Source organism: Kogia breviceps, chromosome 14 (assembly GCF_026419965.1).
Source record: "Kogia breviceps isolate mKogBre1 chromosome 14, mKogBre1 haplotype 1, whole genome shotgun sequence".
In the NCBI taxonomy this organism is placed as follows: Eukaryota; Metazoa; Chordata; class Mammalia; order Artiodactyla; family Physeteridae; genus Kogia; species Kogia breviceps.
In genome coordinates, this window is record NC_081323.1 from 32,056,182 (window position 1) to 32,200,360 (window position 144,179).

General features: G+C 48.0%; 1 protein-coding gene across 1 annotated transcript in view; it reads right to left on the minus strand.

Moving 5' to 3' along the window:
• LOC131740538 (cystatin-C) overlaps nucleotides 1–1,952 on the minus strand; it is a 4,054-nt gene extending 2,102 nt beyond the window's left edge. The window contains exon 1 of the mRNA XM_059036458.2: nucleotides 1,574–1,952. Within this exon, the coding sequence (XP_058892441.1) occupies nucleotides 1,574–1,819 (246 nt within the window). The 5' untranslated portion in view covers nucleotides 1,820–1,952. The remainder of the gene's footprint in view (nucleotides 1–1,573) is intronic.
• Nucleotides 1,953–144,179: the final 142,227 nt, after the last annotated feature.

Genomic DNA, 144,179 nt, shown 5'->3' on the forward strand with positions numbered 1-144,179 from the left:
ATGGGTCTGGTCTTGACCCATCTTCTGAAGTTTCAAGAGAAGGTGGCAGGGAGCCCTATGGCTGGCAGCAGGACCACACTCTTGGTGCTGTGTGGCTCCGTCCTGCTCTCCAATGGGATGTAGGCCAGATGGTCTAAATTCTAGCCTTCCTTCAAGGACCAGCACAAGGCCCTGTAGCCCGTCCTAACTCTCCCTCCTGCCCTCTTCTCAACTCTGACAATGGGCTCCTTATCTGGCCAGAACCCCAGGCAGGCTGGCAGAGGCAGAGGTCAGGCTGTTAGCGACCGTGTGCCCATCTCAGGGTGGGAGTGACATGTCACAGCCCAGAGGCTGCTCCCATGGATGTGACCCGCAGGTGGAAGCGACAGTCCCGGAAGCTTTGTATTCTTATGCCAGAGCCCCTGCTCTGGGACACACTGGACACCACGGGCCAACTCACGGACTTGTCTGTTTGCTGATAACCTCCGGGTGCTCTGGAGGATGTTCAGAGTGTCTTTCCCCAATGCCACTACACGACAACATGGTGGCCAGGTACGTTTAGTGGCATCTGCTGACAGGAGGCTCAGAGGGGAGCATGCCTCTTCTGTGTGACCCGAGGCTTGCTCATCTCGAGGAAACATCAGGCCAGCCCAAACCCACCGACAGTCTGAACCACAACTGGCTGGACCCTTCAGAAACAACGCCAAGGTCATGCATGAGACAGCTCAGGGGCTGCTCCAGAGTAAAAGGGGCTGCAGGACAGTGGCTGCATTTGTGGCCTGGGAGTGTCGTTGGCTATAAAGGACACAGTGGGATGAGCAGCGGCATCTGAATAAGGCCTGTGTATTAAAAGGTCCTGATTTTCAAAACTGTATTGTGGTTATGGGAAAAAATGCCCTTGCTTTCAGGAAATATACACAAAAGTGTTTACCTTCAAAGGGTTCAGAAAAATAAATGCATATATACATCCCTACACACATGTACATGGGGATGATGTGGATCAAGCAACTATGGCAACTTTTTAACGTCTGAAGAATCTGGGTGAAGAATCTACAGTGATTCTATGTGCTATTTTTGCTACTGCTTTGTAAGTCTGAAATTATGTCAAAATAAAAAGTTAAAAGGAAAAGGTGCTTAAGGGCATTCAGTGGCAGAGCCAGGAGGGCAGACAGGTGTGGGTCTGTTTTTACCTCGCCTGTGGTCATTTAGTTGACATCTCGCGCCAAGCCCCCGGGTCCCAGGAGGCGGGGCCCTGACCCAAGCGCCGACCCAGAGGGCCGGCGGTCCCGCGAAGGGCTGCGGGCGCCGGAAAAGGCTGGGGTTGCGTCAGGGTGAGAAGTCCGTCCGCGTCCTTTGTGATCCCCGGGGCCTCAAGGGTCTGGGGGCTGCCCTCCCGAGAGTTGGGGGGACGGGGCTGGTGACCGCGCAGACCACGCCCTCTCAGGGGCCGGCCTCCCGCATTCAGGGCCGCCCGGCCCCGGCGCCCCTGCCTTGTAGCTTGGCCCGGCACCCCCGGCCCCTGCACCCGGGGCTCCACGTTCCCTCCCCGGCCCCTGCACCCCGGGCCCCTAGCCCTCTCCCAGACGGGACGCACCTGCTTGAAGGCGCGCACTACGCGCACCACGCGGCTCTGATAGGCGTCGTTGTTTTGCTTGTTGTACTCTTTGATGGCAAAGGACAGCGCCTCCTGTACTCCCGTGTCGTTGACGTCCGCCTCGAACAGGCCGCCCACCAGGCCTTTCTTTCTGGGGCCCTGCCTGGCCGCAGGGCTCACGGTCAGGGACTGGGCGAGGGCCAGGACGGCCAGCAGAAGCAGCAGGGTGCACGGGGATCCGGCCATGATCTCTCGGAGGCGGACGGAGCTTCAGCAGAAGACCGATCCGGTGACACGAGCACAGCCCGGCCAGCCACCGAGTCTTTATCCCTGGGCCAGCCCCGGATCGCCCCGCCCCCGCCCGCCTGGCTCCTCCTCTTCCGCCCCTCCCCCCCCCGCCCGCCCCTGTCCTCCGCCCTAGTCCCGCCCCTCCCCCAATCCTGCCACTCCTCTCGCTTCTCTACCCGCCCGACTCCGCTCACTCCTTCCCAGTCCCGGCCCTCCTCTCCGAGTCCCGTTTTCCCACTCCCGCGCTCCTCAGCCCGACTCATCCCGGTCTCGCAGAAGGTGTCACCTCCTGGAGGCCGGCGATGCTTGTAACCCCGAGCCCTGTCTCCTGGTCTGAAAGGGGGAAGGGGCGTCTCTCAGCCCCCCGTCGGCTGTCGGCGTCTAGGAGTCCCCGGCGCACAAGGCTGCAGTTTCCGAGGCAGACGATGGAAGACCTCGTGTGCGCTCCGTCCTGGGGGAACTTCTTTGCCAAACATAAATGAATTAACCTTTACTTGGGAAAAGCTCATCGGGTTCTCCTTCTCACAACTCATTTATTTATTCAGCTGGCACACCTTTCTGGGCTTCTCCCTGGCCAGAGGGTCTGGGGCCTGTAGATGGAGCGTGGGCAGGGGAGCCGGGGGCCAGGGACTCCAGGTGGTAGAGCCCCTACCTGATGGAGACATAAGGCGAACACTTGCGTAACTACATTTGCTAGGCGACACATTAAAAAGAGCAAAAAGAAACAAGCGTCTAAAAACAATACTTTTTGTTTAACCCAATATATCCAAAATATTATTTCAGCATATACAAGCAATTGTGTACGACATATCTTACACTCTTTCTGTGTGTGTACATTTTATCCTTAGAGCAGCCGTCAGTGCGGACTGGCCTCATCTCCAAGTGTGGCTGTGGCATTGCCTGGCCCAGCGTTAGGGGGTATGTGGGGGAGGGCAGTGATCAGTAATTAAGATCAGGGAGCTACAGGGGCTCTTAGAAGCGAAGTGAAAGGTGAAATAGAGATGAGTGCCAATGGACCCCGGTCAGGGTTGCCTCTGAGACAACAGACATTTAGGCTGAAACCTACCTAAAGGGCAGGAAGTCCTGCAGACACAAGGGAAGAGACCATCAGAAGAGGGAACAGCCAGTGCAAAGGCCCTGTGGTGGGGCTTGGCTGGCCTGCTCTAGGGACAGGAAGCAAAGCGGCTGGTGTTTAAGCAGGGAAGGGATATGACCTGGAATCTTACCCTGGCAGCTGTGTGCACCCTACCGTGGGTGGGGGATGCAGGTGGAGGGGTGAGGATGACCCTTACTTGGCCAGTGGGGGAGGGGCAGCTGCTGAGGGCTCCGCTTTTCCCCTCAGGAAGGTGCACATCTGGCTCTGGTCTTCTGTCCACTGCTTGGAAACCTTTCTTGATTTTTAAAAATCAACTTGAATGAGGTATGATGCCCATACAATAAATGCCTCATTTTATGTGTCCAGACTGAGGAATTTTAGCACGTGCATACACCAGTAGTGCTGCCCCACCAAGCTCTAGAACATTTCCTCCTGCCTCTCTGCAGTCAATCCTGTGCACGCCCCTGGCTCTGGGTGATGCACACATCTGTCTCTGTGGACTAGGGCTTTGCCTCTTCTTGAACTTTCTGCAAATGGCCTCATGCAGTGTGTGTGCATCTGGGTTTTGAGCCTCCTCTATTGTTGGGTTAACCTAATTATTGGTTCTGTTCCTCCCCGGACTGAGAGGACGTGGTCACCTGGGTACTGTGTGGGCTACCAGACCCTCCAGCTCAGGACCATGCAGGTCTGGGCCTGAGCATGGCCCTGGGAGTGGAGGGGAAGGCTGTTCTCTTACCTGCACCCTGTGTGCCTGAAGGTGGCCCAGTGACCAATGACCTATGGAGATGGTAGCAGAAACACCAGGAGGTCTCTGGGCCCTTGGAGCAAACACAGAGGAACTCTCCCTGGAGTGGTCAAGGCATCAAGGCATCATCCTAGAGCCGCTGTGCTCTTGGTGCTGGAGTAGCAGGGAGCCGGCCTGGAATCCAGAATGATATCAGTTATGAATATTCACATTCAGTGTTTCTGAGACCCTGTTGCCTGAGGCCCAGTTATAACTGTAGGGGCAAGAAATTTTTCCTTGTACCCTTCTAGGTTCTTTGGCTGGTCTAATAATTAAATTGCCATAAGACAGATTAACAGGAGAAAAATAAATTTAACTGTATACATTTAGGAGCCCCACAAAGATGCGACCCAAAGGCAGTCAGGCAGTTGAAGCTTATAAGCCACCCTGATCTAAGGAAAGGAATGGGGGCTTGGGGCTTCAAATGGAGCCAGTGGGACTCACAGGAAGATGCGACGAGGAGATGCTTTGGGATCGGATGTCAGCCCTATCACACAGATGGCTCTTTCAGATAAAAACATGTCTCTGGTAGTGTCTCTCTGTCCGGTATCTAAATTTGTTGAGGCAGTTAGGAGGAGGTAAAAGTTTTTCCTGAGCCTGCTGCCTCTTGACTGCCTTCAGCTCAAAATACTCCACGTGCCAAAGTGGCACATTTAGGGGTGGCATCTTCTGCATTCTCCCCCCCCCCCACAATCTCTCCCTCCTCTGACTCAGGAGCCTCTAGAAAAGTCATGGCACCCACTAGGTGCAGCAGGGATGCCTTTGCAGTGCGATGAGGGAGAAGAAGTGCTTTCTCAGTGAACTAGAAGAGAGGGGAGCTCCACAGAGCAGGGCAGAGTGGACTGCGCCGGCCAGCACTTCTGAGCGGCATGACTGTCTCTTAAGGGCAGGAAATGATCCTCACTGGGGTTTCCTACCACACTGGGCAGCTGGGGCTGCAGCCTCAGAAAGTGTGCTGTGCAGAGACCGGCGGGGTCCTGCCATCCGTCATCACGGAGGAGGTGCAGGGCAGCAGAGAATGGGAGCACGGTGGTGGGTTTGAGCCTGTTGGGGTGGCCCAAGTGGTGACACGTGTGGCTGGAAGTTGATTACACTGGCGGTAGGCGTCTTGGTACAGCGACATCTCCAGTCCTAGCACAGGGTGCCCACGGGAGCCACCGGAGCAGCCTGCAGGACAGTCTGATAAGGAGGGGAAGGCCAGGATGAGGCTGAACCTCTGCTCCAGCTGTGTGGATGATCTCGGCAAATGTCACAAGTCTGGTGAGGCCGACCACTTTGTTAACTGTAGGGTCTGGGGGTCGGAAACACAGAAATGGCCAGGTTCGGTGGGATGTGTAAGCGCGGTGAAAAATGACAGAGCAGCCCAAGCCCTGGTTTCTGGGGCCTGCAGCTCCTGGGATAAGCTAACAGGAGCCCAGAGAGAAACTGAACTCAAGATGAGGCACGGGATTCTGGCACCCACCCACCGAGTGCAGCATGGAGGGGGAACGTCTGTGCAGGAGGTGAGGGTGTTTCCCTTCTGCCAGGTGAAGAGCAAACCAGCCATGTTTCCACAAGACTGGGTGTGTGTCTGCTGATCTCATGATCTGAATTAGCAGAGTGAGAATTTAAGGTGAGGGAGTGACAGGAGTTCTCTGAAATCAATAAACAATAATAAGTGGATATTAAGTAATACTTCAATAAATAAATGACCAAGCACATAAAACATCCCCTGAAGTTGTAAGTGGTCACATCAAGTGGCCAAGAGTTGAGATTCTGAACGCTAGGGCTTTGAGCAATTAAAACTTGGTGTCCACAATGGTAGCTTAGACCGAGCAAGTCGTGGGTTTTTGTGACATCTTAACACGGAAAGATTAGGAACCTCTCTTAAGGGAGGCACAAGGTTCTCTGGAGTTGAGCCCTGAGGCCCCTTACACACACCTTCCCCCTGTGCCTCTTTCCCACCCCCACTTGGGGAGACTTGGGGATGCTTCTACACCGTGTGCCAGTGTGGGCAAAGCATTTAGGGCTCTGCTAGGGATTGATGCCATGGCAATGGTACACCGGGATGCTCAAGGTAAAGGCTGTTGGCAGCCCCCATAGAAGAGGCCAGAGTGAACTCAGTAGCCTATAGCTGTTTTGCGTTTAACAGGGGAGCAGAGAATCTTCTGGAAGCTTGTGCTCAGGTCCACGTGGAAAGGGCCCTCCTCGCCTTGTGTTGTCGATTACCATTTATCCTCTCAAGCCGCACATTTACCAGAGCAGCTCCCACGTGCAGTGGGTGAAGCAGCACAGCCAGGGGTGTCGGGGGAGGGAAAGGGCATCTGGGGACCAGGGAGGGCGCCTGTGCATCGTCTCCCATGCCCCCCGTCTCTCTGGGCCTCAGTCCAGCCACGAGGAAAGCAGCGTGGCTCTGAGCCGGGTTTAGCAATCCCCTTGGCACCTCTGGATGGTCAGCGTTTCCTTTCCAAATCATCGGTGTGGTCACTGCTTGACTTCCCTCCGGGTGTTTGTGCAGCCTCGTTCCTTTAGCCATCTGCAGTGGGGCGGCCCGTGAAAGCTGGCACCCTGGATGCTGGAGCTGGCACTCCCTGCCCCCTCCAAGGTGTCCCCTGCCCCCCTTCCTGCCAGGCTCAGAGGACACGTGTTGGAATAATATTTCTTTCACACTAGAAGCCAGGCAGGCTGTGCTCTGCCTGACCCCAGGTTTTTGCCTGGAAAGTGGTGAAAATACTCTTGCCAAGTCTGGGCCTATGAGACTGGGGAGAACCAAAAGAGGGAGAGGAAAGAGAGTCAGAGGGGGGTGGGTGCAGGGGAGGAGGGGGATGCATTTCCCCTGACACTTTATTATGGAAATTTTCAAACATGCAACCAAGTTAGAAAGAAAGAAAGAAAGAAAAAGAAAGAAAGAAAGAAAACATTCCATGGTAACAGTTATTTTTCATGTCTCAGGAATTTTGGGAAATGAAACCTACTTAGAGGTCAGAGTCCTGAGACACACAGCAGGCTGCCAGTTATCTGGGGAGGTCAGGTCTGGATAGCTCGTTTGGAAACAGCTGGTAGTTAAAGCATAATTCCATCCTAATTACCTGAGGTGCTTGACGAGCCTAAACCTGCTTCTCGCTGACCTGTTCTTGGTCACCCTACAGTCGGAAGTCAGAGGCTCCAGGCAGATGAGAACTGGCAGAGACAGTGATGTGATCAGGAACCAGGGAGCGTCCCCCACCCCCCGCCCGCCTGGCTCCCAGGGTCCGGCGGCAACCACTGATTATGTCCAGCTTGTCCAAGAAGAGGGCGTCTTTGCAAAGAGGAATGAGTGTTAGCCGGAGTCCTCTGCCAGACGTGACTGCTGTGAGGGTCACCAGGGGTTCCAAGCTCCCTGGGCCACGACGGTGCGGCACCAGCTCGTTCACAACGACGGCAACGGTGGTCATGTGCCTGCGTGTGAAACACTCAGGTCAGCCTGCAAGGTGGAGAAGAAACAACGAGAACACAGGGCTATTTGGGAAGGCTGGGATATGGGCCAAAAAAAAAAACACACAAAAGGCAGGATAAAAGTAAAGCACAGAGTTTTACTTTGGGAGGAGACTGTATCCTCATGTGTTCATCCAGTGCGTTCCTGTGGTTCAGGTTAGCTTGTGGAAGGTGAGAGAAAAATAAAATAAGAAAAATGAAAGAGTTTATTTTGCCTTTTGCTATTCCTTCACTTTCTGTCTTTAGGTGGATCTGAGTTTCTGGCCTGCACTGCTTTCCTTCTTCCTGAAGAACAAGTGATTCATCGCACATCAAGTTTCAAGAAGCACCGTGGCGGAGGCCTGGCGCCCTGTCTGGGAGGGCGTGCGCTGATTTCCTCAGGGATTGAAGAGAGGAAGGTCTGGTCCTTGCATGGCCGTGAGGGACACGGGGACAGAATTGTGCAGCCAGACCAGTAGGCCAGGCCTTCAGACCCTTGGGTCTGAGAAAGGAACTCACAGCTCAGCATGTGAGACTTTTTATTTGGAAAGATTTCAAACTTATGGAAAAGTTGTAAAAGTAGATGGTGGGTTTTCTGTGTGACCTGGGCAGCCTTTCATCCCCAGTTACTCAATCAAGCATTAATTCAGGCGCTGTCTTGAAAGTATTTTGTAGATGTGATCAGAGTCCTAGTAGGTTCGCTTGAGGGAGGGGAGGGTGTCCTGGATGACCCAGTGGGCTTCACGAAGCAGGTCTGAGGCAGGAGATAATGGGCCCAGGCTGAGCAGCTGAAGTTTCTCCCCTGTGGACAGAAACTCCATAATAGCAGGATAATAGAGGAGGCTGGGCCCTGCCCAGATAAAAGATAAGAGAGCACATATTTCTCATTCTCAAAGTCAAGGAGACCTTCCAGACTATAAAGCTCCTTGAAGGTCAAAAAGGGAGAGTGTGCCACCCCATAGTAGGTGATGTCAACCTACCCATAGGCCTCTTCACTGGCATCCATCTTGGCTAAGAGAGGCTCCTGCACACATGGCAGGATCCTGAGATAAATCAAATATGGACTCAGGGGCTTCCCTGGTGGCGCAGTGGTTGGGAGTCCGCCTGCCGATGCAGGGGGCGCGGGTTCGTGCCCCGGTCCGGGAGGATCCCACATACCGCGGAGCGGCTGGGCCCGTGAGCCGTGGCCGCTGAGCCTGTGCGTCCGGAGCCTGTGCTCCTCAACGGGAGAGGCCACAACAGTGAGAGGCCCGCGTACCACAAAAAAAAAAAAAAAAAAAAAAAAAAAAAATATGGACTCAGAACCAGGCAAAGCAAGATGATTGGCCAAAGGAAACCCAGAAGAAATGCCCCATATAAGTGATTTAAACTACCGCGAGGGCACGACTCTCTCTCTGAGTCGGCCTGTGTGTCAATCCACACATACTGTACTCTTTTTCCTCCTAATAAACACTTTACTTGTTTCAGTACTTTCTGTCTTTGTGGAAATTCTTTTCTGCAAAGCCAAAGGGCCAGGGCCTTGTCACTGGCCACTGGTCTAGTGGCTAGGATTCAGCGCTCTCACTGCCTCGGCCTGACCTCAATCTCTGGCCGGGAACTGAAACCCTGCTTCAAGCTGCTGCAGGCTGATGCCACCTGATATCAGGCCCAAAGGCCTGAGACCTGCCTGTTCCGGGGCTTGCAGCTCCAGCCCCGCGTCCCCGAGCAGCCTCCCTCCCTGTGGGCTTGTTGTCTGTCTGCAGGCCAGGGCCTCACCCTGAACCTCTGCATGTGCATTTCTTTCTGGTTCTGCTTCTCTGTCTGGGCCCTGACTGACACACACATATGTACCAGTTGTTAGCGTTTGCTTGATCTACTTCCATACGTACCCACACATAAACACACACGTATAAAATTAAAAGTTCAAGTTTGCCCAAGTTGGCAAATGCCCTTAGTTCAAAGACAACTCTAAGGGTACCATTTAACTTTCAGAGATCTCATCTCCCCTTTGGTTTTGGACTTTAATTTCGTGTTATCTTGCCAAATCTTTGATGCTTTTAAGAAATTAAAAAAACTTTTTGAGTCAGTGACTTTGATTATTTCTAGTGGGAGGTTGGTCTGATCCCTGTCCTTATTCCTGGAACTGGAGTCCTTCCCTGACCTGCCCAGGCTTGGTTGAATCGCACACTTAGAAACTAAAACCCAACATGATTGTCTAAGCAAGTTAACATGTGGAAAAGCAAGTTATGTTTTTCAAGTCTTCTATACTTTGGGCAAAGAATCACTGCAAATTTCCCTTAGACTACAAAAATTGAATTGCATAAAACTACAAAAATTGAATTGCATAAAAAATATCTGAAATTTTCTAAGAAATGTTTTAAAACATTTAATTTTCTAATCACTACTAAATTATTTTAAAATTGCAACACTTTATCCAGAAACTACTGCTCCAGCAAACTCCACCCAAGAATACAAGAGTAAGGTAGAATGACTCTATGAGTCAGGAGGTGGTACCCAGCTTGCCTGAGGGGACATCCCTGAGAGCTGGGTCTCTGGGAAGGGTCCCTCAGGGTCCAGCCAGCGGTTCTCCCCTGTCACACAGCAGGGCCCCAGGGGTGCTGTTTGGGGTCAGGCACCCCCCACCCCCAGAGCTTCTGGGTAACTGCCAGGCGTCCATCGTTTTCAGTCTCCTCGGGCGATTGCACCCCGAGCACTGGGTGGCCAGGCCAGTCCGAAGGGCAGACAGATGCTCCCAGGGCCCGGAGTTAGTCCTCCCTCAGTCTAAGAACAACACCAAGTGTTTAGCAGTCAAGGATGCGAGGGACGTCTGGCTTTGTTTCTCTTAGACGCCTGCCCAGTGGACAGAGTTTTCGCTTGGGAGGCCACCAAGCCCTTGGGCCACAGTGGGTGACCCGGGGTCCTGCTGGAGCAGGATGGAGCTGAAGTCACTGCTTGGACCCATGTGCCACACAAAGTTTGACCAAAGTTTCCGGAACAAGCAATCCTTGCTGATACACCCACATCCTGCCACGTATTTTTATTTTCACAAAAAGCGCAGCTCACTGAATCTTGGCTGCAAGTCCACTTCCCAGAAGTGTGGCTGTGGGACTTGGACTGGGCCCAGCAGATTCTGACACCAGGGCAAACGCTGTGTTGGGTGGCTGCTGTCTCCACTGAGAAGCCAAGCGCTCAGCTAATATTACTCATAAGTTACTGTAACGGGGAAGAACAAATCTGACTCCATATTGGATCTGTTTCTTTCACTTTAATCTTTGTTTTCTATTGCTTTTGCTATAAGTTAATGACTAAAGGGATGCTGCCTATAGCTTAAAGTATACATAATGGCCCGTCTCCTGGAACCTCACCTCCCATGCCTGAATATTAAGCTAAAATACCTTTGTTTAGTTCCCAGAAACCTCCTGACCAGGGCCACCTGTGAATGGCCGCAGGAAGGAAGAAATTAAGGCATCCTCTCTGGAGTCTGGCTGGACCAGGTAATATTTGCAAGGCCATAAGTTTATGGTCTTTTTAATTTACCTCCTCACCTGCCCCTTTCTTTGTTCTATAAAAGAAACTAGCATCCAGACCACAGCAAGGTGGTTCTTTGGGACACTTGTCTACCCTCTTCTCGGTCTGCTGGCTTCTGAATGATGTCGCTATTCCTTCCCCAGCGACTCAGATCTCGATTGATTGCCCTGTCGTGCAGTGAGTAGTACGAGCTAGGACTAGGTAACGTTACAAGTCGGAGTCCACATTCTGGTCCTCCGGGTGTGCTGACCCCAATTCCCTCTTCTGGGTAACTAATGGTCCAGGGGCCGTATGGTGATTCGAGGCCAAGGATCTGTGGCAGAGAGGGCTGTCCTACGCATATGTGGGTTTCTTCCTAAAATCCCTACTATGATGCTTAGGAAATGTAACTCTCCATCTCACCCCAAGGCTGTGAGAATGGTGATGGTAAGTGGGGATGACCTCGAGTGGGCAAAGGTGGGAAAGGGGGAGGCGGCAGGAACAGAGGACAAGGCAGGGAAATGAAGGTGGTCCCGGGTCCTTCTTTATGTGCTTCCTCACTTACTTTCAGCCAATCCGGGAGGCATTACCTCTGATTCGTAGATACTGAAATCCACAGAGTTGATGGTCAGCACATCTTCACACTCACACAGTCAGAAACGGGGTGGGGACCAAGTGTGTTTCTTCTCCATGGATGTGGAACTGGGCTGGGTGTGAGACAACAGGGTGTGGAAAGTGATGGATTGGGCCCAACAGGGACCAGAAGGGAGTGACAGGGTGAGGCTGGCACCCCACAACAGGCACGGTCCCAGGGTGGGAGCTGGGAGGGAGCCCCCGGGTTTCTCTGCCATCCTGGGCACACGTTTCCTGAACAACACAGGGCTGCTGGTTATTGGTCGGCACTGGGGTGGTCTCCTGGTCCTTATGTGTAAGCAAGGCTTACACTTGCTTCTTCGTGAGATTCAGCAACCCAGCCCCAAAGATCTGCAGACCTAAGTACATCACCAGCCACACGCGGGGTTTTGGTGGTGATGCTTCAAGAAGAAGGAAGTAGTGAGTGCACAGAATACGTTTATTAAGGATGAAATCACTGGTGGGCATGCAGAGCTGAAGGGGTTTGTTAAAACAAAGAAGTGATTGATGGGAAAAAAGGCTCTTTCCTGGCTCAATTGTGGATCCTTTGGGTTCAAGACTGACTTCCTAAGCAGTGTGAATTCTCAGCATTTGGTCTGACATTCCTCATTAGCTGGCCTGGATAAATGCGAGCTTTGTCCCTTGCAGAATTTGAATTTCTCCTTGTGAGAATGGAGGGGGTAGAATAAAGGACTGTACTGTCAGCCAATGCTCTGCACTCACACCGAGGGGCAGCAATCTCAGGCTGGCCGGACTCTCCTGGACGGGGCAGGAGCGGTGTCTGGACCACATTGGAAAGGGCCTTCCTGTGTTGGGGAAGCTGGAACCCAGCTAAACACAGCCTCGGCTACAGTGGTGTCAGGACACAGGGCTTTGTGTCTCCACTGTTTCGTGTGGACTCACTGTGTGCACACGTTTGGCCAACGGCTCTGCCCTCTCTCTGCCAGGGGTCCAGAGGCGTGAGGCAGGGGCTCCCACTGAGGAGGGGGTTTCCTTAGCTCCCTCACTTCCTGCCACAGACAGCAAGCTGCTTCCCACCTCCTCTTTCACTTCTTCCCAGGGGGTCTGGAATAAAAGGCCAAATCTCTCCACTGTACAGGAGGAACTCAGTCCTTCTCCATTCCCCTTTCACTTCCGGCTCTGAGCTAAGCTCCCTACCAAGGACTGACCTGAGGCTGCTCCCCTCCCCCTTTATTTACCAAGTGAATGAGTGGAGGGGGAGGGCAGCTGCATGGGGTCTGCAACTCACCAGAAAGACCTCGGAGGAGATGGGGGAGTTTGCCCAGAGTGGGGCGGGCACTGGTCTGACTTCAGGGCCATTCTCCCGTGTGCCGCTGGGGAGAGAAGAGGAGGGGAGGCTGTGAGGCCCTAATATTCACCATCTCCCAGGTGGAAACTGGACTTGAACATCACAAGGTGACAGACGTCCAGATGTCCTAGCTCAGAGACTACCTCCTGCGCAGGACGTGGAACTGAGACAGGGAGCCCAGCGGGAAAGCAGTCCTGGACTGAGTCCACCTGCCAACAACTGGACAGCAACCTTGAAAACAAGCTGGACAGGGCAGGTGGGCCGCAGCCCAGGCAGACCACCCCTGTCTGGGGCTGTAGACCAGGGCTTCCCAAACTTGCATGTGCACGTGAAACGCAGATTCTGACCTGGCTGTTCTGGGATGGACCTGAGACGCTGCGTTTCTGTCCTGCTCCAGGGCAATGCTGATGCCACAGATGTGGGTGCCGGGAGCCTCAGGCTGGGAGTGCAGACCCAGGGCTGAGCTGCGAGTGCGGTTCTGGGGGTGTCCAGTCGGCCCTTGGCCTCCATCCTTGCTTCCTGTTGGATGATTTACCGGCTCCCTTGTTTGGCTAACCTGGCACTGGGGGTTGAGGTGTGCAGGACCATGTGGCTGGAGGCGAACGTGCCATGTCCAGCATTGAGCCCGTGTCCTCACAAGCAGCCGCAAGGTCGGTTCAGCTGCTGCCCAGCACAAAGCGCGTGCGCGTACGTTTCACGTCACATCATACAAGCCATGACTTTAATTACTTACGACTCCCAAGTCTGCCGTCACTTTAACTCCAGCAACTCTGGTTCTCTCTCAGAAACACTTTGAGGAAAAAAACCCTTTCAGCGCGGCCTGTGAAACTTGTGCTAACCGATGCTGCTGAAGCTATCTTAATGACTTAGCTCCCCAGTCAAATCTAAGATTTTAGGTTTCTGTACTGGACATTGGCCGCTTTAATGTTTCATTTTGGGGGGCTTTCGAGAGTCTGAACCGACTTCCCCTCTGGGGCACCCGCTTGTGTGTGTCCTGGCGGGGAGTCAGAACTCCAGCCTCATCTACACGAGCTGAGAAAGCCAGACCCCTCTCCCGCGTCCTGGACCGTGGGACATGGACACCAGTCAGACGCTCCCATTTTGGACTTTAAGTTGGAATAGGAATACAGAGAGACAGGAACACGGTACAAGGAAGCATCCACGTCCTCCGTGGCAGTGCCAGTGGCCGGCACACTGCCCTTTGGGCCACGGCACTGATGGCAGGGTCCACTGCCAAGCGGTGATGTGAGCTCAGCCCTGACCGGTGTGGCCGTGGCCGTGATCAGGCCACCCAACGCCCCTCGGTCTGTGCTCATTTCTGAGCTGGGCTCTCCAAGCCTCCCCACTTTTGTGTATCACGTCATTTCCTTTCAGATGAGCCCCTTTCTCTGAAGTCAGTTAGCCTTGGTTTCAGTTCCTTGCGGGATGCTGTGCTCCTTTCCGCTAGAGAATCCCATTATTGGTATAAAAGACGACACTGATGAATTTCCTCACTTTTTCCACCACCAGCTGCTGATTCTGGATCTTCTGGGATTTCCCATACTTCTCAGTAAAGTGACAGCGTGGCCATTTTAAGCTAAATTAGAACACAGCTACGTGTCATTGGTTGTGGTTTGTGAGTGTGTATGAAGTAATTTAAAAATTATGTCCTCCAACTACTAAGTGCTGATGTTCTGGAGACGTGTATCTTTCAGGGCATGGTTCCATCTGCCTGGGACCCAGATGCACTAAGTCCAAGACAGTGGCAGTGGAGGGGCCAGAACCAGTGTCCTCGAGCTGCAGCCCCAGTGTCCTTTCACCCCTTGGGCTGCTTTCTAACACCAACTAGGAGAAGATAAAACTCCCCAAGTTAGCCATTGGGCGTGCAGAATTCCACTGGCTGACAGTGTCAGGCATTTTACAACAAATTGTTACAATGTTCCCTGATGTGTGATCACTCACCCTCCAGTGAAACTTAATTAGCAATGACGTCCTCAAAGAGCTGCCATGAAAATGCCCAGGGACTTATTTCACTGCTAACAAACAAAAGGGGAGAGGGAATCACTGTACATCTCTGATTTCCAGCTGCTCACATTGGTATGAGGGTGGCAGTGACAGTACAAGCAACCTGGGCAAAACGGGAAGGTCAGGTTGAAGGCTTGCCTTCTCTTTGCTCTCTCTGGTTCCACTGAGGGCAAGGGGAAATCCTCTTCTCTTGACATTTCAAGCATGGAATACAAGACAAACAACCTTGAATCAGAACTGTTGAATCAAAAAAGTCATGTTATTTCTCCAAACACGAAGGTGAACAGCTAATCTCCATTAATGGGACTTACTTGACTGAAAATAAAGGTTAAGAGGCTTACACCATTAAAGCCAGAATTCATCTTCGAATTCCCCCTTTGCTTGATGAGGGCATTGAAGGAGATGCTGATTGGGCACCAAGTGAAAGTTACATGAACACACACATAAGCTCACACACACACACACACACACACACACACACACACACACACACACACACACACTGAGCTGGCGGGGCTAGGCTTTCTCCGTGTGGAGTGTGTCCCTTCGGGAAGGTGTGCAACATTACGTGACCTCTTCCATGTGGCCCATCCACTTTGCCTCCCTGGCATCTGGCCTCTCACCTGGGTTGCAAGGAATCGTGAACCTGAGGCTTGGGCAATCCTGGCACCTTCTGTTAGCTCCAGAAGAAACTGAACAAGATAGGGGCTTTGGAAAATTATGGAAGCCTTGAGATTTGTCCCTGATAAGAGCTGGGTGGGCAAGGGCTGCACGGGGTCTCTGTAATTCAGGGCTAGCTGTAGCCGACTGTCTCTAAGTTCTAACCCAAACCCTGAACTTGACCCTTCGCGCAGCCTGGTTGGACCCCAAGGCGTGGCTCAGCCCCTCCCAACTCAGGTGAACGAGGAAGACAGCTCCGGGGGCAGAAGCAAAGGTAGTTCGAAAACCCAGGCCTTCAGATTCGGCTGGGATGCGGGAGTGTGTCAGGTATTGAAACCATGGGAAGATGAGCCCCTCACGTCGACTCCCCACCCACCCACCTCCTCCCTCATCCCAGCAAGCTGTTGTTGCCGAGGGGACCGGTCCAGGAACCTCAGCAATCGGGGGTCTAGAGGAAGGAGTGCAGGCGGAGCCGGGCCTGGGCATTTTCTGTGACCTGTGACATGCTTACGCATCATGGGGTTTGAAACGGGGACTTTACACACTGCTCGTCACAGTACTGCTGTCGAGTCTCGCTCTTCAGTCTTGCGGCAAAAGTAACATTTTATTCTGGGTTTCATTTCTCTCAACTCATCTTCATTTCCTTTTACTTCTCTCTCCTGAATGCTCAGCTCACCTGAGGAGGAGTGATAGTAGGGCCATTTCAGGGCGGGGGGTGCTGGAGGGCCAGCAACACCCGTGGTTACACAGACGGCATGGCTGGAGGAGCCAGAACTTGGCTTAGCACCGGAAGACGAGCGGAATCCCGGGCTTCGTCTCCTGAGATGAGCATATTGCATGGTGTTTAGGGAACAAGGTACTATTGTCTGGCGGGTTGTGTCTCTGAGCTTGAGGAGAAGGTCATGGGTTGGGGGATCCGTCGGAATTTTTGAAGCTCCTGCCCACGTTGTCAGTGACGTACCTGTAGGTTAAGGGGACGCAAGGTCCTGTAGTGTCACGGCCGGTCCAGGTGGTCATTCTTGTTGCCTTTGGGATGCTATCCGGCATCATATCCACACTGCCTCCTCAGGCCTTGCCTGGGACCTTGTGTCGATGCTCAGGACACTAGGTCCCCAGCCCCACACTTGAAGTCTCCACATGGAGCCAAGGACACCCCTTGCAGCAGGGCTGCCCTCAGCCCCCCTCCAGGCTGGTGTGCCCGTCCCCTCCTCCTGCAGATGCTGCTCCAGACAGGTGTCCTTGTCTTAGAGCCTGGGTGACTGGCCCCCTGCCCTTGGCCAATGACCATCTGGAGCCTGGACCCTGTGCCTCCAGGGGGACAATGCTGTGGTGCCAGTCAGGCCCCAGGGACCCTGGGGTCACCCTGAGGCTGGAGCTCACCTGAAACCCACCTCTGCTCACGACTTCCCCTGCCTTTCCTGCCTGTCCCTCAGTCTGCGAGTTTCCCCTGGAGACACCCCTTCAGGAAACCCATGTCCTAGAATGCCATCCCAGACTACGCCTCTAGATCCCCGGATCCAAGATATAGTGATAATCGAGACGGGGGTGGGCGAGGTGTGCCCACGGTGGTCCTCGGCAAAGACAGGGTGTAGCCGAATTCCTCAAGCACCAGGGTTGCTGAGAGCACGTGGGGCTAAGAGCTGTGTCCCAGCTGCTGTTTGTCATTTACTCCACGACATTAAGAAAACAAATACCAAGAATAAATGAAGAAAATACGTGTTGGAACTCTCGTTACATTGGGAAAGAGGAAACTGGTAACAAATGCTAAATTCACCAATGCTTTTTAAGCCTTTGGTTATGGTGCACCTGCTAACATTACATCATGCAAAGCGAGTCACACAGTCACACAGCCCAGCCCACAGAGAAGTGGTGAAGAGCTACAGGCCACCATGGCGGAGGCGGGGCGGTGACTATATTTAAACAATAACCTAATGTGCCACAGTAGTTCAGTGCCCTGCCTTCTGGGGGTGTCAGGAGAATTAGGTGGAATAAGATTTGTAAAGTGCTTGGAACTGTGCCTGGCATTCCTTCCTTTCTTTCTTTCTTCCTTCCTTCCTTCCTTCCTTCCTTCCTTTCTTTCTTTCTTTCTTTCTTTCTTTCTTTCTTTCTTTCTCTCCCCTCCGTCCCTCCCTCCCTCCCTTCCTCCCTTCCTTCCCCCCTTCCCTTTCTCTTTCTCCTTCTTTCTATTACCTATCTAGCTGTCTATCATCTATCTATCCATCTGTCTGTCTATCTATCAACCTGCCTACCTACCTGTCTATAATGTTTCCACTTTATTCTTCACCTTTCTACAACCAGTAAAAAAAAGAAATGGAAGACTTGCAAAATTCTCTTAAATATCTTTTTCTTTTTTTTTTTTTTCTTTTTTTTTTTGGCAGTACGCGGGCCTCTCACTGTCGTGGCCTCTACCGTTGCGGAGCACAGGCTCCAGACACACAGGCTCAGCGGCCATGGCTCATGGGCCCAGCCGCTCCACGGCATGTGGGATCTTCCCAGCCTAGGGCACGAACCCGCGTTCCCTGCATTGGCAGGCGGACTCTCAACCACTGCACCACCAGGGAAGCCCTTAAATATCTTTTAAGTGTGTCAATCACCCCTACTGCCAAAGCTGTAAGGAAGCCCATGGGTTGTCCTGAAAGAATTACCTTTAAAGCACCCCAACTAGACTCCAGGCTTCCTCTCCTGTGCCTTCCAGCCCACTGCAGCAGAGCAGGTTGCGATTCTTTGCTTAAAGCCCTCAATGGCTCCTAACCAGCCTCTAATTAGTCCATGACATATAACACTGTGGCTTTGCTCCCTGGTGCATCCTGCAGGCTGCTGGGCAATGGCCTGGTGTGGCCTTTGGGGAGAGAGTCTGGACGATACTCTGCCTGGACATCATGCTGTGATCCTGTGTGTCCCTGTCCTGGATCTCTTCTGGGTCCTTTGGGAGGCAGATTCCCGGTGGTTGGGCTTGATGGGTTCTGAATACACTAGTGCTTTGGAAAGAGGATGAAAACTAGAGGGAGGAGACCGATGGGTCACGACATAGGCTGGACTCAGAAGGGAAGAGTTGGGTCCACGTTCAGTGTGGCCATCTTGGGCACCAGAAGAAAGCTCACAGCCTGTGGGCCGAGGAGGTTCGCCTTCTTTGGACCCAGTGTGGGTGGGGCAAGTCTTGGCTGTGGGGAATGTTTAGGACTGAGTGTCAGTTACCTGTCGCTGCTTAAGGAGCCTTCCCACAGCTTAGCTGCCTAAAACAGCATGAGGCTTTCCTCATGCTTCTACAGTTGTGCGGCGGTCCTTCTGCAGACCCCTCCTGGGTTCACTGATGAGACTGCTCACTGGAGGGTAGAATGGAAGGTGGGCCCAGCGGGGACAGCTGGGCCCATCTCTCATCCTCAGGGAGGACAGACAGTTTGTCTCCGCATCAGGGACGTTGTAAGAGCACAAGCTCCAGTGAACGGGCCTGGCTCCAGCCCTGGGAGCACATGTACACTGATGTCTTATTGGCCGAAGAAGGTCACATGACCAAGCCCAGAGTCAGGGTGGGAGGGGCTCCACGGGTGTGGGCACCCCCAGGCCTGATGCCTTGGTGACCTTTAACACACCAACCTGCCACCCTATGTGAAATCCAGAGAAGGAGTCATAACTCAGAGCCTTCCGGTTGCAATTTTAAAGACTAGTTATTTGGGCCAAACAAGGTTTCCCCCAATAGGTGGACAGAGAGGATTAGGTATCCTTGACCACGGTGTCGAGGTACAGAGGAAGGAATTGGAGACCAGGAGGCAGGGGGGCTGAGTGTAGCCTGTCTGCACACTCACTTGTCACGTGATCTGGTCAAACCACTCCTGCCCCAATGGATTAGAAAGTCCAGCAGAATCGGGCTGAAACAACCTGGGAACCTCACCAATCCTGTTTGCTTCTTTTCTGCGCCAGGCTGTAAACCTGAAAATGGATTCCAGCCCCCTAAAGTATTCTGCGTTTTCTTTTTTTTTTTTTTTTTTTAATATTTATTTATTCTTTTATTTGGCTGCGTGGCAAGTGGGATCCAATTCCCTGACCAGGGATCAAACCCGGGCCCCCTGTATTGGGAGCACAGAGTCTCAGCCACTGGACCACCAGGGAAGTCCTTCTTTTTCTTTTTTGTAAAATTATTATTGCAGTATAGTTGCTTTACAATGCTGTGTTAGTTTCTGCTGTACAGCAAAGTGAATCAGCTATACATATACATATGTCCCCTCTTTTTTGGATTTCCTTCCCATGTAGGTCACCACAGAGCGCTGAGTTCCCTGTGCTATACAGTAGGTTCTCATTCGTTATCATTTTATACACAGTAGTGTGTATATGTCAATCCCAATCTCCCAATTCATCCCCCCTCCCCCCTCCACGTTTTCTTATCTAAAAAAATAACCATTCAATGATTCTTTGCATGCCCTTTGCATCGTCTAGTGGGAGATGATGTAGAGCTCTGGGCAGAGGGTGTGGATGTATAATTTTATTTCACACTACATTGGAAAAACACCTCTCCCTAGAATGGGTGTGTTGGTGTTCCCATGAAGCTGTGACCTCACATCGACAGTGGCTGAACTTCTGTTAACAGGCTGCTTTTCTCCGTCTCCTCTTCACGACCCCGGAATGTCTGGGAAGCCACAGCTCCTAAGTGGGGTCCTCTGAGGTAAAATCTTCCCTTCCCAGGGCCCCAGCTTCCTTCTCTACAAAAATGGAGAGATTAAAGGGCATGGTCTAGGAAAGTCCTTGCCAGCCCTAAGTTTTGTGATTCATTAATTACCAAGTTCTTCACCCCACTTTCTGGCCCACTTCCAACCAACCCTGGGCCATGAAGCTACTATGCTCCAGAAATCAGCCACATCCCGAGTGAGTGTGGGTGTGGATCCTGTGGTGAAAACCCAGGACGAGACAGGAGAACAGGGATGGGAAACAGCAAGGGCCCCATCCCCTGGCAGAAGGAGGTGCAGGATGGGGTCTGGCAGAAGCAGGAGACCCTTCCCTTCTCAGCCCTCTTCCCCGAACCACCTCTACCGTCACAGCCCCCCACCCCCCAGGCCCCAGCCCCCGGCGCCAAGGAGACCATTACGGGTATGGAAGCTGGTGGGACTTATCCTTAATTCTTAGCTGGCTTCAACCGTCATAAGGAGATGGCTTAGTAATTGTGCATTTAAAAAGGCACTGATTACAGACCATGGTAAGGAGGGAGTCTGAGGGGGACTAGGGGCTTCAGGGAGGGGCGTCAGGGAGGGTGGACCACAAGGGCTCTGAGAGAGGGAGGGTGTCTGGGGGGCACAAAGGAGGGAAGAGGCTCACAGAGGGGGCAACCCCACCCACAGTGAAGAGGATGATGTACTGAGACTCCAGGAAGAGGACCCTCCTTCGAAGGCAGCACTTCAGCCACAGGCTCAGGGCTGCGGTCACCTTCCCTGTAAGCCCCACTGACTCGTGAGTTTGCAGAGAGTCTGAGGCTCTGGCCGCATCTGCCACTTGACCACGGTGACCACCAGAGGGGAGCCTTCATCCGCAGATGATCTGTCCTTCCCCTCCTGCTCCTTATTGCAGCTTCACCATGGGCTGAACATTCGGAGGGTGCCCCCAGGGTGACTGAGGATCCGACCTGGGGGAGAGCTTTGCAGGCTGAACCCTCTGAATGCTGCCTGGGCTTCTGGAGACCCGCGTCCTGGGCTCTGCGCTGGCTGGGTCACCGGGACCTGATGGGGGGCCAGGGGGTGGAACTGAGAAGAGCAAACTCCAGTAGATGGCAGCAGCCTCCCATCATCCTGCAGCGAGGCCTGCGCCAGACGTCGCCAGGCAGGGGAGCCGCCCAGGACTGACCATCGGGGAGACAGGGATCTTCAGGGAGCAGATGACAGTCAGTGAGCTGTCCTTCAAGTTCGGGTCCACTTGTTCCAGCAGCTGGAGGTGAACATTCTCACTAAAGTCCTACAGCCCTTCTGAGTCCGCTAGTGCATTTCCCATCCTCCTCGTGGGCCTTTCCTACTTGTATGTATATTTCTGCCTCATCAGGCCATGAGCTCCTGGAGAGCAGGCACTGAGTCTCCTTCCCTGTGTGATTTGCCTCAGACGTCACTGAAATAATCACAAACAGAAACTGGCTGCTACTGTTAGCACCACCACCACCAGCCAACTGTGAACACAACACTCGTTCATTCATTATAGCCTCACAATAACCATTTAGTAGGTACTATTACTATCCCCGTTTCACAGATGAGGAAACTGAGGCACAGAGAGGTGAGGAAAGTATCTCAAGGTCACACAGCTTGTCAGTGACGGAACCAGAATTTTAGCCCACGTAGTGTGGATCCAAGTCCATGCCGGTGCCATGAAGTGAGCTGTCTGCAATCTCCAAGTCCTTTGGATATTTGAGAGACTCTGTGCTGGGCCATAGTTAAGCTGCTTTTGAGCAGAAGCTCAGTGGATGGGGCCCTTTGCAACTTCAGGGTCACTGCCCCTCACCGTGAACTTGGCACCGATCCACACCGGTATGTCTGGGCCCAGACCCTCGTTCTGCTCCGAACTCCCTTCCCCTTCAGCTGCCTCACTGACTCCTGCTCGCCTTTTGTGATTCAGCAGTTTTCCTTTGTCCGTGAAGGTGACTGTTCAGGTTGGGCTGCTCAGAAGCAGATGAGCAAATTGCAGGTGGTTTCTAGGAGCGCAACCCCTGGGAAACACTTTTGGGGGGTGGGGAAGCAGCAAAGAAGGGAAGGGCGCGTGGACTGTCGGGCTCCTGCCAGGGAACTTCTGGGGGACGGTGGGCCTCAGGTGGTGCTGAGTGGTCCCACCGGGGCGTTAGTTCTCTAGCGCTCTCCTGGGCACACGCGGAGGCAAACCGTCAAGGATGCCGGCAGCTGGGAGGTGAGCAGGCAGGCCCTGACGTAGGAGGACCGCGTGTGCGTGGCACCCGTCCCTCCCTCCCTCCCCCAGCCCTCTGTGTGGCTTTGGCGCCCTCCCTCTGCTCCCCAGCACCCATCTTTCCTCTGATTTGTCTTCGCCCATCCAGCCCTGCCTTCTGTCGAAACTGAAGGCTCTTCTCCTTGATTGATTTCTCCAGCACCTCATCAAGTGTCTGCCACAGACCTGTTATGACAGGCCTGAAAAACTCAGAAACTCAGAAACTGTAATTTATGGAGGAATTTTCTTGAATAATTAAAAGAGAGAAATATTTTACAGAAGCCGCAGGAACAAAAAGCAAATTGCTTCATGCCATTTAGAAAATCGCCCAGAAAAATTAAAATGTGTAACAAGGAAATGGAGGCAAAGGGAAAGGTAATCAGCAGCCTGGAGGCCCAGAAGGAAAATCAGGTAAAAGTGAATATGAATCACAGGTAGTGAGACACCCATTCTCTTCTGAATACACAAGGATTCAGGCAAGAGTTTCAACAGAGTGAAAGGTTGGTCCCCTTGCTGCGTTACATGTGGCACTCAGGGAAGGCAGCCCTCTCGGCCTCCTGGTGAACCTGGCAGCTGAGTTGGATGGAGTGTGAGTGGTCATCTGGCTGTTCTGTCCACGTGGTTCTCAATTATCACAAAGATGGGGAAAAGCATGCTTTCCTTTATACTTTAAGGAATTTGTAGGATCCTAAATTGCATCAGACCCCAATCATGTCTGTTTGTTTGTTTTTAAATAGAATACAATGTTGGGAGTTCCCTGGTGGTCCAGTGGTTAAGAATCCGCCTTCCAATGCAGGGGACGCAGGTTCAATCCCTGGTCAGGGAACTAAGATCCCACGTGCCTCAACTAAGACCCGATGTGGCCAAATAAATAAATATTGAAAAAGAATACCATGCAAACTTTATTAATTATAAAGAGAATGTCTGTGTCAACAGTATTAACGTGAAGATAATGAAACAGAATACAGGAGGTGATGCAATTTTAGTCTACAGACATCAACCTATTGTTCCATCAATCTATTGACCTGTTTACCATCTACCTATATTTAGTGTGTGCAAAGAAAAACAACCACCACAATAACACATATCCTTGAAGGAAATACGCTAAGGTGTTACTAGTGGTTACCTAGATGTGAGGAGTGGAGTTATAGGAGTCTGTGAAGAGATAGAAACTTAAGGGGACTTTCATTGTCTACTTCCTATAGTTAAGTATAATTCGAGTACAGTACTTTATGATTTAGCAAGCATTTCTTTTACTTTTTTGTATTTTTAATTTTTTAAATTAATTATTTATTTATTTTAAATGAATTTTGATTGGAGTATAGTTGCTTTACAGTGTTGTATTAGTTTCTGCTGTACAGCAAATGGAATCAGCTATACGTATACATACATCGCCTGTTTTTTGGATTTCTTCCCATTTAGGTCACCACAGAGCATTGAGTAGAGTTCACCCAATCATGTGGTTTTGATGTCAACGTCGACCAGGGAAGGGGTATGGATGATCAGGGCAAAGTGGCTCTGGGGTCCTGCCCTGCCTGCCGTCCAGCATCAAGCTGCCTGTGAGGCTGTGGACACCCCCAGGGGTGTTTAGGTGGGCATCACACTGGCCATTAGGGCTGCCCTCTGAACTCTCCTGCATCTTCTCATGAGAACCAGAAGGCTGCCCCTTCCCACGTGGCAGGTGTAGTCATCGGACTGGCTTTGGCCAACAGAGCAGAAGAGGAGCTGATGTATGTCGCCCGGGGGCACTTTAGGGAGTGGTGCTCGCAGCCTCTGTGCCCAGGGCCCAGGGTGAGCACGGCGTGGATCAGAGCCCCCCTCAGGCTCTCAGTGCCTCTTGGAACAAGCAGGACACACAGCCAGGTGTGGTGTTGCTGTTGTAGCCGAAGTTCAGCTTCTTTGTTTCTGCAGCAGGTCCCAGACCATCTTGACTGCTGCAGCCTCAGGGGACCAAGAAACCCTTGACCGGATGCGGAGTGAGGCATGTGCCAGCCCCAGAGGCTGTGAGATTTATTCTGATAGCTGTATTAACCGAGACTAGGGGAGGAGGAAGAAGAACGCAAAGAAGAGGCAAAGAGGCAAAGGAGAGGCATGAGATCCTCATAAGCCTCTTCCTTGAAATGTCCTCCTGTTTTGTTCGTTACAAAAAAAGGAAAGGGGCTCTCCCCACTCATTAGGTAAGGACAGCCCATGCTAATTTATATTGTGATATAATTTACCAGGTAAATTCAGTTGTAGAATAAAAAGCATTTCCAGAGCATGGATGTTTTATCATATTTGCATGAAATTGCCAACGAAAATCTGTTAGGAGCCTCTTTCTGAAGGATCCTTTCGGCTACAAATGGAAATAAAATTTCTCACAGTGCTTTGAAATGTCAGCCATCTCCCTGTAATGGTTGTGATGACCGCATGTGTCTGGTTTAGAGCGCCTCCAAACTCAGGAAGACCTATAACATGCGGAAGAACAATTTCTGCCCCGTGATGGTGAGTTGGGGAAGTGAGCTTGTAGTAAAGACAGAGGGTCTCACGGAGGACCACCCCGACTCCGCCCACTTTCATCATCAGGACTGCCAGGTGCTTCCAGAATAGACACCTGTGTCAGCTCTGAGGGTTTGTCACACACACCGATGATGACATCTTTATAAACGCCAATGACATGTTTCAGAGCCTGAGTCTCCTGCAAGGAGAAGGGGACTTTGTCCCACGTACCGGCACCAGCAGGCTAGCTACATTCACATGGCTCCGTGGGTTCTTGGGTGTCTGATGCTCTTCTGAGGATGAACCCCACCCCCTTCTATGACAGCGAGAAACTGAATTTTGATGTTTCCGTGGTGACAACACTCGGGGAAGTGGCTGGTGGAGTTGAGCGGTAAGGGAGGTCTTTGAGCCTGATGACTGGTGCCTGTCCCTCCTCTCCCCCACTGAGTCCTCTATACATCTTTAAGTTGTTTGTTTCTCTGCTTAAACTCTATGTATGGCCACCACCTATGACCTCACTAGTGTGGCTTTTGGCCCCGCTGTCACCATGCACTGCCCGCCTCCAGCCCAACGCAAAGGAAGGTCCCAAGACACTGCTCTCCCAGCCTGCTTTCTGGTCCTGTGCTCCATCCTCATTACTTCCCCCGGCCAGTGATCACAGCACAGGTGGAATCACCTACAGGCAGGCTGTCCCTCCAGGGCTGGCACATGGGTGTCCCCTGAGGTACCCCACACCATAGCAGCCCAGAGCCTCATGACGATTACCATGTCTTCAGTCTCCCCAGAGCCATGCCTGGAACACTGCAGGTAGAATTTCTCTATAAAGGGTATGAACTGACTGCCAGGACATGGGACAAAAACAGGATTGTGTCCAGTGTTTATTTTGTATCATTACTACATTGCTTTAATCCTATAATATAATTTAATATAATGTGTAACAGGTAATTTCTAAATGTTCTTAGGTATTTCTGTTTATTCTTCCAAATGACTTTTAGCATCTTAAAAATAATTGAATAATACATTCATCAAATGGAACTCAAATCTATAGATTAGTTTGAAACAAATTAACATCTTTATCATATTTATCCTTCTCGTACAAAAAATAATAAAGCTCTAGTTAGGTTTTTTTAATCTTTCTTCTCCGTAAATTTTTCTTATTCTTCATAAAGAACTTGCTTGTTTCTTAAAGAATTTTTTTGTTATGGTAAAAAATGTGCATAACATAAAATTTGCCATTTTTAAGTATATGGTTCAATGGTATTAAGTACATTCATATTGTTGTGCAACCATCACCATATCCACTTCCAGAAATTTTTCATCTCTCCAAACTGAAACTCTATGCACATTAAACACTAGCCCACCCACCCCTGCCCTCACCCCTGCTTCAGAGCCCCTGGCCATCACCCTCCTACTTTCTGTCTCTGTGAATGTGACTGCTCCAGCAACCTTATGGAAGTGGAACCATACAGTGTTTCTCCTCTTGTGCCTGCCTTACTGCCACTTAGAATAATGTACTCAGGATCATCCATGTTATAGCCTGTGTCAGAATTTCCATCCTTTGGGGATTTTTTTAGTATTCTTTATATGATTTCAATTTTCTTAAATTTATTGAGACTTGTTTTGTGTCACAACATATGGTCTATCCTTGAGAATGTTCCATGTGTACTTGAGAAGAATGTGTATTCTGCTGCATTTGGATGGACTGTTCTGTATAAATCTCTTAAGTTAATCTGATCTAATGTTTCATTTAAGGCTGCTGTTTCCTTTCTTTTCTTTTTTTTTTTTTTCCATGCTGCAAGGCTTGAGGGATCTTAGTTCCCCGACCAGGGATCAAACCCAGGGCCCCTGCAGTGGAAGCAAGGAGTCCTAACCACTGGGACACCAGGGAATTCCCAAGAATTTCCACCCTTTTTAAGGTCAAGTGGTGTTCCATGTATGTATAAGCACATGCATATCCCTTCATCTGTTGCAGACACGTGGGTTGCTTCCACCTGTTGGCTGCTGTGACCATTGATGTACAATGTGCAGCACTTTTTGAGGATATTGCTGAGCATTTTGTAGCTGCTAGAAGTGGGATTCTTTTCCTTTGTAAATTCTAATTGGTTTTCACTAGTATCTAGGAAAGCTATTGATATCTGGATTTTTGCCATGGATTCAGCCATGTTTCTGAACACCTATATTGATTCTCATAACATTTAAGTTGGTTCTTCTGAGATTTCTAGACAGAAGAGAAAAATCTACCAGCAAGGATCCTCTTGTCTTTTCCCTTCCCACATTCTTAGCTAATTGAGTTCCATCTAAACAGCCATTGGCAGTAGGCCATGTCTTACATGACTTTTCATTCCCAGCATTCAGACCACACAAGACACCTAAGAGTTGGTTAATGAGCCCTCAGGAGTGACTCTCACATTGGGACATGTGAAACGCTGCCGTGTGAAGTCAATTTTATTTCCTCTGCCATGTACATATTGTAATTACCTGAGCTGAGCCTCAGAGAGACCACATCACCTGCTCGCCCAGCAGTCCCTGAGCTACACAACCTTCTTCACCAGCCTTCCTTCTCTGCGCTGCTGGGAGTGCAGCCCCTCATCACTCACAGCTGAACCTTCTGTGGGCTTGGATCTGGGCTGAAGAAAGCTGCTTTGCACCAGGCCGTGCCCCTTCCCTGGGATCGCCCATCTCAAAGAATGGTCTACACGACGGGGGGATGGGGGACAAAGGCCTGACTCTTCTGCCTGAATGTGCAACAACTCTGGGGACCATCCCAGATCCAGAGCTCTGCCTGGGGCTGGCTGAGGCCTCTGCAGAGCTGCATCCCAGCCCGGCTTCTCTCACCACCCAGTCCCGCACCCTGCACCCCTGCATCCCCTCATCCGGAGCAAACTCTTCTTTCAGCCTCCTGCACGGGACTCTCCCTCTCAGGGAACCCTAACTAAGAGAGTGGTGGAGTCAGGACCCAAACTGTGGCTCATAACCCTTTTGACCACAGGTCTGTGAACGCTGGAGGACAGGCCAACTCTTGTCCAGGGTGACCCAGTGTCCTCAGATCTGAGACTTGCTCCAGGGAAAATGCCTTATCCAGGAAGCTGCCTCTTTGCAAAGTCTATTCTCAGCCTGGTTGTTTCCCCTCCTGTGTCCTCAGGGAGATAGTGACCGAAGCTTCTGTCCCTACTGGGTTCTGTGAACATTCTTGCTGACCCGTTCTCCTGTGATCCACACAACGCGGGAGGCTGGGCAGGTCACATGAACCTCTTCTACTTGTGAGGAAATAGGTGGGAGGAGGGTTGAGGACGGGAAGCCAGGTCCTGTGATTTTCAGTTAATCCCCCATCCCCACCCTTACTGCACAATAAGCCTCCGTGGGGTCCCCGGCCCTGGGACGGTAACTTAGGGGGTGTCACCTCCGTCTCCAGTAGGAACGTCCTGGCTGCTATTGAGACACAAGAGTCCTGAGAAACACTGGCCTCCCCTGAGGACATGGGTCGTTGCCCAGCAGGCCGTGGGGATAGGCAACCACAGCTGGGTAGAGGGAGTGTTGCTGTCAGAGGCCCAGGCCGCTGCTCCCCCTTCTCTGTCTTTCCTGGTCCTCTGTTCCTGGGGGTTTTGCTCGTGACATGGACCTAGGCGTCCTGTCCACACTGCAGCTTCCAAAGGCCAGGGAGTTAGGAGGTGATCATGGGAGGCCTTGAAGGAGGGGAAAGGAGGGGAAGAGAGGGGAGGGCGGGGCAGGACCCCCCCAGGGCATCTCTCATCTCATCCAGAGCAGATCCTTTCCTAGAAGAGCCCACAGACCCTTACACATCATTGGCTGGAACAGGGTCTTGGCCCGGGGCTGAGAAACGCTAGGCTCCATTGTCTGGTGCTTTTAGTCTTTGCATGAGGAGCAGGCAGGACAAGGGGGTGGGGAACAGTGTCTTCATAGGAGACTCCACAGAGGACCTCTAGAAACTCCACTGGACTCTGAGGGCTCTGGATGTTGTGTGTGGATGTGTGTGTAAACACACGTGATCCTGGAGACCACTGTTCCTCATGGGATCAGTGACCACAAACAGTTCCTCCTCCAGGTAGCGGCGCCGAATGCAAGATGCAGGCCTTGACGCTGAGACTGAGCAAAGACCATCCTCTGGAGATGCAGCAGCCTCACCTGCAGCTGAGCTAGCAGCAAGTGTCTTCCTCCTGTCAGTCAATGGGGGTAAGACTACAGGACGGAGGGAAGGAGCCAGTACAAGGAGCCCCGCAGGAGGCCCCTGCCCCCGCTCAGCCTGTGGCCACCACATACCCCCTGCCCAGCTGGGAACAGGCGGGGCCAGAGAGGATGCACCCGGGCACGGTCAGTGCCTCAAAACTGGGGAGACGCATTGACCGCTAAATAGGTGCCGCAATTCAGGGAGCATGTGCAAACACCCTGAGATGAAAGTCAATTCATGGATTAATTCCTAGTGAGCTTAATACAAGATTAGAATATGCAGTCTCACTAACCATGCCAAATAGACATTTAGCTATAGCATTTGGTAGTTTCTATGATCTGGGCATCTAAAGAATAAGACAAAGAATAACCTACAATCTCATTGCCCAGAAACCCAAGGCTGACACATGCTCATTGCTGTAATATTCAAACAGGACCAATAGGTGCAAAATTTTAAAAAATCAAAAGCTTACAACCCATTCTCCTACCCGTTCCACTTCTCATCAAAGACACCCACTATTTAGAATTACTTCTGCTTCCTTCCAGGAAAAGGCAGATGATGGTCTGCTCCCTGCCCCCCATTCTCTCAGAGAGGTACGCATGTGTACGCGTGTGTGTGTGGTACACACACATAAGCATAGTTCTGTCTTCATAAAGAGCCTTATATTAACACGCTGTGCATTCCCTCCTTTCAATAAAATAATATATATAAAATTCTTCCCATTTTAACACGTGTAGCACTGTCTGCCTCTTCTTGGTGGCCGTGTACCCTCCCATCACACGCGAGTGCCAGGTTTTATCTAACCTGGCCCCAGTGCTGACCTCAAGTTACAATCCCCGTACAATCCTGCAGCCCTCATGTACACGTTCTGTTGACAGTTGACAATAATCCCTATGACGTCGGGGGTGACCTGTGACCAGGCCCCGGCCTATGAGTCAGGAAAGGCCTTCCCCCTGTGCAGCCACAGCCACTCCACATCCTGGCCCTGAGAGCTTTTCTTCAGTGTGGTTTCCTCCTGCCCTGGCCTCTTCCTCAGGTCACCTCCTGCCTCTGCAGCTGGTGAAGGTGCATCGTCCCCGGGTCCCCGGGGATTTGTGAGGCTGGAGGGGTGGGAGTGAGGCCCTGGACCCTGAACACTGGTGTCCCACATGTGCCCTTGGGCAGCTGAGTTGTCCTTCTTGAGTCTTGGGTTCTGTGTCCATGGAACAGGTACAGTGGTGCCGCCCGCCCCACGGAGAAGAGTGGATGAGGTGATGGACTGGAGGCGGGTGTTATTATCGTTCATATTCGGGTTTTGCTTGCAGAAGTCACGCACTTTATCTCGCGTGACTTTGGGGTTCAAGAGGATTAGAGAGCGTTAGGACACGGAGATGCCCTTTCAGTCTGAGCAAGCCCTCTCTCTTCCTGGCCTCACGCAGAGTTGGGCGATGGTCTCCCCCATTGGCTTCCTCTCTAGTGCCATCTTCCACTCCTGCCAGGAATTCAGGGCTCTGCAGTTGACATCCTGAGCCATCATGGGATTAATTAACTGAGATTAATTAATAATTAATTAATTAATTAATTGAGATCACCAGGACAGGGTAACCAAGTTCCCGGAAGGGGTGAAGATGTCATGGAAGAAGTGAGGGTCAGGTCCAGGTAAAGGTCGGGGTCAGGGGCGTGAGGGTCTCCCTGAGCTGGGGGTCCTAGTGGAGGCACCGCCTTTGATGCTTTTTTCTTTCCCAACAAAGGGTTAAGTTCAGATGTTTGAGTTTTCAATTTCCAACCCGTAGGATCTGATTAAAAATTGGCTCCATCACGAGTATCAGGGCTGAGCAACGGCTTCAATCCAGGGTCACCCTGACCTGAAAATCAACATCTAATTTGTTCAAGGGAGCGATGTTTGCCTTTAACCTTTTTTTTTTCTCTTCTCCCAGAGAAAGGAACAGACTTCAAAGGGGCTTCGACCCACCTGAACGACACGTACTCACAGTCTCTGTCAGGCCACCGAGTTCAAGGGTTGTGACCTGGGGTACGCGTTTCTCCCTCTTGTTAGGGTTCGTGCACAACTTTGTAAACACCATTACCTCTCCTGTGACGATGTGTCAGGAAGAGAAGAATCAGTGCTTGGTACAAACCTTCAGAATCCATTCTGTAGACACTGAGGAAAGTATCAACTGTTGTGCTTCTTTTGATAAAATCTGAGGCTTTTTACTTTAAACTGTTTCACTTAATGAATGATTCTCGTTAGAGCCAATAAAAGTGAGGACATAGTTAAATGATAATGGAGTCTAAAAATCCCTCCACTGTTTTTCACACGTTGGACGAGTAGAGTGACTGAGAATCAGAAATTGTCTTTAATTTGGCTCTTCATCCCACTGAGAGACTGACTCCTCTGGGGATGCATCCAAGAAGCTGCCTAAATGGGTCAGAACATTTACGGTTCAGAGGTCTAAGTAGGTCTTACGATGTCGTGATTACTCTTTGGGTTTTGATCTTCTGGGTCAGTCCTAAAGGAGGAGACCATTTCTTCCATTTAGGGTCTTGGGCCTATAGTTAGGTGGTCCCCATCAGGCAAATCCTGACTTCTGCTTTTTGGATGTATGGACCCACGGCTGGACTGGTATAAGGAGTGTGTGGCGATGACCTCACAAATGGGGTCAGTTTTGTTTTTTATATGTGTGTGCGTAACTATTACCATGATAATAATGTGAGTACAGCTCTCTCCTTAAAAGCTTTGTGAGGCTTCCCTGGTGGCGCAGTGGTTGAGAGTCCACCTGCCGATGCAGGGGACATGGGTTCGTGACCCAATCCGGGAAGATCCCACATGCTGTGGAACAGCTGGGCCCGTGAGCCATGGCCACAGAGCCTGCGCGTCTGCAACGGGAGAGGCCACAACAGTGAGAGGCCCGCATACCGGGAAAAAAAAAAAAAGTTTGGGGCTTCCCTGGTGGCGCAGTGGTTGAGAGTCCGCCTGCCGATGCAGGGGACACAGGTTCGTGCCCTGGTCCGGGAGGATCCCACGTCCGCGGAGCGGCTGGGCCCGTGAGCCATGGCAGCTGAACCTGTGCGTCTGGAGCCTGTGCTCTGCAACGGGAGAGGCCACGACAGTGAGAAGCCCGCGTACCACTAAAAAAAAAAAAAAAAAAAAAGCTTTGCGATACATACTTTTAGAATAATTTTAAGAAGTGTAAACATACCCCATACCACCTTTATCTTCCCAGACTTCAATTGCCAATGGTCACTGCCTATCTGATTCTTGCTTTTATGATTCTGTGTCTAATTCTCCCATACTTAACATACGGGTTCCCAGACCCCATCCAGACACACTGAATCTTAACCCCAGGGGCGAGAGTATGTGTGTGTGTGTTTGTATATGTGTATGTGTGTGGTTGTATGGGTGTGTGTTGTGTATGTGTGTGGTTGTATGGGTTGTGGTTGTGTGTGTATGTGTGTGGTTGTATGTGTGTGTGTGTGGTTGTGTGTGTGTGTATGTGTATGGTTGTATGGGGTGTGTGTGTGTGTGTGTGTGTGTGTGTGACCTGATCAATCCCTGCCTTATTGTTGCTGTTGTTAATCTGACCCTTTCAATCACTTGCCAAGAGATGCTGTTGCCATTGGATTTTATTGGGAAAAAAAGCAACATAAAAGGAAGGTAAACACACCACAATGAGCTTTCCCTGTGGGACTGTGGGACTCCTCTCCTCCCATCAGTAAAACACATCTTCTGATCACCCCACCCACTCTTGGTGGTGGATGCCCCAAATCATGGATGTCTGTCTGCTGTGCTGTAGAAGGCCACCAGCAGGGTTTACTATGTTCTTCTCAATAGGACATTTCTCTTTTTTTCCCCCCCAAACAACTCATATTTACCGAGCACCTGTAATATGTCAAGTTCCATACCTGGCTTTCATGTAGTTAATTTTCCACTTGAACAACTTAAAATACATATTTGAATAAAGCAGAAGGCAGCATTGTGTTTACTCAGAAAAACAGAGCATTTTCCTGTCCAATCAGTTACACACGGGCCGTGAAACATCGAGTCAAATACTGCAGCCTCAGTAAAATGGATGGTTTTCCTGGACTGTGGGAATTAAAACAAAATTGCATTAGCAAGTATGCATGGCTCATGCAGCATAATTCTCCTGAGAATTCATCCAGATTGTATCAATAGTTGCTCCTTTTTATTACTGAGTAGAAGTTCACGGAGTGGAGGTACCACAGTCTGTGTAAACACTCAGTAGTTGAATGACTGACATCAGGTTGTTTCCAGTTTGGAGTATTGTGAATAAAGGAAGGCTGCTATCAACATTCCTGTCCAGATTTTTCTGCGAATATAAACTTTCATCTTTCTGGGATAAAAGAGTGCAATTGTTGGATCTCATGTAAGTTGTATGTTTGGTTTCATAAGGAAGTGCCAAACTGTTTTCTGGAGTGGCTCTATCAACTTACATTTCCAGCAGCAATGCCTCAGGGACCCAGTTTTTATGCATCCTTGTCAGCACTTGATACTGTCACTATTTTTTTTTTAATTTTTTGGCTGTGTTGGGTCTTCACTGCTGCAAGTGGGATATCTCTAGTTGCGGTGAATGGGGGCTACTCTTCATTGCAGTTCGCGGGCTTCTCTTTGCGGTGGCTTCTCTTGTTGCAGAGCATGGGCTCTAGGCACGCGGGCTTCAGTAGTTGTGGCACACGGGCTCAGTAGTCGTGGCTCATAGGCTCTAGAGCGCAGGCTCAGTAGTTGTGGCACACGGGCTTAGTTGCTCCGCAGCAAGTGGGATCTTCCCAGACCAGGACTCTAACCCGTGTCTCCTGCATTGGTAGGCAGATTCTTAACCACTGCACCACCAGGGAAGTCCTGTCACTATTTTTTATTTTAGCTGTTCTGATAGGTGTGTTGTAATATCTCATTGAGGTTTTAACTGGCCTTTTCCTATGATTAATAATGTTGAATATATTTCATGAGCTTTTTTGCCATCTATATATCCTCTTTTGAAGTCTCTTTCCTCCACTGAGTTGCTTTTGCACCTTTGAAGGAAATCAGTTGGATGTATTTGGTGGGTCTCTTTCTGGGTTCTCTACCATGTTCCATTGATCCACGAGTCAATCCCTCAGCCAATTCCTGCCTTTAATACCTATAAATTAGGCCTATTCGGTAGAGCGATTTCTCTCACTTTACTATTTCTGTCAAGATCATCTTAGTTATTCTAAGGGATTGTGCTATTCCATATAAATTTTAAAATAAGCTTATCTGAGTCTATGAAAAACCTTACTGGAACCAGAATAGCCAAAACAATCTTTGAAAAAGAAGGGGAAAATTGGAGGACTAACACTTCCCAGTTTTGAAACTTACTACAAAACTACAGAATCAAGACAGGGTGGTCCTGAGAGAAGGGTAGACATTTAGGTCAATTGTCTAGAATTGAGTCCATTCACCCACCCATCTATCCATCCATTCATCCACCCACCCATCCATTCATCCAACAACCATAGTGTGTATCTACTGTAGCTGTGAGCTCTGCTGGGGGTGCTCCTGTGGGAGATGGATGAGTAGTTGCACAATACAACACAGCACTACAGGTAGAGGGTGCACAGGTAGAGAGGTAAGAGAAAGCTTTTCAAGGCAGGTATCACCTAAGCCTCACTCAGGGACATTAGGCAATATCTGGAGGCATATTTGTTGTCTTGACTGAAGAGGTGAGATTGGCAGCCAGTGGGGTGGAGGCCTTTTCCTACCATGCACATGACAGCCCATGACAAAGAATCATCTGGCCCCACACGTCCACAGCTCCGAGGCCCTGAGTGACAGATGAGCAGTTAATCAGACGGAGAAGAGGCAGAGAGAGCATGGAGAGCAGCGTGTTCAGAATGTGTGTCCACATGGCAGGAGCCTCTGGGAGCTGGGATAGAGAGGTGAGGTCCCTGAGTTCCAAGATTCTCAACTGTCCTGAAGGCAACTGGGAGATGAGAATGATTCTAAGTAGGGGAGGGTGTGACCAGGCTACATTTTCGGAATAAGAGCTGTTTGGCAGGGGCAGCAGGGTGGTTTGGCAGCAGGTGGAGGGGCCAGTGCTGGGAGTCCTGTGGGGGCAGGGAGCTCACAGAGGACTTTTCCTGCATTGTGGCCCTGTAAGCCCAACACACACATTTACTATTCTCATCTCTGCATATTCGGCATAATGTATGTCTCTTTTGAGATATTTCATTAATTCCTTTTCATTATCATATTTTTCAAAAAATTGACCAGATAAAATAACAAGGACCTTAGTTGAGAAAGTGTGCCTGGTGGTATTTGTTGGGTTGGGGCTGGACTCTTCCTGACATGAGAAACGTTTCTAGAATCACATTGTAGCCAGAGATCAAATTCTTGGTAGGGCCTGAGAACCTGGGAGCAGCTGGAAGCTGGCTCCAAACCTCCCCTGGACAACAGAATTCTAGGTGCGCCCATTTTTCTAGCATCGACTCTGACTAACCAAATGAAAAATTTAATTGAACCCAAAGAAAAATCAATTTCCCCTTTTAATTTTAATTGGAACTTTCAGCTGGCACGAGCACTGAGAAATGAACTTAATTCCCTGTTTGTAATATTAAAAGGAAAATTAATGTAATTAAAAAGTAACCACTGTTCATTGTTCTGAAATGTCCCTCCTGAATTATTAGCACAAGCAATACTGGCCCCTGGTAGCCACGTTAGGGCATTGGTACCCTGCTGTAGGTGTTCCCAGTTCTTGCCTCTCCTTTGCAGCCATTCTTCTTTAGAATATTTACCCAGATTGACCTCGTGTATCTATAGCAGGGGCTGTTGGGAATTAATTCTTTGTGGTTGCTGTCAACCTGGGATTAAATGGGACTCATCCCTACCTCAACCAAGAGTCAGCTCATTTCTACTTTTAAGAATTAAAGAACAAAGCTAATGTTTTCATCATAGGATTGAGTCTGAACCCCAGCATGGAAGACATATTTCTATCCAAGCTAACACTCTCTTCCCAGATGCTTTTTCATGCTGTTGTAAAACTGAGCAAGGCTTCATAAAGGAACATGGATCCAGCTTGTAAATGAGGTTGCTAGGGGAGTGAAATTATAAATAATAGAAAAAGTTAATCTTTCTCAGGTTTAAAAAATAATAAATCTCTGTAATTAAGGTGTTTCAACTTTTCCTTCCCAAGTTCAAACTGGATTTTGTATATAGAAAGATATCACTTGAGCATACATTAAAATGTATCAGAACTGGCTGTGTGAGAATCACTTAAAGAGATATTAAGAAGCACGGCAGACTTATATACAGGCATAAATGCATAGTGAAGTTCTCTATGGAAATTCCAGAGTGTGTGGCTTGTAATTTATAGCATGCATCTTATTTTATTGGGGTTGTAATAATTTGAACCCTCGCATAAATGCATAGTGAAGTTCTCTATGGAAATTCCAGAGTGTGTGGCTTGTAATTTATAGCATGCATCTTATTTTATTTGGGTTGTAATAATTTGAACCCTCCTTTCCAAAGAGTAAGCAATTCCAGGCAGGGGATCTGGTTCATCATCTTTGTTTCTCCTGTAACAAACAATATAATGCAAAAAAGAAGAATTCTATTTCATGATTTGAGTTGATATTATTGAGTCATGAAGCCCATTTATAGCTGACAAACCTGGCCCAAAAAAGTCCTTTTGAAGAAATGAGAGATAAGTAGAATGATCACTGACCTCCTGGGTCTGGAAAGACCAGGAATATTGTTGTTATCCCATAATGGTAATGAGCATATGTGTGTGCTCCCTGGTCAAGAATCAGAGGAAAACCCCTCGGCCCTGGCATTGGAGATTTGTTTATGATTCTGCAGTCTGGGCTGGGCCAGCTGGGCAGTTCTCCTGGTCTTGCCACTGGTCAAGCTGACAGACTTGCTGGGGGCTGGGGTCAGCTGGGATGCTGGGATGACCTCTGTCTTTCTCCACCAGTGTCAAGGTCATGGCCTCTCCATGTGGTCTCTCCACCCAGGTACCCAAGCGTCTTATGTGGTGGCTCAGGCCTGCCCAGAGTATAAGCTCTCTTCTTGAAGCATAAGCCTAGAAGTGGTACAACATCACTTCCTCTGATTTTATTGATTATAAGGCTTCACAGGATCAGCCCCGACCCAAGCAGAGAGAGCCACACTAGGGTGTGAGCCTCAGGGCATGGTTCCTCGGGAGATACCTGTCTAGCCTACAACCACAGCCATTCTGGGGGATGGGAAGGTCACTTATTCTCCAACAGAGTGTGGCCAGTGGAACTCTGTCAATCTCTCCAGAAAGGAGCCATAGGTGTGCCCTTGGGGCCCTCCTGAACCTTTATGACCAAGGAGAAGAGGGGAAGTTGAGGTTGGACTGGACTTTATGCAGCCCCTCTAGTTGGATGAAGACTGTGTCTGCCCTTAGGAGAAGCGAAGCTTGTTTTCCACACCCCGCCATGGGGGTAACCATCTGCCACCTTGTTCCTGCATATCTCGGAGGACAGGGAGTGACGTGTTTTCCCTTGCTGGAGAGCATCCCTGCTCCAGAGGCTCCAAAAGCCTGATGTGTCTGGATGATCAGGGGACACACTAGAATAAGTAGAAAAATATTTCAGCTCACCCAGGACATTCGAGGCTGTGAGAGAGGAAGCCCAAAGTGAATAACTTATAATACTCGGCTCCTATTGAACTGGTGGAAGAACAACAAGAAAATTTAATAGAAAACAGTAATGAGAAGCTTTAGGAGATGTAGTCAGGGCACAAAATTACTTTCAGGAACTAAAAGTAGGCGAAACAATTGAGTTTTCAATTAAAATGTGTAACAGATGAAGAGAGAGAGAGAGAGATGATTACGGCTGACAATTGAATTACAGACCTGGAGATCGAGCAGAGGAGACAGCCTGCAGCACAGTGAACACACACACACACACACACACACACACTCACTCAGGGTACGGAAGCCATGGGGGAAAAGATAAAAGACGTGGAGGACAATTTCAGGTTACCCAATATGTGAGTAATAGAGTCCACAACAAACCAACAACCAACCAACCAAAAGGAATGGGTGTAAGGAAAGTAATACAGAAAGATTTACAGTAAGCCATGAGCATATCTACGAAACAGAAACAGATTCCAGACACAGAGAGCAGACTTGTGGTTGCCAAGGAAGCGGGGGAGTGGGGGAAGGAAGGATTGGGAGTTTGGGATTAGCAGATGCAAACTAGTATATATAGGATGGATAAACAACAAGGTCCTACTGTAGAGCACAGGGAACTATATTCAATGTCCTGAGATAAACCATAATGGAAAAGAATATGAAAAAGAATGTATCAGTATGTATGTATGACCGAATCACCTTGCTGTACAGAAGAAATCAACAACATCGTAAATCATCTATACTTCCATAAAATTAAAAAAAATAGAGTGAGCCATGAGAAGCTTAAGAGCATTCTTTGCTAGCCCACGGGTGGTGGCTGAGGAGCTGCTCTTCTCTTTCGTGTACATGGAGGAGTCTTCTCTGCCGTGGCTGTCGTGGGTTCCTCTGAGCTGCTGACCACTGGTAAGTTTTCAACAGGTACGCTGCTGGAGCTCAGGGCCCTGACTGGTGGAGCTGGCATTCCTCCTGGGAGACCCTTCCTCCCTGTTAGTCCTCCCACACTGAACACCCTCCCCTCCTACACTCAAGATACTTAAGTTCTACACTGATCATCCAGGTGGATCTCATGGGCAAAGCAAATGTGAAAAAATAGTAACTTCACTGGATTTATTCATACCCTAGAAGTCATGGGTCACAAGGTGATGTGTCACTGTCCCATGACCTGCCAGGTAACAGGTGACAGGTGTCAGCTTCATGGCCCATATCGATTTTGACACAGGACAACTCCAAACTGTATACACAGTGATACACTGTGGTCCATGTCTGATCCCCAGTGTGGGCTTTCCCAGCTGTGACGTTCTGCCCCCACCCCCATGCCCAGCCTGGGTGGTTCTCAAGCTGCCCCCATGATAGGTGTCTGCAGGTCTCACTTTCGTGTCCCTGTCATCTCTAGGAGGTAATGTCCTGGGGTAGAACACAGTCACTGTACTCAGGCATAGAAGTGAGAGCACCTGCTTGGAGTTTTTGAGTGTGTAGCTTATACAGTGTGAAAATTTGAAGTGCTTAGAAAATACCAAGGATCCAAACTCTGATAGTTAAACTACAAGGCCGTTGGGTGCTGGGCCCCTTCAAAGGTGTACCTCCAAGATTCTAAGGCAGAAATGGGAGCAAGTATTTTAAAGGAAATAAACAGTGTATGTGTTGTGGGGACTACTCCTGTGATAGCCGTGGAAGGAGCGAGCTCTCCAGCTGCACTAGTCTCATCTGACCAGTTGTGAACATTACCTGACCCAGGTGAGAGCACAGGATGTTCAGCTTGGCCTCCAGGAACTGAATGAAACCCTTTCATTTCCTTCTGGAGGCCTGATGTCTGGGCTTTCAGTTCAGAGACGTGGAGAAGAATTTGTAGTGAAATCAAGGGAACTCCTGGAAATAGTGACTATTCTCTATTACCTGGCGAGATTCTCACTTCAAGAGTGCTGAGGTTCTTTATGACATCAAAATAGTTTTTTAGCTGAACTAGAAACAATCCAGGATCTTCATTAGGTCGTTAGGATAGGTTGAACAAATGAACATGAGTCCTTGCCTACATGCATCCTCACCATTGAATCATGACCTTAAAAAGTCTCCTGTCTGGAGATGGAGTCTGTTTCTCTAACTGCTGAATCTGGGCTGGCCATGTGACTTGCTTTGGCCAATGAGATCTTAGCAAATGTGATGGAAGCTAAGGCTTGAAAAGTACCTATTCATTGCTCTTCTGGTCCCCTGAGGCTCCTGTGTACCAAGCCCAGGCCAGCCTCTTGAATGGTGGGAGAGACACGCTCAGCCCTCCAGCCCACAGCCAGGCAGCTCACAAACATGTACGGGAGCTGCCCCAGACCACTGAGCAAACTCTCAATCCTCCAACTGAGATAAACAGAACTACCCAGGTAAGTTTAGCCAAAATTGCAAATCTACAGTCATGTGCTAATTAAATACTTGTTTTAAGTGACCAAAACTTGTAGGGCTAGGTACGTGTCTCACACTGTTCAAGGGGTTAGCCAAGGCTTGTCATGCAGCAATGGATAAATGATACATGGTGGCAGGTACATACAGCAGACGTCACCTTGGCAGACCCCATCCTCAATATCTGTGCTGTATGTGGGCGGGGTGGTGTTCACACAGCCCTGGTCTCTCCATGGAAGGGGTGACAAGTCATGTTGTAAGGAGAGCGTGGGGAACGAGAGACATCTATGAGGCACCGCTGCAGAGTCCAGTCAGCTAAAGACTGCTCCAGAAGTGATGCCAGAGCACAGGTAGCCTGACAGGCCAGTAGCCTTTGGGCTTCTCCACCTTGCAGATCACCTGCGAACTTGCCTTAAAACTAAGTCTAAGGAGCTGGCAGAACCCTCTCCTGCTCTGTGGGGATTGTGTGGGAGCTCCCCCCACTAGGCGGGCTCAGCTGGGTTGGGCTCAGATGCTAGAGGGCTGGGTTGGGCTCAGATGCTAGAGGGCTGGGTTCTCCCAGGCAAGACCAGCAGAGCGGAGATGTGGTCAGAGTCCTGCTTCCTCAATCAGGTGCTAAACTACAGCACCCAGGTTCTCTCCACCAGAGCAGAAAGGGTTCATACCCTAATCTGTTGTGATAACACATCTCCTGCATGAGGATGGGGAGGTCCCAGGGAGCTGCCTTCCTCAGGCTCAGCTGGGGTCTGAGCCGGTGCTCCAGGACTAAGATGCAGGAGTGGGTCCAGCGCCTTATCTTAGTGCTCTCCCCACATGGGATCACCGGCGCGGAGTAACCATGTGCTGTATGTCCCGTCCCAGGTCTCCTGAAGGGCTGTGCTGGGGAGCACTGGGGTGTGGGCAGGAGGCAGGACCCTCTGCTGTCCACCTTTCACCACAATGCCGACAGCCGACCCTGAGCTGTGAGCCTCCCTTCTTCCCGAGATCGTGGAGGGATGTTGTGAATTGCTTCCTTCGGTTTAACATAGTTTGGGGAAGTCATCCATTTTCAGATTGTGAGCGTTTGAAGTAGGTAAACCATGTTGCCCTCCAGCCAAAAACTTCTAGAGCCCCTGTCTTCACAAAACCTGTGTATGCACAGAATTTAAAATAAATCCAGTAATGAATGTCATCTTCATTACCATTGCCTTTGGGTCCCATCAAACAAAATTTCCTTGAACGGAATTTTATTGAGGTCACCGCTTACTCCTCTGTCACTGCTCTGGGCATAGCAGAAAGCGATTCAGTCCCTTCTCACTTGGGGAACAGAGGGTCAGGCTTTCTGGGCTTGATCGTGGGCTTCTCCTCTGAACCTTCCTCCATGGGCTTTGCTGTGGGCTTGGGAAGAGAATGTTCTATGTTCCCAATAGGCTGCAACTCCCAGGGTCAGGGGCAAGTGAAGCAAAGGGAACTTCTCATGCTTTATATGTGCTCTGTTTTGCAGACTCCTCTAAATATACAAGGATGCTTGCTGGTGTGACAGGAAGACCCGAAGGAGCACTCATTTACCAAAGACCCCTTAGCTCTCGTCGGCATCACTCCCCAATCCTCCCACCTCCTGCCTACCGTGCTCCCTGCTTCTCCCACAGAGGCACCACCAGCCACGGCTACTCGCCTCACTGAGTATCACAATGATACTAAAATGCAGACTGGCTGTCCTGCTAATACCTTTAGAGTATGAGACCTCAGAATGCCCTTTCATGGCGTGTATTTCCTGTGGGTTATTGCTTTTTAACTCAGATCATGTTGGAGAGAAATAGGTTTCATTTATATTCTAAACTCATGCAAAGGGGCCAAGCTTGCTGTTTCAGGAGTCTGATTTATTTTACAGAAATTAGCATAACCACTAAAATCAAATCCATTCCCTGCCCAAGTGTGACAGCTAAAGTGGCCCATTTACATGGGGAGAGTCGGGAAAGAGCCTCATTCTCCAGGCATCTGTTTTGTTTGGAGCCTTTTGTTATGTGCATGAAGCAACCAACCCTCTGGCTGGTCCTCTTCCTTCGCTCCTGAACTGGCTGTTAACGTTTTCTTATGTAACATGGCGTCTTCTTCTGATTTAGACATTGGTTCTTTTGTTTATTGCGGTAAAATATACAACATACAATTTATCATTGTAACTACTTCTAAGTGCATAGTACAGTGGCATTAAGTCCATTCACATTGTACTGCAACTACCAGCAACCATCTCAGGAATTTTTTTTTTTCTTTTTGATAGACCTTTTTTTGTTTGTTTGTTTCTTGTTTTTTGCAGTACGCAGGCCTCTCACCGCTGTGGCTTCTCCCGTTGCGGAGCACAGGCTCCGGATGCGCAGGCTCAGCAGCTGTGGCTCACGGGCCCAGCCACTCCGCGACATGTGGGATCTTCCCGGACCGGGGCACGAACCCGCATCCCCTGCATTGGCAGGCGGACTCTCAACCACTGCGCCACCAGGGAAGCCCTTTTTGATAGATCTTTATTGGAGTATAATTGTTTCACAATACCGGCTTAGTTTCTGTTGCACAACAAAGCGAATCAGCCATATGCATGCACATGTCCCCATATCCCCTCCCTCTTGAGCCTCCCTCCCACCCTCCCTATCCCACCCCTGTAGGTCATGACGCAGGGATTTTTTTTATCTTCCCCAACTGTGCTCTGCATCCATGAAACAGTATAACTCCTTTACTCCCTCAGAGGCAGTATTCACCAGGCATTATCCCCGTCTTGCTGTCCCTCTGCTCTGACACTGAGCGGGACACGAGTGGCCAAAGGACAAACCTTTGCAGCAGATGCTCTCAAAGGCCCACCCACACTCCTGCAAGTCCTCAAACCCTCCTGCTAGCCATGCTCTGCGTGCCGGGACGGTCAGGAATCCCAGAGTTTACACCCCAGCATCCTTCAGCCAGGAGGGGCAGCAGGGCCGGTGGAGAACAAAATCCTTTCCTTCACCCTTTTAGGCAAGTCTGAGGCAAGTGACACTTCATCTCTGGGAGCCCCAGGATTGCACGAGAGCTGCCCGGGATGGTGACCTTCTCTGTGTCAGTTTCCCACATGTCATCAGGGTCCCCCAGGAAGCAGACACCGAGAAGGAGTTAGCACTTTCTGCAGTTGCTTGGGGGCAAATCCTGTGAAAAGGAATAAGGGGGAAGAAGCAGGTTGGGTGGGGAAAGGACTCCGCCATGCAGACCCCACATCTCTGATGGGAAAGGGGTCAGGACCGGCTGTGGCACAGCCTGAGGTACCTCGGCAACCCTGTGAAATGCTCTCTTTGAGGTCAGATCTCCCTGGACGGACACCGTGGGCCCCAGCCGCCCGCTGTGTGGTCACTGGGGTCATTGGCTGGGGCTGCTGAGAAGGGTGTGTCAAGGTCCAAGCAGGGCAGGTCCTGAGGGGCTGCAGCTGGAGGCTGTGGCACCACCATTCTCTCAAGTCCTGTCCCGAGGGAATTCCGGGCACAGCTCCGCGCACACCACTCCCCGTGCTTGCTCCCTTATCATCGCCCAGACTAACTCCTTGCTTTCAGATCCTTTCCTTGTGGTCTGCCTCTGGTGGACGAGATGGAAACAGAATTTATTTTTAAGCTAAGATGTACTGAGTACGTTCTATGTGCCCACTGTGCAAAGTCACGTCCCTACAAGGCAGACACCATTACGATGTCCATTACATGGATGGAGAGCTGAGCGTTACAAAGGCCAAGAGTCCTGCCCAAAGTCACGCATCTGATAAGAAAGGACCTGAGATTTCCATCCTTCTGCAATGCTTTCTTTCCCACAGTGGTTAGTGTTCCCGGGAGTTAATTCTGTTTACACCCAAGGTGAGCTTCTTTGCGGGGAGTGTCCTGGCTGAGCACTGGTCAAATAGTTAAAAGAGACAGAGCTGATGGAGACCTTTTAGTAGCCACTGAACCACGGCAGGAGTTGTCCTCCCAGGCGCGACATCGTTCTCGCGGGACCCGTGGAGCCCTGGGCATCAGTCAAGAGCAGGTGTCACAAGGAGCCAGGCCACGTTCTGCCCGGGGCTCTAGGCCCTCTCATTATATGACGCGATCTTGCAAGGAGAGTTTCAGGAGGGCTGCCTGAGGAGTGGGGCCACTTGAAAACTGAGAGGGACTTTGCTGCAGACGAATTCCCATGCCTGTTGTCTGCACAAGGCCAAGCAACCGGCATCAAGACCTGCACGGGGAACGAGATAGCCGGAGCTGCACGCTTGGTGAACACAGGATTTCCGTCTCGTAAGGCTGCCCCAGGAGGCACCTTTTCTACTGCATTTCCCTTTGATAGTCCCCAAATAAACAGATCAAACAAAAGGCATCTGCACGTTTGCAGGATTTGAGATAGGCATCCCCCTATCAGAAGGCGATTGCATGAAAAAATACCAGTTAAGAGCGAGGTTTCCAGTTTATATAAATGCTCAGATTATCCCACAGGTTATTAAAACTGAACAACAAGCTAAACACTGCAAAGCTGTTCACCTGTACACACTCTGTATGCTTGGAAATGGAGACTAGCTTCTTTTATCGCTGCAGCATAAAGTAAATATTTGTTTCTCAGAGGACCTGATTTTAAAGATAGCTTGAAATTAAGTGACTCCAAAACCCACATGGGCGTCATGGCAGCAGCTATGAAACGAGGTGACTTCCTGCGTCATTGGGAGCAGTGCAGGGAAAGCTGACATAGTGAGGGGATCAGCTTTCCCTTCACTTTCTTCCTTATCCTTCAGATTTCACTGAGGCAATTAAGTCCTGATCGTGCCTCCACTGCTTGATGCTCTGAGACACGAATTGCAAGCAGTGAGCCTGCAAATTGAGAGCAAACCCCCAGTCACTTAGATAATGATCCCAACAGAAGACTCCTCAGAAGGAGAACAGGGAACCTCCTGGTCCTCTCCGCGCACCTGTCTCAGCTCAGGTCACATCCCAGCATAGGGGCCCAGCTCGCTTCCTCATCCCCTGGGAAAGCAAAGGGGCAGAAGAAATGGGACGTGAAGACTGGTTCTCTGAGGGAGAAGCAGTGCTGAGTGAGAAGAGACAAGGGGACGTACACAGGGGCAGAAAAGGAAGGGGAGGGGGAGGAGGGAGGGGGGGAGGGGAGGAGAAGGGGGAGGGGGTACACAGCCTGGGCTCTGCCACGCTGCCCACGACAGGCCCACTTCCCATCTCTCTCCACCAGGTTTACTGTTAATTTGGCATCAAACTAAGAGTATTTTTCTAAGTTTGCTCTCTGAAAAATTCAATAATTATGGTAACAATGATGACTTGACTTTGTATAGTGCTTCATTTTCTCTGACATACCTGTGATGATATCTTACAGTTTTGGGGGTACAGAAAGAGCCACACCATGGGCCCCCAGGAAGCTGGATGATGTGAGAAATGAAGGGTCGAGTCCACCCTAATACAAACAGGAGAACACCTCCAGGTAACTCTCTTTGGGGCCAGAAGGTACCTGGTGACAAGTGATGCATAATAAATTGCTCCAAACTCAGCAGCTTAGAAGGTCACTAATCCTGCTCCCAGGGCTATGGGTCAGGTGCTCAGGAAGCACTGGGCTATGCCATTCTGGTTGGGTTGCACGTGCTGTTGCGATCACCTCGGCTGGACCTGAAGTCCTCTGAGGGCCCAGCTGGGCTCATCCCCAACGTGGATGCCCCTTGTGGCCTCTCCAGCAAGGGAGACTCGGGGCAGTTTGACTTGTTATGGAGCTTCTGGCACCCCCCAGCGAGGGCATCCCAAGAGTACAGGTGTGAGCTGCATGCCCTTCCTCCTGTGCATTCTGTTCATGACAGATTCAAGGGGGATCCCCAGACCCCACTTCCCAATAGCAGGAGTACCAATCATGTGGGGCCGTGTTTTATCATCACTAAGGAGACCTTCCCAGTGAAGTGACTGAAGGGAGATGACCCCAGCCGAGCCCCATCCCAGGACCAGGATCCCAGGCGCTTCTCAGTCTTAAAAATGCTTCCTGGATCTCAAGGAGACATGGGGCCAGTGCACTGAGTTATTAAGTAGGTTAACATATAAACACCCTCCCCGCATGGACTGTCCATCAACTTACCTTCTGTTGAGTGGCAGGAAGAGACCAGGGATGGTGAATGGAGGAGGGGAAGGGATTCTGAATCTACACATGTGGAAGTGAGCGCTAGACACAGAGAAAGTCAGCATGGCCTCTTCTTTGTCTTACATGACTCAGGGAGGAAACGCTCGTCTTGGACAGAAGCTGCATGACTGGTGTCTGGTCCATGCCAAGAACCTGGCACAGACGGTGGTCCAGGCACAGCCCTCCACACCTGCCTTAGCGCCGTTGGTGAGCACCAGGCAGCCACAGTTTGACGTGTACATCCTCTGTAGAACCAGCTGCATGTTTCGCATGTTCTTCTTCATCAAGGAAACCACTGGGCATGTGTGTGCCTGGTGTGATGTAGCACTGGGAATAAACAGACGAATAAGACATAGCTCCTGCCTTCAAGGGACTCACAGGCGGGCAAATGAAGCCAAAACTACAAACCTGCAAGCGTGCTGAGAATTGCAGATTTTTTCCTCGATTAACATTTCAGAAAAGGCCTCTTGGAGAAGGTGCAATTTGAGCTTAATCCTATAAAGCAAGCACATCTCTGCATGTGTGCCTGGTGTGCTGAGATGGGGGTGGGAAGGAGTTGGTAAAAAGGCAACTCCCAGCCAAGGGTTCAGTCTGAGCAGCCAAAGCGAGAGGAAAAGGTGAGGTTCTTCCAAGTTCTGCTACATCTGCTGTTCCAGGCGGGTCCTCCCCCAACACAATCAAGTGAGGGGGGTGGGAGGCAGGTGCAGCTGCCCAGGGTCCCAGCTCATCCTTCCCTGACTCTGCCTCACCTGTACTCTCTCCCTCAAGGCCACCGTGACTCAGGAAGCCCCAAGATTGTGATGAATCTTCTAACTATTAGCAAGTGTAGTTTCCTATCGACTCTCAGGCTGCCTTCCCTCCAGTCCAGTTTTACCCTTGGGGGCACAGAGGGAAGAGTAATTACTGTCCCCCAAATCACCCCTCCCATGCTCACCAGCTGCTATCACATTCTTCCCAGTCTGAGCCTCTTTAGCTCAAATCTACTTCTACTTTCAAATAAAGGACGTAATGCTGCCTCCAAACACATCTAGATTCACACCTGTCTCTTCATCTGGAGGATCAGACTTCTTTAATGGTGTAAATTAATTCCAGTCAATGAACTGTGTTTTGTCTCCTCTTGTGTCTTTTTACATAATTGAGGGTAGCAAGTTCTAGTTTTGAATTTGACTTGGCTTCCAGGAGCTCTGACCGGCTTGACAGCGGCTTGGAAATTGCTGACTCGAGTTGCGGCAGGTAAACACTCAGCCACAACCTTGGCGATGCTGCTATAATTGATTATTTTTAGTACATGAGTGGTCTGTGAAAATGGTTTTAATGATCATGAGACACTTAGAATACATCCTTCAGCCGCAGGGACTCTGGTCTGCACCAAAGTAAAGCAAAATAACTTCATTATTAACCCAACAGTGGAGTCTGCTCTTGACTCCAAACGGGCAGCAGTATAGTGGCTCTTTCTGTCACTAATCGTTTTGAGAATCCATCATATGAGAAGAGACTGTTATTCCCTACAAGGATTCAGATGGGTGGTGGTTATCACCTTCCTTCCAGGATCCAAGAGGTCAACCTTGCCTGTTTTCAGCTAGAAAGTGATTAGAGGTCAAGAAAATTTGGAATTATCGCCACAGAAGGAGCCCACATGGTGCCAACAGCAACATGATTATGTCGTATGTGGGATCGGTGAGCTCAGGTGTTGAGAAATGTGAATAGAGTAGAAATACTATTTTTATATAAGAACTAATTTACATTTTGTAATTTTTTTAGGTTGAGATACATTTTTCATAAAGTTTTAATATCTACCAAAGTAATACACATACAGCAAAGAAAAATAGGAAGGTACATGAGTGCACAGAGAGAGGCACAAGTCCCTGCACACCTCAGTTCCCTCCCCAATCCTTCAACTCTTCCCATTATGAGTTCTGGTGGTTACCAACCAAACACTCATAGCCTATTCTGGGATGCTTTTTTTCTTTTTTTAAATTAATTTATTTGTTTGGTCTGTGTTGGGTCTTCATTGCTGCACACAGGCTTTCTCCAGTTGTGGCGAGCGGGAGCTACTCTTCATTGCAGTGCACAGACTTCTCATTTTGGTGGCTTCTCTTGTTGTGGAGCACGGGCTCTAGGCGTGCGGACATCTGTAGTTGTGGCACTCAGGCTCAGTAGTTGTGGCTCACAGGATCTAGAGCGCAGGCTCAGTAGTTATGGTGCACAGGCTTAGTTGCTCCATGGCATGTGGATTCTTCCTGGACCAGGGATCGAAGCCATGTCCCCTGCATTGGCAGGCAGATTCTTAACCCCTGCATCACCAGGGAAGTCCCTCATAGCCTCTTCTGTTGTTTCATTCATCTTAAAATAATTTTCAGACAGTTTCTAGTAATCCTTTGATTTAAATTTTAAAATTTAGGTCACCTGAACCACCTCCCTCTCTTCTCTCTGGCTTCTTTCCAATTTCAGATGGTGCAAATATAAGTTCCAGTGTAAATATAAGTCATGTAATTAAGTGCACATGCTTAAAATCATATTTGTATTTCTTGTCATCTCCATTTCTACACTCACTCTCCAACCACTATTAACTGGACCTTTGTTAGGGGAGATAACATTTATTTTATATTCTGTACCATAATTACATTTTGCGCACTTTGACTTAAGAGTTCACAACCAATACATTTCCTTAACAAAACTATGATAAAGTAAATGTTATTTATCCAGAGCCAAGTCATGTGGTTGAGTTGTATTCTTTTCTCCAAGCCCAGTATTATGAATTTGGGCTCACAGAGCAGAATATTTCTAGGGTGAAAGGCAAGTTACATCCCTCCACTGCTAATCAGACCTCATTTTCGTTGGATTCTCATTTAAACCATACATTTCTAGAAGGATTTTTGCTTTTCCTGGAGTTTCTATGTGCCTTTGTTTCCTGAATCTCAATCAGGATTCTCATTTCCCCAAACGTGGGTGTCCCTGTCCTGAGACACATCCAGAGGTCCTGACACATGTCCAAGGACATGATGTAGGGGCTTGCAGAGCCACGGGAAAGGCAGGACATAAATTTTGGAGGACACAGTTTTACACAGAAGAGCAGCAAAGAGGAATAACTAATGTAGAATGGATGCCCCTGCTGTTGAGATAGACTTGGCCACCCAGCACAGGGAAGTGTGTGAGAGGAAAGAGGGACATAATATCAAAGGACCAAGCTGGAACCTTATCAACATCTCTACTGGCAAACTGAGGAGAGCTGCACCCACTGGGGCAGGGGGAGAGACCTGATTTGGGTAAATTGTTAATGGGGCTGCTAAACCACAGGGAGGCATATCTGTGTGTCTTTTGATACCTGAACCAAAAGGGCCAAGTAGAGTGAGTTCCAGGCTCACTCTTCTGCCCCTTCCCACCCACTGTGTCCTGGTTCAGCAGTGAGAAAACTGTAAAAACGATCTGTACATAAATAACAAGGAAGAAGGAGCAGAAAAATGAAATAAAAAGCATATATCAGAAGAGAAATTAACCAAAGGAGGCTGAGTCTGAACACAGTTCCCCAGAGACTCTAAAAATAACAGACAACATCGATGTCCACAAAGGGTTAAAGAGAAACAGGAATTCATACACAATATTAAACGGTATCAGAGAGAGACATCAACGTGCAGTGCTTCAGATCCATGAAGATGGGAACAGAACAAATAGAACAGAAACACATTCCCCCAAAATGTAACAAAACAAAGTTATCCTGAAATTCAGAGCTGGGTCTGCAGCTTAGAGGGCACCTCACATCCCAGGAAATCTACATACTCTGGCAAAAGTACAGGGAATGCCCTTCTTAACCCCAGGAGCACTTCTGTTCCCTGGCTCCGTACTTGATTGTATGTGGTTTTTGAACACTTAAGGTTGGAGTTTGCAAGCAGTTCTCCATCTTCCATCACCTTAACTTTCTGCTTTATAGTCTAGGAGATGTTTATCTTTATTTTTGGCCGTGCCCCGCAGCTTGCAGGATCTTAGCTCCCCGACCACCAGGGATTGAACCCACATCCCCCGCAGTGGAATTGTGACTTCTTAACCACTGGACCGCCAGGGAAGTCCCTAGGAGATGTTTATCTTTTAACCTCACTAATGACTTTATTTTAACTTCAGAAATAATCCTTTTAACTACCAAGAATATTTTCTTATTCTTTGATCCTTTCCTGGCAGCCTGTCCTTGTCTTATGGATGAAGTTTCTCGAATATGTCTGAAGACAGTTTGGACTTTTGAAAACTATCTCCTCTGAATTATCCCAATTTCCTGTGGAATGAGTTATTGTTGACTTTGGTTATTTCCCTCGGAACACTGACTTTCTTCCAAGACCTGGTGACGGCAGGCTAGCGCTTCAAAGTGGAAACTACTCACATCTGCTTGTGTGCATGTCCCCTGCCCCTTCCACTCCGTCACAGAGGTGACCATCACTCAGAATTTTGGTGCAACCCATTCCCTTTTAAAAATACATCGGTTTATGAATATGAATATATGTTTAAATACTACAATATTTCTTTTTGTTTTTTAAAATTTTATAAAAATGGTATCAAAATATACATTTCTTCAGGGACCTGTGTTTTTCTTCCATTAACATCTTGTTTCCATGGCTCATCCTCATTGTATGTAACAGTAGTTCATTTTTGGAGAGGCAGGGTCTTGTGTGTTGCTCTGCCCAAAGAAACGTGAGTACAAGGGGCCTGTGTGATTCCAGTGGAGTCATTTAAGAGCCAGTGCGTGATTCTCTGTACTGGCGTCCACTGCTGCTGTCACTGGGGAGGCCACAGGTCAGAGAGCCCTGGGAGGATCGGGAAGCATGGGGACAGCCTGGGGTTCTGGAGCTACAGCCTGGTGTGAGCAAGAAACAAACTGTGTGTCGAATCAATGAGATCCAAGGTTCTTTCACAGAATAAGCTAGTGTGACTTCCTTTCTTTTTATTTCCAGCTTGAAATGATTTTTGTTATGATGTGTTAATCCAATTTATTTTCTACACGGGTAACTGGTAGTCATCTCCACTCACTGAACTGTCCTTTCTTCCCCCAGGGACCCGAGCTGCACCCAGGACTGTGTGGTCCTTCTACTCTGTTGTTGTTTTGTCCATCCTCCTCCTCCACACCTATGGCAGCTCAGTACCACCTGGTCGAGGGGCCTCCGCTTTCTTTTACTCCTTCAGGAGTGTCTTGTCCAATCTTGCCAAACTCATCCAATAAGTTTCAGAAACCTAAAATTTCGTTCACAACAAAAAGCCCTTTGAGGTTTTGCTTATAATTGCATGTGAAGAGAATTGACGTCTTTATGGTATGGAGTCTTCGTACTCATGGTGGGCTACAAGATATTCATTTATTTGTCTTTTTATGTCTCTAAACTATTATAACCTTTTTGAGCAAGGGGATGGACTTGCTTGGGCTCAGGCCACCATCTGCAATTGGAAGACCCTTTACTACAGGGTTTTACAGAGTTAGACTCAATATCCAGCCCCATAAAAGCAAAGCACAGGAAGAAGAGGGGGCAGGAAGAGGACAAGACATCAGGTCCTTGCTCTGTAGTGTCTGATGCCCAGTTGGCTGTGATGCCTGAAGTACCTCAGTCTATTCCCACTAAACCCCTTTCAAGTACGTTAGGTTTTCCACAAAATCAAGATACAGGTGTGCTGAGCAAACCCTCAGAGCTCACACAGGGGCAAAGTGACAGAGCAGAAATTGGAGCGGGTCACTCTGACTGCAAGCCAGAACTTGCCCAATAAATTATGATGAGCTTGCTAGTCGAATTCAGAAGCTTTGCCTGACTTCCTTCAGGTTTATGAACTGACATTGTCTTGGCTGAAAATTTTCTATCACATTTATGATTATTACAAATAAAATCTGGAATAAAGTTCTGCTTAGGCCAATAAAAATTTAATAACTTTCCAGAAATGTATGTCCACGGGCCAGTTCGGTGGATGGTCTTTACATCAGCAGAGACTGGCGAACTCACCTCGTGGAGAAATGAGACCCCGGCAGTGTTGTCAGTTCTTAAAAGCCCTCAAGGAGGGCGTAGCTGCCGCAGTGTCATGAGAATGGATCTCACTTTCCCTCGGTCTCTGTAGTCAGATCGTTCTCCCATAACCAAGGGAGAGATTTATCAGTGGCAGAAATAAATTGCATTATATTCCAGCTCTGTCTTTGCAGTCCTGTACTTTCTGTCTGTATAATAACCTGCTATGATTATGTATGAACTTCTAAGTGGGAACAGAGGAGACTTAATTCCATTAAATTTCCCTAGAGATGGGCGGTCTTGAAGCTGTAGTGTTTGGAGCATTATTTTGTGGAGTTGTTGACGACAACTCCTTGATGAGGTCTTCGTTTTATGCATCCAGTCCAGGCTCCCCACGCTCGACAAATGTGAAAAGCAATAACACAAAGAACTTTTTTCCTTCTCAACATATAAAAGGCCCCTGATTTTCCTACTCCTGCTCTAGGAGAGATGATCTCAGCCCTGTTAAAATTTAGCTCTAATGTAATTTCATTCCCTCCTTTCCACAGACCAAAGTTTTTCTACCGATGCAGAAGTTCTACTAACCACAGACACAGCTTGTAAATGGTCTCAAGTCACGTGGTTTTGCAAAGGGTGTGAAGACGGGCAGATGCTGTACAGGACTTAGAGACAAGACAAGGGCTGTGGTCTAATCATACAAACTCATGTGTTGTTAGGGTGCATAACAGAGACCCTCATAAGGATCTAAACGTTCAGCAGATTCGTTCTATCGACCTGAGACACCATCCTGGACGCAGCAGGCAAGAAGCACGCGGGGCTGGTGGGAGCAGGAGGTCACCCATCACCTCTGCCTGGCGTCCTTGGCCACCCCCGCCCATCTCTACACACCTGCTTTACTTCTCTCCGCAGACTGCCCCCTCCACAGGCCAGTGCTTTCCTGTGAACCCAGTGTCCACAACCTGAGTCAAGTGAGTGTTTGGCTTAGCTCTGAACAAACAATGGCACCTCTGTCCCCTGTCGCACCTCACAGGGGTGCTCACCTGGCTGAGCTGGAGACACGCCCACCCCCAATCCCATCAGCAGTGGCCGAGGAGTGGGTGTCACGAGGAGACAGGATGGTTTCTTTCTGACCACAGCCTACCATGGCAGAGGAGGGGTGAGTTAGAGATGAGTGCTGGGGAAAGAATAATGCCTCTGCAGATGCCCGTGTCCTAATCCTGCACCTGTGAATATGTCACCTTCCACGCAGAAGGACCTTGCAGGCATGGTTAAGGGTCTTGATATGGGAGGTCACTCTGGACTATGCAGACGGCCTGATGTCATCACAAGCTCCTTATAGGAGGGAGGTGGGAACGTCAGAGGCAGATGTGGCAACGGAAGCAGAGGTTGGGGTGATGTAGCCAGGAGCCAAGGAATGCGGGCGCCTCGGGAAGCTGGAAAAGGCAAGGACCAGGTCCTCTCCTGGAGCCTTCAGAGGGAACCAGCCCGGACGGTACCTCGATGCTGCCCAGCGAGACCCATGCCAGACTCCTGACCTCTAGAACTGTACGTTAATTCATTTTTGTTGTTTTAAACTACTAAGTCTGTGCTAATCTGTTACAGCAGCTACAGGAAATAACACAGGGTGGACATTATTAGAATCTCTAGTTGTAACCTAGCTGGAGTGTACAATCTGTATCCTTCGATTTTTATGCTTCATTTAGGTTTTTCAACAGTATTTTATCCAAAGTGTGTATGTGTGAGAAAGGGAGAGGGAGGGAGAAACATAAGGGTCAAAGAGACTTTATTTTTACTTAGAAATAATTCTGAGTTTGGTGATATCTGGGTTATCCCCTGTTTTGAAGAGTGTGTGAGAAAAGCTCTACAGATATTAAATAAAAGTGCCCGGCATTCCCCCAGCCCGCCCCATTTCCATGTCCTCACCTCCCCTGTGGGTCACTGTGATGGCTTAACAATGGAAACCCTTCTTCCAGTTCCTGTTCTGTGTTGTGAAAATGTCCGAGTCCCTGAAATTAGTCTCTGGCCCCATTTCTATGGCCCCCGGGGCTGAGGACTTGGAGGCCCCCGGAAGGCATTTGGGAGCACCCTCTCTGGGTGTAGATCCCTGACAGCTCGAGGTGGGCACTGACCAGGGTCGGCATATGTCTTTCACCTGTGAATGATGAGACCCTCAGAGCCAAGGAAGGGGATCCAGTTCCATCTGGGAGCAGGACTTTCACTGGCTGCAGGGGAGCTGTTTTATGAACTGAACCCACGAGCTAATTTTTCAAAGTAAGCAGATTCTTTCTGACTTTTTAAATTTTTTGGTCTTGAGCTGGTGGGATTTTCACTCAGCCACAGGAAATACAGAAAGTTTACCTGAAGCCCCAGAAACCCTTACAGGTGCCGTTTTTAGTGTTAACAGAGGAGCCCTGTTTCTAGGACATCGATCTCTGCCTGACGTGGCTTCATGTCTCTTCTGTGTCCATCATGTGACAGAATCAAGGTGCTTCTGTTTTTTCCCAATGTACGGTCCTGAGAAGAACAGGGCGACACCCGGGTGCCTTGGGGAGATCTGGGGTACCGAGGCAGCTGACGTCTCCGTGTGAAGGGCCCTCTTTTACTCTCACTTCTCAAAATGTGAAGCAGTGGCCAGAGCAAGGACATCGAGGGTCTTTGCAGAGGTAAGAAGGTGCCTGGATCTCATGACCAATGCTGCTGTACTTTGCGCTCAGAAGTGTTCCTCAGGCCCTAACTCAGGGCGGGGTAGCTTCTGGTTCAGAGATGGAGCTAAGAGGTCCATTTATCCCTGTTCTTAGAGCCGAAGCCAGAAGCTACAGGCAAAGGGATGCGCCAACAGAGCACAGAGTATGCAGAGGACAGAAGCGCCAGAAACTGCTCTGAGGACCCAAACGGGCAGTAATAAAAGGCCTCTGAGTATGAGATACAGTGTCGCCTCCTGCCCATCATATGTGCTGTGTGACGGCCCTGAATAACACCTGCTGCTGGATGTGTTAGGAAAACACTGATTGTACTCAGAGACCCTCAACTGAGTAGGCAGATCACAGACTTACATATTTGAGAAAGATTTTTGTGCAAATGTTTAAATGCAATTTTGGCATTAAAATAAGTTTATATCATCTAGAACATTTAATTCCTTGCTGATGTGGAATGTAATTTTTCTTCCTTCAGTTTCATTATTAAAACAACAAAAACTGGGCTGAAGACACCAGGATTTCATCCTTCAATCCAACTGTGGCTGAAGTGAGCTCCTTAGAGGGTGGGCCTGGGATGCTGGACTTGTCCCAACACTGAGGACATAGGTCCAGGGGCGGCTGTGAGTCGGGAGAGTGATGGTTCTCTAGTTGAGCACAGTGGCTCAGTGGCCGTGTCCCCCCAGATCTCCTGATCTCTCTGACCTGTTCCTGGGCCCCTTGCGCAGCCTGGCCTCTGACAGCTGCACCCACAGCTTCCTTCCAGGACAGCCAGTGGGTGACAGCATCCCCAGGGTGCAGGGTGGAGGCGCCTTGGGGTTCACTCCCCGTGTGGCAGTGGCCCTGCCTGGCTATGCGGAAGTGTGACATCCCAGCCCCTTTCCCCAGGAGAGGACTGGTGCTCAGAGCTCCCTGGGGGTCAGGCTGAGCCTGAGACTCGGCCCAGCCTTGCGAGCCGCAAACTCCTGCCTCCGTCCTGCTCCCCCCATCCCCCCTCAATACTCAGGGGCTCTTCCCTAGTAAATACATCACGTCAGACACTAACAAATCACTGCTCAGTGTCTGCTCCGGGGGAACCGGACCTCAGACAGGAGGGGAGCAGACAATTAACTGCAGGAGTGTAATCTCCACTTTTACTCAAAGCACAGGGTCATCTTTTCTGCTTCACTTTAACTAAGTCAACCTCCCAAAGAACAGTCTTAATCCCAGCGTCCTGTCTCTTTTCCATGAAGCCTTGGATGCAGCATCTGGTAGACGGTACGGAGGCCAGGAGCCTTGCCGCTCTGCTGTGTCTGAAACCATCTGCAGGTCTGGACCAGACGCAGATTCACACGGCAGGCATTCTGACTCCAGGGTCACGATAAAACTGATAGGTGTGCAAGCCTGATATTCAGTTGAAAATTCTCGTGTCTCTGAACTTGTCTGATCAGGTAACCCTACAGACAACAGTAGTAAATATGTGCGTGTGTATTTATATATGTACTTACATGTCATGTGCATGTGTGTATATGTACATTTTACTAATTTCTACTTTTAAAACATGCAGGAATAGGTGATGAATATGACATGAAGTCATTTTAAACATTTTTTTTACCAGCAGTACAAAATCTTTTAGTAATGATGATAATATTTAAGCGAGAAAGGATCAAGTATGCTTTGAAATTTTGAAAAACATTTTTTAACCTTCTGTAATATAGCAGTTTGAGAGTATATTTTATATTGATTTATTTTGATATTTGGTTTCAAAGGCTGTCAGAGCAGACAAAACTATCTTATAGGTATAAAACATTGCTTACTCACTCTAAATCCTAAAATTCATTTTTGATCCCACCTACCTATTAAGTAAAGGTTTTTATTTTGCTGTAAACTTCCCTCCTCCATGTTGATTCTAAAGAATGACTTCATAACCCACAGAGTCTTTTCATTTGGAAGATTTTTTTTTAATTTGAATAATGTGCAGATAAGAGTGACATTGAAGTGATACACTTCCATCATTCTTCATAATATAATGATGTGACAATGAAATAGTTTCAAATATTCATTTCACAGTGCCTCTCTGTACGGTGAGTTCTCTTGAAGAGACTTACTTACAAAGTGGAAGTAGATTCACAGACTTAGAGAACAAACGTATTGTTACTGGAGGGAAGGATGGGGAGGAGGGTTAGATTGGGAGTTTGGGATTGACATGTTCACACTTCTGTACTTAAAATAAATAATCAACAAGGATCTACTGTGTTGCACAGGGAACTCTGCTCAATATTCAGTAATAATCTACTGGGAAAAGAATTTGAAAAAGAATAGATACATATGTATGTATAACTGAATCACTTTGCTGCACACCTGAAACTATCACAACATGGGTAATCAACTCTACTACAATATAAAATAAAATTTTAAAAAAAAAGAGTAAGTAGCTTCTTTCTGACTCATATTCAGATCACTGCCTCCACTGGAAGGGGTGGGTGGCGTATGTTGAATCTGCCCGGAGCCCACGGCTGAGAGCCAGCTTGCTGTCGAGCTGACTGTGCTGTTCTCTTTGGAGACAGAAGCCCATCAGTGCCAGGTGCTTGTGGGACGGGCAGGCTTCAACTGTCCCAGGTGCTGGGAGGATGGATGGACCACAAGCCCGCTGCGGGGGTTGGCATCTCGAGCTGGGGAGAGGAGGCTTTGGATGGATGAGAGACTGTAGTTTTGAGCTGGCTTGGGCTGGACTTTTTTGTACCTAAAAATGAGTCTGAGGCAGTAACTGAAAATAACAGGAAAACCATGGAAACTTCTTGAATTTTAGTCTGGGAGTAAGAAAAGGAATCTGACAAAGAATGCTCGAAGGTGGAAGTTAGAGGAAAGTAAAGCAGTTTCCTACTGGGTCCCCACAGCTTTCACCTTTTAGCTAAACCATTCATAATCTTCAGTTTCATTAAATATTTATTTATGTCAAGAGGTTTTTCTCCAAAATTATCCTCCACGACAACACCCCAGTGATTCAGATCCCGCAGTTTGAACACTAGACCCTTAGGAACAGTCTCGGAAGTTCTGGAAAAACCAAGAACCCTGCAAAATATTCCATCAGGAGTTCAGCAGCCGTCTGGCCCTGCTGCCATCCACTCGTCATCCTCGGCCCCATCGTGAGATATGTGTGTTTCACAGACCTTTTGGGGCTGTCTCTCACACGACTCTACCCTGCACCCAGCACCCCAGCTCCTGCAAGGCACTCCCCTCTCGTCAGGATGGCAGCCTGAGCACCAGCTCTCTGTCCCAGCACTTGTGGTTGCATGTCCTTCACAGACCCACAAACATGGAACCAAATGGATTTCTCACATCACTTTTTCAGGCTCTGTTTTCCCACTGAAATCGGTGCTTTGTTTGCCCTCTGTTTCTAACTTAGCTTGAGGATTTTAGGTTTTATTTTGGAACAGATTTCCAAGCAATTTAAACATTTACACACGGTAGCTTCTCTCTCTGAAGTGCTGTAAACACTGAGCAGATTGAGAAATAAAACAACTCAATACCTCACGGCAACGATCCCAATAAGGCGGGACCGGCAGACGTGTACTTTGTGGAGGAACCACTCTGGGGACCCCTACGGCCTGAGATCCCTGGTGTCAGGCAGCAGTAACTCAAGATTTGTGTGGGGCTAGAGCTACACTCGCTAGGGCCCTGGATGCTCCTCTAAGGCTATACTCACGGATGCCCTTCGTAATCTAATCTCTAGGAGTCTCTGGATTGATTTGATTCTGCCAGTTTCAGCTCCATTTAAAAGTGGCTTCTCCAGTACCGTTGCCTCCTCCCCCCCCCCCCGCCCTCCCCACCAGCTTCTGACGGCCCCATGGCTACTTGCACCTTCACTGTCACTGTGATTGGAAAGTGAGAGGTTGGTCAACCTGTTTCCTTGAAAGGAATCTCCTCCCAGGTGTAACCACTTACTGACGACATCAAGCATTTCCTCCGGTGTCATTCACCCAGGGATACTCCTGTTCCCTGTGCTGTCATGGATGGACACACACAGACATGCAAACACAAGCACACACACTCTTTGTTGACCTTAAGGTGTTGAGGAGAGAGGAGTTTTGAGCAAAGGCACATACTGAGATTTCAATCCAAACCCTTCTCATCTTCTGTAAACCCTTCCTGAAACCCTCCTGAATGTCATACTCTCCACCCTGGATGATGACACCCAGGCGTCACTGTCCAAGGCCAACGGGTCACCTCTGGCTGGGTACCCAAGGGGACCATTGTATCAGTCCCGGGGTCCTGCCCCCCACACGCTCCTCAGCTCTGGGCAGTGTCTCAGGGGCTCTGTAACATCCACCAGGGACCTCAGGATAGAGAAAACTTTCCTTTAGACAGTCAATTCTTTGCACAGTCTGCTGCCCTCCTCTCTGTTTCCACGGATACTCTGGGGAGCATATGCCTCTGATGTCTGTGGGAGGTAACCTGTGCAGCACTGGTTACATGTGGTGCCTTGTTTAACCATCAAAAGAACCCTATAAAGTGTGTGTGACTCTTAGATGAGACCGTGTAGGCTTCAACTTGCCCAGAGTCACAGCTGGTGAGGAGCTGAGTCAGGTCTCCGAGCCAGAGCAGCTTGGCCCCATCACCTTTGCCAGCCCAGGTTTTTCTGGTGTTTTCCTTCCTTGACCCTAAACCTGGTTGTTAGTAGGTGGTGTCCTATTAAACAACAGATATTAGCCAGATGAAAATGCAGCCAACAGAACACCGTTTTCATAGAGCCTATTAAAGCCTGGCTGATGGATGCTCTGTGAACTCCAGCTAGGTTTCCAAAACATCGTCCTATGCACCAGGGAAATACCGCAGGTTCCACCCGGACAGATTCCCTGTCGCAGACTCTCTTGGTGCCCCCTCCCCAACCCATCTGCCTCAGGCACTCACTGTTCTCATTCCACTACTATTGTCCTGAGAGCAGGTGCAGGCCACCTGGTCCCGGTGGGGATAGGCCAGGATGGAAGGAGCCAGTGCCCCTGGGAGCAGCCCTAGGCCTGCAGCTTACCAGATAAAGATGTCACTTCTCCTGACCTTCAGCTGGGGTGACTTGGAAGTCCACACTGTCTCCCACAGCCCCATTCTGTGTGGACATGTCTCATCCTGACTCCTTGCCCCACCTGTAAGTGCCTCCAGGCTCACTGCCTGCACTCATGTCTGTCAGCACCTGCTCACGGCCCCTGCCTGGGGCAGCAGTTCCCGACAGGACAGGACCCCACTGAATTCGAGCAGAAGGGATGGAGCACATGGACTTTATGCATCCATGTGGGCGGCCGTGGGTCAACTTCAAGTCCCTGACAGAACAGACTGCGTGCCATTCAGTGACGAGAAATGGTCTGGGGTGTGGAGGAACCTGTGTGAATTTCATGGGAAAAAGAGTGTCCACCAGAGTGGACAAGAGGGTCCAGGTCTTAAACAGAGAGAATTTCTTTCTCAATCTCTCCCTCTCCCTCCTCTCTGTCTCTGTCTCTCTTGGTCTCTCTCTGTCTCTGCCTCTGTCTGTCTTTCTGACTCTGTCTCTCTGTCTTTCTGTCTCCCCATCTCTGTCTGTCTCTCCATCTCTCCCCCTGCTGGCTGAGGCAGGATTCATGAGTTCACTTATATGCCTTTTTTCTTGCATGGACTATTATGCATTTACATTCTATATTTTCCTCTCCCCTGGAATGAGAGATATTAGATTACAGTGCTGATAGTGTCTTTCTTAAAAGGGAGACAGATTCAATGATTTCTACGTGAGCAGAGGCCGCTGTCAGTGGCTGCTTTCCTCTCTCCCTGGCACATGTCCTCTTGAGCCTTGCACGATGACGTGGTTCTGAGGTTGCTCAAGCAGGAATTTGGTGACCCTTAAAAAACCCAGGGAAGCTAATCCTAGTTTGCTAAACTCTACTAATCTAGACACGTGATTTTGGCACGATTTGGTATCTGGCACGTTGAGTTCCATTATCCCTCGAATGGACAGCACTATAATCACATTCGATGCAGGTCCTTGAAGCCTGGTTATTCTGCATGTTCCTAGAGGTTTTATTTTGCATTTATGAATCCTCAATCTGGATCAATTCATTCTGAGGTTGAACTATTTTAATTATTTAGAAAGTCTGTGTAATTCATGAGTTATCTAAACAACGCTTACCAATGGGTTATTCAAACAGGAAGTTATAAAGCCAGTTCTTTAAAATCTTTTGGCAAAAGGAGAAATTACAACCAAAGAAAACATCTAGTGGTAAAGTAGAACTGCTTGGTACAACGTCAAAAATTCAGAGATGGAACTGCCACCTCATCCCTCATGAGAATGTGACTTTGAGAAAATCATGCCATGTTTCTGGTGAAAAGAGGAGACTGGAAAATTCTCAGGCTAGCTCAACTGTGAACTCATGTTTATCAAAGCTCTTTAAACTCAACTGAGCCTCTTTGGGAAATCCTCAAGATCTTCCTTCCTTCTCTCATGGCATTTAAAATCCCCCAATAAAGAGAACATCACTTCCCATGAAGTGCAGGGTCTGTGTGCTTTGCCAGGCCCATGAGAGACCCAAGAGGCTGCTGCCCCCATGTCTGGACGCTGCCAAGACACAGGGGCTGATTCTGACTCACTCTTGTTTCTGGAGGATGTTGGCCCTGGTCCCATTGCCATGGCAAGGCAGGAGGGGTGCTGGCCTTGGTACTGAACACAACAGGACGTGTGTCTGGGATTGGACATATGTGTTCCCAACTTTGCCTTTCTGTTTTGAGCCTCCTTTGGGGGCTGGTCTGAAAAAGAATGAGTGCTCTAGAGCCTTTGGTTCTAGCAAATGCCAAGAGTGATCTTTTCCCCTTGGAGAGAGTGGGCATCGAGCAGAAAGGGCTGTGACAGATCACTTGCTCCTTCTGGCCTAGAAGCCCCTCACTTGGGTCTGTGCCCCAGAGTCTCAGCTTCGAGGACAACAGGGCATCTTTAGGAGGAAAGTCCTCATCCTTCCCACCTCTGACAGATGGAAGAGAGGAGGGCTCTGGGGATATTTTCTCTGGACAAGGCCATGCATCAATCAGAGCAGGGGAACTACAAATTCAGTGTTAAAAACAGCACTTCGAGTCCCACACAGTCGTGGGTCGACTCAGCCCAGCAATTGGGGGCTGGCAGATAGAGACGCTTCTCACCTTCAGAATGAGGTGATGTTTCTCATCTTTCTCCCAAGAATATACCCTCCATGTCGTTTTACCAGCATCTTGCATGGCATCCCTGCAAGACGTCACCTGTGGGGTCCTGACCTCTGCACCTGCTGGAATGGAGGGCGGGGCTCTGGGCTGCAGGAAGAGCTCTGTGGTTTTGAAGGTGAAACACATCATGCCGGGGCTGTGTTCTTCTTGTGGAAAATGAAGAACCCACCTGAAACTCTTCCGAGCCATGTTTCTCTCAACTCTGCATGGCAGTTTTGGGGAACTGCTCTTTGCAATGCTGCAAATATTTTCATCTGGCAAATTCATCATATGAACAAATGAGAAGCTAATTCATAAACATAAAGTGTGCCTGAAATGGTTAGGATTAGGAAATACTTCAAAGCAGCCATTCCAGTCCTTCATACTGGCCAACAAAAATTCTCAATGTTTTAAAATCCTCCAGGTGGCCTTGTTTTGAACCATGCGGCTTTCTGGTGAAATGCCAGGATGCATTAGTTGTAAAATGTATTCAAAGTAACTAAAGAAATTGCCTTTCTGCGTTATTATTGATTATAAAGTAAATTTTGAAGGTCATGTTTCAAAATCATTGATTTTAGTTTTAGTACAATTGATCTGAGGTCATTCTCTCTGACAGCATTAGAAAGAAAAGTGAGTGGCTGATTAATATCACTCTATGACAATAAAACTTCTCAACAAAGGAGACTCACTTGTCTATTTTCCCCTGTAGAATACACATGGCCATGTCATTTAATAGGAGCATCAAACATATGTTTGGAAAATGTACATATGTATATACATTATATATGTATATATACATATGAGAATATATATATGAGATGAGACAAAAGACATCTATCTTAGATCATTTCTATCCTTTATCTGCTAATCTTGGAGAGAGTTTCTCTGACTGTGACCACAAAGTTTGTGTTTGGCTGAGATTTTTCTGGAAACATCCTTCCTGGATGAGGCCCTGAAGCTTCAGCCACACTTGGTGCTTTTCCATAATGGCCAGGGAGGGGGTCAAATTCTGTCCATAATCACTGATTATTCTTGGTAATATTCTCCCCAGGAATATTAACAACTGCAACTGTGGCCAGTACATGCACCACCATGTCTGAAACCCACTTCCTTCCTGTGTAAAATCTCTCCTTTAGAAACCCAGGACATGTCTTTCAGGGTTAAGTCTGGAAAGGATGGCACAGGAAGTAATAGGCTTGCAGTTTGGGGGATGTGTAAACTAGACACTGAGTGTCTAGTAGAAGCCACATGTGAAGTAAATGAACATGAACGGGATGTTGAATTTGAGAGCCCACCAGCCTGAGAGCATTTGCATCACTGTGGAGAAGCAGTAGATTGTTACTTGGCATAACTTACTCTTTTTTTTTTTTTTTAATTTTTGGCTACACTGGGCCTCCACTGCTGCGCACAGGCTTTCTCTAGTTGCGGCGAGCAGGGGCTACTCTTCATTGTGGTGCACAGGCTTCTCATTGCAGTGGCTTCTCTTGCTGCAGAGCATGAGCTCTAGGCAAGCGGGCTTCAGTAGTTGTGACACGTGGGCTCAGCAGTTGTGGCACACAGACTTAGTTCCTCCACGGCATGTGGGATCTTCCCGGACCAGGACTCGAACCCATGTCCCCTGCAGTGGCAGACGGATTCTTAACCACTGCACCACCAGGGAACCCCCTAACTTACTCTTTGGTTTGACATGCTCTGCACTGTAAGAGCAGGGAGCCTGGAATCAGTAAAGTTTTAGCCTGCTGTTCTGAGTGTAATAGAAATATGCAAAGCAAACTTTGAGTAACAATTTGAACATGAACATCATCTTTGCTGAGCTCACTCAGTGGAATCACACACAATGGAAAATGTCTCAATGTCTCCAAATCTACCCGAATTATAAAGGATACTGAATCACAGTTGCCCTACTATCTGACAGCATCTGGTCCAGACAAGCTCCTGCTTCCTTGCCCCTCCCCACATTCCCCAGCCTGGGCCCCACCCCCAGCTTCTCCCAGCACCCTCCTCCTGGGATGTGCAGATTCTCCATGGCCTTGGTCTCTGGAGCTGCAGCAGGTAATAGACATGACTCTGACTCCAGGCGTGTCCTGGTGGTCTTTGTATTGGGGTGAGGACAGTGTCAGCCTTCAATGACACTTTGGCGGTTCTGGGACAGAGTGGTGGCTATTTCAGGAGATAAGCCTGGGTGTGGTGGGGGGATCAGTGGGAGAGGGGACTTCAGGGGCTCAGTGGGGAGGTGTGACATGGCTGATCGGTAATACCTGCCATGCAGCAGGGGGCACCCACATCATCCCTTCCTTATGCTGTCACATCTCCAAATGCGCCCCCGACTAATAAGAGTTCAATAATTATTTACTGAGTGAACAAGCCGTTGAAGAAAAGAATTGGTCATGTATCCAAGGGGTAATATTTGCTGATTTAATAGAGCAAGGATGTCTCCTAGTGTGGCCTGGAAACCCTGCCTCCAACGAGTCTCCTCTGACTGGATCTCTGTCAGGAGCTCCTGATATTTCTAGAGCTCCTCAGGACCTGTGTTTAAGGCCATTGCGGCACCATGATGAGTAATTTCCCAAGGGAATCCCACTGGACAATAAAACCACATTCCACATCTACAGGGAGATGTATCATCTTCTGCAAGTTCTCATGAACCACAAGAAGAATTAAAGTACCATTCCCATCTCTTAGTGAGGGAAAATCATTCTGGAAAAAATCCCCTGGGTTTTTTTCTTATTACTTTTCTAGGGCTTTAGATCAAAATTTCTATTACTTTATGTGTTGTTCAAGTTGTGATGAAATCTATTGCTGGGAGGTTGTGGGAGAAGGGCATCTCCTCTACACCTGGTGGAAGCAAGATTGTTAAGTTGTTTTTGGTGTCTTTTAACTTATAAAAAATTAATGTCCCTGAAACTGCACCTCTGAAAATCCACACCATAGAAATGATGCTACCTGGTTATGGAGATGTTTTAGGTTTAAGGATGTATTATTGTGGCTTTGTGTTTAGTGATAAAAATTGGAAATGAAACAATATTCTCAATATTGGGGTCATAACAGAATGAATTATGCTCTATCACATTGCAAAATTATGGAGTCGTGAAAATAAAACAAAAAACATAGAGCAGTTCTGTCCACACAGAGGGGTCTCCATGACACATTATTGAGAGAGGGACCAAAATGCAAAGCAGCAGGTATCAGGTGACAGCTGAGGACAAAACCTCTCTGCGTGGACAACCACAGATGCGGGGGCACAGCTGCATAGTTTGTGTGACTTTTGAGTGTGTGTCAGCAGTGAGCATGTGAGCATGGGGAAATTTACAAGAGTTATGTGGAATTGGGGTGTGGTTGTGAATAAGGGGAGAAAAAAAGGGATGCAGACTAAAAAGGGAAAAATAAACACAAAACATTGCATTTTAGAAACCTAGCATGTATGACATGATCCACTTCAATAAAATAATTATGTAGAAATGGTGACCTCTAGAGCCACTCACTCTGTGTGCCCATGACACACTGTCAGGTGAGAGAAAGTAGTTACATGGTAGTGTATAAACTACGATCTATTTGGTTTTAAAAAATGGATACCTCAAATAGCTAAAAAAAAAAAAAAAAAAAATCTTTAAAAAGAACAAAGTTGGAAGTCTCACACTTCTTGATTTCAAAACTTCCTATAAAATTGCAAAGATCAAATCTGTGCATTACTGGCATAAAGACAGACAGGTTGACCTGGAATGGAGAAACAAAACCCCACAGGTACGGTCAAATAACTTTTGACAAGGGTGTGAAAACCATTCAATGGGGAAAGAATATTCTTTTCAACGAATGGTGCTGGGAAAACTGGATATCCAAGTTCAAAAGAATGAAATTGGACCATTGCCTTACACCATGTATAAAATTAACTCAAAGACCTAAATGTAAGAGCTAAAACTATAAAACTCTTAGAAGAAGCATAGGAAAAAGCTTCATGACATTGGATTTGACCATGATTTCTTGGATATGACTGCAAAACACAGACAACAAGAGAAAACAAATAAATTGGACTTCACCATAATTAAGAACTTTTATGCATCAAAGGACACTATAAGAGATTAAAAAGACAATCCACAGAATGGGAGGAAATATTTGCAAATAATATATCTAATAAAGGATTACTATATCCAGAATATATACAGAACTCAAAAAGACAAAACCAAACAACCCAATTTAAAATGGTCGAAGGATTTGAATAGATATTTCTCCAAGGTATATGTATAAATGACCAATAAGCACATGAAAAGATGTTCAACATTGAATAGATGTTCAACATGGCTATTCATTAGGAAAACGCAAGTTAAAAACACAATGAAATACTACTTCATCAGAACTGCCATTATTTTAAAAATCAGAAAATAAATAGCAAGTGTCAGCAAGGATGTGGAGAAATTCGAACTCTTGTGCACTGTTGGTAGGACTGTTAATGGTGTAGCTGCTGTGGAAAACAGTATGCCTCTTCCTCAAAACACTAAACATAGAGTTGCCACATGATCCAGGAATGCCATTCTGGGAATATACCCAAAAGAAATGAAAACAAGGACTTGAACAGATTATGTATACACCACTGTTCATAGCAGCATTTTTCCCAGTAGTCAAAAGATGGTAACAACTCAAATGTCCATCAACAAGTGAAAGGATAACAGAATGTGGTGTATGCATACAGTGGAATATTATGATGCCTTAATAAGGAAGGGAATTCTGACACACGCTCCAAATGGATGAACCTTGATGATATTATGCTGTGTGAAATAAACCAGTCCCAAAGGGACAAATACTGCATGATTCCACCAACATGAAGGACCTAGAGAAATCAAATCCATAGAGACAGAAAATAGAGTAGAGGCTACCAGAGGCTGGGGGAGGGGATGGGAAGTTAGTGTTTAGTGGGACCATGGTTTCAGTTTGGGAAGATGAAAAAGTTTTGGAGATTGATGGCGGTGATGATTGCCCAATAATGTGCATGTACTTAATTCTGTTGAAATGTATATTCAAAAAGGATTAAAATGGTAACTTTTATGTTACTTTACCACAATAAAAAACTAGACAAGGGCTTCCCCGTGGCACAGTGGTTGAGAGTCCGCCTGCCGATGCAGGGCATACGGGTTTGTGCCCCGGTCTGGGAAGATCCCACATGCCGCGGAGCAGCTAGGCCCGTGAGCCATGGCTGCTGAGCCTGCACGTCCGGAGCCTGTGCTCCGCAACGGGAGAGGCCACAACAGTGAGAGGCCCGCATACTGCAAAAAAAGAAAGAAAAAAAAAGTACACAAGAGAGAGACATCAAAAGTGCCAGAGCCTCCAAAGACAGACCTTATCATAACTAACTTTTAGTTAAAATGAGGGGAAAGCTTAGGGTTCATGAATTACAGAGCTGAATATAGGCCATGTGTATTGTGGATCCACTGCGTAGAACCAAGCTTCTATACTCCAAGCAGAGGAAGCTGGGCCAGGCCTGGCCATGGATGTGGAGTAAGGAGCAGGGGATAAGGTTGACTCAGGGTATCAGGTGGATTTATGTGGATTGAGACGACAGGGGAAATAATTTAAGTAATAACAGTGCAGCAAGTGGTCAGGCTCTGCCTGGCTCCTCTCCATTGCTCTGGATGGGGGTGGTTGCTTAACCTTTCCAAGGCTGGTTTCTTCATTTACAAACTGAGATGTTACCAATGATTATGAACAAAATAAGAGTAATGGGCTTCCCTGGTGGCGCAGTGGTTGGGAGTCCACCTGCCGATACAGGGGACGCGGGTTCGTGCCCCGGTCCAGGAGGATCCCACATGCCGCAGAGCGGCTGGGCCCGTGGGCCATGGCCGCTGAGACTGTGCGTTAGGAGCCTGTGCTCCGCAACAGGAGAGGCCACTACAGTGAGAGGCTCGCATACCACAAATAAATAAATAAATAAGAGTAAGCCCATGCCTGCATACCTCTCAGGGGTGGGGTGATACCCAAACATGGCGGGAGTGTTTTAAAAAGCTACCCTGTGGCACGTAACTGAAAGCAAACTCCTACTTTTTCTTGCTTTGGGGACCTGGCGGTTGAGAGAAATGGACCTCTTGCCTTTCTGCAGTTTGTTAGAAACAGATACACAAACTGGACCCCAAGGGGAATCATGCCAGTGTGTTGCCAGCTTCCCCAGGGTGTGATGCAGCAGGGGAACCTTAAATTTTGATAAAGTAATCAATCCAGTTTAGGGTCCAAATCAAGAGTGTCTTTATCACTGCTCACTCTTCCCAAGGGTGGTGATGTTCTGACCTCAAATCACAGTAGTGTCATCAAACCAAACTTGGGTCCACTCATCCCACAGGCAGCAAAGCCCATCAACTGACACTGAGTTAAGGTGAAGGAAAGTGCAGCATTTATTGCAGGGCCAAGTGAGGAGAACGGGCACCTCATGCTCAAAAGATCCACATTCCCCGATGGCTTTCAGAGAAGAGTTTTTAAAGACAGTGTGAGGGAGAGGGTCACACAGTGTGTGATCAGCTCATGCACATCCTTCTAATTGGTTGGGGGGGAGGTACAGGGTGCTGTTTAGGGAATCTCAATCATCAACTTTCTGGTTCTAATAGACCTGGGGTCTACACGCTGGTGGTCAGCACATCATTAACTTCTTTCACCTGGTGGGGGTTTCAGTATCTGCAGAACAACTCAAGGATATGGCTCAGAATAGTATCTATAGCCCTTGAGGAGGAACTAAAAGTCCTTGACTTTGTTTAATGGCTAAACTATTATTATTTTGTCTTGCTTGACTGTTTTCCTTTGTTTCTGAATTTTCTCTCTTGTCTGATTAATTTGCTCTTTGGAACTCAGGGAAGACTTAGGACCCTAAAGCTTTTCTACAAACAAGAGATGGGGGACACAGGGGTTGGGGTGGTTGCCAATGGACCGGCACTTATGACAATGGAGTCTGCAATGACTGTCGCATTGCCATGTCCCCTGAGATTAGGAGTTAGGAGAAAGCTAACGTTATTGAATTCTTTCCTCTCTGAACTAATCTGCCTACTTCCAGAGCAGCAAGGAGGGGCTGCCCACCTCCTCTCCTGTGTGGACAATTTGACTTACAGCTCTTGGCATCTGGGCTTTCTGTGATTCTCTTCTTGAACTGTGTTTCTCTCTCTCTGTCCATGTTAACCTCATGAGATACTTTTCCCACTGCAGCCCAGCCTGGTGTGTGTATATGTGTGTGTGGTTCTAGTTCAAGCTTTCCACCCTCTGGTTGTAGCACTTATGGACCAGGCAATGCATTGTCTCACTTACTTATCTCAAGGCAGAGGCTCTTGATGTCCTTTATGGCAGGTAAGGAAACTGAAGCACACAGAGGTTAGGGAAGTGCTTGAGGTGTCACAGCTGGTCAGTGGTAAATCAGAACTCAAGTTTGGGGGATGGAGTGGGGCCCACACTCTCGATCCATCTCCAGTGCTTCTCAGCCTCTGATGCACGTCCCCTGAGGATTGGATTTATGTTTCTCTAATTCTTAAATAGGTGGATGGAGCCGCTGCAGGTGTGGGAACGATGTGATTAAAAAGGCATCTTTGGGCACATCCCAGAGTTTGACAGCTTCTGGCTTACGGAAAGAGGTGTTAAAAGGAGTCGATCACTGGACACATGTTAAAAATGGCAAGGAAGGCTTTATTCCAACCATTGCAATAGGGGGAGACTGAAGGTCAGAGACAGCTGGAGATTTATAGCCAATGAGCAGAGGGAAGGTGTCAGTGGATGGAAAAGTACTAAGAGGATCTTGATTAGATATCAGAGTTGGGGAGAGAAGCCACAGGCTGCCTTCGCAGGATTCTTTGATGAAACTGTATTCACCAGGCCAAGGGCAGGACAGCAGGCCACGGTGGGGACCTGGCCGAGAAAAAGGCTCTGAGGGGCCAGACCTAAGTTGGTCAGAGAGAGAGCCTTTGTCAGAGGAGAGGGAGGCAAGGAGGCTAACACCCCCAGATGCAGCATATTTCCTGATACATGGGCTCTTCACCAACAATTTTCAATCCAGGTTTCAGGAAACAGAGGCTATGCTAATTTCTCTAAGGGAGTATTGTACACACGTTAGGTCAAGATTAATTTTAATTTGCTCTGCAATAAAAAAAAAAAAAACAACTAACTACATTTGTCCAGAGAAAATCTTTTGAGACTGATGGCAGGGGTAGTTCAATCAACCAAATAACAGGTTGTTAAAACTCCAGGAAAAGTTTGCCATTGGCCAGCAAGAACAGGACTCAAATCTGCATGGAGGCATCAGACCCCAGTGAAGACCACACCCTTTGAGTTGCTGCATCAGATGGGTTTTCATAGCCGGCATTTCCAGTGCAGCTCAAACTGTGCCTCGTCGAGAATGTTCCACGCTATGAAAGTGTTAGAAACAACGGATTTGGCCGTGAGGACTGCAGCTTTGGGAAACAGCTGGCTCTCAGGAGGCCGGGCGAGAAAACAGTGCAGCATCCAAATCAAGAGAAACAACAGGGCATGACGTGCTTGTTGTGGAGGTTTGCCCTCGGGGGAGAAGAGTGAGACTCAGGACAGTGCCTGGCAAACCAGGCGACAGTTACGCTGGAAAGAAGAGAGAGGTCTGCGGTCACAGCAGGTCACAGCATCACTGAGACCTCCCTGAGTTACACCAACAACAGACCTGATGGGGGAGACCAAGCATTCTACTCCACCCCCAACCCACTGACTTTGCTGCAGATGGGGTTTGCAGGTGGGCAGACTCTGGAATGGACCCTTAGGGTCAACCGCTATGGAAAGGCTGGAAGAGAGACCAACTGAGCAGGGGAGAAGCTCAGTTGTGATGCAGGCTGACCCTACGGGGGCCCTGGAGCCAGAAAGGCCCTTCAAGGTTGTGCGGAGTCGGGGCTGAGTGGCCAGGCCCTCATCATTGGCTGTGGCCCCGGGCAGGCCAGGCCCTTTCTGAAGGGTGGCCCCCGACAGCTGTCTGCGGCCAGCGTTCCCAGAAGTAGGCCACAGCCTTCAATCTGGTGGGACCCATGTGCCCAGCCCGGCATTCACCTCCCTCCTGCCTCAGAGCAGAACTGAGCAGTCAACTCCAAATGCTACTTACTCTGCAGCAGCTTACATTGTTCTCCATATTTCCTTCAAATTTCCCCTGGATGTGAGTTGTGTCTGTTTCCTGAGGTCCCCGCCTTGGCCGGGGTGGTGGGGGACGATGTTGAATTGTGGTCTGTTTTCTTTCCATCCCCCCATCATGGGGCTTCTCACTCCTTGGAGAACCAGGCTGTGCTGGTCCATGGTGGGTCCAGCACAGCAACAGCACCCTGTCGGTGACACACTTACCCATGAATCTGCTTCTTTTTTTTTTTAAATCAATATTTTTTTTACTGAAGTATAGTTGATTTACAATGCTTTGTTAATTTCTACTGTACAAAAAAGTGATTCAGTTATACAACTATATCTATATCTATATCTATCTATATATACATTCTCTTTTTTTAATATTCTTTTCCATCTTTGTTAAGTCCCCACCCCGAGGTGGTACATCCAGGGTACATGGTGAAGTCAGACCATCACTACGGCTGATCGAACGGGCAGGTGGTGGATGTGCCCAGGTGGCCCTGCAGGGGCAGGCGACCCAGCTCCTCTGAGAAAAGGGACACCTGCAGAAATATTGATGTTTCTTACTGTGACTCCTTGCTCTGGAGAACATTTTATCATTATCTATGAAATGATAACATTGATGACATAGATCATTGATGACATAGAGCATCGATTACACACAGCACTGGTGACATAGAGCACTGGTGACACACAGCATGATGTCGAAGGGCACAGACTCAGGGCTGCTCTCTCCAGCAGCTGTGACCTCAGGTGAGTTATTAGCCTCTCTGAGCCTCAGAAGGTTATTGGAAGCAACAGATAATTTTTGTTCTTTTTTTTTTAACATCTTTATGGAGTATAATTACTTTACAAAGATGTGTTCGTTTCTGCTTTATAACAAAGTGCATCAGTTATACATATACATATGTTCCCATTTCTCTACCCTCTTGCATCTCCCTCCCTCCCACCCTCCTGATCCCACCCCTCTAGGTGGACACAAAGCACTGAGCTGATCTCCCTGTGCTATGCGGCCACTTCCCACTAGCTATCTATTTTACATTTGGTAGTGTATATACGTCCATGCCACTCTCTCACTTTGTCACAGCTTACGCTTCCCCCTCCCCATATCCTCAAGTCCATTCTCTAGTAGGTCTGTGTCTTTATTCCTGTCTTACCCCTAGGTTCTTCATGCCCCTTTTTTTCTTAGATTCCATATATATGTGTTAGCATACGGTATTTGTTTTTCTCCTTCTGACTTACTTCACTCTGTATGACAGACTCCAGGTCCATCCACCTCACTACAAATAAGTCAATTTCATTTCTTTTTATGGCTGAGTAATATTCCATTGTATATATGTGCCACATCTTCTTTATCCATTCATCTGTTGATGGACACTTAGGTTGGGAAGCAACAAATAACTTTTATAAAATGATTAGAGCAGCTGGGCTAGGGAATGTTCTACACTAGTGTTTGTTCAATATATACATCTCACTGAAAGTATTTATTTTCAAAATATGAGGCTGGCAAGGAGTGACTTCACGTTGCGTCATGACAGTTTGTGGGTGAGTCCTGGCTTCAGCAGGGAGAACATGGGGCCAGGGCACCTTGTGGGCACATCCCAAACACACCACACAAATCTCCGTCTTCTGGCTCCAGGGGCGAAGACCGTGGTGATCATGGTTGTTTTGCTAGAAACAAGGAGAAATATTGGAAAGCATCACAACTGTGGGGAAGTAGTTTACTTCTTGCCTGAAAACTCTTCAAGAGGAGCCAATCCATCAATATAATCAATACGTGACTGGATGAGCTGGAGGAGCTGTCCTCCAATTGTTTGTTATCGGCAAATATGTCCTATTTACAAACAAGCTTCTCCAAGAAAGTGCATCTGCATTTTCTCTGGGGGGATTTGGGTGTTTGAGTGCCATCTGGAGGTGGGGAGGGGGATTTTCCTTATCCTAGTAATGAAGATGTGTCTAATGAGGCTGGAGGTGAGAATGTAGCTTATTTAGCAGTTTGCTAGTTTGATTTATGACCTTTTTTTTTTTTTCGGTACGCGGGCCTCTCACTGCTGTGGCCTCTCCCGTTGCGGAGCACAGGTTCCGGACGCACAGGCCCAGCGGCCATGGCTCACGGGCCCAGCCGCTCCGCAGCATGTGGGATCTTCCCGGACCGGGGCACGAACCTGTGTCCCCTGCATCCGCAGGCGGATTCTCAACCACTGCACCACCAGGGAAGCCCTGATTTATGACCTTTAAACGTTTTGGCATGTGGTGTGAGGCGCCTTGTTTATGCTCTCGCCTGGGGTTCTGCAGGGTTGGGGGTGCCCTCTGTCTCCAGCTGGGAGTAAGTACCTGGCGGGGACCCATCCAATAGCAACGCTCCTCCTCCACCCCCAGCCCTGGTGGGTTTGGTGGTCACTCATCCACTCTGGCTGCCAGCCTCCCTCCCCTTTCCGATGAACGTGGCTCAGCCCTCAGCATCCAGCTGAACCCCAGAAAGGGGCCTGCTGGTCCAGAGGGAGAAAGTGCTTGCAAAGAAACTCACTGTTACGATGACTCTGGTATATTCTTATCCCTGAGTGACCCCTGCGATACTTCTCCCATCTTCATCTTAATAAAGCAGCCTTGAATTTTATAAAAACCCTAAGTACCTCTTAACTCCTAATGTAATTTGTTTGGGAAAAAATAAATAAATCAAACCAAACACTCCCTGAAGACCTGGCCACCAACTTATCCATTCTTCACCAACAGTAAGATGCTCTTTTAAAAATGTGAGAACAATTGTTTGTCCTTTTGAAACCCTCCAAAGGTTCCCACTGTCCTTAGAGGAGAGGACACCTTCACCGGCCTCTGAGGTTCCAGATCTGCCTGCCTCCCCTCCCTCCACCCTTCTCACCGAGTTTCAGCCCCTCCGACAGCCCCTGTGCTGCACCCCAATTTCCTGGCTGCTTTGGGCCTTGGAACACCTTTCCTGCAGGGGATCATCACAAGACGGGTCTCCCTTTCCTCAGGTGTCCAGTGAGATTCCCTGCACCCAGGGGCCAATCCGAATTAGGATGCTACTGGTCAGTGTGATGACAAAGCTACGTCATCATCAGTGCACGGCCTCATCCCAAATCAAGTTCGTTTAAGCTACAGGGTTATTTCCACCTCCTTCATCATTATGATCTTAGCACCTCTCCTAATCTCGGAGTGTCCAAAACCCCAAATTCCTGAGCCTTCCCTTTTCCCAGAGGGACCGACTCCTCTTCTACCTTCAGTGGCATTTGTCCCACTGAATATTCTCTCAGTTCATTTGTGCACAATGGACCGGTGTCGGGTGTGAGACCCAGTGGAGTCCTGCCAAGTTCAGTGCGTGTCAGATTCCCCAACATCTTCCTGTAAAATCTGTTACAGCTGAGAACACAGTTTTTGTAGCTTTACTCGACCCTCCTGTGTCCTTTGATTCTGAGTCTGGGTTAAAATGAACAATTAGAGGCTCCTGGTCATTGCTGCTCCTACAAAGCTCTGACTCAAGATTCCGAGCAGCCTGCAAGTCTGGTATGACAGCCACCAAGCGGGTGGTGGGTCCCTTTCACCCTGAGACAGACAGAGGGGCTGGGACCCCTCCCTTCTTTTCATAACAAATATCTTAGAGATCTGGAAAAATATCTGGATGACCCTCCTAAAGATCACTGGGCAATTTGGGTTTGTATGTCAGAAATAGCGGCTTCTTATCATTAAGAGAGTCTGCGGGGCTTCCCTGGTGGCGCAGTGGTTGAGAATCCGCCTGCCGATGCTGGAGACACGGGTTCGTGCCCTGGTCCGGGAAGATCCCACATGCCGCGGAGCAACTGAGCCCGTGAGCCATGGCCGCTAGGCCTGCGCGTCCGGAGCCTGTGCTCCGCAACGGGAGAGGCCACAACAGTGAGAGGCCCGCATACCGCAAAAAAAAAATAAAAATAAAAATAAAAAAAAATAAAAAAAAAAAAGAGAGTCTGCGATCTAACACATGACACAAAGGATGCCAAGGCCAGCAATTCCAAACCAGGAGCAGAATTGTCCTACAAAATCAAATTGGTCCTTGTTCACTGGCTCCAAAATGCAGGCTAATTGGGTTGCATGTATGTGTTCAGCCATGAATTCATTCCAGCGGGAAGTGACGTCTCTCAAAATTAAACCCTCAGGAGATGCACAGTTCAGATTTTTCTTTGGTGTCTACCACATGGAAATATCTACCCTGAGAATTTCCTAGGCCATAGTAATCACATTCACACTGCATGGAGTCTTAATTGATGGTGCCGTGCAGCAGCTGAATAAGGCAGAAGACAACTTTTTGAGGAAACAGCCTCTTTACTGTGATACCCTACCTTTGTGAGGTCACAGAAAATCTCCACCCAGAGCAGCACCTCTCATGATGAACTGAGGCTTCCCATATTGTCTCCTGTTTCGTATGCAGGTGAATCAGGTCCCAGTTCTCAAAACAAGTCCTTTTCCCTAGAGATCACCTTCAAATTATTGATGGATGGTATACATACAGAGCCTGACTGAAAGGCCATTTTTGGAGGACACTTTAAAAACTATCCAGTTCATCTATTTCTCCAGTATTCTAAGCCCCAACTTGAAATGGGTTGGGTCATCAGACTCTCTTTTCTGTCCTTGTCAAGTTTCCTTCACTGAGCTGTGCTTCCGTGCTCTGCCCTTGGTTTTTTTCCAAGGCAAACCCAGACATGGGCCTTGGAAGGCAGACCCTACTGAGTCATCCTCCGTCCTCCCGAGAAGATGGGCAGGGAGCAAAGGCTTGAAGACTCAGTGAGATGACACCTCCCCCAGGAAGGCCTAGTCCCCTCTCTGTAACAGACACTCTTCCTCACCCCTGCCTTGGCTGCCAGGAAACCCCAAACAGACACCAGCCCCAATTCTGCTTCTTCAGTCAACTGGTATTTACCTACTTTTTGGTTTTAAAATTATTGCACATTTTGTGGCAAGTTATTTCAAAGCCTTGTAACTTGGTGAGGATATCCATCATTTAAACCCTTGATGAGGATACTAAAGAGAAAATTCTCGAACAGGATAGAAAAACGGTGATTGAGTTTCCTTTCAGCCCGGACATTCCACAAGGCAGTAACTTTATCGGTTTGGGCTGAAATGCCTTCCACTTTCCATTAATTCTGCTGAAATAAGTGTGCCTTCAAGACAGGCTGTGACAGCTGATGGCTACTCAAAGTTTCTTCCTAATTTATAAGTGATAATCAGTTGGCCTGTTGCTTTGCTGTTGTTCTTCTCTGCATCAAGCTGAGACAGGAAGCCTCGTGACTCATCAAAATGCACTATCTGAGCGTGTGGGGTAAACTTCTGTGCCTTTGCTTAAGGAGACAAATGACCCCAAATCGCCTCTCAGGAGGGGACAACTGCCTATTACCACCTTTGAAAAGTCAGCTGTCACAGTCATTTCCATTGAATTTCTTCCTGCTTTGCCCCTCTCCACCCTTCCCAGCCCGTTTTACTTTTTAAATCAGTTTTTTTTTTTAATTTTTTAACATCTTTATTGGAGTATAATTGCTTTACAATGGTGTGTTAGTTTCTGGTTTATAACAAAGTGAATCAGTTATACATATGCATATGTTCCCATATCTCTTCCCTCTTGCGTCTCCCTCCCTCCCATCCTCCCTATCCCACCCCTCTAGGTGGTCACAAAGCACGGAGCTGATCTCCCTGTGCTATGCGGCTGCTTCCCACTAGCTATCTATTTCACGTTTGGTAGTGTATACATGTCCACGCCACTCTCTCACTTTGTCACAGCTTACCCTTCCCCCTCCCCGTGTCCTCACGTCCGTGCTCTAGTAGGTCTGTGTCTTTATTCCCGTCTTACCCCTAGGTTCTTCATGACCTTTTTTTTTTCTTCTTAGATTCCATATATATGTGTTAGCATACGGTATTTGTCTTTCTCTTTCTGACTTACTTCACTCTGTATGACAGACTCTAGGTCCATCCACTACAAATAACTCAACTTTGTTTCTTTTTATGTCTGAATAATATTCCATTGTATATATGTGCCACATCTTCTTTATCCATTCATCCGATGATGGACACTTAGGTTGCTTCCATCTCCTGGCTATTGTAAATAGAGCTGCAATGAACATTCTGGTACATGACTCTTTTTGAATTATGGTTTTCTCAGGGTATATGCCCAGTAGTGCGATTGCTGGGTCGTATGGTAGTTCTATTTGTAGTTTTTTAAGGAACCTCCTTGCTGTTCTCCATAGTGGTTGTACCAATTCACGTTCCCACCAGCAGTGCAAGAGTGTTCCTTTTCTCCACACCCTCTCCAACATTCATTGTTTCTAGATTTTTTAATGATGGCCATTCTGACCGGTGTGAGATGATATCTCATTGTAATTTTGATTTGCATTTCTCTAATGATTAATGATGCAGAACACTCTATGACATAAATCACAGCAAGATCCTTTTTGACCCACCTCCTAGAGAAATGGAAATAAAAATAAACAAATGGGACCTAATGAAACTCAAAAGCTTTTGCACAGCAAAGGAAACCATAAACAAGACCAAAAGACAACCCTCAGAATGGGAGAAAATATTTGCAAATGAAGCAATTGACAAAGGATTAGTTTCCAAAATTTACAAGCAGCTCATGCAGCTCAATAACAAAAAAACAAACAACCCAATCCAAAAATGGGCAGAAGACCTAAATAGACATTTCTCCAAAGAAGATATACAGATTGCCAACAAACACATGAAAGAATGCTCTAAATCAGTTTTTTATTTTTTAATGTGCTGTCATTTAAAAGGAAACTGCTGTTCAGATTGAAAATGCAGCCCCCGGTGAAAAGTGGGGTTAGGATTGATAGAATTTGCACCTCAAAGGTGTCACCTGTCTGGAAGGGAGATGGTCACTCACAGTAAGAATCCTCAAAGTTCACGCAGGCTGCCAAGGACCTGAAGGAGCACAGGTGATTGAAACAAAAGCAAATCCACCAGGGCTGTAATGAAGATGCTGAGAGGTCTGCTCACAGCTGGCTGGGGCTGAGCCTCACTGGGGGTCTTAGAGTGATGGGGCAGGAGTGCAGCCTGAGGGTGCCAGTGTGTGTGAGTGGAGATGTGGCCACGCCAGCCACAAAGGCGGCTCCTTTCCTGGGTCTCTACCCCTTGGGAGTTATGCAAGGGGCCAGAGAGGGCATGGGGATATCCAGGTGACAGGCATCAAGTCCCTCAAACCAGCTCTATGCCTCATTCGTCCCCCTGTAGGGAGAGCATCACTCCACAGTGAGCGACTAGTGAGATCACACCTGTAATACGCTAAGACGTGTGCCGGGCACGTTGTTGGCCTTCAGGAAGAGCTAAGTCAAATTCATGTTGTTCAATAAAATAGAAAATATTTCTGAGACTGTATTTCACAGATTATAATGAATCAAAGGGCAAGGAGCTTTGCAGAGTAGAAGTGTTTGATGGGGTCGGGTAAGGAAATCAGGGGCAGACAGCAAGCCTACTTGGCTGGTACCTCCCATCACAAGATGACCTTTCATGTTCGCTCGAGGTGGGAACCAACACTGCATACGGACTTTCTGTTGTTGCCAGTGGTCTGGCTGCTACTACTGGCTCTTTAGTCTGACCCCCCCCCCTCCTCCCCAACCCCTGGTTTTGACTGACGCCTGGGATCTCCTTTTATGAAATGAAGGTATTGAGGAGAAAATGGATTTTAAAGTTAAGAAGTTAAACTTCTTTAAAGAAGTTACATCATCAGTAACTTCTTTGATTAAGTTTTGTGACAGTATTTTGCTCAATAATTTGTTGAATAATTTGTCTCCCTTAGATGCATCAACACACTTTTCTGGGGCCTCTCAGGTCCTTCCCAAATGATTCAAACGCAGATTAGCATGAACTTTTGGATGTCTCCATCAGTGGCTGGAGGGATTGTTGGGAATAAATGAAAACACACGTACCAGGGCTGATGAATCAGAAGTTCTGGGGATACAACTGAATAGTTTTCTGTCTATTCTTAATGGAAAGAATGTGTTGTACAGTGGGGTTCAGAAGGTAAACATAAGCTCTGGGGAATTCAGAGAAGAGGGCAGAACTTTTATGGTAGAAAAAGGAAGGAAAAAAAACTATACATACAGTAACCAGGTCAGTGTTGCTTTGAATTCCTTGCTGTCTTTGCCAGCTCGCATTATAATTTTGGTAATCACCACCACCTGCCCCCCCAACCCGCCCCATCAAGGGGGTGGATGGATGGATGAATGGAAAACTCAATAGATCATGAATGCGATGTGCCATTCACCATGCTGACTGCTTTGTCTCCACTGTATCACTTAATCCCTCCAAAAACTCCACAGACTGGCACCCTTATCTTCATCCCCATGAGGAAGTGGAGGCACAGAGAGGTGCCAAGAGGTGCCTCCAGGATACAGACACTGGTACCACCCACAGGATTCAGATACCAAGAGTTCTCCACGTGTTCATTTGTGTGTACTTGTTGTGGGAGGTGAGGGGTAGCTCTGTGCAAATTCATCACAGGTGTAAACACCACACAATCAGGAGACTCACCACAGGGCCCTTCTTGCTGCTGCTTCCACCACACCCACCCTCCCCATCCCATCCCTCCCCTCACCATTGGCAATTACCAACCCGTCCTCTATCTCTAAAATTATGTTACTTCATGAACGTTACATAAATGGAATCATGCAGTGTGTGCTCTTCTGATATTAGCTTTTTTCCACTCAGCATAATTTCCTTGAGATTCATCCAAATGTATCACTTGTTGGTTCTTTTTATTGCTGAGGAGTTTTCCATGGAAAGCCATTGTGACCTTTTCAATCATAGATTGGTCAATTAAGCAAAATTAACATTAACTTGGTAAGCAAAATGCTGTGTAGTTGCCAATCCACTTGACGTGAGTTAAAACTCCAATAGATTATGAAATGTGGACACAGTCACTCAGGAGAATTGTGTGAGCGACATCTCACTAGAGCTCGGCACTGGTCTGGGAAACCGGGAGCTGTGTGGAAGAGGTGCTGGGGGCACTTGTTGGACAAACCAGTGGTCCGTGGTTCCATGTTGGCATCGCCCATGTGCCAGGCTTGGGGCAAGTCTGTGAAGGGAACTGAGGGCCCAGCACAGGGGCGGAGGGAGCAGAACAGTCTTCATTCCCAGATGTTACATGAATCAGAGTCTCTAATCAAGCTCCCAGAGCAAAGAGCAGGAAACCAGACCAGTCAGGCACCCCAGCGTCAGGCAAGGAGAAGCTCCCTCTGTGAAACTGGGGGCACAGATCAGAGTCTGGTTTGGAAAGTGGATTGGAGAAAGTAAGCAGGGCCTCTGGGAATGGTCGTGCATGTTACACACTGCACAACTCCCAGGAACCAGCTCAGAGTAAGGAAGAGGCCTGGTGTCAGAGCCCTGTTGAAATGGACTTGATTTTACTACAGGGTTCTGGTTGTTCAAGGGGAAGACCAGGCCTGGAAAGCCAGGAGGTGAAGTCAGTCAGCAAACAAGCAGACACAAGCAAGCAGCATCAGGCTCGGGGGTTCCAGCCGCTCTGGGTCGTGGAAGCTCCGAGGATAATTGGGACATATCCGCTCTGGGGTTGGTCAGCTGTAAAGGAGACTTGGGGCTTGGGGGTGTCCCTGAAACCTTGACCTGGGTCCAGGAGTGTGACTTAATTCTAAATCATATCTGATTTTGTGGAGGAGACTGGACAAAGGACTTCCATTTAAATCTTTCTTCTATCTTCCAGTGGGGTTACTGGGTAGATATGTAGGGAGCTGAGAAGGTAAAAAGTGGTTCAACAGGACAGTTGGAAGAAAATCAGCTCTGCTGGTCCAGCCTCATTGTAGGGGTCATTAGGAAGGCCTGGCAACAGTGGCATTATAGTATCACTAAGTGTCCTTGTATTACCAAAAGATCGTCTATCACAACAAATATTTCAAAAGGAAAACACGTTTAGGGACTAAAGTTCCTAAGATAGCAAAGATGCATTCCTGCAAGAATTTCGACAGTAAGGAGCTTTATACCTGTGTGCTTGGCTATTGCAAACTGAAATTTAGAAATTGGTTTATCTACAGCTGAAACCAATCTAAAAGTTTCCTCCTTTGTCCTTAAATCCATATGTCACAGCTATTCAGAGTCTTTTGTCATCTTGGCAATCATGAGATGTGATGCCAGCAATCCTGGAAGGGTGACAACAAAGAACAACAAGGGCATCTCGAGGGCGAACAGAAGCCCAGGAAGTGCCTTTCTTTGCTCTCATTCAGCTTTGGTCCCAGATCCCGATCAGGTTAGAGCCAATCTCAGTCAAGTCTGAGCAAATCCTGTTCTCTAATTGAGGAACCTTATGACATCCAATTCATGTTGTGGCAATGCAAGCACTGGGGAAAATATCTGAATTAACAAAAATAGGGGAACTGTCTGTGACTCTCTGAACCCACTGTCAGCCGTGTCTGCGGGACCTGCCCGTGCGTGCAGACATCCTAAAACAAGACCTCAGTAAAGGAAGCAAGGCCACCGCCTCTGCTGTCTCGAGGTGAACACGTGTCTGGGCAGGCATCCCTGTCCCTGAGGGTGGACGTCTCAGACAGGGGCGCTTCACCATGCCAGACCATGAGGGCTGAGCCCCTGGAATCCGCCTTCCGGCCGCCAGGTCCTGGGCAGTCTTGGTCCAGCACGTCTCTGGCGGGGTCCCTCGTGCCAATCCCCAGGGCCGCATGCAAGTTCAGGCCTTGGCTAGGTCTCAGCCACCCATCAGCCCATCTCACCTGCTTCCACATGTGCTGCGCTAAGCCAGCCTCCTGATATACTTGTTGGACGAGGCTACACGGCAGATCAGGTTTCCAGGCCATTTAAACTGCCTTCAGAATATGTTGTAAATTTGCCATCAGAGCATCAGAGGTAGTTTCTGTCTAACCCCCTCCAGCCCCTGACTCCCCTCTGGCCCAGAAGCACCTGAACCCCTAGATTCTGGATAAAGAGCCACCTGTAACCTCTCCCTCAATCTCTTTTTCTCTCCTTCCCCCTTTTTAGTTCTTTCTTGTGATAATCTTTTTTACCTGCCATGCCTTTACCCTAAACCATTCTTTTAGGACTCAATGACCGCATTTATCCGTAATTCCTCGGGAAACCCTTGCCTGACCTCCCTGAAGGCCACGCTCTTGCCTTTGCTAAGCATTTCCATTGCACCTTTTATAGCATAAATATCCTTTATCACAACAGTTTTCAGGCTGTTTAATGATCTGTTTCCCCAACTAGACTGTCGGATTCTCGATGACCAGGAGCCGATCTGATTCAGAACTTTCTCTAGACTTTACCACTCTACTTAGACTATAAATGCACTGAAAAAGTTCATGCTAAAATGAATGAATAAGCAGATTCCCTGAAAGGAGTGTCTTTATTATTTCAGTAGTGAAAATTCAGTTTTCCTGTCCTGTTAGGACTTTCTCTGGGATTTAGAACAGAATAGAAATCAGAGCAAAGGAAGGTGTAGGCAAAGGAAGGGGGTAGGTACAGACAGATGGACGCTTCTATGTTAAGGCATCTCTGTGCATAGAAGTTTTGAGATGCATTTTCCCAATTAGGAATAACAGAAATAAAATAAGAGCCGAATTCCTCTTCTGCTTTTAGCCGAATGTTCCAGATTTCTTCATCTTAGATGGGCTCAAGTTCATGATCACCTGCTTCTCAGCATGTGCAGAAACTGGGACTTTTGACTTATTTTGTCATAGATGAGGTGGCAGCACTGGCTGAGCCGAGTCCTGCTTTCACCTACTGATGGCGTGAAACGTCCCAAATGCCCTCCTGGCAACGTCGCCAGGACCGTGGGGCTGGACTCCCAGCCTAGAACCTTCCTGAGTGAATCGGAAGTCCAGAGTGATGAAGGCATCTTGAAAACTCTGTGCATCAAAGGATAGTTAACAACCCTCAATACACAGTGTCTGTAACTCACAATAATCTGCTTCTCGAAATCTGGGGGCTGGCCACCAGGGAGTCTTGTTGGTCCCCTAGGCTCACATGTGTGCTGCAGTTTCTGAGGGCCTCCCTGGGGCTAGGGGTTCATGAGGGCCGGCAGGTGGTCTGGGCTGTTGGCTTGTGCACCTCCGGGTTCTCTAAGTGGCCTCTCACCATCTAGGAGGCCAACCCAGGCCTCTTCACAACCAGTAGGCCCGGGGCTTCAGGGACGTCAAAGGTGGGAGCTGAGGACATCTGGGCTCTGGAGCCTGCCCAGCAACACTTCCGACACTCATCTGTCAGAGCAGGGTCCAGGAAGTGCCCGGATCCAGGGAACGCCTATGTTCGGGGGCACCCAGGTCCAGGAGGAAAAGGTTCTTGACAGGCGGAGAAGCAGCATTGCATGGCAAAGGGAGGCCTGGGTTAGACAGTCTGCCACAGCACTGACTAGACCAATATGGGGAGTCTTCACTGACCGAGAGCTGCACCCTCCTGGGCCTGAGACGAATCACAGAGATTCACAGCATCCACAGCCACTGCAACAGTAACGGAACTGGACTAAAGCGGTGGGTCCAGACAGAAGCCTCCCATTTCCCTGGCAGCAGGGACTTGGGCCTGAGTACACACCACACGTGCCCATCAGAGGAGACTGGGTTAGACTTGGAACCTGCTGCTGAAGGAGTCCCGGGGGAAGGGCTGACAGAGGGGAGAACCGTGAGGGGAAGGTTAGAGCCGGAATGAGCAAGCCCGGGCAGAGCCAGGCTGTGACATCTGCTGGTGGAGAAGCCAGGACCGCGCCCCCGGCTGCATCCCTGACCCAGGCCGTGGGAGGGAGGCTCCCAGACCACTGCCCGTGTCCTGTTCCGCTGACTGCCATGTGCTCCAGCCCATCTCTACGAGTTCACCCAGTCTGTAAAATGGAGAGTGATGAGCATATACCAAGTATGTCTTAACACATCAGGCATTTAATAAAAAAGCCTTCTAGATTTTATTTTATTTTTTTCAGTTATCTTCGGATCTTTGACCATTTCCTGGGCAAAGAGAAACATTTTTTAAAATATTTATTTTTGGCTGCATTGGGTCTTCGTTGCTGCGCACGGGCTTTCTCTACTTGCGGCGAGCGGGGGCTACTCTTTGTTGAGGTGCGCGGGCTTCTCATTGAGGTGGCTTCTCTTTTTGCGGAGCATGGGCTCTAGAGCGCAGGCTCAGTAGTTGTGGTGCACGGGCTTAGTTGCTCCGCGGCATGTGGGATCTTCCCGGACCAGGGCTCGAACCCATAGTCCCCTGCATTAGCAGGCTGATTCTTAACCACTGCGCCACCAGGGAAGCCCAGCCTTCTAGATTTTAGAAGTCCCAGGAAACCTGCGGCTCATAGCCCAATATTGCATGGTTTTGGTGGTTGTGGAGTCAGAAGACTTCCTGGCTGCGGGGTGTTTGTGTTTCTTGTGTGTGGATCAGGCTGGCTTCCTCTGAGACACTGATGATGTCATGTGGCTGGACCCGGAGGCAGGGGACGGAGGCTGTGAGCTGCTCCCCTCTGGCTGGAGCAGGACCCATGGGGAAAGACTAGGATGCCCCATAGAAAGGCTGTGGGATTCGAAGACCAGTTCTTCATTTTACATGGCAACATTAATGTGGTGCCCACAGACTGGTGGAAATACGAACTTGGACTTGGAGAGTCAGCTGTTTATGTCAATAAACACGCAGCAGGTTCATCCTGGGAATCCCAGGCCCACTTGAAATCCCAGCACACCCAAGGCCTGACAAGGGGCCAGGGGAGCCTCATTTCCCTAACGTGGAGGCAGCAGCAAGAGGGTCCCCCCACCAGCACTGTCCTCCCCACCAGGGCTCCAACCACCCTGTCACTACCAGTGGCCCCAGGGGACTGTCTTCAAGGGGCCCCTGGGCCCGTGCATTGGCCTGGGGGACTGTTTCGCCCCTGCTCACTTGTCACAGCCCACTCGTCAACAGTGTCCTGGTGCTGAGACAATGGCCCCTTGACAGGCCTTGGGTTTGCCAGGATCAACAGGGCAGACCGTCGTTTGGTGATCTCACCACTTTATTTGGGAAATTAGTCACTGAGCAGGGTTGATACAGAGGCATTGATTACAGTTAGAGCTTCAGCCACATGATGTATTAATAATACACATAAGAGATTAAGAATACACTTTATACCATAGCCTATATGACTCAACTTATAAGAAGATACCACTAGCTATCTGATTCATTCGCTGAGGGGCTCTTAATTCTTTGAGTTTTAGTAATGCTCTGTTAAAACTCTGATTTAAACGGATACCTTAAACAAGACACGTGAATGACTGATACACACATGGAAAAGATGTTCATTATTCATTAGGGAAACTCAAATTATAGGCACAAGATACTACCACCACACACACCAGAATGGCTGAAATTTTTAAATGGACCGACAATGCTGAATGTTGGCTAGGACTTGGAAGATATGGGACTCAGATATATTGGAAAACAGTTTGGAGGTTTCTTATAAAATGAAACATACACTTACCACCAGAGTATGAACACAGGCCCACACGGAAAGTTGTCCACTAATGTTCATAGCAACTTTACTCGTGAGAGCCAAGAGCTGGGGGGAAAACCAAGTATCTACTGTCAATAGAAATGGGTGACTGTCGATACACGTACGACATGGATGGATCCCCAAAACATGATGCTGAGCAAAATAAGCCAGACGCAAAAGCATACATACTGCATGATTCCACTCGTACGGAACTCCAGGAAAGGAAAATCTAAACTATTATGATAGCCTGAGTCTGAGCTTGGGGAGGTATTGATCACAGAGGAGCAGGAGGGGATTTGGGGTGATGGAAATATTGGACACTTGACTACAACTATGATTACACAGTACATACATTTGTCAAAACCCATCAAACGCTGTACTTAAAATAGATGCACTTTATAGTGTGTACCTTTTGCCTCAATAAAGTTTGTCTTTTAGAGCCTCCCTAAAATGTACTCGATAGTCATATTATTTGTGAAGCAAACATATTAAGACCTGAGCCCCTGCCTGCCGGGCTCTGCTCAGCTGGGGCGAGTGAGGGCTGCTCATGCTGTCCTTATCTGACACTAAGTCCCTGTTTGCATGTCAGCTCTGCTTTCTGTTCCTCTCGGGGCAGAAAGCACTTTGATAATGGAATTAGGGCTTCTCGGCTAGATGCCAACAATGATCAAATAATTCTCCAGAGGTTGAATCAACTCAATCTCCTTCTGAGTTGAAATATTGATCATTGTCAAGTTCATTTCTGCTCAGTCCCCAGAAGACCTTGTTCCTGACAAGAAAATGCCATTAGCATTTTTCTCTTTTTCAACCCAAAGACAGGGATTTTTTTTCCCAAAGTTGATAGAAATGATGTCTGTTGAACTGTGTTTTCCAGAGATGAGCCACAGAATGTTATTTTGTGTTGTCATGTTTTGCCAAATGGCAGAAAGAGCTTTAATAGGACACAACGTGGTATCTGCATCACCACAGCAATGATCTCCAAAAATACTCATCCAATGATCATAAGATACTCTCTGAAATCTGTTACACTAGATAAAACTATCTCTTCTTTAGGACTTCCCTGGTGTCTCAGTGGTTAAGAATCCACCTGCCAGTGCAGGGGACACAGGTTTGATCCCTGGTCCGGGAAGATCTCACATGCCACGGAGCAACTAAGCCCGTGAGCCACAACTACTGAGCCTGTGCTCTAGATCCTGCGAGACACAACTACTGAGACTGCATGCCACAACTACTGAAGCCCACACGCCTAGAGCCTGTGCTCCGCAACGAGAAGTCACCGCCATGAGAAGACCTCACTCTGCAACGAAGAGTAGCCCCCGCTTGCTGCAACTGGAGAAAGCCCCTATGCAGCAACAAAGACCGAACACAGTCAAAAATAAATTAATAAAAATAAATTTTAAAAAAACCACAACTATTTCCTCTTTAATGCATCTTCTGATGACATGTAGGAAGGAAACTCTGGCTGAAACTTTGGACCATGATGAAATAACATCACAAAATATAGATTTGCCCAGGGAGAAAAATGACCTCTCAGAGAATATGTTATGTTCTTCACCAGAACTGGAGGCCAGAGGTGCCTCCCGTGATGACGTTATTTCAGACTAGAAATAGCATCTTATTCAATGTTGTCCAAGACCAGCCCATCCTAACGAATGCAGCAGGGAAAGGCACATCCCTGGAATAAAGATTCAGCCCCTCCCTCTAACATAGTTTCTTGCAAGATGGCACACATTTCAAGATAAAAAGGTCAGGCTGATATCACAGTGGGGAACTTTTCAAAGCAGATGGTGTCCTTTTATCCTTTGGATTCTGATGGCAGGTGGCACCGTGATGTCAATTTTCAGGTGCAAAGATTGAGTTGCCCCAGCAGGTGTCATGTGAGAAAGCACAGTCTACAGAAGGGGAGGAAACCCCGCTACCTCAGAGGTGGGACCTTTGCCTTGCATCCGCACCTGCATCCCTACAGGCCTGCGTTATCCCCAGGGCGGGATCCTAGAATGAGGAGGGGACAGCAGCCTCTGGAATCCCAAGGTTCCATCTCTGCCATGCTCCCCTCTGGCACTAAAATATTGGTGTAGTCGGAAGGAGCCCGAACAGCCCAGATCCTGCTCCCCGTCTCTACTCCACAAGTGTAAAGCCCCTCAGCCATTCTCCTCTGACACAGCACAGGATTTGAGTAACAGGGACATCTTCTCCCTACAGGCAGAGGTGGGGTCCCTCTGGCATTGCAAAGCCCCTGGTTCTGATGGTTTAGCTTCCTGGAGTTGGTGCCGGGGAGCTGACAACAGAGGTTTGTGTTCAATCGTCCTTATCCAAGGTGACAGACCCCAAATGGATCATGGTGCCCCTGGAAGCCTGTGACAGGCCGAGGGGTGGGACCAGGATTCACACTTTGTGACTTGGGATCCTGTCATCCCAGGCACCGCAGGCAGGATCAGGATCTAGCCTCACCCAGCGGTCAATGAGACAAGACTCACCTAGAAATCAATGATACCACCAGGGCTGACAGCCTCCAGCACAACGAGAAATAAGCATTTAAAAAATGTATAAGTAACACACGAGGCAAAGAATAAGTGAAAATGGAAACTCAAGAATGGTTACAACTCGGGCTTCCCTGGTGGCGCAGTGGTTGAGAGTCCGCCTGCCGATGCAGGGGACACGGGTTCGTGCCCCGGTCCGGGAAGATCCCACATGCCGCGGAGCGGCTGGGCCCGTGAGCCATGGTCGCTGAGCCTGCGTGTCTGGAGCCTGTGCTCCGCAACGGGAGAGGCCACAACAGTGAGAGGCCCGCATACAGCAAAAAAAAAAAAAAAAAAAAAGAATGGCTACAACTCAAATACATAAATAAAATCCCGATCCTGAGACAGACAGCGGGGGTGGTGTACGTTTTACGTGACTGTATCAGAAGAGAAGAAATGCTGAAAATGGGAACCACAGAACTTGAGGTGCTAGAAAAGAATCCACAAACTAAGCCCAATGAAAACAGCGGGAAGGAGAAATAAAGACAAAGGAAGCAATTAATGAAATAGAGAAAATCAACATAGTCAAAAGCTTGTTGCTGAAAACACCAGTAAAATTGAAAAATTGATGGAGGAAGGCAGAGGAACTACATAAACAAGATTCAGAACGAAAAGTTGTGTATAATTACAGATGTAGCGGAGAATTAACACTTTCAATAACGGAAAATATGAATTTGAAAATTAGGTAAAATTGACACGTTCTTAGAGAACTGTAAGTGATCAGACTGAATGGAGAGGAAAGGGCACTGGACCAAGCCCAACCCCCTTGTGATTAAACACACGGAGTGAGCATTGGAAAGTTGCCCACAGATGAGTCTGCACTCAGCTCCCGGGCAGCGCTTTCTGGACTTGCTGAAAGCATGTCCGTCACGTGCCAGGCTTTACTCTGAGGGACTTTTGTGTATTAACACTGTCCTAATGACCCCCTTGAGGGGTGTGTGGTGTTCAGACCCGAGAGTGAGTTAACTGGGGCCTGGGGAGGTGTTGAGACCTGCCCGGGGTCACAGGGAGCGGAGCCAGGATTTGAACCCAGGCCATCGGTGTGTACAGAAAACACAAGCCACGTGCCCTGGACGCATGGATGCTCCCCCAGGAGCATATGGTTCCCGCCCTACACAAACCCTCCCGGAGAAGGAGACTCCTTCACTGAGCTGGCCTAATGCTGATGCCAAAACCAGATATAGGAAAGGAAAACCAGACCAACCTCCAGCAGGATCATAGATGCAAAATGTTTAAACAAATTCTACATTAGATTAAAAAGACAATGCTTATGAGTACATTGAAATTATTACAGAAGGCAATATTGTCTCAACATTAGAAAATCAAATAATATAATTCACCACTGTAATAATTAAAAGAAAACGACAATATAGTTTGCTCAATGAAAGCAGAAAAAAAGTCTTTTGATAAATTTGATAAAAATCCATGGCAAAAATTCTTAGCAAACTAGAAATCAATAAGAAAATTTCTTAGTTTGATAAAAGATATCTGCCTGATAGGTACGAAAAAATATCCTACCTAAGTGTGAAATGTCAGAAGCTTTCTGCTTCAAAAAAGGAGCAAGAAAAAAAAAAAAAAAATAGGAACAAGAAAAAAAAAAAAAAAAAGAACAAGACAGAATGACTACCACTTGCAATTTTGTGCATCCAGGCAGGACTCTCCAGTCAGAGCAGTGAGACCAACAGCAGATGCGCCTGGGAAGGAGGAAACAGCCTTTATTCAGATGTTACCACACAGAAAACGAAAGATCCTACAGGCAAATTATGAGAAATAATAACAGAACCTAGTGCTGTTGTTTAAAATGTGGACCGTGTACTAAAGTTTATTGTATTTTGTACTCAAACAACTGTTAGAAAATCCAACTGAAAGATTTTGTGGAGAACGGCACAAATATAAGGAACCTAAAACATAAATGTTTAAAACGTAAGACCTTAACATGAAAGTATTTGATGCTTTATTAAAAGCCGTTACAAAAGTCATAAATAAGTGGAGAGACATATGTTTATGGGCAGGAATTCTCAATGTTCTAGAGCTGTCAAGTGTCCCCAGATTGATCTCTCAGTATAATACAATTCCAACAAAAGCCTCACCAGGGTTCTTCATGGGTCCCACAAGCTGATTTACCAGGTGTGTGGAAGGGTAAGAGACCCCCAAGAGCCGTTCACGGGTGTCCCAACAGAAACCACGCCCTCCCCTGTCCCTCACCACAGAGCGAGCCTGCTGGCACAGCCCACGGTGCCGGGGACCCCAACCTCCATCCGGGGGTCCTGTCCACACTCACCCTCTGCAAGGGGCACTTGTGGGAGATTCCCACAAGCATCCTTCTGATCCCTCTCCGTGTTGGGTGTTACCCCCGGGGAGGGGGAGGAGGGGCTGGCCTCCCTGTGCTCTGCTGAGGAGTCCACCAGAGCCAGGACGCCCTCCGAGCCCAGGGGCCAAGGGACCTCATCCTCCCCTCGTCCACCTGTGCAGACAGGTGAGGCCCAGTCTTCCCCTCCGCTGATATCCTGAGCACAGGACTAGCCTCCTGCTTCAGAGCCTTGGCTCCCAAAACCTCGATGGCCCAGCTCTGCAGGAGTGATGGGAGGGCCAAAGGACAGTGCTCAGGTCTTCATGGCTGTGAACCAGTGTTGGTCTAGGTCCCTTTTCCAGACGAGAGCGAGGGAACTGAGGCTGCATTCAGACCCCATCTGACCCTCTCCTTCCCCTCTCCTTCCTTCTCTTCACCCAGGGGTCTCCTCATCCTCAGAAGGAGCTCGACAGGGCGGGAGCCAGCAAGTCAGCAGGTCACCAGCCTCCTTGCACAGATGGGGAAACTGAGGCTCAGAGGGGCCCCGGGCAAGTGAAGGCCTGAGTGACACACCCCTGAGGGTGTGCCCTCAAGGCCTGCCTGTCCCCAGGAGCCCAGGCTCTAGGGTGGGAGCCACCTGGGGGCCTGAGCGGAGACTGTCTAGGAAGGCGTGACCCAGTGAGCGTGCGCGAGGCCAGTGTCTGCTCGCAGCTCCTCCAGGGAGCACCAGAGGCTCCCTCCGTTTGCTCTTTCAAGGCAAGGCAGAACTGACCTCCTTACCACCCTCCCCGCTGTGTCCTGTCCTGGGCCCGCCTCACCTCCAGGGTGTTCTGTGCGTGCCTGAAGTCTCTTCCCAAAGGTCTGGGTCTGTGCCTCTCTCTCGCCTTCTAATCAAACTAGTGGTTTTCCATCCAAGAGGCCAATGGATTAGTAGCAGAATAATCACCGGCATATTGTCCAGAGAGCCCAAGACGAGACATCTCAGGTTGGCGTAATTTAAACGTGGGTGAAGATGATCAGAGTGGAGACGGAGAGACCTGCTCAGGGACACCTGGACGGGGAAGGGGGAGTTAGGCGGATTCAAGACAGAGAGTGTCACAGACGTCTGACTGCAAGTCCCTTGCCTCCAGGACCCCGTGAAGGAAGAGAGTACGAGCAGGCACGGGGTGGCCAGGGCACCTGAGCCTCTGACTCCTAGAATCGCCCTCGTGGTCCAGGGGCCCACACGTCCCCTCCTCTGAGGGTCAGGAGGTATATCCATCCCCAAGGATGTCGATGGCCCCTGGGATGGCAGAGCCCTTGGCACAGTCTGCTGGCACGTCCAGGTGCTGTGGCTACTGAGGTTCCAACCAGGAGGGTCTCAGGCCCCTAGAGAACTGGACACCAGGAGGGCTGGACTCTAGTCCGGGCTGGGCCGTAGCTAACCCGCTATCTGCTTGTCATCTGGTCCCTTTATTTCTTGGAGCCTCTAGTGACTTATTTGTTAAACAAGGTAACTCAAAAAAACTGTCCTTTTGAGCAGTACTATTCTACAACCTGAAATATCCATGAATCTTCAGAATTAATCAAAGGCTTGACATTCCCTCTTTAACATGGAGTAAAACGTGGGGCTCCGGCTGGATCCCGCCCATCCTGAGCAAACAGCACATCTAAGTTTGTGCAGGGAGAGCACCCCCCAATCCCAGGACGGGCCCCAGTCCCCCAGACCCTGCACTAGCACCTGACTTGCCCTTTCCAGGTGTTCCTCACAATACAGCACGGTCCCTGACCAGCAGTGTCAACATCACCTGGAACCTGTCAGAAGGGTAGATTCCCACCCCACCACCGGCCCACCCTGCTGGAGAGTCTGGGGCTGGCACTCTGCCCCAGAGACTGGAGACATGGCTGGCCGGCCTCGACCTTTGCTGTCTTGCCAGCTTACCTGTGCAGGGATTCCGGCCCCACCTGTCCTGCTTCTCCTATCAGGGAGGCCTGAGGTTCTTGGGTTTGAGGTGCCACAGCTGATTCTGATACACATCAAAACTGGGGACTCCAGAACTGGTTTTCTCAGACCCAGGTTCTCAAGTGTGAGTTTGGAGCTCAGAGAAGGTCCTGACACATTTCTGAGAGCCTTACGTCAAGGAGGAGTTGACCCTGAGGAATCAGGATTTGATCTCAGGTCTGCCCCACTCTCTCCACGATGCCAGTGGTTCTGGCGTCAAGCCCGCCTGGGTCCACATGGCAAGGTGGCCTCTCACCAGCCTCAGTCTGTCTCATCGCACAGGTAAGAGGATGATCTGGTCCTGTGTGTAGGGCTGCTGTTCAGAAGAGAGATGACCCTTCAACATCAAGTACCTGGCAAGGAATAGGCACTCAATAGAAACTTACTTTCATCGACAGTAATACAGGACCACCCCCGAGATATGTCACCCATGCTGAGTTCAAGCTGAGTCCCTCGGGACCCAGGGTCACCTCCAGTGTGGGTACAGGAAGGGAGAAAGACACACCCCCCGTACGCACACTGCAGGACCCCTGATGCCACCACTTCCACCACACACCCACCTCTTTGCACTTCTTGCAGCCCTTACTCACCTTCAGATTATTTTCTCCCTCAGGAATCAAAGTCACATTCTGATACAAGGTTGGAACTGAATTTAACACATTTTCCCTGATAAACGTGATTTCAGCGTCCGGCTGGGCAGGTCATTTCCTAATGCGAGGTATTTCCCCTTTGTGTCCACATCAGGAACACCTAATGGGCAGCATCCTCGAGCTTTGTCAGAGTCTGGGGGTGTCAGGACCTCGCTGGGGTAAATGGGACAAAATGGCCATTTTACTGTCTGAGAGATTCTCCTAGTCACCTGCCCTCGTACTCCCCTCAGACCGTCAGAGTTTTCTCATCTATGAAATAACAGGAGTCAAATCAGACGCTGCCAGCCTCCAGATCCTGTGATTATGCCACGGAGAGGGGAGGGCACCTCGGGGCTGCTTGGGGATGCTGTGCACGGCTGTCGGCAACGGGCAAAGAGGTGACTCACGAATCCTTTGAACCTGAATCCTCCTCTCTCCCTTCAGAAATAACCCTGTGTTCGGTTTCTCACAACAAGATGGAAAGAGGAGGGATTAGGTCAGGCATGTAGGTCCATCTTTCGGTTTTGTCCTTAACTGGGGGTGTGACCTTGAGGACAGTATTTCATCCCTCTGAGGATTTGCTTTCTCATTTGAAGAAAAAACTGTTGTTTCACGCTCCTTTCCATTTCTAACCTCATTAGATTCCAGGAAGCTTAAGTGCTGATTGCTGCTCTTTCCTGGGACTCAGCTCTGTCTCCTCCAAGGTGCCCCGTGGACACACTCCTGGTGATTACAGGTGACATGTCCCACCCAGAGCCCCACGTCTTCCTGGGGGTTTCGGCCACCAGGGCACTGCTTGTCTGCCCCACGGTCTGAGGCGGTGATGGGTGGGAGATGCCCTGGGACAGACACGTGCCCTCACTTACTGAACAGTAACTGCCCTCGGGTTGGTCTCAGATGGGTCCATTCCGTGTGCCCTTCTCATCGCTGATGTCTCTATGCAGGGTTTTCACCTAGAAATGCCGGTATAACATGGAAATCGTACAGAGATTCTTTTCCGAGAGCAAGTGAGACTGCCCGGCCACCAGTCAGCCAGGGCTTCGGCCACCAGCACACATGTCGCTTGCCCTGCCCCGAGCCCGCCCCCTGTGTACCCATCACCTTGTCCTCCAATCACGGTTCACACTGAGAGAAGCAAACTCTTATGGGTTATCAGCTCTTCTAATTTGTGATGCGGAGTCTCGGGAAAAGCAAGGTGAAGTCCCAGGACTGGAGAATGAGCTCCAGGGCACCAATGCATTTAGATAAAATCTAAGCTTAGCTGAGAGCTGCCAGCTCCTCCCTCATCTGTGTCCTGCTCCTCTCACGCCCCTGTAGGTTCTTCCTGGGTCCTCCCTCATAAATTATGGCCCATGAGCTCCCATCGCAGGCTCTGCTGCTGGGAACCTATCCCAGGTTATTGGGTGCCATCCCTTTGTGCAATCAGAAAAGAGGCTGTTGGTTTAGGTCCATGACCCTCCTGGCCAGACAGGCAGAGAGGGAACAGGGTTCAGACTCAAGTCCTCTCATGAGTCGAGTTCTGTTTTCAATCCTCCACTATGTCCACATTGACTCCTGGCCTGGGCTGCTCCGTGGCTCGGTCCGTGGGAGCTGGGTCTCCATACCGCCCGACCCCACCGTGGGCAGAGCCCACCAAGAGCACAAACGAGGCTCACAGGCCACGTGGCCGAATATATAACATGATAAATCAAACCAACATTTTCCTAATAAAATACGTTCTATCATCTCATCTGTACAGGGAACTGGAAGCCAGGTTTTAGTTGAAATTCTTGACCCCTTGGACTTCCACAGCAGGGGGTGTTGTGGGAAAGCTGACTCTCGCCTCCAGGCCCTGCCTCAAGCCCCCGCCCCTTTCCCACACTGGCTGGAGCCCGGCCCTACAATTGAGGGGATGTGTACACACACAGACACTGCGGACATTCACACCTGCTGCAAACAGCCATACCTGGGCCACACCTTGACCTAGAGGTGCAGACAAACGTGGGATACAGGCTGTCGAGTGGGGCTCCTGGGATCTGGTTCCTGGAAGGTGGACACAGGCTCCAGGTGGGCAGGTCCCTCAGGGGCATGGACTCTGGGAACCTCGGAGCCCAGGGCAGAGCCCGTTTGCCCAGCCAAGGCGGTGCTGCTTCCTCCAGCCTGTCACCTTGGTCAGGTCACTTCCCCCGTAGCCAGCGTCTCCATCTGTAAGGACAGGATTATACCATCTCGGGGCCCTTCTTGCCACACATGCTTGTGGTCTGTCATCCATCCAGGCACGAGGCTGACCATGGAGGCAAAGAGACAGATGTTGAAACAAGCTTGTGTCCACTAAGCAGTGCACGCAGGTCTGGTGCTCAGTAGGGAAAGGACATAGGAACGGGTCATGGGCCGCAGATCCACGCACCTGGCATCTCAGGACGAGAACCGCTTGCACACGCGTCTCCCATCACGCACCTAAGCCCCAACTGATGCCCCTGAGGAGCCTGGGAGCATCTGGCTGCTGTCCCCCACCGTGTCCCAGAGGTAAGAGTGGGCATGAGTTTCGGGCTTCTCTGGTAGTGCAGTGACTAAGAATCCGCCTGCCAATGCAGGGGACATGGGTTCAATCCCTGGTCTGGGAAGATCCCACATGCTGCGGAGCAGCTAAGCCCATGCGCCATAACTACTGAGCCTGCGCTCTAGAGCCCGCGAACCACAACTGCTGAAGCCCGTGCTCCTAGAGCCCGTGCTCCGCAACAAGAGAAGCCACTGCGATGAGAAGCCCACGCGCCGCAACGAGGAGTAGCCCCCGCTCGCCGCCACTAGAGAAAGCCCGTGCACAGCAATGAAGACTGAACGCAACCAAAAATAATTTAAATTTAGAAAAGAAGAGAGTGGGCACGTTTCGAAAGGGGGTGCTGGTTCAGAGCAGAATAAAAATACAGTGTCCCCAGAAAGTGCTGCACTTTGATATTGGAAGGCAGGCCCATCAACATTTCAAGGTAACACACTAATTAATATTTAAGCCTGTAAACTCATCCTTAACCAAAACATTTCTATTGTCACAGGGGTTCTCCAAAGCTGACATGTTTACTTTACCGAAGCCCATCACACAGCTCAGCGTCGACCCTACCAGGGTTCCCAGGAAGTGACATCCGCAGGACCACTGCCAGGGAATGCTTGGTGAGGCCCTGAGTGCCACGGCCGTGACATGGTCCAGGAGCAAGGACATGGGGGGCCATGGTGGCGGGAGGAGAGACTCCAGCCTGGCAGGCAAAGCCGCAAGCTGTGGTCACTCATCAGAAGAACGGTGTGCAGGTGGCCTGGGGGAGGTAGGGGCCTCGCAGGATGCGGGAGGACACTGACACAGCTCTGCTCCCCGTGTGCTGTCCCAGCTCTGCAGCACAGCTCCACTGACCGGAAGACAGTGGAAGGGCATTTGGTACGATCCCTTTCAGTGGGGTGCAAACCCCTTTCCAAGGAGCTGCCTCCTGGGGGCCAGGGATGCTGTCCGGCAAGGCCGCTCCGCTGCCATCCATATTGAATATTGCACATCCCGGTTGGGGGCCTCGTTCTGAACAAAGTTTCCACTGCTCGAAATGAAAGTTTGGAAGTTCTCTAACTTTATTTCAATTTTCTCTCAAGTTGCAATTGGATCCCAGAGAAGGGAGACAACTTGCTGGTGATGTAGCAAGTAATGGATTAGCATGTCTGATCATAATAAATGAAAGAACAGGCCTGATGCTAATGAAGAGATTCTGTGCCTCCCGCCGTGTTTCCAGGTGTGTGTGGACAAAGAGATCTCGGCCCCACACCCGGAGGGGAGGTGCCATTAAAGGCACCAGCAGAGTTTCCATCATGGCCTGTGATGAAGGAAGTGGCTTCATGGACTCTGCAACCTGGACGGGGCATGATGAGGCCGCCTAGTCCACCCACGTCAGACAGCCTGGCCCTGATCTGCAAGATACGGGCGGGCGGCCCTCCCCTTACGCGCCCCCTGGTTGACACGCCTCGGGATGAAGCACCACTGCTCTGTGCCCCTGCCATGGGGATGCGGAAGGCCTTTCCTTCTTGATGGCACGGTTAGGACTTCACCCTCTCTTCATGATGCTGGAGGCCACAGGAAAAGGAAAGGAATGCACTGCTGAGAGGCTGCATGCCTCTAGAATGTGCTTCCCCCAGGGGGGAGGTAGGGATTATGATTGTCTTTTAATTTTTGTTTTTCAGTGTTTCACAAATAAATACAAGACAATATGAAGACAGAAAACGAAAGTATTTTCAGTGAGAAATGTGTGTACTCCGTGGGTCAGCAGGAGTTTGCACAAAGCAGCACTGGGAGACTGGCTGGAAGCTACTCCTAAAAGGGGCCCCGCCTGGACCCCCAGCAGCACCCCCAGTTTGGATCTGGACTTGAGATTCATTCTGCTCCAATCAGAAGACTGCAGACCATGCAGTTCATATGAGCGTTTTGGTTTCTGATGTTTTCATTCTCCTAGAGTTTCAGGAAAATTACTGTATAAAGATACATCGTTATTTGCAAAGTCAGGGAGGTTCAACTCTGCACAAAGCTTGCTACACATGTCGACACTCACAGCTTCAGACGAACACTCAGATCCTAAAAATGGAGAGGCAGCTGTCAGGATGGAAAGAAATGAGACACCGGGCTTTCCTGCTTCATCTCCTGTCTCCTGGGGACAGAGGCCTGAGGGGTGGCATGGGTGGGGGTCAGAGAGCTTTCTTAGGAGCCAGGGGAGGGGCACAGTCACTCATCTCTGCCCAAAGCAGACCTGGGGGACAGTTGATAAATCTACAGAAGACGCTACGGATGAGAAGCTGGACTTGGGCACTCGGTCAGGAAGTTGGAGGTGGAAAAAGGAGGGAGGTTTCAGAATAAGGGAGTTTATTTTGCTGAAACATAAAAGCTTGAGAGGAGACCATCTTTCATGTTGACATATCCTTAAGATATTTCCCTGGCCTGGTACTGTTTTATTTCAGAGCTTGCCAGAGTGAAAAACAAATAAAAGAAATGAACCAAAAAAAGAAGAAGAAAGGAAGAAAGGCAATTAATCAGTTCAGGCTCCAGAGATAAGATCCCCACTATACCTTCAGCAGGACCTGTTTCTGGCACCCGGATGCCTCCCCCAACCCACCTCCACCCCGCCTACAAGGCAGTGCCTGGAGGTTCAGCTGGCTGGGTGCTTAGAATAGGGTCTTAAGCTGAGACCCTATTCTAAGGGGTGCACAAAAGGGGTGCATTCTAAGGGGTGCAGCTTGGTATACCTAAGCTGACCCTCCGGGTGCACAAAAATAATAGAACCTTTATTGATATTTTAATCTCAAGCTCTTAAATATTCTATTGTAACATGCTTTATAAGTGCCCCAGTATGAAGTATGCTGTGTATAGAAGTTCATGGCCATTATTTATAAAGAGGTAAGTGCCCACACATTGGGTGTTTCCTCGTAGAAGTGCTGATCAAATGGATCTGGGGCCTTGGTTTGGAAGATCACTGGAAAGCTAAGCGTGGCCTTGGGTGTTTCTCCAGTAGCTCGGAGCTGTTTGGAATTAGCAGAGTATGGAACTGCCTCTACCTGGGCCCAGCCCCGAGACTCAAATGCAAAGAAGGGGAAGGTGTTAGAAGGGAGGGAAGTTGCAGGAGGTGGGGATCTGTCTGTCCTCTTGGACCACTGCGGGTAATAATGCATGCAAATGTGAATCACTTAACTCACTGATAGGATAACCAGGATTCCCCACCACCCGACCTCCACACCAACATTTACAAAACGAAAGAGCAAGAGTTCAGTAGGAAACTCTTGGCTGTGGTTTCCGGCTGCAAGAATCATAAGCTCTTTGTGCCTGGACGGAGCAGAAATGCAAAGTCTGTCTTTGGAAGCTTCCCAACTGTGTTCTGCACCCGCGCAGGACTGCCCCCCATCAAGCCTGCCTGGAACCCACTGTCCTTGCCCTGGGCCCTGGGTCCTCTGGGGACTGTACCTCTTTCCTCCGACCCTTGCTCCACGGCTGGGGGCCTTAAGGATCTGTCCTCCTGGGAGGCCGAGCCGGGGGGAGCCTGCAGCTTTGCTCTGCATTGAACGGTCACCCAGGTGCTCACGGCTCCTGCCTGTCAATCTTCCTTTCCCATCACAGGACACCCTGTCAGGCAGCTTCCTTCCCTTCTCAGAAGTGAAGGAAAATAAACGGGCCGTGTCCAGGAGCATCAGAACGAAAGACCCTTGGTCTGTAGAAAGTGGGGCAAGAGGCAGAGGTCAAGCCTTCATCCACTGTCATGAACCTGCTGCTCTGAGGTCTCTGGCCCCTCCGCCTTTCCCAGTCAAGCTGCCGAGCTACGTTTTCCTCGCCTGTCTTTTCAGTTCAGTAATGTTAAGTATGTTCACATGGTCACATTGCTGTGCTACCAATCTCCAAAACTTTTTCATCTTGCAAAGCTGAAGCTCTATATCCATTGAACAACAATTTTCATCCCCCTCCTCCCTGCCCCCTACTTTCTGTCTCTACGAGTTTGATTACTGCAGGTACCTCACATAAGTAGAATCACAAAGTCTTTGTCTTTTTTGTACCCGGTTTATATCACTCAGCACAATGCCCTCCAGATTCATCCGTGTTGTTGGACGTGTTAGAATTTCTTTTCCTTTAAGGCTCAATAGTATTCCATTGTACATATTTACCACATTTTTTATTTTTTATCCTTCACCTGTCAGTGGACAGAGGGCAGTCTTTTGTTGGAGTTTTTCTCATCTGCACTGATTGGCATTTCTGGGTTTCTAACCTCTTCAGCTCCAAGTCTGGAATATATGAGGCGGAAAGAAAACCCAGAGAAATTAGCATCACGTCATTCCTCGGGGCCCAGGCCCTCAGTCTGTCTTCTCTCCACCTTTGTAAGTCTTCTCATGTTCGTTTCATATATAACGTCAGGGTGTTCGTCATACTGATTGGGAGGAATAGGGCCAAATCCATCCACTCCATCTCCCTGGAAGAAGAGGTCCTGCAATCGAGTTTTATGTTGGTTTATAATAAGTATTCTACTCTTTCTGAAAATGTTAGTGTTCAAAAATACCCTAAAAATCAGATTTTTTCACTGAATCAGACAAGGTTTTCCTCCCTTTTTGTTTAAAGTACATGTAGTTTTATTTTTTGAGACCTTAATTTTAATAGTTCTGTGGTTCTTCACTTGAAGACATGAAATTAGTTTGCAAAGAAACTGTAACTCAAAGGGCCTCTCCTTGTACTATTTGCAAACTCAGTTTCCTTTGTCAAAGCCAACCATCCAGTGAGGGTCCCGTAGTCCTTCCTGGGACTTGAAGCCACTTACACAAATCTGTGTTATTGGAACACGGCTTTCAGAATGGCCAGAAGATAAATTCTTTCAAGATTCTCCTAGACTACTTACAGCCATAAATTTTATTGACTTTGAACACTTCATAAAATTTAAACCTGCTGAGAAAATGATTTGTTACTTAGCTTTTAAAAAAGTGCTGGCTTGAACTCTGCTCAATATTATGTAACAACCTAAATGGGAAAAGAATTTGAAAAAGAATAGATACACGTATGTGTATAACTGAATCACTTTGCAGTACACCTGAAACTAATACAACATTGTTAATCACCTATACTATACTCCAATATAAAATAAAAAGTTTTTTAAAAAAGTGCTAGGTTTCCCTACAGCACAGAGATGGGACCTCATATTTCTCCATTAACCTGAGAAGCCTCTGTATGAAAGATGGGAAATGGGGCATTTAGCTGAATTAAGAACTGCTCTGACCTCGCAGAGATCTTTTGAGGGCCCCCAAATTTACTTCTAATGAAAAATCTTCCATTTGAAGGACTGTAAGTATAAATAAATCTGGAATCTACAGATTCTATTTCCATAACATTCACATAAATTCAAAAAGAAAGAAAACCTCCTAGACTGAAATATATCATTGGTAATGAGACTGTAAGACAGTTGGAGACATTCCTGAACCACAAAGCTCCTCCCATTTTCTTGGAGAGTATTTTATGATAAAACTACAAGGGAACAGTCATTGCAATGGCTCAAATGAACAAGTATCTGACTCCAAGAGAAATACAAAAATGAAACGAGATCATAAAAGTTGTTCTTGTTCTATTTCTCCTTCAAAGATAAAAACAATATCAAAGCATACATAAGCCAGTGTGGCTTCACTTGTATTCCTGTAGTGCTGATGTGGAAAGTCTTCATGTCTGTAAGGACATCCTTAACTAAGGCAAAAGCACCTGATTTGAGTGGACGGTCCCAGAAATCAGGAACCTCCAGTCTGCTCACTCCTCTTGAACAGCAAGCTGATGACATAACATAACGATAGGTGTAAACCCCAAAGCTTTAGTGTGTGGAGTTAATGACAGGACCTTCTCAGCTTGTGCATCATTTCCAGGTGCATTCATAAATCCCAGCCAAACGGCTGAGACCCTAAGACCTTAACCTAAATGAATCGGCGCCATGCTCTTGCTCAGCAACTTATGGCTCATGACAAACATTTTATTGTGTCTCACAGCTTTGTGGGTAGGCATTTGGTCAGGGCTCAGCTGAAGTCTTTTTGCTCCGAGTGAAGTGGCCTGGGTGCTTGGGTGCTCAACTGGTGGACTGGCTGGTCTGAGGGCCCAAGATGGTTCGTCTACTTGCCTGCTGCCTCGGCACTCGTGTCTGGAAGGCCAAGCTCAGCTCACCCCCTCGGGGGTCGCCCCACGGCCTCTCCACTGGAGAGAGTGGACTTCTACCACAGAAGCTCAGCGTGCCAGCAGACCCGTGAGCTGCCCTGGGCTTTATTTCCACCATCTGTCTCAAGGCACTTGAATTAGCATCTATCAAAGTAATTGGTGTTATACACATATAGACACTCTTTCTTATATATTCTTTTCCATTAAGGTTTATCACAAGATGTTGAACATAGTTCCCCCTATAGCACAACATTGTAAATCGATTATACTTCAATTAAAAAAATTGAAAAGAAAAGTAATCCAATTTCACTAGTAACAAAAAGTTTGGTTTCAGTAGTTACCCACTTCTTTTTTTTTTATTTAAAACGTTTTAATAATTGTATATGTTTAAGATGTACAACATGATTTAATATACATATAAACTCCACTTCTAAAATGTCAATGCTATTCTAAAGTAAATGGGGGCAGTTCATCTTCCCTGAGATTGAATTCTTGTTCAGTAGATAAACCTTTACAGATGCTGCAGCTCCTGCAGAAGCGCGGGCTTTACAGAGCCCGGATGGTGATGAAGATCTCAGAGATGAGAGTGACGAACCAATGAGGCCGGATCTGCTCTCGTGCAATTAACACGGAGCCTGAGTGAGACAGACGAGCCGGCGTGAGGCTCCAGCCCAGGCATTCCTGCCAAGGGCTGCAGCTGTGAGTCAGCATGGATCAGACCTGGGGACACTGTCCCCTGGAACCCGGTGCCTGGAGCATGTGCACCTTCTGCATTTGACCAACCTCTGTACTTTTAGTAGAGAGTCAGTGGCAGGAGAGGAACTTCCAATCTGAAGGGGTCAGGCCCCCAGAGAGGCACCAGTTATCTGGTACATACATGTCTGCCTAACGCTCTTCTCCCCAACTCCCAGTTGGTGTTTATGGGCAACTTCTGGACATTCAGGTCCCCCTGGGCCAGTCGGACTCTCCCCACTCAGACCAGGCCCAACCACACTGACTGGAAGATGCAAACATATGTACATTGACCAGACCCTCCCCTGAATCCTGTCATCCGTCCTGGGCTGCGGTCTCTTCCACTTTGAGGCACATCTTTCTTCCTCTCGGACACTATCAGTAGTGCCTAGCACACAGGAAGTGCTCAATAAATGTGAGCCGGGTGCATCAACAGATGCGGGTGGTGTCCGCGTCCATTATAAACTTAGGTCAAGAATAACAATAGGGCTTCCCTGGTGGCGCAGTGGTTGAGAGTCAGCCTGTCGATGCAGGGGACGCGGGTTCGTGCCCCGGTCTGAGAGGATCCCACGTGCCGCGGAGCGGCTGGGCCCGTGAGCCGTGGCCGCTGGGCCTGCGCGTCCGGAGCCTGTGCTCTGCAACGGGAGAGGCCACAACAGTGAGAGGCCCGCGTACCAAAAAAAAAAAAAAAAAAAAAAAAAAAGAATAACAATAAATTAAATGATAACTGTAACCAACATACAGTTAAGAAGTAGGGAACTCTGGGGAAGGGGCCTTCTGAGCTTCATTAAAACGCTGAAGATAAATGAACATGCTGGACTGTCCCAGCTTCCTGAAACCTGGACACGACCTTATGGTGATAATCGTATACTCAGAATAATCTTGTATAAAACACCAGTGAACATGATTTGTGTGTGTGTGTGTGTGTGTGTATACACGTGCACCCTTAGGATTTCTAATTGGGAGATGGCAAAGCAGAATCTTGTTCATAACACTTCCTCTGACTTTTCCTGACTTCAGTAACAGGGCCCTCCAACCTGGAATCCTCTTCATTAGTACGGAATGTTATGACTTTTGTGCCATGTAGACTGTGGATGGACTCTTCATGTAGGTGAGTCAGTATCAAGTTGCTTAGAAAATTGTTGATTTGCCCCTTGGATTCAAGGTGTGTCATGTTGGTTGCATCTTTTTATTCCTTCAATATTTTTGGTCTTCAAAAACTATAGTTTTCTCAATAAAGTCTTGTTTTTAAAGAGATGTATCCCTATTTTTGTCTCCCCTTCTTTATTTATTCTCTTTCCAACCTATTCCAGCCACGTTTCTTCAGGACCTTGTCAGGGTCACAAATGACCCCTCCCCTGCCCACTGCATTTCCTATTCCTAGAATTCCTTGTCATAATTCTATCAACAAGTGCCAAACTGCCCACATGGAAATCTGAGTCCCCACACCACCCCTAAATCACCTCCTCACCCAGGCTTCTCCGTTTCAATAAAGGATGCACCCTCCACGCATTTGCTCCAACCCAGATGCTGGAAGAGTCTTTCATTCTCTCTCAAATCCCACATCCAATCCAACAGTGAGTCTTATTGGCTCAAACTTCGAAACATTTCCCAAATTTGAAATTTCTTGTCACATCCACAGACTGATTCACCATCTTTTCTTTCCTGGACACCATCTGTAACGTCTTATTTTTCTGCTCTACAATTTTTCACACGTCATCTGAAATAAACTTTTTTTTAAAAAATATTTATTGATTTGGCTATGCTGGGTCTTAGTTGTGGCACACAGGATCTTTAGTTGCGGCATGCAAACCCTTAGTTCTGACCATGTTACCTTCCCATCTGAACCTTCAAGGGTTCTTGTTTCTCTTGCACTAAAATCCTGACCCCTCACTGTGGCCCAGAGGCCTTATGTTATCTACTACCTGCAGCAGGTTGTATTTTCCAAAGATGGTCAGACCCCCATGTTTGTCCCCTTCTTGACTCTCCTCCCGTTCTTTGAATCTGGGCTTTGACCAACAAAGTGGAATAGAACTGATGGTGTAGGAGAGCTCCGAGGCTGTCCTGTGAAGGACCTATCTCTGACTCTCTCTCTGTCTCTGTCTCTCTCTCCCTTCTCACCTTTAGAACTCACCCACCATGTTGTGAGGACGGAGGCCCCAGCCAACAGTCAGGACAATCTCGCCACCCCTGCGAGTAGCCACCTTGGAAGTGGACGCTCCAGTCCCGTCAACCTTCAGGAGATGGAGACCTTGACTGACCTCTGACTGCAGCCTCGTGGGACACTCCGGACCAGAGCCATGCAGCCAGGCCTCACCTGTACTCTCGACCGACAGAATTCATGAGCGATAATAAATTATTGTTATTGTTTCCAGCCACTGAGTTTTGGGCTGATTTGTCAGGTGGCATTTAGTAACTGAGAGTTGCCTAATTTTCTGACGCTGTTTCAACCACTCCGTGCTGCTCAGTGAAAGCTTCTTTCTGCCTCAAGAACTTTGTGCTTCTTGTTTCCAAATCAAAGAAAATGTTTTCTTCTGGCACTGCCATATCATTAACTCCCTCACCTTGTTAATGTACCTGTTCTAGTGTCAAATCCCAGGAGAGCCCCCTTCACCGTCTACACATAAATGCCTCCTCCTGCCCCTGCACAATCATTTCCTGCCCGTGACCTTGTTATTTTTCTTCACTGCACTTTACTGTACCTGAAACTACATGTCTATGTATTTATTTACTTGTTATCTGTCTCTCATTAGAATGTAAGCTCTATGAAGGCAGCAATTTGAAAAATCTTATTTGACAGTAGATCTCCAGAAATTAAGACAATGCTTGGCACATAAAAAAAAGATTCACCCAATATATATTAGACAAATATTGAGATAACCCAACAACCTGTCGTTGTTCCCTCTCAAGATAAACTGGGTAGAACTTTTCTCCAGAACATACGATGAATTATTTCAAATAAGGGGACAGTCATTCAGTTTTGCTTAAATTTAAACATAGTACAATAGACCTTGATATATCAGATCTAATCAATTTTTTTTTAATTAAGGATTTTAAAGAGCATCCCTGGAACAAACAGGAGCAAATATCAAACCTTCGCTCTAACACTTCTTGTTTTCTACAAGCCCCATGCAAATGTGGATTAACTCGACCTGGCCATCCTCTGGAAAGGACCAGGATTTTTGATGTACCAGCTGAGAGACAGTAAGAGCGGGCCACCCATTTATAGGGGAAATGCTGCTATGGGAGAACATGCTGGATTAAAGACACCCACATCTCTTTGACAACTCCTTCAATCAAGAGGTGGAGCCTGTTCCCCTCTCTGAATCGGTGGATGTTTGGTTAAGAGACAATGCAGGCATGACCCTGAACCAGGTCCTGAGACCAGACCTTAAGAAACTGTCAGCCTCCATTTCCCAATGCTTTGAACACTTGCTCTTGGAGCCCTGAGCTCTTGTAAGAAGCCCAGGTCTACTCCTGCAGAGACACCTGGACATGACATGAAGATGGAGGGGGAAGGTTAAGCCCAGCCTCCCAGCCATCTGCACCAAAGTACCAGAGTCGGGAAAGCCGCCTTGGCCCTCCAGACCAGACCAGCTGCCAGCTGAGCACCACCAAGTAACCCTGGTCAACACCATACGGTGCTGAAGAATCACCCAGCTAAGCCCAGCCAGCAGTCCTGACCCACTGATCGTGAGCAAAACAAAGCAATTGTCGGGCTTCCCTGGTGGCACAGTGGTTGAGAGTCCGCCTGCCAATGCAGGGGACGTGGGTTCGTGCCCCGGTCCAGGAAGATCCCACATGCCGCGGAGTGGCTGGGCCTGTGAGCCATGGCCGCTGAGCCTGCGCATCCGGAGCCTGCGCATCCGGAGCCTGTGCTCCGCAACGGGAGAGGCCGCAGCAGTGAGAGGCCCGAGTACGGCAAAAAACCAAAACAAAACAAAGCAATTATCTTGTCTCTATGTTTTGGGTTCATTTGTTGTAAAACAATGGCTAACAGGAAAAAAGGGCTTCCACCCTTCCTTTCTAAGATTAGTACCATGTCCTCTTACCTGAAATATCCTTGCCCATTCATGCCAGGAGCCTGATGCCAAGGACATTCCTGGGAAACCCTGACAGAAGCTATTGCTCACTGTGCCTGCCTGGCAAAAAGCAGATACATCAAGAAATAATTAAAGTCACACTTTCAATTCTTAACTTCTTTTAATTGAGATCATCAAAGAGAAATAGATTTCATTACAAGCACAGCATGAGGGCTGCATTCTCTGGAGTTCATGTTTATTCATTCAAATGGTTACATTTCACTTGCTGTTTTGTTGCAAACTTAAATTGGGGAAGGAGAAGAGAGAATAATTTAAACTGAAAAGTAAAATTTAATACTTTGGTATTAGATGGGTCTGTCAAGAGTGAGACTCTACAACTAAATCTTTAATGACTAATGTAAAAATTGAATATACTGCATGTATTTCTGGTGAGAACATATATTTAATTGCTGTTGGGCAACCAGGCAGCAATGTTCACAGTACAGATACATATCTTTCCCAAAGGAAATATGCCTTTGCAACATGTTTCCTCCTCTTCTTATTTTTTAAGGATTGTTTTCTTTTATTTTTATATGCATATCTTTTGAGGGGATATTTCACTGTATCTCTGGCATTTTAATTCTTAAAAATGTTGGCTATTATTGAGCGGTCGTGAACATGAGATCCATCTATAATTCTTGAACCTAGTGATAACCACAGTTAACATTTTGGTTTTTATTTTTCTTGCTGTATTTCTATGTCTGTTCATGTCTGTACTTCTCCCCTTTCTAAGAATGGAAGGGTTTATGTATGTTGTCTTAATTCATAAACAGACAACATCACTGGCTTTTGCTGTGATTTTGCCATTGATGAAATGCATATTTATTCTATTTACACCAAAATAATAAATGCACTAATAGACATATGTCGCAAGTGACAAAGGGCTGAAACAGGGGTTCATTTGCTGCCTTTGAACATCCTGGCTAAATTATATTAATGGTTTATAATTAGAAGAAATAATTATTCCAGAAAGGGTTGAGGCCGGGAAACAAATGACGGGAAAAGGAGACCGAGATGAAAACGTCAGACAGAGCCCAAGATGCTGTTAGTACACGGAGGACACGTCCCAAACACCTGCCTCCTGCTTGTCACCACACCACGTGTTGTGACCTGGGAGGCTACCAGCTCTCACGTGAGGTGAGCAAGTGGCCCCAGAGAAACGCAGGCTTTTCTGGCCGCTGAGTAGGGAGACTCTACTCTAATCTACCACCATCCCCCATTCAACCCTCACCAAAAATGTCTACTTGTGTCAGAATTTGGGCTGTCTTTCTACCTTTGCTACCTTTGCTACCTTTGCCTCAAAATTGAAACGTTTGTTGATATTTGAAGCTCAGTTTTTTGTTTTTTGGTTTTTTTTTTAAGTTTAAACTGTGTCTTCAGGGCTTAACTGTCCATAACAAGCACCTTAGAACTTCAAGGTGCTCTTTGGCCAAAGTGAAATGCTGTATGCTTTGGACTCATATGGGCTGCCCTGGCATCCTGCCCCCAACACCCGGCTGGAGGTACCGGTTCGCTCCGTCACAGCTTTCTCCCTTCACAGGGGTTCCGCTCCCCTAACCTGTGTACAGTCGCTGCCCCTCCCCACCCCAGGAGGGTTTCTCTGCCACTGACTGGAGCAGAAGCACACAATTCCAACCCTGGCAAACGAGACAGATAAATGCTGAGTATAAATCATGCCGCAGGCTGAGGCTGGGTCTCCAATGGAAGCTGCACCCCTTCCCTTTCCTGCCTTATTACTCACCAGTTTCTCCTGGGAGCTTAATGCATCCTCACAGCTGGACCCTCAGCTGGGAGAACCCTTCTCCCGACTCTCCCTAGGACCCATAATCCTAGGACTGTTGCCCCAACAGGGCCCATTTCTCAGGCTCTTCTAAGACCTGCATTTCTCCTCCTCTCCCTCATCCAGTCCCTCTGCCTTTGCCTCGTGGAGAGACAAGCGTTTCTCTCCAGAGCCTCATCTGGCCCAGCAGAGGATGGACAGGCCTCAGCAAGAGAAGATGATGTTCTCTTCATTGTTAATTTTCATCTGAATCTTATCAATGCATTACATCATTTCAGAACTGGAAGAGAGATAAATAATAATAAAACAATAAAATATCTGCTATTTTTTCAGAAAACTAAAAATAGAATTACCATATGATCCAGTGGTTAAGAATCCACCTGCCAATGCAGGGGAAAATGGGTTCGAGCCCTGGTCTGGGAAGATCCCACATGCTGTGGAGCAACTAAGCCCGTGCGCCACAACTACTGAGCCCTTATGCCACAACTACTGAATCTTGCGCGCCTAGAGCCTGTGCTCCACACCAAGAGGAGCCACAGCAATGAGAAGTCCGTGTACCACAACAAAGAGTAACCCCTGCTCACCGCAACTAGAGAAAGCCCGCACGCAGCAATGAAGACCCAAAGCAGCCAAAAATAAATAAATAATAAAAATAAATTTTTGAAAATATGCATGCACCCCTATGTCCATAGCAGCACTATTCACAATAGCCAAGACATGGAAACAGCCTAAATGTCCATTGACAGATGAATTGATAAAGATGTGGTACATATATATAATGGAATACTTATCAGCCGTAAAAAAGAATGAAATAATGCCATTTACAGCAACATGGATGCAACTAGAGATTATCATACTAAATAAAGTAAGTCAAAAAGAAAGACAAATACCATATGATATCACTTATATGTGGAATCTAAAATATGACACAAGTGAACCTATCTATGAAACAGAAACAGAATCGTGGACATAGAGAACAGACTGGTGGTTGCCAAGGAGGAGTTGGGGGGGTGGGAGAGGGAAAAAAATGGCCACTATTTTTAAGTGTCTACTATGTGCCAGACACTTTGCAAGTTTAGTAAATTCAAGCCCTGTTTACCAAATTCCCATCTGCATGAGACCCCACCCCAAGGTGCTGAGTACACAGTGATTAGAAAAAGGAAATAAAACCACTGCCTTTATGGAACGTGCCACGTGGCCAGTCACTGACCTGTGCTACATCTAAGCTTTACGGCAACCTTGGAGAGCAGCTAGTATTTCTCCCACTTTGCAGCTGGGGAAACAGCCTTCCCGAGATTCATTTACCAGGGCTGATGGGTCTTGGAGTTGACAGCCCTCCACATTCTGCCCTTCTGCTTCTCCTTGAAGCTACTGACAGCCCCTCCAAGGCATCCTCCCTGCCCCCACCCCTCCATCCCCTGGCCACTGCCCTCATCCAGGTAAATGGACCTCAAACAGGATAAAGAAGAAGAGCTTCTGTCTCCAGCTCAACCTTCTTCCCGCTGGAGCACCAAGCTTTGCTTCTGTAAATAACTGTTTTGTTTCACGCCTTCTCAATGAGATTGCAAATTCTTGAGGATGAGGAAAAAGCCTCGCTCTTTTGTCTCTTCCTCATTCCTAGAAATGTAATAAGCACTTAAAATGCAAGTTGAATATAGTGATGAGCAGATGAGCAGATGCACGCATTAGTGGCTTAAATGGTCCTTGATAGAAATAAACGTCAGTCGAAGACAGAGTTTACTGAGACATCAGGCCAGTATCAAAAAGCTGTCATCAGAATCCACAAGGCCCACCCCAGGCTTCCTTTCCTGAATTATCCAAATGTCAAGTGGAGGAAAGTGAAGCAGATGAGAACGTCCTCGTCACATGAGAGGGTGGACTGCGCAGCCTGGAACGGATCTCAGCGGGAGGGACTCTAATGGGATGCAGGACAGACAGCCAGACACTTCCTGAGCCTACGGTTTTGTAAATGTTCCCTTTAACGGCCTCTCCTCAAGCAATCCTAATTTGAGTATGACTTCACATCGTTCCCTGCTAGGAATCTGATCTCCTGATGTTGGAGTGTTTGCGTTTGGTGCATTTGGTGTTCTCATCCTACTTAATTACTATTTAATCAGTTATTTCACTGATGCATTTGATTGTTCTCACATTTGACGTGTGTTCATGAGGAACCTAACGGGGGCCAGCATCCTGCCTTCCTCTCTGGCCTCCCACCTCCCAGCATCTGACAGCTGGCCTGTTTCCCTGCTGGGCACTTTCCCCTGCTCTCCCATGAGAGTGGCCACCCTGCCACTGGCATTAGGTAACAGTAGTGACTTTCACATACCTTCACCTCTGTTCTAAGGATTTTCCAAGGAAAAGAACTTAATCTTCCCAAGACAAATTTATAGGGTGGGTACAATTATTATCTCCATTTTACAGGTGGGGAACCTGAGTCGTAAGCCATGCAATTTGCCCAAGATATGTGGGTAGTCTGTAGCAGAGGCAGGTTTTGAAGGTAAGTTGTCCCAGCAGTGAGGGCATGTGTGATCAGATTTGGTGAATCCACACAGATGCCCTCATCAGAGCCTCCGTATGCATGGGGTACCTCCTATGTATCCTAGACCCGATGATGGGTTTGAAACTCTAAGTCATTGTCCCTTGCCCTGCCCTGTTATCAGGGAACCTACAGTCTTATTAGGAATTAAGAATATGCATAGATTAGTGGATTCCACAGATGTATTTAAATCTGATGGTATGAAGATATAATTGGTTATAAAAAGGAGAACTCATAGTGAGATTAACAGCACGGCAAACATAATGGATGTGAGGGGAGTTTTCCTGAACAGAAAAAAAGGTCTTAACACCCAGTTACAGTCTATTGGATAGCCTGACAGTCAATTTTGATGTGAAAAAAATCTTATATCTTGAACCACAAATCTTAAAATCTTACTCAGCAAGTAATGAGAATTTGGGGTCCTGAGCAAATCCCAAGATTGCATTTTGGGGTTTGTTACAAGATCCTTTGGCTTAGAACCTCTTTAGAAAATCACTGTGATGAATGCAGTGATGGTCAATTACTGTGTTAATTCTGCCCCAAACACACATCCTCCTGAGATGCTTATGTCTCAGACATGAGACAGTCCTACACATCCCCACATCTGTATCCTAGTTTTCATCACCAATTGAGTAAATAAATCATCGTCACTGTGTCCCCGAAGCTGTGCGTCACGCATACCAAGGAGGAGTGACCTGGACCAGAGCCCATTGTCTGGACCAGAGCTCACTGCCCAAATACCTCAAAGGCCACAGCAGATGGCCCCAAAGAAGGAGGCACTTTGTCATCTTAAAAGCTAATCCTCTCCACTGCAGTAGTGCTGTTGGCAAACGTTCCTTTCCACAATTCCATATTTAAGAATATGACTTTGGAAATTATCAATCGTCAGTTATTATTTGATGGTCTCAGCTTGGAGCTTGCTACATAATGACTTCCCCAGTAGGATGCTGAGCTACTAATTCGCAAACTCCTTCTGAAAAAGCTTTTCAGGGAATTTGGGCTACATTGAGAAGTAACTGAACCATAGGGGCCAATCCAAATGCCGTCCTTTTCATTTATTTTCTCCAACCCAAAGAACATTCCATTTACCTCTCTTCAGTGAGAGGGGTGAGTCTTATCCCTTCGTGGTTAGGGTCCTTATGATAGGTGTGGAGGGAAATCACATCTCTTCATGGGATGCATTTGGAACTGTCCTATTTAATTATGTATCTGTCAAGTTTCCATCTAACTTTGTAGACCGTGAGCTGGAAATGCTTCAAAAGTGTAGATATATTTCTGAGTTGGGGTTATCACTCTAAAGGGCCGCAGTTTGCAACCCTGGCTGCACTTTAGTACTACCCAGGGAGCTTTTTAAAATCCAGATGCCCAGGCCACGCTCCAGACCAATTAAATCAAAACATCTAGCTGGGGACCCAGGCATGTGTGTTTTCTTTAAAGCTCCTTGGTGCTTCCCCTGTGCTGCCCCTGGCAGTGGTTTTCAGCCCGGAGTGTGTACACCAGCATCACCAGGACCGACGCCCTCCCTCCCAGCCCCAGGTTCTGACTGAGCAGGGCTGGGCTGGGGCTGAGAACTCCCTGTTGGTCTGGGAATCACTCTCCAGAGGCACGACTGCAGGCTTGTTCAGAAAAGCCAAGTTCAAACCCCAGTAGCTCAGGACACCTGAGCCTCATTTCCAACATCTGCAAAATGGGCACACTAATGAATCCTGCCAACATTTTCTGAGAGAATCCAGTGGAACATTTGTGAACCTCCTTGATAAAACGTAGGCTTTGCAATATCTGGGTTCTAGCTGTGATGAGTAGACACTCTTAAAGGGTAATATTCAAAAAGGTAAAATCAAGACTTTAACACAAATGTAAACATGCATTAATTATTTTATTTAATTCATTAATTAATGATGTAAGGTACAAAAACTGGTTCAAAGTAGCATCTAAAGAACAGAAATGTGATAGGTTGCTGAGATGAATTCACTCAGAGATGCAAAACTGGGTCATATTTCAGGCACTAAAATATAAAGTTTGAAAAAAAAATGTAGAATGTTTAGATCATCCTTTATTCAGGCTGGAAATCAATTCCATTTCCACCAAGGAAAAACATTTGCATTGCTCTGAAAAGGAACCATTTGCATCACAATGGACAGAAAACACCTGCCTCACCATCTGCCCTCCACAAGCCCACTTCTATTTGCAGAACTGCAAAACAGCAGGAGAAGCACCACTGCAGAATCAGACCTGCCTGGGGTGGCAGCTCCTCCACCCGTCAGGATTCCACTGCAAACCCTCGGTCTCCTCTGCCCCTTTCAAAAGACAGCCTTCAGAATGGAATCAGGACATTTACAGACTTGCGAATGGTGGCTCCTACTTGACTCCTGAGAGGGAGGATGACCTTGGCTCTGACAGAGCAGAGAACATGTGTGTGTACTAACCATGCATGTTCATGTTCTAGGAACACTGTATATGTGACCACCCGTGTGCATACTAAGATAATCATGAGTTCACACTGATGTCTGCCTCTGAATCCATCGCCCTGTGGACCACTCTTGTCTCCTCCTCTGGCTTCTCTGCAAGCTCCCCGCCAACAGGGAGAAACTGGCTCCCACCACCCAGTGTCTGTTCACCTAATTGTTCAGTTCCAGGGCACATGTAGGGCAGCATCAGAACGCCAACTCTGCTCCCACGGGAAATACCTTTACCCACTAGAGCAGTCCCTTCACCTGTGCTCTTAGAGACCACTCAGCTCACTTCCAAAGGGACTTAGTGTCTGTTCCCACCACCCCCTTCATACATTTGTCACACTTAGATTTTTTGTCACATCTGCATTCCATCCTAGGATTCTCCCAACCGCCTAAATACTTTTTTTAAAAAAATTTTCACACATTGTTTCACTCTTTGTGTTGTAAAGCTCTGTGGATTTTGACAGATGCACAGTGTGATGTATCCACCATTACTGTATCAAACAAAATGGTTTCACTGTCCTAAAAGTTCACCTGCGCTTTATCTATTCAACCCGTGAGGAGCCCGCGGGCAGGATCTCTGCCTTACAGGTAAGTGGTCCAGAGTCCAGAGAGGCCCCTACCACTTTCTCAGCAGGGAGAGGGCAACACATGTGTGACTCAGAGCCCACCAGGGAGGAGCCTGCCAGAAGGGCAGCGCTGCCATCCTGCTGGGAGGCTGAGCGAGGCAGCTGTGCCCAACACAGCCTCAGTCCCAGCAATGACCCTGAGACTTGCTTGCATGGGCACCAGCGAGGTCTCCTGCAAGGACTCAAACCGAAGTCCCCTTGACTGCAGGCTTTCCAATTTATTTACAAAATAACCAAGCTTCTTATGCTGGAGACAACTGGCCAATGTTACTTCTTACTTACAAGACCCTCACTTAATAGTAAAGTTAAAAATGCTACATAATTACATGTTTCAGCAGATTTCTTGGTGATCTTATTGGAAAGGCTAGAAAGGAAAGTACTTGCATGCTGCTAAGAGAACGTGTAATCCTGTAGAAAGAATGTGCCCAGGCAGCTATATTCCTGGGATGTTCCCTCTCAATTAGGTTACAAATAAATCCTCTTTTAAATGTTCTAGAGGAGCACAAATGTAGAAGAAGTTCATGGCAAATTTTTTTATACAGCTAACACTTCCTTTTCAATGTGATTATTGTAAAACATACTGAGAGTGGAATTTAAAATTTTTGTCCTGTTTCTGAATCTGTTTCTAATTAGCTGTACACTAGGACCAGTGACTTAATGTCTTTGAGCCTCCGTGTCCTCCTCTGTGAAGTGGGGTCATTTGCTGGGTCACGTCTCAGACACTTTCCAAAATTACCATCCTAGTGATGTGCAAAAACATCACATTCTTGGCCACAACCCGTGCTAGTCCTATGGTCCCACAGAACACGAACTTTGATCTGTTGCTGGCTCTGCTGTGATTTCTTTTTTTTTTGCGTTATGCGGGCCTCTCACTGCTGTGGCCTCTCCCGTTGCAGAGCACAGGCTCCGGACACGCAGGCTCAGAGACCATGGCTCACGGGCCCAGCCGCTCCGTGGCACGTGGGATCTTCCCGGACCGAGGCACGAACCCGTGTCCCCTGCATCGGCAGGCGGACTCTCAACCACTGCGCCACCAGGGAAGCCCGTGATTTCTTAATAAAGTGTATTATTGAGCCCTTGGGTATTTAGTATATTTTCTCACATAAATAATGTTCTAATCAACATCCTTAAAGACACATTGATGTCATCATTTGGAATTTCTTTTGGTGACTTGCAAGGGCAGTTAGAATGCTTTCCAAAGTTAAGCAGTTGTCCTAGAGATTGCTGTTGAGCAGCAATCATTTGAAACGCTATCTTTATCACATATAAATGCCAGATTCTGGGACTTCCCTGGCGGTCCAGTGGTTAAGACTCCATGCTTCCACTGCAGGGGGCAAAGTTTCGATCCCTGCTCCCGGAACTGGGATCCCGCATGCCACACAGCACAGCCAAAAATAAAAAAAAATAAACACTAGATTCTTTTTCTGAGGTTTTATTTGTTCCACTGATTTGTATGTCTTATTGTGCAAATATTTCAATCATTGTATCTTTATAACATGTTGTAATACCAGCTGGAACACACACACTATTTTATTTTCATATGATATTCTTGGTTATTTTTGCTTAATATTTTTATTTTTTTTTAATTGTCATTACTTCAGAAAATTCTTGTGTGTTCCTTTGCAGCTTGTCCCTCAGCACCCGGCCCCAGGCACCCCACTCTGTGTCGGGACTCCATTTATTTTTTGGCCATGGCTCACGGGCCCAGCCGCTCCGCGGCATGTGGGATCTTCCCAGACCGGGGCACGAACCCGTGTCCCCTGCATCGGCAGGCGGACTCTCAACCACTGCGCCACCAGGGAAGCCCGGGACTCCATTTAGATGGAGTTACACTCTACAGCATGTAGCCTTTCAGGCCAGGCTTCTTTGACTCAACATAATGATACTGAAATTCATCTTTGCTGTTGTGTGTATCATTACTTCACTCTGTTTTATTGATAACTAGAATCACATTGTGTCGACTTACCGAAATTTTGATGGACGTTTGGGTTTTTTCCAGTTTTTGACTATTATGAGTCGAACTTCTTTCAACATTCTTATACAAATTTTATTTTAAATATCATTTTTTTTTTAATCTTGGAGAATAACCAGGAGACCCAGTAGACTTGCTGGGTCATAAGATAGGTGTATATTTAACTTTTATTTTTAACAGCTTTATTGAGATATAACTCATATACCATACAATTCACTGACACAAATGTACACCTCAGTAAATTTTGATATATTTGTAGAATTATTCAACCACAACAGTCAGCTTGAAGACGTTTCCATCACTCCAAAGAGAAATTAAGTAAAGTTTGGGATTCATTCTCTACTTCCTCCTCACCCCACAGTCCTAGGCAATCGTAACCTACTTTACATCTCTCTAGATCTGCCTGTTCTAGAACTTTCCTACCAAAGAATTTACACAATATGTTTGGGGACTGCCTCCTTTTTCTAACCACAATGTTTCCAAAGTTCATTCATATTGAGACTGTATCAGCACTTTATTCCTTTTTATGTCAAATAACTTTCCCTTGTATGGATAGACCACATGTATTTATTTATCCATTCATCAGCTGATGAACATTTGGTTTGTTTCTACTTTTTGGCTCCTGTGAATAATGCTGCTGTGAGCGTGTGTATGTGTGTGTGTGTACACCTGTTTGCATTTCTCTTGGGCATATACCCAGGAGTGGAATTGCGGTCCTATGGCAGCTCTATGTTTAACATTTCGGGGACCTGCCTGGCTGATGCCTGCCGCGACCTCGCCCCCTACATCCCCACCAACAAGACGTGAGGGTCTCCCTCCTTCACAGTCTTGCCAACACTTGCTATTGTTTATCTTTCTAATTTTAGCTTTTCTAGTGTGTATACAGTAACAGCTCATCATTCTGATTTGCATTCCTCTAAGAGAGAACGATGTGGAACATCTTTCCACGGGCTCCTTGTCCATTTGCGTATCTTCTTGAGAGAAATATCTATGTAGATCCTTTGCTCACTTTACTTGGTTATAGGTCCTTTTATTATTAAGTTGTAAGAGGTTTTTTAATATATATTCTGGATACTAGACCTGTATCTGATGCAGTCAATCCTTACTATTCACGAATTCTGTAATTGCAAGTTCACCTACTTGCTAACAAGTATTTGTAAGTCCAAGATCAATACTTGGCAGTGATTCACAGACACGCACAGGGAGGCAAAAACTTGAGTCACCTGACACATGTGTTCCCAGATGAGGCCAAATAAGACCATGTCCTGCCTTCTCATTCCAGCCCTCACACAAAAACCTGTGTCCTGTTTGCGTCTGCTGTTGTGGCTTTTTCATCTTGTGCCTTTTGTGGGTGATTTCTCTGTTTTAAGAGGCCCATCCTGGTGCTGACATGCTGCCTCGTGTCCTGAATGCCTCAGTTTCCAGCAGCAGAGAGATCACTGCTAGTCCACAGTGTGATCTGCCAATAGAGGCACACAAAGTGTCACCAGTGGATACTCCTAATCAAACACTTGTACGAGAAGCAAGGATCTGAATGACTGTGTGTGACATTTTTGAACATTTTCATCAAACTAACAAGTATAGTGAGATTGGCTGGTTGCTCCTAATATCACTGGACGAAGTGGGGAAAGAAATGAAGGGCTCGGGGATTTGAAATTCCCAGCTCGAGAACCACGTCAATGATCTGAGAGCTTCTATGTTTGCCCTGAAAGGGACCTTGTCTCCTGTAGCTGAAGGGCTGAGATGGTGGAAAAGCAAGCCCAGAATCTCATCCAGTGTGTGGCTGACTTAACAGCACATGTTGAATTTCTAGTCCCACAGAATGTCTACTGTTCAAGCGGGGGCATTGATGGGGAAGGAAAGGGGTCCTGAGAGTCAGGACGAGGATGTGTGGGAAGGTCTGGATGAAGCTGGGGACCCCGAGCCCCTCAATTCCAACAGAAGCAGGCTCTCCACCCCCAGTGAAGCAGAGCTTTCACCCCCACCTGAGGATATCAGCCCCCCAGAGGCAGAGGCTTTGCCAGACCCTGCTGACTCCCCTCAGGACCCTCCCCCATGGCCCCTCCCCCACTTTGATTCCAGACCCATAACTGGACTCAAGTCCCAGCAGTCCCCAAAGGTGAGGTACTACGGGTGACCCACGAGCTGCACTGCACCCCAAAAGCACTGCTTGTTTTCTCATGTGTGCAGACAGAATCCAGGGAATGTGTGTAGCTGGATGTGCAGGGTGAGGTGGAGGGGCAAGGGTGGATCAGCTCACAGCCGGGCCTGGAGTCCTTTCTACTATTTGCTGGTTTAATGGTTGACCACTGTTGAACTTTTCTCCACTGAACAACTGCCCACCTGCCCACAAACAAACAAAAAGCAAAAGAATTTTTCAGTCTTGCTGGCCCAGGGCCTTCAGAGGGTCTGTAATACTTTCCAGTTTAACTAAACATGGTCCCAAAGGGGCGTTTTGACCGATTTCTCTCTCTTTCTCTCTCTGACACACTGTTTTGGTGGCAGGTGTATATCTATCAGAGTATTTTCTAAAGTAATTTAAAACCCCTTAGAATCCTAGGAAATTGGGAGACCTCTGGCCCACGTGTCTCTGCAGACTCCTTCGAGGGCTGTCCGGCCTCGGTGCCCCACTAACTGTGATGTAAACACGATCTATGATTCCAGTCAAGAGCCTGATTGCATTTAGTTTGCTGGTGACAGGATCAGTTCATTTCCTCCAGGAGAAATGATGCATTGGCTGTCAGGCTTCTGGTCCAGGGATGTCAGGTTCTCCCAGAGCCACCACCCTGCATCCGAGGTGCCCTCCTCTGGCTCCTGCCCTTTCATAACAAGCAGCATTAGGCACCAGCTCACCTGCCCCACGATCAGGGGCAGCCACTGTGATCTGTCTTCCAGAGAGAGAGCAGTAGGACCACACCAGCATCAGCAGAGCAGATGCCTTAGGAAGAAAACGGGGCAAAGACAGAGAGGGTTTTGGTTTACGGCACAGTGGGTCTGGTCAGGTTGGTGCACGGCCAGCCTGGATGACGGCACAGACCTCCACGGCACAGACTGCAGGAGGCAGGCAGTGCTGCAGCCAGGGGGCCCTGCAGACGGCCTGCCCTCGACTCTCCTTAGATCTGGTCCTAGTGGGAGACCCCCAACCACCTCTCCTGTAACGTGTCAGTCCCACACATGACGAGTCTGAAACCCAGCCCCTCTGGATAGGAAATGAAATAGAGGAATTACGATGTTTGTGAGCTGTTGGCCCAATTGCTTGGGGGTTGCTTGTTCTTGGGGCTGGTGGTCAGTTTCATCGGAGGGCTCATATCAGATGGAAGTTGGGGTCTGGGATTCATGTTTTCTGGAGACAGAGAAAAGGAAAGCGCATGAGTAGAATGCACCCAGCCAATCACAAACTTGGGGACTAAGCCCTACCCTCTCCAAGAGCAGTAGGCAAAGGGGAGCCCGTGGACTCTCGGACAAGGGCTGACTTGGGAAACTAAAGGAGACATTTCAGCGTCCAGGAGAACAGCCCACGCTCCTCGGTGTGCTCTGGGAGCCTGACTAGGCAGGGAGCCCGAGTGCCCCGGGCCGGGCCGCCCACCGTGGATGCTGGCGCTGTCCTGGGAGATGTGGCCTTCTGCAGGGAAATGATGCTCATGTCACTTCTTGAGCATCCACGGGCCACCGGGCCACAATGCCCTGCTTTTCAAGAACCGTTCGGAGCACTTTTAAGAACATGGCGCCCTCAGAACATGGGGACGCCACCTCACTGCTGGCCACAGAGCAGGGGTGGCTTCACTTATGAACGTTGCAAAACTCACTGCTGTGGGATTTATTTAAAGCAGAAACGGGTTCCTGAGAATCTGTGTTTCTGTCTGTCCCAGGGAACCTCATTACCTGAGCATCAAGAGCATGTCATTATATATATATCTGCAGCTGATTTCTGAGGATTCATTAAAACCGCAGGTAATGAATTTCTAAGGATTTTGTACATTCAGAGGCAGAAGAAGAAATCTCGTGGGCAAAGCCAGAAATCAGCTTAGTCAACCTGTTCGCTGCCTGATTTTGCTACCATGAGGCCTAGTAAAGCATTCCTTCTTTCTCGAAGACAAGTCTTAATGTAATGTCACTTCTGCTTCACTTTCTTTCCTCATGGCAATAACTTAGAGGGGCTCCCTGATCATAAAATGACATGCAAAATTGGAAGCTTTAGGAAAAGAAGTGCCAGAGGGCCAGCCCACCTTCTCATGAGATCCTTGCTCTGGAGTCTGGCCACGGGTTCTGGGCAGTTGGCTTCCCGTAGGACAGAGCCGGGAGCAGGACCTCAGCTAATGGTGGCCACTGGGTTTCCAGGGCTGGGACTACTGAGGTCCCACTCATGGAGGAGAAAATGGGGACGGGGCGGGGAAGGCCAGGGGCTGCGTCTTGGATGCCAAACATCCTATTCTTTTTTTCCCCAGAGGCACATCCAGGCCAAGGTCAAGGAGTGATGGATGTACACAGAGAAACAGGCCAGCAAAATGCACATTTTTATTTTTTCTTCATCTTGTGGGGTCTAACAACGAAGTGTTTCTGCTGGTCCAGTGGCAGAGCTGGGGTGTAGGACCAACAGACCTGCCAGCCTCTTCGTCCCTTCCACCCCAGCCCACGTCTGACCCACAGCCTTGCACACCCCTCTGTTCCCACGTCAGAGAAGGCCCAGCCCTCCTGGAACCCCTCTTGCATTGCCCCTCGGGGACCCCTCTTGTTCACACCAACAGGAGGGGTGGGGAGTGGGGAGGGATGGGCTCCCTGACCTGCCCTCACGTCAGAGAAGGCCCAGCCCTCCTGGAACCCCTCTTGCATTGCCCCTCGGGGACCCCTCTTGTTCACACCAACAGGAGGGGTGGGGAGTGGGGAGGGATGGGCTCCCTGACCTGCCCTCATGTCGCTATGCTTCAGTCCTCGCACTTTCTCTGTGTTCTCTGGGCAGCTCTTTGGGGCCTTTGGACTGGGGACGCTGCTGTAAACCAAGGCGAGACTCAGAGCTGCCACCCTCTGTGACAGTGACAGACCCTATGCAGCCTCATGGCCACCAGGCTCCATCTTCACACGCGTCCTCAACCCTGTGCTTGCTCGGCGACATACCCCATGTCTCCCCTCAGTCCTGGATCCCAGAAGCCCCCTGCCTTCTCCATGCAGACGTGCCCACTTGCAGAACTTCTCGGAGGAGCGCAGAGCTGACTGCGGCTGCATCCTGTGATCACAGGCTCTTCAGGACGCACAGTCTGGAAGATGCCGGATCAACACGGAATCTCCTGGAGTCACTTGTGATGGGACAGCCTGGGAGCCAGCAGGCATAGTAAAGGCAGCCCCCAAATATGAGCAGGTCTGATGCATGAGCCCCGTTTGTAATAAACAGTAAGCTCCGTCCCATTCTTTCTCAGAGATGTCCTCCTGACGGGTGACCAGGAGTTCCTGTGAAGCTGCTTTCTCCCCCTGTACAGACTGGAGATCCGCCCTGGGAGGCAGGTGTTAACGCATCCCTCAGCAGGTGGGAAGGACCGTCCTCGGGGAGCAGGGAGGCTGCTATTCAGCCTCTGTCTATTTTCTCTGACTAACAGGACTCGTGGCTGCGGTTCTCACCCGGAGGCTCAGCTGTTGGTTGATGGCTGGGCAGTGAAACACTCTACAAATGGGAAGTGTTAAATACAATGAGGAAAATCAATATTTGTTCCCCGTGCATTCTGTGGGCTCTGCGTAATATAAGCAACTTTAATTTTTAAAACCCACCGCCTTCCGTCAGCATGGACCTGCCTAGAAAGCGGAGACGCATGGAGATTTCAAGCTGGGGGTTTCTTAGGCCATCTCATTAACTTGGCTCCCACTTGACCATCTTGGCCATATTGCCAGGGACCCACTGGTTCATCTGCATCTAACATCATCTACACCTGGATCATTCACATATCTCATCACACCTGTACATTTTTAAGAAAAAATTTTGCAAGTGTGCATAGATATTATTGCAATAAATAAAACAAAAATCATATAAAAGCTTTCCTGAAAAAAAAAAAAAAAAACACCAACCATGGCTTTAACAGGGCACTAACAAAGGCTGCACACGCACTGATTTGGGCATTAAGACAGAGGGAGGGGCTTCCCTGGTGGCGCAGTGGTTGAGAGTCAGCCTGCTGATTCAGGGGACACGGGTTCGTGCCCCGTTCCGGGAGGATCCCACATGCCGCGGAGCGGCTGGGCCCATGAGCCATGGCCGCTGAGCCTGCGCGTCTGGAGCCTGTGCTCCGCAACTGGAGAGGCCACAGGAGTGAGAGGCCCGCATACCGAAAAAAAAAAAAAAACAGAGGGAGGACAAGCAGCTTCTGAATCTCAAATTATTGGAATACAAGCCAGTCCTTTTTCTCTGACTTGTCTAGCATTGACGCCACAGGACAGACAAATGGGGAACCGCAGGCCCCTGGTACAGAACAACAACAAACTCTGAAACCAGAAAACGTATAGGATGCACAGCTGAAATGGATTTCAAGGACCCCCCAGTTCTATTCTTTTCTCCAAGCGCAGCCCAGGAAGTGTGGTGAGTTTGCCAGCTCCGGTGACACAGCTGTGAAGCCAAGTGCCCAACCCATTGGGACCAGGAGGAAAGTGGGAGAAAGCACGGACCAGGACTAGAGGCACCACAGAGGAGACCAGAGAATGTTGGTGGCCAGACACCATAAACCCGAAGGAGCAGATAAGGCAGGGAATGATGAAATCTAGAAACATCCTAGATTTTATAGCATCAGGGAGCCCCTACTTCCCCCTGGATAATCACAGTCCGCTTCCTTCTCTCTGTTCTAGGACGGGGACCCCGCTGCCTGAAGACAGACCCTGTCCCCTGGACACCGAGGGCGCAAGAGCTCTGGGCACCTTTGCTGCCACTTCTTATCATCTGGATGGACTCACAGCCTGGAGGAGCCTTGAACTTTCTGCTGGGCTCTGGTTTCAATGAAAATAAATCACAAGAAAGACGAGACCATTAGATCAGCAAAGAATGGATTTTATAGGACTGTGAAAGCTTGTTGACAGCCGTGAGCTCAAGGGTTTTGTTAAGTCAGAACATATTAGCCTCCAAGTTCTGGCAAAATCTCTCTTCTAAGTCCTTGGGCACCCAGCTCAGGTCTGGCCAAGGGGCCCTGGCGAGTGGGTGCCTTGGGCACCTCGACGGGGCTTCTTTACAGGAAATCAACTGGGTCTCCAGCTACTCAACTGCTGGTCATGGGACTTCTCAGCCTCTATAATTATTGGAGCCAAATTCATTATAATAAGTATACACATAAATATTTCATACACATAGTTCTTATACATACATCTTAGGAGATCTATGTGTGTATATATATGTACATGTAGGTATGTATGTATATAATGTAGGGAGGCTGAGGCAGTCAGATTCAATGAGGCCACGTGGTCATGTCTGCTTAGAGCCAGAGTTGACACGGGGCAGACTAGAGACAGTGCTGGCTATCCTCATGGGAGGTAGAAATGTTGGCCCTTAGAGAGTAAAAGTGGCAGGAGAGATGTGAACACAGCAGAAACTGAGACCACGTGGCCCCTCCAGGACAGCAAGAAGGTGCAAGAAGCCTAGTGTTTCCAGTTTCTGCAAGACACACTAGCATTCCCATAATTTCCTCATAGATCTTCCCAATAAGCTCCCTGGTAGATGGATGGCACACTGGCCGCAACTGTCCACCCCTCCCTGTACCCCTGCCCTCTGCAGCCCCTCTCATCTCCCCACCCCTCCAATTTCAGCTCTCCTGTGATCTTCTCTGACCACCAGAATGTGGCATGAGCAACGCTGTTCCCCAGCATGACACCCCTGGGGCCCTTGCTCTGCCAGGACTGGCCGGGTGGACCAGAGACAACCCAGTTGTCCCAGCCAAGGCCCCACATAGGTTAGGGACCCAGCCAGGTTCACCCAGAGGCCCAGCAAGACCAGCCTGGACCAGCAGAGCTGCCCATGGACCCAGAGACTGACCGCCATTGAACTCCTGTTTCAAGCCCCCGAGTTCCAGTGTGGTGGGTGACGTTACTGTGATACTTGAGCCAGCTTCAGTAGCTTTCTGGGTTTTGAATCTAAGTGGTCCTTGATTACGATCTGGGCTCCCTCCTGTATCTTTGTGCACAGGAGCCGCATGACTGGGCGAGGGCAGATGGGCTTCCTGATTTTGTAGCCCCTGTGTGGTAACATCTACTGTTAATGTGTACCTGAAAGACCTTAAATTGAGCCTATCACCCCCCAGGAAACAATGGCAAGATAAATCCCAGCCCTGGAAGCCGCTAGTACTCCAAAGCCCACTGTTGGCTTGCTTCAGCGTCACCACAAGCAACGACACGGTGTGTGTGAGTCATCACCTCCTCTCCCTCCAGTGGTGTGCACTTGTGCTCTGCTTCTATTTCTGTGGAAAGAACAAGGTGACCATAACAAGCTAGATTTCCCAGACAAGTCCTTCCAGTCGTTGAGAAGAACTGGATGGGCTGTCCCAGGTTTCCCATTACTGGCAATTCCTTCCTGCAGGGCTCGGAGGTCTCACCGACCTCCTGCTCTGGCCCAGCTCTCCTGTAGGGCCAGGAACTCCTCTTCCCACAGACCCTCCTCTGAAGGCCTGAAGAGCCCACAGGACCAGGTAACAAGACTGATGCATGGCCAGAAACGTAACCTCTCTACACCTCATTTGCCTGTCATGTAACGTGGCTTGGAATATTCTCTGCTATGGTTACAGTGAGAAATAAATGAAAAAACACCGGTGGGGACACCTACGGCAATACCTGGCATAAAACAAAAGCATGTTAATCCCTTCCCCAAGCAAGAAAAAAAATGGGCAGACTGAAGGGAAGAGTTAGAGTGAACCTCGGATTCTGAGAGAGAGCGGAGGTGGAAAGGGGCGGGGAGAGGGAAAAACTCTTCTGAGAAGAGACTGTTTCAGTGGCCTCCGAGGCTATTCCAAGGCTGGTTGCAGGCCTTGTGCTCCAGTGGGCCGCCTGTTGATCACCATCGGTGACCTCGGCAGCCAGGAGGAGTGAAGAATCCAGGCACAGCGGGAACTTCTGGCCAAGGGGCATTTCTGGCCCAATAAGAAGCTGTTTGGAGAATGTGAATCTCCCAGGTTGAAAGGCCTGAACCAGAGCTTCCTGCATGTCTTTGTAGGTGAGCCCTCGGGACAGCGTTCCTCTTCCACGGCCCTGTAGCCCTAAGGCCCTGAAGGAAGTGGACAGTGGCCGCTAGACCCCTGTCTGGGGAGGGCCAGGGAAAGTGGTCCCGGGTGCGAGTGCCAGGCTGACCTCTCCACCAGCCCCTGATCTTCCTGAGAGCTGTGAGTGGAGAGGGAGGGCTTTGGACTGTGGGAAGCAGGCTTCGGAGGGTAAACAACTGGCATGTGTGTAGGAAAGACCAGGACATAGAGATCTGGCACCAAAGGGGAGGGTGAGTTTTCTGAGCTGCCTGTGGGCCTGTGGACCCTCAGCTGCTAGAACAGCCTTCCTCATGGGGGACCCACAAGCCAGTCAGGCCTGCAGAAGACGATTTGCGTGAATATTGTCTTAATTATACTGAGGATGGTGCAGGGCCTGTGGTGGCCTAGATGCAGAGAGATAAACTAGTCCTGCCTCAGCTGCAGCAGACCCTCGTGAAATCCAGCTGAGAGGGTAGGAACGCATACAGCCACGTTGGGCTGTAGAGAACAAGGTCGCTCTCCTTATTGGCTGCCTTACTGCTGGTTCATCCAACCCAGGGAGCACGGGCTACAACCACAAGTAAAACAGTGCCTAGGAAGCCCTGTGGTGCTGTTCATATCGCCAACTCAGGAGCAAGTTCAGCCTCTTCCTCGCACCCCTCCAAACTCAGACCTGCCTGGCACCTATCAGGATGTATCATGATTTATGGTGTATCATGATTCCGTGAAGAATTTTTTATCCCAATTAGCAAAGTTAATCTGGAAATATTTATGAATTTGGCGGAACCAGTGATAAAATACTGGTGTTAATTATAACAATCAAAGAAAGTCAGTCACTGGATGCTGATGTTTTATTATTGTCAAAGGTATAGCTGTTTGATCCCAGCCCTCTCTCTCATACACAGTTGAGTGATCATCTGTACTTTAAATCTGGAATTTTTAATTCTACAAGATAACTATAGAGCAATCCAAATGCCTGTCTCAGCAGAACCTTTGGAATTACAAGGAGCTAGTGAACACTGATTGCTTTGGGTTTTTTGGTTTGTTTGTTTTTTTAACCCAAGAAACACCCTGTTTTATTTTTTCAAATCAAGATATAGTTGACATATAACATTATATTAGTTTCAGCTGTACAACATAATGATTTGATATTTGTATTACTGCAAAACAATCACCACTGTCAGTCTAGTTAACATCCATCACCACACAGTTACAAAATTTTTTCTTGTGATGAGAACTTTTAAGAACTACCCTCTTAGCAACTTTCAAACATGCAAGATCGTATTATTAACTATAGTCGCCATGCTGGAACACTGATTGCTTTAAATCACTCCACACACTATTTCTGCACTCTCCTTGGCGGGTCTCAGAATTCAGCCAGCGCTCCCAAGCACCCTTAGGGTCAGCCAACCCCCAGGCTAACCCACAAGGACCTTGTAGACCCGACTTCAAGCCAGTGTTTTGTTTTGTTTTGTTTTTTCTTCATCTGCTTCCTCTTTCACGTCCTCCCTCTGTCTTGTCTGGGACTTTGTCTAAAGCCTTTTTTTTTTTCAGGTGGAGCAATGTCTCACTGTCCAGTGTCCAGACCCCTTTCCTGCTTCTTAACCTGTGTCTCCAACGCCGCTCACCTGAGCACCTGCCCGCCCCTGGGAGCACCTGCCCGGCCTGAGCCTGGCTCTCCGCCCTCACCTGACCCAACAGCCCTCCCATCTGAGATCCCTCCCCCACCAGAGGGGAGGAGACAGCTGGGGCTCAGGACCGCCTGTACTCTGTGAAAAGCTGCTAACATTCCGAGCCAAGGCCCACGGCCCCCGGGGCCAGGATGGGTTTTTCCTTCTCAACGGAATTGGTCACGGTCTCCTGGTCTTAAGCTCAAATTTTAGAATCTGTTTCTATTCGAAGCTATGATCTTGCATATAGTTAATGTTTGCTCCTAAAAAGTAGTTTTTGTTTAATTTTTAAAAAATAATATATAGGGCCCCCCCATTCTTGGAAAATTAGCTTTATGCCACTTTACTTTTACGAAAGACCCACATCAGTGCCTGTTTTCACTAACAGAAAGAAATCTTAAGAAGACTGATACTTTTATGAAAAAGGCAAAAAGTGAAAATTGCTTTCAGCGTCTGTTTTTAGTGGCCATTATAGGGGCAGCACACATCCCAGGAGTGGGAGCGGCCCTGCCAGCTCCTTCCCTAGAACCACACTCAGCACTGGCCGCCAGAGCCGTGAGCTGTGTCTGTGAGCACCTGGGCTTAATCTCCATTTATTTTCTGCGTCTGTCAACAAGATGTGTCCTAAGGTAGCTGCTTCCTCACTCTAGGCCATTTCGTCTATGAAAGGTTTCCTAGGAACGCTCTCCCTTTGGATCGCGGGGGAAGCCTGTTTGTGTGCAAGGTTTATTCAAGTATCTCATGGAGTACGTGTGCATCTGGTGGAAGGCGATCAGCCTCCACTGGGGGACACGGTGTCCAGTTTCCTCCTCAAAGACGGGAATCCTGGCAGGCTCGCTTTTCTTTTTATTTCATTTTGCTTTGCCTGCTTATCTTTTGAGGAATAATCTACACAAATACTTTTCTCCTTTTACATAATGAAAATGTGTATACTCTGTATTCTGCAGTTTCTTAGGCTTTAAATTACATTCTGGAGATAATTCCATAGTGTCAAAAACGGACAATTATTTTTCTAAAAGATGTATGGTATATCTTTGTAAGAACAAACTGTAGTTATTTAGCTGGTCCCCTATTAATGAATGTTTGCTCGGGTCCAGGCTTCTTCCTACAAAGTCCTTACAAAGTCCTTGCACCTTTTTTAAAAATATAAATTTATTTATTTATTTTTCACTGCGTTGGGTCTTCTTTGCTGCATGTGGGCTTTCTCTAGTTGCAGCGAGCGGGAGCTCCTCTTCGTTGCGGTGAGAGGGCTTCTCACTGCGGTAGCTTCTCTTGTTGCAGAGCACGGGCTCTAGAACGCAGGCTCAGTAGCTGTGGCACAGCACAGGATTAGTTGCTCCACAGCATGTGGGATCTTCCCGGACCAGGGCTCAAACCCATGTCCCCCGCATTGGCAGGCAGATTCTTAACCACTGCACCAACGGGGAAACCCGAAAGTCCTTGCATTTTTGCATACGAGTGACCATTTCTACAAGTTTCATTTCCAGATTGGAAATGTCTGGGACAGAGTGTGATTCATTCTAAATTTGGACAGATATCTTCACTATATGTATATTTTTATTGAGATATAATTTACATATAACATTATATTCGTTTCAGGTATACAACATGATTCAATATGTGTATATATTGTGAAATGATCACTACAATAAGTCTAGTAAACATCCATCACCACATATAGTTACATTTTTTTCTTGTGATGAGGACAATTAAGATCTAGTCTCTCAACAACTTTCAAATATACAATACAGTATTATTAACTATAGTCACCATGCTGCACTTACAGCACCAGGACTTATGTATTTTATAATCAGAAGTTTGCATCTTTTTAAAAAACTTTTTATTTTATACTGGAGTAGACCCAGTTAACAATGTTGTGACAGTTTCAGGTGCACAGCAAAGTGACTCAGCCATACATATACATGTATCCATTCTCCCCCAGACTCCCCTCTCATCCAGGCTGCCACATAACATTGAGCAGAGTTCCCTGTGCTATACGGTAAGTCCTTGCTGGTTATCATTTTTAAATATAGCAGTGTATACCTGTCAATCCCAAACTCCCTAACTATCCCCTCTCTCCACCCTTCCCCCACCGCCCCATAACCATAAGTTCATTCTCTAAGTCTGTGAGTCTGTTTCTGTTTTGTAAATACATTCATTTGTATCATTTCTTTTTGGATTCCGCATATACGTGATGTCATACACTATTTCTCTTTCTCTGTCTGACTTACCTCACTCAGTATGACAATCTCTAATGGACAGATACCTTCAAATTAGCCTTTTGAGAGGTTGTATAAAATTGGCATGTCACTAGCTACCTTATTTTTTTATTGTTTAATCTTATTTTTACTTATTTATTTATTTTTATTATTGGCCATGCCACTTGGCTTTCGGGATCTTAGTTCCCCAACCAGGGATCAAACCCATGCCGCCTGCAGTGGAAGCGTGGAGCTCTAACCACTGGACTGCCAGGGAAGTCCCAAGCTACCCTCTATTTTTTAAAGCAATTGTTTTCTGGAAAGTTTTCAACTAATCCTGAAAAATCACATTTTCTAAATATTTTTAGTTAATTCTTTTGACATTTTCATATCTATAATTCTGCCTTTTCCATTCCACGTGTTAGACATTTTTTCTTGTCTGATGTAAGTGACTAGTGTTTCCAGAGCAATAAAAATAAGAGGAAAGCCCATGGATGTTCTTGGTTCATTCTTGACTTAAGTAGAGGGGCTGAGGGTGTTCACAGGCAGCGTGGGGTCGATTTGTCTTCATAAGCATGTGTGTATCTGTGGAGACACAGCTACAGATCAGGATGACATCACCAGTTATCCCTATGGCCCTATGACCCTTCCTCCAATGCCCTTTTCCCCAGCATGTCTGCAGTTATAATCTTTTTCTTTTGACCTACGTGACCAGACACTTATAGATTTACAAATATTGAACCTTCCTAAAAATCCTGGGATGAATTGTGCCAATGGGCAGTGGGGCCTATGGCTAATAACTACTCTGGACTCACCCCAGGAGTGTCTGATATTTGAAAGTCCTGGACATGGGGAGGCCAGGCCTCCCACCCCCTCATCACGCCCCACATCGAGGTGGTCCCCCTACCCCAAGCTTCCCAGGTCCAGGTTAACAGCCAGGGCCTCCTTTCTCATTTTCCAGGAGGTTAAATTGGAAGCGGACAAGCCCAGACATAACCAGAGGGTCTTCCCCTGACTGAAAAGCACTGTGAGGTTGTGGATGGACTGCTGAAACCCCTTCTGTTCAGGCCCCTTTGCTGTGACACGATCGTTGAAGGTTTACCAACCCCTCTACCAACGAGTAGACTCACGTCTGTCCCTGCCACCTTTGCAGCCGCCAATTCTTGATCAATGGTCCCCACTTTTCAGACAGGGACCTGAGGTCTGGGGAGGGAAGCCCTGCCTGCAGTCACCACTGGGGTTCTCATGGGCTCTGAGTACCCTAGAGTTGTCCGCCTGGATCTAAACCTGGCCTTTGCCCACGATAGCATTCTTTGATTTCCCTCCAGATATTTTCTTTCTCTAGCCTTTCAACTCTTCTTCCCCTCTAGCCACATACATTCCTAAATTAGTCCTCTCCTCTGGCACCTTTTCGTTTGTTTCTAGGGGGAGGAAGCCCCGTGTATGGGCATCACCCAAGGAGGAATCTCAGTGCAGAGAGGGGAGCCCTTTGGAATGAAACTGATGGCACAGAAAGTAATTCCTCCCCACATTCCCCCTCTTGATTCTGTGCCACCTTTTTCTCTTCCCAGGGTTTCAGGGTCCATCATTCCTCTCCCTCAGAACCCACTTCTTACCAGAGGGAGTATTGTTTCCCTCTGTCTGTAGGAGTCTTTTATCTTCTCGACAATCAAGAGTATTCCCTCTGCAAAGCCTTCCCTCCGTTATCTGGGGTCATCAGCGACTCAGAGGTGCAGCTTTAATCCTTAGAGGGATGGATGCTTTAAAAATACCTAGGCTTGCTTTATCTTCTGACATTTAAGGCTTTTGGTAAAATGTCATAAAAACTCCAAAATGAAAGTATGTTGTTACGTTGCAAAGTGTATTGACTAAACAGCTGAGGTGGCTTAGGATGATATTTGAGGTTATTTTCCCACTCATTCACACAGCAATTAGATCATGGGACGTTCAATGTGATCTTTAGGAATTCAAAGTTTTGGGGGACAACTAGTTTCCATTGCTTTTTGTCTGTTCCCTGAAAGGACGACAAACACACCACAAGTCAAAGAACAATCATGGAGGCCGGGCAGTGCAGGGGAACATCTTGCCCTATTTTGGGGAATCATTATCTATTATATTTTCTAGAACATTTTAATATGTATGATCTAATCTAAATAAACCCCAATGAATATTGAGGCACTGTTTCCTTGTTTCGGTTCTATCTTCATTCGATAAATGTCGAGCTTTTTTGATGCAACCAGTGCCTGAATAAGTGTTAACGAATGTCTCAACTAACACAGTTGCAGTTTCTATTTCTGAACCATTTTATTTGTTCCTGTGTCACTTTTAATTTCTGAATTAGAACAGAGCACACCTAAATATTTGACCATCCATTTTACCATTACAACCTGCTTAGAAAATTGCTCTTTCTTCAGTGTTACATCGTGGCACTTTTCCAAGGTGATTTTTTTTATGTTGTTGCCACCAGTTCCTTGTGTCTTTTAGATTCTCTTCACATTCTTTTTCTCTTAAACATCCTCTGGCTCTCATAGTTGCACCACGTTTCTTTCCATCTCCTTTTGTTCCATCTTTAATCTCCTTCTGAAAACACCTCCATCCATGCACTGAAATACATATGAAGATGTTTTCAGATTCATTTTGTCCTTCTCATCTCTTTACATTTTTAAGCCACGGTCTTCCTGTTTTGATTTGTTCGTCTTTCTTCTTTCAGGCAACTTCTTCCTCTTTATCCACTTTTCTTTGGCTTTAATTTATCGGTTTTCAAATTGCTTGTTTCCGATTTTTTTTTTTTTTTTTTTTTTTGTAGCTTAATGACACTCTACACGAGAAGTCACACTATAGTCTTCCAGAAGTCCTTTTTCCTAGGTTTTGATGAATTAGTGCGCTTATTTTTGGTGACTGGCTAGGGCCGTGTGTGTGTGTCTGTGTGTGTGTGCTCCTGTGAGCTCTACCATGCCTCCAAGTCTGAGAGTCACCAGTTGGATGAATCAGTGCCTCCTCTCAGCAGCCCCTCGGCTACGTTCTGTAGTCCCACTGCCTGTGCTTTCCTGAGAGGCAACGTCATCGTCTCCATGGAGCGTCCACATCACGACTCCAGGGGACACCGGCATTCTAGGCGGCATCAGCACCTCCCCTTGGGGCCCTGCAGGGAAGTTGGGCGTGAGATGCAGGACGAGGCCCTTCTCTCCACACCAAGGGGCTGGGCCAGAATGCACGTGACTTTGTGCCTAAGTCTGCAAATGGGAACTGAGTAGAAAAAACCCACGACAACACGAATGAGATGCCCATGAAGGACACGGTCAAATCCTGCTCGACGCACTGTGGACACATCATATCTGAAAAGGAGAAAGGAGGAAACTACAGTTGGTTGGGCTTTCATTTTAAGAGGCAGAGGCTCAGCTCTCAGACCTACGTCTTCTACAGGTCTCTCTCCTGGCAGAGCAGCAACTGGAGCTGAGCAGACCTTTGGCCTCTGCCTGCTCCCCACTGGTTTAGCCCAGAAGGGAAAGCAGGAGAACCCCTTAGAGATCACGGGAGTGCAGATGTCTTAAGTGCAGATGGACAACTCAGCAGGTTGGGTCTTTGGAGAAGCCAGTTTGCGTGCTGGTTGGGTGAGGCCCACTTCTCTGCTCATCTGCTCAACACATGAGATGAGACATGTGTTGCACATGAAACAACAAACAAGAAAAACCACCACTGCCACCGCCACCACCAGAAGAGTTTGTGTGCCCTTGGATATAGAACAGGGTACAGCACAGGGAGAGGAGGGAAGGAAGCAGACCATGTCTCTGAAATGATGTCGAAGCCCTCTCATTACCCTCTGCCTGCCCCAGCTGCCTCCTCTAAAGGTTCCTGCCACCATTTTATCCCTTCGGGGTTTTCACAAGAATCCCTCCTTGGAGGGAGTACGGTCCAGGGCGAGGGGATGTCTGCGAGACTGAAATATTGAACCCCTGCGCAGGCTCACTCATGACTTTTGAACCAGAAACAACAAACCACAAACACCTCCCTCCCTTCCCTCTGAGGCTGGTGGCAGCTGAGTCTTAGCAGGGACAGATGTCCCAGATAACCCAGGTTGCCTTCTTAGTAATAGCATCTAGCATCTCTTTCACTATGAAAGTGTCCTGGCTTGAATGATAATTATAAAATAACCCTACAAACAGGGGACCCTTCTCCTGACACCTGTCTGAACTTCGGAAGCTGAGAGCCCTGCCTACCTCCCTAAGCCCGGCAGGCTGGGAAAAAACCCAGACATAAAGAATTCGGGTTTCTCCAGTGGGTCCTCCAATGCCGGTCCTCTCTCTGCCCCCAAGGTGAAGAGCGTGAAGAGCTGGGGAAGGCTACCAGCTGTAACACAGAAACGCTCTCGCTCATGAAGAACTATGTCGAAAATAACAAATGAGAACACCTGGCTTGGAAAATCCCAGCCCAATTCTCCAAAGTCATTTTGTCTAATCCTCACAATAACCCTGTGGGTGGAAACAAGGCCCCATGGGGCTCAAGGTCACCCAGCTGGAAGTGGCTGGATGCCAGCCTTGGTCAGAGGTCACTGGGTCCACGTCCTTGTCCTTCCTCTGCCTTCAGCTGCTGGGCTGGACTCGGAAGGTGAGGGAGCTGCAGTGAGATGTCCATCGGCCCCTCTCCTTTCTCCCAATCAATGTCAGACATCCAATTAATATTCCAATGTCTTGTCAGGGAGAGGAATGCATACGCAGAAGCCAAGGATAACCGAACTGAAGCATTAATAAGAGCCTAATTCCTCAAACGCATGGCTCCCACCTTTGTTTCAGGTAGGGCCATCCATCCTTGTGATGTTTCTAGGTGTGCAAACAGGAGATTCTAGGAGGCAAAGTGGGCTCCGAATGCAAATAACTGAAGTGGGGTTCTGTGGGCTTAATTAGTGGTACTCATTGCAGGGAAACAGGGCTTATCTGCCTTTCTCAGCTCTGCAGGATTTATTGGTTATGAAAAGACATCTGGGACAAATTAACTTCCTGTTATTGGAAAAATAGAGCATGGAGACAAATCTTTTTCACACACTTGAGAGTGAGCGCAGTAGAGGCGCCAGTGGTTGCAAGGTGGCATTAATTTCTTTGGGCAGGTGTTATTGCAAGCAAATGATTTTTCAGGGGAAAAGGGGTCCCTGCAGGATGGGGGCGGGTGATTTGAAAGTAAAACAAATAATTCGAATAATCCCCAAAGTTGGCAGAGCCCAAAGTACCATTCTGGGAAGATGCCAACAAATGAAGTCAGCTGCTCCCGGGCTTCATACGGGTTTTCCTCCAGGCTGGTGAGAATAGGCTAAAGTTACAGATTACCCATCAGTCAGGCCATTAGGGTACACACGTGACATGCCAGCTGGCTGTCCCGCATTGCACTGGGCACTGTGGGAGAAAAATACGAAGGCTCCCAGGGCTTAAATCTGGTGGCAGGTAAGTCAGGTGCAGCCGTCTGAGGTCCCCGAGAAATCCCTGTTAATGGATGGTGTGGTCGAGCCTCCGAGGGCTAGGGGAGGGCCAGGGTCTGGGAGGAAGTCATAGAAGAGGAAAAAGCTGCGGTGGGAGCTCAAGACCTGGGGATACCGAACAATGTGAAATAAAGTCATTCGGCTGCCCCTTAAGTCTGATAACTTGAGAAATAACATCAACACCCTGACCTAAGGGGTGGGCTGTCTTCCACACTGCGTTCAGGATAAAACTCCCCTGAGAGCGGGATAGGGTTCAGAGTCGGACTGAAGGGGCTGGACCAGGCTGTGAGGGTCCTTCCTCAGGCCTGGCCCTTACTCGGGGAGAGGCTGCTTGTCGGCTCTGTGCCCTGGTTTCCTCATCTGTGAATGGAGCGCATTAGCATCTGCTGCACGGGGCTGTTACCTGGTTAAGTGAGAAAATACATACAAAATTCTTAAAGCAAGTCTGTACGGGAGGATCACAGAGACAAAGAGATGCTTGAGGGACCTAACACATCAGCAAGTCTACGAGGCAGGGGCAGGAGATGCCTGCAGGGTTTACAGTAGTGAGCTCCCTTGGGACCAATGTCTCAGTGAAATGGAAGGGAAAACCAGATTTTCCTGGTCTGAGAAATAAAGGGGTCAGTGAGGGTGGTCCTAATTGTCCACCACATCAAATATCCAAGGATAGTGTTCATGTAAAGAAATGACTGAATAAATCCAGCAGCAGGCTAAACCAACACGAGAAATACAGTGACAGCTTTGTGTATGAATAGTGGAAATAAAGGTCTGTGTTTTTTTTAATGTGAGAGACTTTGGTAAGTGTCTAAATTGATGAGAAAGTCCTAGTAGAGAAGAGATGGTTAAGGATTCAGGATACAGGACATGAGGGCACAGACTCACAAATCTGACATGCTTTGTTCACAAAACCCCTAGCTGCTACGTGTCTCTCCCTCCCAAATTCCCATCATTCTTTTACTATCAGTTGGTGGGGCGGGTGGGGGGTGCAATTGGCTTCCAAATAATCATTTGCAGAGTTTTGGCAATGTATTTGCTCCCTGCCAGGATCTCTCTAAATTAGAGGGTTGTCACAGGAAGGCAGAGTTCTCTGAGTGGAGGCCAGAAGCTGGAGGGTCCACACCCAGCATCTTCCAAAGAGAGCTCTCTGTGGGGCACAAGTAGGGAGGCCTGGAAACTGACCAGAGGAAGAGGCCATTGTGACCGATTTCTCGGGCTGCGTGGGTTCTTGGACGTGTGGTGGGTGGTCCCCATGGTGGGTGGGCACAGGCTTTGTGAGGGTGATCTCTCTAGCAGCTGAGACCCAGGGTCTCGGGGTTCCTGAGCATCCAGAGGAGAGGAAGAAGTCACTCCTGGAGCAGGTGGGGATGGGAGAGTTTTCCAGAGCTCAGGCAGCAGGGAAAGCAAAAAGCATGGGGAGTAGGAAGAAAAGGGTGAGTGCAGGGCAGGTGTGGCTGCAGGTGGGAGGGAGGTTATGAGATAATGTTCAGAGGGGCAGCAGCAGAGGAGGATGGAGAAATGGTTAGATTCGGGATGTGCCTTGAAGGTAGAGCCAACATCACTTGCTGACGGATTGAAGGTGAGCTACAATTTTTATTGTATTTTTTTTTTGTTTTGTTCTGTTTTTTTAACTTTTATTGATCATTTTATTTATTTATTTATTTTAATTGGGGTATGGTTGTTTTACAATGTTGTGTTAGTTTCTTCTGTACAGCAAAGTGGAGTTCCCTGTGCAGTACAGCAGGTTCTCATACACTAATATGTATAAAATAGATAACTAATGGACTACAGATTTTTAAAAGCATCAAGGATGACTCCATAGTTTTCTACCTGACCAACTGGAAGAAAAGAGACCCTGTTTTTAAATACAAGAAGAAATGCAGGGGCAGCCGGCGTGCAGGGAGTTTGGGGCATAGTCAGTGTTATAATGATGTGATTTATCCCCGCAGAGGAATGCGAAGTTTTGCATAATGCTGAAATCTTTCACATCGTCGTTCCCAAAACAGTCCCAGCGTCTTGTCTTAGTTTCTTTACATAGCTCACATTATTCAGCTTTCTAACAATAACTCCAGGAGGTGCATTCATTTCCTGATGCGATTCAGAGTTCTATTTTTCTCCTCTAAATTGATGGCCATGAGATTCGGAAGCCTTTGTGCTCCTAGCAGTGAAGAGTAGAGGAGGCATCTGAGATCAAACACATGCTGGTGGGGGGGTGGGGAGCTTTGTCACAGGAATATGTGTCCTGGGTGGAGAGGTGTGTCCCTTCAGCTCCTGGCTTCTAACTTGACTCTGTGAGGAAACTGTCATTGTCTGGGTAAAAGTTTAGTAGGTAAGCTCTGTGGGAAGACTCAGCACGTGAGGGAGAGGTGGCGGATGTGGGTTATGAACACCTACCTACTGCCCTCACCCCCATCCCTCCCCCAGGAGCCCTCTCCAAGACGGGAGACTCACCCATCTGGCTTTCCACGTGGGGGTCGGGGGGTGGGGCTCCTGGATGGATCCTTCGGAATCACTTCGGCCAGCTTCCCCTTGAGAACCCTATGGTGTTCTCCACCTCCGGCCACTGTTTCCATGCAAGGCGCTGGGAATCAGACCCCTCAGAGGCCCTAAAGGGAGCCCAGGAGAAGAATTCAGAGATGCCCTGAGTTCTCATGAGAAAACATGTAACTTTATTTTCATTTACATCTAACTGAAAATTCGAATTTCCTTCTAAATGTTGGCCCAAAGGAGAAAACAGCACTGAAATATTAGCCATACCTATGTCTTTGTCACCAATAAAAACCACAGATACTTTCATATCTCATCATAATTGTCACTAACACATTGATTTTAAATTACATCTATTACTACAGTGCATCTTTTAAAATAGTTTAGTAACAGTATCTGTACTATCATAATTCATTTTACTTTTTAATCTTATATATTTTATATTATGTATCTAAAAATACTCTTCTGAGAAAGACTTCACAGGCTTTGAAGCTCCTAGAAAACAGGGATGGTGTTTTGTTACTCTCATCACTCAGCCCCAAGGATGGGGACCAACACAATAGATGCTAAGCTAATATTTATCAAATGAATAAATGGCTGAATGGGTCTGTTATCTTAATTTTTCAAGGCTGAGAATTAATCTAAAAGTTGAAAATTGTTAGTAACATGGAGTAACTAAAGTAGGGTTGTTGTGGTTTTTTTTAAGAATCATCTTTCTTTTTATTTAATTTAATTATTTTGGGCTGCGTTGGGTCTTTGTTGCTGCACGCAGACTTTCTCTAGTTGCAGGGAGCAGGGGCTACTCTTCGCTGCAGTGCGTGGGCTTCTCATTGCGGTGGCTTCTCTTGTTGTGGAGCATGGGCTCTAGGGCATGCAGCCTTCAGTAGTTGTGGCACACGGGCTCAGTAGTTGTGGCTCATGGGCTCAGTAGTTGTGGCTCCCGGGCTCTAGAGCGCAGGCTCAGTAGTTGTGGCACATGGGCTTAGTTGTTCTGCAGCATGTGGGATCCTCCCAGACCAGGGTTCAAACCCATGTCTCCCGCATTGGCAGGCAGATTCTTAACCACTGCACCATCAGGGAAGTCCATAAAGTAGGTTTTAAAAAGACTAAGACATGAGCATATTTTACCATTTTATTCATTATGACTTGTCAGCAACCTTCTGGCTTTAGCTATAATTTCTATTTGAAGGGATATTCCTTCCCTGCCCACCCCTCAGCTGGGAATTGTCCTCTACAGAGAACTACATGGATTTGTTTCCTCACCATTCTCTGGCTGGGGGTAAGGGGTGGAAGAAAGAGAGGATTAATTCTCTCATTTTTTCTCAGCCACATGAGTTCCAGTGGTGAATATCAGGTCAACTCTCCTGCACCCCTGACTTTATCTGCTTCCTTAAATGCCCTCAGTAAAGATGAAAATTTCCATTAATTGGTTGATGTTCGAAAAGATTATGCATTTATGAAAATAATCTTAAATATCAATTCTCCTAGAAGAATATTTATGAAAAAAGCTATTGTTTTTCTCTCATCTCGGGGGGAAAACAAAGGTAAAAACAAGCCAGCCAGGGTTGATTCTGTTTGCAGTGTTAGTACCCAAGGTTTCTTCATTAGGTAGCACACTTTCCCTGCAGGTGACTTTCAAGGCATGAAATCACTCTGGGAGCTGCTCATGCCGGGAGATGCAGTGACATGTGGATAATTAATGCTCTTCAGTTTACGGGATGTAATTGAGGGGGGCTGCTCAAATGGTGCCCAGAGCAGCAACAACACAAAGAGACGATGGCAAATTCCAGGGGTAACGGCACTGAAAGATGAGGGCAGGGCCACCGTTCCAGCTGTATCTCAGATGCCCAAGTGCCTGTGAGTGTGCATGGATCCACACCTTACACGCCAGGAGGTAACACCAGCCTGGCCAGAGGCACAGGCAGCAGAACCGGGGAGCTTGCCAACGATTCCCATTGGACTGTGATGGACTGTGGTTTTTGTGAAGCAGTCGTCGTCTTTGGATAAAGGGATTCACAGGTTTGTAATGAAGATTAACACTGATTGGGGCCCCTCCTTCTTCTAACTGGACCACCCCAGTATTCTCCCAGCTGGTTTCCCAGCCCTCAGCTCCACTCCTGATCCCATTCTTCACCTTCATCCAGAGCTATTTTCCCAAAAGAACGTCTACTCATTTTTCTTCCCCAACTACATGCAGTCAGCACTTCCCCAAAGTCATCACAGGGAAAGGCAAATACTTAGTGGTTCACAGAGACTTTTTCCTCATGGCCTCGTGTTCCAGGCTCTTCTCTTGTTAAGCTCTGGCCTCACTGAGTGTTTTCCATCCCTCACATTCCCCAGACTTTTACTGGCCTCATGGTCTCTGCACGTGTTATTCCCTTCGCCTGAAACACTTGCCCTCCATCTTGCACTTTCTTTGCAGCCCAAATTCAGCATCTCTCCTTGGGGGCTGGAGTAGAGAGGTCCCCACCTTCAACAGAAGAGTGGGTACTGTTCTTCGGTCTCATAACTCCTGGTAACACATCTCCATGACAGCTTCATACTTCAGGGTCCTCACCTGCTTAAAGTCTGTCCTGTTTGCTGGAGCACAAGACCCCTGAAGGTAGGGACCGCACCCATTTCATTTACTATTGTAGCCCAGCTCCTTGGACAGTTCTGGTACCTAGTACAAGTTCAACTGAGATTTGGTGAATGCAGAGATCAACAAATAGGGCACTCAGGAGACCTCCACCGCCCCTGACAAGGCATCTCACAAGCAAACCCATTTTTGCAATATTTCCCCCATTCTCTCTCTGACTTCATTCCTGCCAAAAAAGAAGAGAGTGAACTGATTTTTTTGTGGATCCTTGGATGAGACCCTATTCGGCTAACACCGGTGCCTCTCATAATCCAGCTTCAGCTGGTTTAGAGCAGAAGTTCCGGGCTCAAGAGACTGTCCCCTGGAGGGTGAGAGGACACACAGGTGGCAGGGCTCACCCCTACTGAACCCTCTGACTCTGCCGTGGAGACTGAGCTTTTTCATTCCTAACAGGTTCCCTGGTGATGCTGCTGCTGCTAGTCTTGGGACCACACGCTGGGAACCACTGATTCCGGCACCAGATTGAGAAGTAATTTCATCTCTACAGCCTCACTGTCCTATCTCATCTTACAATGAGGACCACCCCCCAGTCTGATTAATCCATGAGATTTTTCTCCAGTCAGATCCTCTGTGAGGAGAAAACACCCTCAGTGCAATCTGCTTACGTTCGACTTTCCTTGTTACTTAAGCAGGGCCCTTGTACGCTCAGTAAGGCCCACCAACAAGCCAAGAACATGTCCCACGTGACTACAAAAGAAAAGCTGCAAGGTCACTGCTCCATCATGACTGTTTCACAGAACTGGGGAGAGCTGATGCTAGTTCAGATGGGAGTTGAATCCTTTCTGGATTAGTGAGAGTAGGTGAAATTCTCATCCTGTTGTTCCATAGTTATGTTTTGCTCGTTTTCCAAGTACCTGAGAAACAAATAGCATGTGTATTTTTGAGTACTTTCCCTATCTCTTACGGTATCTGCTTTTTAAATTTTCCTCATAGGGACAATTCAATACACTCAGCATACAAAGTCAGTCATCATATTTGCTTTGGGTTTTCACTGTCATTTTGGCCAGTATCTGTCTTTTAAATTTTGCATGTCATTTATGGAATAACTACAGAGCAAGCAACATTTACCCCAAAGAAAAACTGTTGGGTCCAGAAAAATTCTAGGAGATTTTGGTCATTTCCTCCCTCTCTCATGCCCAATCCACAAGATTCCAAGGGATTTCAGTGTTGCTCTAACAGGTATTGAGAGGCCGCAAAAGACTAAGACCCCATGTGTTGACTTATCCATTTGGTATTGATCAGAATTGGTTCACCAGGGACTTCCCTGGTGGTCCAGTGGTTAAGACTCTGTGCTCCCAATGCAGGAGCCCCGGATTCAATCCCTGATCAGGGAGCTAGATCCTGCATGCCGCAACTAGGATCCTGTGTGCCTCAACTAAGACCCAGAACAGCCAAATAAATAAATAAAAAAGAATAGATTCATCACTCACCCATCCATCCATTCATCCATCCATACATACATCCACCCATCCATCCAACATCTCTACCTATTCACCTATCCAGTCACTCAACGAGGCACAACAACATAAAACTCAGTGTACCATGTGTGCTATGGACAAAAGTTTATGAACCAGGGTTGTCTTAACCTCAGGGATCTTATAATTGGATAGGAAAAATATGACACAAACAATTACTGTCATGAAGAGATACAGTTAGAAAGTTAAATATGTCCAGGAGAGGAAATGTGATGGAAGGGCTTAGGCTTCGAAAGCAGGAGAATTCTGCATCTGTAGTGCAGCCGTTGTCAGACAGGCAGGAGCTCGCCCCGAACTTCTCCTTCCTCATCTGAGAAAAGGAAGTGACAATATTCAGGCTTGTGTGTTTAAGGGTTTAGGATGCTGCACGATGCTGCTTAGTGAGGGCTATGCTCTCAACACAGTGAGGTGCTGTCATCACCGTCATGCATGGCGTCTGAACTAAAACACGTGGGTTTCTCTGGCGATCTTTCTTTGTCTCCCAGGATCAGCCACCTCTCTCTGCAAAGCTCCCTCACACCCTCTACATGTGCTCACGTCTCCTCCTGCACAACCTCCGCTGCTGGCGAACCTCAGGAGGCCCATTTCTTCCCAGATGAAGAGGAACAAGATTACAAGGCCAAGTGCCACTGGGGTTCACCTTGGACTCCCAATGCCTCCTCTTTTCTGAATGCAGAGACCAGGATGTACAGGTGGACTAAGCCAGCACATGCACTGCACACACACACTCGTCCCTTGAAGGACTGAGTCGAGTGGGCACTGGCAGCTCTCTCTGCCGAGAGCCACGCTGGGTTTGATGGATGCTGAGTGGAGCGCTGTCTGTTTCAGGCTGACATAGAGATGGGGAAGCCCTGCCAGGCTCACCCCATAGAGATAATGGATCACCTAATGACACGCCCAAGCTGCATCTTCTGACTCCATCTAAGAGGAACACAAGCACGTCTGGAAATACATGCAGCACGTGGGGAGGAACTAGCAGGGAAGGGAGAGCTCTGACACCATTGCCATGCTGAAAGGTGTGAGCGCTCAGGAAACAGCAGTCAGCTAGTAGGGGAAAAGCATGTTTTCGTGGATTTGGGATAGAGGAGAAGAAATGAAAATGAATAACAACACACATGCAGGTTGTATTTCTGTAACTGTGTGAATCCACAGAAAAGCCATATTCCTATCTGATTACAAGGTGACAGGTGTATTTCACTTACAGTGTAGAAGGAGTCTATCACACTTGTATCAGCCACAGCGGGTGAAGTGGTTGCTGCATTCTGAGGTGGTGCTAGCCTGTTAGGCATCGGAAATGACAATCAATTAACCCACCAAGAATTACAAGCGTGTATGGTCATGTGTACCATCTACAGGCAGTGCCTTCTGTCACATGTTAGGGAGGGACATGCACTGGGATGACCTCGCTGTTCTCAGAAATTTTAAAGAAAGAAAATTTTAAAGAAATTTTAAAACTGTCCGAGCCTGCCTGTGAAAGCACAGGATTTTCTGGCTGATGACTTCCTTTGTCCCCAGAGGAAAACCATGGCTATTTATTAGGGGAGGGTCACCGTGCACAGCAGGATGGGTTGGGAGGGGTGTGGAAGGATGAGCAGTAGTGAGAAGGGAGAGAGTCTGGGTTCATATCTGTTAGCTGCGAGTAGATGCGCTTTGGGGGAGTCACTTAACAATCTATGATAGCCAAGACATTTGTTATAGAATTGCTAAATGTCCATCTTTGTTGATACGGATTCACTAATGAAGTGGACGTCCATGGAGCAACCTAGTGTCACATTCACCCATATACAGTATTTCATTTAATCTTCACTACATCTTGGGACTCAAATATTAGTAGCCCCGTGTTTGTAGTCCTTGCAAGATATTAAATCTATTCAATGATTTAATCCCAAAATAATTTAATAGAATTACTATTTCATGTATTTTATATTCTATAGACATATTATACTGAAGATACATGTGTGTGTGTTTTTCAAAATCGGCAATGTCACCTGCCAAATGGCTAGTGCTAGGAAAGAAAGAGTAGATGGGGACTTGAGTGGCCTCTAATTTAAGAAAAAATATCAGGATCTTGGAAATTATTATAATTCGAAGACCAGCACTATAGTTACCTTAGAAAATGAGATTCATAACTTTGGCAATAGAGGGTTTACTAATTAAAAACATTAAAGTATAAAAACATCAATTAATAGTTTATTCTTTTCTAAAAAGAGTTGGAGAAGATGGTACTTGACAAGTGCATGTTTCTGGTGTAATCGCGTGAAAGACAAATCATAAACCTGAGCTTAGGGCATAAAACAGAGGCTGACGCCTTCCTGGGATCTCACTTGAGGCACGAAGCTTCACCGTAAGTCTTGAAAATAGTTCCTATGGCTGTTATTTTTGGAAAATGACTGTTCTTTTTCTTCAAGGCAATGAAAATACAAACTGTACTGAATAGTCAAGGATCAACATCATTTTCTATTTCAAGTCATACACATATCTGTGCTCATAGATGGATCCATGACATATATTCACACTTGTCAATTTCTGAAGGAATGTCATATATATGCAAAGAAGATTTTATTATAAATGGGGAGGTTTCCAGGAATTATACATTCTTCCTGCTTTCTCTACCCTGCTGCAGCTTCTTGGTTCTACTCTTTAGCAAATCTACACCCCCATCAGAAGGTACACAGCATGAGTAAAAGAAATGTAAACTCAAAACCATCAGTCTCTGGGACTTCCCTGGTGGCACAGAGCTTAAGAATCCTCCTGCCAATGCAGGGGACACGCGTTCGAGCACTGGTCCAAGAAGATCGCACATGCCGCGGAGCAACTAAGCCCGTGCGCCACAACTACTGAGCCCACGCACCCCAACTACTGACACCCGAGTGCCTAGAGCCTGTGCTCTGCAACAAGAGAAGCCACCGTAATGAGAAGCACCTGTGCACGGCAACGAAGAGTAGCCCCCCGCTCGCCGCCACTAGAGAAAGCCCGCCCTCAGCAACGAAGACCCAACGCAGCCTAAATAAATAAATACATACATACATACATTTATTAAGAAACAAAACAAAACCATCAGTGTCTTGCTGGGAACTTAGAAAATGGATCTGAGAAGGGGACCCACATCCCAGGACCTGAAATGCAGGTTCTAAGTACACATGGGGTTCACTTGTCTTTGCTTTCCTGGTTCCGCCTGTAACTATGGATAATCGTGACATGACCTGACTGTGTATGTGACTGCAGGTATTTACTGAATAAACATATATCATGTTTACAAATCCAGAAAAGGCTGGTGTAACTGAGAAAGTAACTGGGGATATCGTTTGAGTAGACAGGTCACACCTTCATTTGGATTTGATGGTCCCTTGGAAAAGGGTTTGGAGTCAGTGGGGCCATGACCAGCCCCAAGCACCAAGCATCAGCAAGCGACCATGCTGGACCAGTCATGAGGGGTCAGAGACATGAGCGGGCTCAGGCGTCACCAGAGCACAGAGATTCTCCTCCTCAACA